The 144,179-nt window shown below is 38.1% G+C and overlaps 5 protein-coding genes, 1 long non-coding RNA gene and 1 pseudogene across 12 annotated transcripts; 4 read left to right on the forward strand and 3 right to left on the reverse strand.

Annotated features, from left to right (window-relative positions):
• Window positions 1–1,500: 1,500 nt before the first annotated feature.
• Window positions 1,501–69,682, reverse strand: LOC144633312 (uncharacterized). 6 transcript variants are annotated; one of them, XM_078492180.1, is made up of 7 exons: window positions 69,175–69,682; window positions 67,759–67,817; window positions 63,852–63,917; window positions 10,529–10,667; window positions 7,702–7,804; window positions 6,400–6,518; window positions 1,501–1,877 (listed from the first exon to the last, which is right to left on the reverse strand). In XM_078492180.1, the coding sequence occupies exons 1-7, from the start codon at window positions 69,291–69,293 to the stop codon at window positions 1,868–1,870; spliced, it is 615 nt and encodes a 204-aa protein (XP_078348306.1). In that variant the 5' UTR covers window positions 69,294–69,682; the 3' UTR covers window positions 1,501–1,867. The 6 variants fall into 6 exon arrangements, with proteins under 6 accessions (XP_078348306.1, XP_078348305.1, XP_078348308.1 ...); XM_078492179.1 differs by lacking the exons at window positions 7,702–7,804; window positions 10,529–10,667 and adding exons at window positions 51,410–51,512; window positions 52,337–52,478; XM_078492182.1 differs by lacking the exons at window positions 7,702–7,804; window positions 10,529–10,667; window positions 69,175–69,682 and adding exons at window positions 51,410–51,512; window positions 52,337–52,478; window positions 66,621–66,679 and having other exon boundaries at window positions 63,852–63,913; window positions 67,759–69,166.
• On the reverse strand, window positions 56,685–58,992 carry LOC144633064 (uncharacterized). The gene has a single exon (XM_078491836.1). The coding sequence runs from the start codon at window positions 58,885–58,887 to the stop codon at window positions 56,803–56,805; it is 2,085 nt and encodes a 694-aa protein (XP_078347962.1). The 5' UTR covers window positions 58,888–58,992; the 3' UTR covers window positions 56,685–56,802.
• Window positions 69,683–77,327: 7,645 nt separating the features above from the next.
• LOC144633382 (uncharacterized) lies at window positions 77,328–78,287 on the forward strand. Its single transcript, XM_078492262.1, has one exon. It carries the CDS (start codon window positions 77,328–77,330, stop codon window positions 78,285–78,287), a length of 960 nt encoding a protein of 319 aa, XP_078348388.1.
• A 17,994-nt stretch (window positions 78,288–96,281) lies between these two features.
• Window positions 96,282–100,199, forward strand: LOC144633344 (uncharacterized). The gene is made up of 3 exons (XR_013567039.1): window positions 96,282–96,773; window positions 97,364–97,442; window positions 100,106–100,199. It is a non-coding gene; the product is annotated as an uncharacterized LOC144633344 (long non-coding RNA).
• A 1,804-nt stretch (window positions 100,200–102,003) lies between these two features.
• LOC144633383 (uncharacterized) lies at window positions 102,004–105,402 on the forward strand. The gene is made up of 3 exons (XM_078492263.1): window positions 102,004–103,792; window positions 104,577–105,032; window positions 105,371–105,402. The coding sequence occupies exons 1-3, from the start codon at window positions 102,004–102,006 to the stop codon at window positions 105,400–105,402; spliced, it is 2,277 nt and encodes a 758-aa protein (XP_078348389.1).
• Window positions 105,403–115,364: 9,962 nt separating this feature from the next.
• On the reverse strand, window positions 115,365–116,612 carry LOC144633626 (uncharacterized protein KIAA1958-like; annotated as a pseudogene). Its single transcript, XR_013567079.1, has 2 exons — window positions 116,484–116,612; window positions 115,365–116,344 (listed from the first exon to the last, which is right to left on the reverse strand). The product of XR_013567079.1 is annotated as an uncharacterized protein KIAA1958-like (transcript).
• An 11,760-nt stretch (window positions 116,613–128,372) lies between these two features.
• On the forward strand, window positions 128,373–136,964 carry LOC144632583 (uncharacterized). Its single transcript, XM_078491258.1, has 5 exons — window positions 128,373–128,686; window positions 128,807–128,935; window positions 132,959–132,997; window positions 134,156–134,291; window positions 134,918–136,964. The coding sequence occupies exons 1-5, from the start codon at window positions 128,486–128,488 to the stop codon at window positions 135,268–135,270; spliced, it is 858 nt and encodes a 285-aa protein (XP_078347384.1). The 5' UTR covers window positions 128,373–128,485; the 3' UTR covers window positions 135,271–136,964.
• The last annotated feature ends 7,215 nt before the right edge of the window (window positions 136,965–144,179 follow it).

The following is a 144,179-nucleotide window of genomic DNA, read 5'->3' on the forward strand; positions in this document are numbered from 1 at the left end:
TAAAAACATCTTTTCACCGAAGCCTCTAACGCACACGTCGAATAAGTTCGGGTCGAACATTTAAATCAATGATGTAGGAAAGTTCAAACTCTTCCCGTGAATTTATAAGTCCCAAATGCTTTCAACAATCACAATTTCAATATTCAGCTCGTGTCACCGTGACGGCAGGTTTGCACCACTAAAGCGCCAGAAGCGAGCAAATACTCTGCAAAACGTCCAAAAATCAAAAGTTGGTGGCCAGATGGAATGGACATTCTTGTTTTAGGGCTTCAAACTCAACGTTGATTTGCAATTTTAGCCATTTCAATATCCTTTTGAGGGTTAAAACAGGTGAATTTCGCTGTTGTCGCGTTGTTTTACTTGGTCTCGATTCATTCAAGAATTTGACAGTCACTCATTAACCGTTTAAACCAATGAAATGATTTTAGCGTGCGCCATTGAAAGTGCATGTAACTGGCTTCCTTTTCAGTAATCGAAAAAAGTCATATAATAAATCCTTTATTGACCAAGCTTGTTCGGTCAAGAAGGCAGGATATTGGCCTCGTTCTTTTTTCTGCGTGTTTATGGACCTCGACTTCGTCTTTGCGTGTTTATGGACACGCAAAAAAAGAACTTGCCCAATATCCTGCCATCTTGACCTCACGCTTGGTCAATAACCCATATTTGTAGAAAAGCTAGTCAAAGAATTGGCGTTTTAATGAGATTAAGAAACCTAATTCCAACACAGTCAAAATTAACATTGTTCAAATGCGCCATCTTACCTTATGTTACCTATAGTCACTTAGTGTGGCACTTTTGCAAAGCTAGTGATACAAGAAAACTGGAAAGAATACAAGAAAGAGGCCTCAGAGCAGTTTTTAAGGATAACAGCTCAAGTTATAATCAACTGCTCGAGAGGGCCGGACAGCCCACATTACTTAATAGACGACTTCAAGACCTCTCTATTCAAATTGTGGTCAAAATTACCAAAGAGCATAAGAGAGGCCACATCTCTCAGCATTTTTAAGACGAACATTAGAAATCTTAACAATCTTGATGCATTATTAGATGATGGGTGCAGAGGCTGTCCGCTCTGCTCCTCCTAAAGAATTTTCAATTATGTATTATTGTATTATATAATCCACTGTACATAGTCTCATAACATATTTTAACTTATCTATCTATCTATCTATCTATCTATCTATCTATCTATCTATCTATCTATCTATCTATCTATCTATCTATCTATCTATCTATCTATCTATCTATCTATCTATCTATCTATCTATCTATCTATCTATCTATCTATCTATCTATCTATCTTCTCTCCTCTCCCCCCCCCCCCCCCCCCCTCTTATCTATCTATCTATCTATCTATCTATCTATCTATCTATCTATCTATCTATCTATCTATCTATCTATCTATCTATCTATCTATCTATCTATCTATCTATCTATCTATCTATCTATCTATCTATCTATATATTAGACTCAGAAATTAAAAGACACCACGAGTTCACGGCATTGTTTAATTTATTTTTTATCAATTACAGCGGTTTCTAAATAAGGCGAACTTAGTGCAAGGTTAGCATTTTAGCTGACGTCAATCGTGGTTAACATGGCAACCGACAGTGCACCGAATGAAATTACCGGTTTGGCTTGTTGTACGCTTTCCCTCTGTCCAGTCCCCAGTCGTGGTTGGTGACAAGACACGATACACAGCAGCTAACTAAGCAAACCTTTTAAGATTTTAAAATTCTAGTTCGCAACAACAACCGCTAAAGGTTTACTTTACATGTACATAAATAGACATCTGCAGGCAAATTGATGACCGTGAATGTTGCTTTCAGACGGTAATCATCTGGATATGCATGAACGCCAGTTATCTTCATTTGCGTCTGTGTACAAAAAGAACAATTAATGTGGATTATATCATTCAGTTTCTCAAGAACACAGCTTCACAATTACAGAAACACGTTGCAATTCTGTAGGAGCCTACAATACCCGTGATAAATTTGATTGCTGGAAGCGCATGTAAGTGAGAAATCGGTGAGCCATTTTAATCTTCTCGCTCATCGTTGGTAAAATTTAAGCTTTTGGACAATGGGATCGTATGACGTAAATGAAAGTGAGATAATAAAAAGTGAAGTAACTGCAAGTGAGGTAATGGGAAGTTGATCAATTGAAAGTGAAGTAAAGGGAGAACCTGCAGTTCATTTTTCTATAGCACATCAATTAATAACTAAAATTTCTTTGTTATTAAAAATGTGGTTGTACATGGTGGTGTGTAAGATAGGTGAACGCTTGTTCGTTTGTTTCACGATGGAGTCACTTTGAGATATCGGTTGATATTGATGGTTTAACAGTTTCAACTGTTAAGTGTCACCCTCGGTAATTATTATTATTATTATTATTATTACAAGTGAAACCGGTAAAAACAATATATTTAACAATTATTCTTTGAAATCGAGGTGAATAGTGGTAGAATATTCACCGAGCCGCGGCGCGGCGCGGTAAATATTCTGCCGCTATTCACCGAGATTTCAAAGAATAATTGTTTTAGTATATACACACGAAGTGATCTCAACAGCAAGCGATCTCAAAGTTTTCAGAAGGAAACCATTTAAAGTCGATTTAATTGACCTCTCAATTCATGCGTGGAAAACGTACATACAAGCGGCACTAACCGACATGCGCGAAACAGTTTACAGAATCTTCAAACATGGCAAATTTAGTAAATCTTCGATAAAATCCTCGTCACAATCTAGCAAAATAGTCCTTTAACAACACTCAAACCTGCAATCTGAATCAAAAACCTGCTTGCAAAACATTTTGACCATTGAATCAAAGCTTTTGAAGTTCACTTGAATTGAAAATTGAAAGAGCAGTTGGCGAAGGATCCACCTGAAGATTGTATTTATATATACTGAATGTGTGCAGAACTGTGGTGAAAACTGGATGTTTTCTTGCACAAAGACGTTTTCCTGATATTCGTGGAGGATCTTGGTTGAATAACACTTGATGTTGCTGCCGATAAATCTGCGGTATTCATTTCTGCCGATGCCAGCCGAAGAGCGACTTGACGGTAAGCAATTGTTTATCGTTTTAGTACTCGAGTTGTGTGGACATTGTGCTGCAAATTGCGAAATATGTAGTCTTCTCTTACTTTGAAAACCATCAGGCCAAATTTCTTAGCCTTTTTTTGTCTTTTCTGGTTCAGCATCTTCTTGTATTTCCTAGTATTTGCGATTCAGAAACGCCGGCGAAACGCGAGTTTACGCCGGCCATTTTGTTTCAGTTTGGATCAAGCATTATTCACTCCGTAGGGAGTGAATAATGCTCATTAGCCCGAGATAGCGAACCAATCAGATTGCTTGAAACACCAAGATCACTGAGTGTGTATATACTAAAATTATATATTCCATAGAAAACAGGTAAATGGGAAAAGGTTTAAAAAATAGATTAGTGTGTATCAATCTGCAGCTTACTTTGATAAGCAAATGCCTACATTGTGCGGTTCCAGAAAATTCCATACTCACCCCAAGGATGGTCAATGCAAATTCCGAAGGGGAGAAAGGTCGCAATAGCCCAAATTTTTAAAAGAAAGTATGAAGCTAAACTGAAAGTTCCAGGGGGTCGGAAGGGTCCAAACCAAAGAACCATCCTTGGGGTAGGTATGGATATTTTTTGGAACCACACATTATAATTAAACTGCCATTACACTATTGAAGACACTTTAGCCTGTGCTGGAGTAAATTTATGGTCTGCGATAATAATTTCGTAAATTCTCTGTAATTTCATTATTTTATTGAAACAAAATATTTTTGTCGTGAACCCCAGAATGGTTTCAAAACTTACATGTAATTAAGTGTCAGTATTCACATGTAGCCTTATTGGGTTCTGGGATGTTCATATTACATAAATAGCTATAAATGTCACTAAAGTATATTCAGGTTTAAACTGGCAACATGTGGGAATCAATCATGTGACAATTTTATTACATTAACACAATGTGTATTTTTGAGTTCATTTTGACTAAGAGGAATGTCATTGCACTCTTCAAGTCACCTGTAAATAGAAACAAAACAAACAAAAACTATTTATTTGATGAAATTGCTTTTTTTACAGCATGCAGACTGTATATTAAATGGCCTTTTTCAGTGTGTGAAAAAAAATGACTGCTTTCATGTTGGGCTAGTGGATTCAATAATTTTTTTCACTTGCTAGATAGCCAAATGACATTTATGGATTTTTATTTTTTGTTGTTGATCTTTCCAGAGAAACATGGGACTTTGGGTAAGCATATAATGGTTTCACCTTGCCCAGTCTACCTGGGTCAGGCCAGGAAGAAATCAATTTTCTTTGCACCCTTCCTTTCATTAATCATAATTTTGCAGAAAAAATGTCAGGCTTCATTTGAATTTTTTACATTGCTAGCTGTAGTTTAAAATGCTACTGAAGGCCATCCAACAACTGAAAATACATGCCTTAAAAATGTCAAACAGCTTTTTTATAAAGCAGGCAAATGTCTGGTCAAAAGTAGATCTTAAATGTCTCAGGTAATGAATGTGTGTAGAGAGGAGGATGGGAATAGCTGAGATTGGCTGCAGTTATTAATAACTACCTGAACTAGTTATAATCCATAGTTTACCTCAACAGTAATTCAGAAAGTCCTCAGTTCTGAATTCTGTAAATCCTGTTTACACATTAGGCATTCTATTAATCCCACAAATTACCTGTATACCACAAAATGCAAAAGAAACGTAAATCTATGTCTGGCAATACAATAAACATCGTGGAAAGATAAAAATTTAAAGGTAAGAAATGGTCTCATTTTTCACACATGCCCAAAGAGGCAAATGTAGTTTTTCTTTGCGGCCTGAAATGACCACTTGGTCAATATTTTGACAAACATTTCCTCACGTATAAATATAAATGAAAGGATGCGATTCTTATTAATTTGAAGTAGCTTAACATTCAGATGACAAATATAAATTACAATTACACGCCTCGACGAACTGAGTGACATTACTGTGATACTATCGCCTCAAAATCTACAAGATCTATTTTTTATCGCCGAGCTCGGCTTTAATTCCAGTTAGCTTAGTTTTAGCACGATTCTATCTTTAGCACTTTTATAAATCTTCACATAAACGCCGAAGACATAAGCTTAAGCCAGTCTTCAAAATAAAATTATAGTACAATGAGAAACGCTTACCTCAGGTCACTGTAAGTTTCTGTTAGAAATGTTTGCGAAAAGCTTCCACCGTTTCTCCTTATTCCATTTCTTCTTTATCGGGAATACAAATAAAGGATATTGCATACCCTTTGTTTGGGGACTCGTGATCGCGGCAAGAAGAAAGAACATTGACAAAACTATCCTATATAACTCAAAATCACTACATTAGATCGCAATCGACGCCATTTTGAAAATGCTCTTGTGATGAGCCCGCAATAGGGACCACGGGGAATCCGCTAGGAGGGAAAAGGGGAAGTTCTCCCCAGGCGCCACTCCTTTCGTCTGAAAGAAATAAAATCCATCCTCGCCAAAAGCAATTAAAATGAAAAGAAACTGACAACGCTATCTTAAAGAGCATACACTCAAGCCTCTGGCAAAATTTTCTTTTGTTTCAAATGCAAATGGTCGTTGAGTAGGAAGCCAACAAACTTTTCAATTGTATTTTTTACTAATAATAATAGTACTAATGGCCATTTTAAAAAACACTATTAAAAAAAACTACAACTTCGCTCAAAAAGATCCTAAGAGAGAGGTTCTAGTAAAGTTTTCAAGCAAATTTAAAAATGTTATTCGTTCTGATCACATGACCGATGACGTCATAACAATGGGATTGATTAAAAAGTACTAAACATATAAGTATCTACCAACATGTAATTTCTTGTTACCTCACATTTAATGCAACGCTAGATACGCACTTGTACCCAGACTCCCATTTTTTGAAAATTGTACATAGCTCCCTTAATATTTATATTTTGTTCGGTACCTGGGCAGTCCGAAATGCCTCACACCAATGTGTTTCAAACGGCAATGACTGCTTTTTCAGTGACAAATTATTTTCGTCACAGTGAGCAAAAACGAACTTCTGAGCAAAGTCACGTGACTAATGACGTCATCGGCCTACGACTTATACAAGAAGTAGTTTATGGTAAGAGTTATTTCTATACGACGTACTACTCCTGCTGACTTCAAACTGACCAAGTTATTTGGCATTGACGATTTTTCAGTTGCAAAGGATTTTGGGAAGGTTTCTATTATAATTATATATTGTTTTTATAATTATTATTATTAGTATTATTATCGCGACGTTTCAACTGCGATTACTGCTAGTTTTCTTCAGAAAAAAAACTCCTTTGCAAAACACCACTATTTGAGGTATAAAAACACCTGTATGTTCTTCTTACCCCATCCCAAACCGGGTAATGGGCGGACCACTCTTCCATATTTTTACCCACTGATTTGCTGGTAACCAGTCATCATAATAGCGTAAAAATCCTTGTCCACCATTCTTCTGTACTGCAACCTACCAATTAAGAAACTCGTTTTATTTTTCTTTACACAACATTCTAAAGTAACCTACGATCGTGTACTCTTGGAGCAAACTTTCGCTTCGAATAAAAGGGCGACAGATAGAAGGTTGCATGTCTGATCCTGGATTATCTACAACAATCAAGAGAAAACCGTCTGCCAACTAAGTTGCTGTGATGATTTGTATTTCCGTTTACTTAAGGCTCTTTCACTTCCGAGTTTCAATTCCTATTCAAAACTAATCATTTTCCAAGTAACTGATAGCCTATTATATTCCAAAGCTCTCTGATTTTTATACCCGGCGGCATGTGGCCGATCGTCAATCAACTGTTTAAAGACTTAGACATTGTCGCCATGTAAAACAACTTGTTATGTCCATATCTTTGCAATTTAGTGCTAGAACATTTCCTTCTCATTTCGAGGCTACAAAAGTAAATTTTGATCATGAACTGAACGACTTTTAGTCATCTTACATCTTGATGTTTCCCATTAAAAGCCACAAGGAAATGTCTTGCTTTTTATCGTCTGTGACTGATACCACATGGAAAGCACTGGCTCTCGTCCTATTGCCGAAGTTAAGCCCTGCCGGGCGGGGTTGAAACTTGGATGGGTGACCAACCGAAACTCTACCACGATTGTAAAATAATTCAGTAAAATTTTAGGCCTTTATTTGTTTTCTTTTGTGTGTGTTTTCTATTTCGGTTAATGCCGGGACCACGTCTTGTGTTTGTTTCGGGTGGAAGTACTTTTACGTGCGAACTTGAAATCACGTCGCGCGACTCGCGAAGCCTAGCAGATTGAATCAACCGAAGGAAAGCAGCTATAAATTCGCTTTAGGAGCTGCCAACGCCTCGAGATTTCACCTTGCGTTTGTTCGATGGTTATCTAACCACTTAGCCTTCGAACATGGACGTACAAGCGTTTAAAGGCAAAATTTCACTAAATTTCAGATTTACCGAGCAAGACAAAGAGCCCTGGGAATGAAAGCTCCCGTATTCGGCCGGACGGACAAACAGACATCACAGATGCCGGCTTAGTGCGGCGTTACTTTGTGTAAGCAGCCCAAAAATGTTTAGGTGGGAGCGGAACGGTACATTGAAGAGTGAAATTTTGACAATTATCACAAAATTTATGTACATACGCAATATATCACGTTAAACAAATAATGCTATGCTTACATATTTGGGTAACCATCCGTCATGCCTTCCAAATTCATCGCGTTTTAAATATATCGCTGTCACTGTTCCTACGTCTCTGCCTGTCACCGTAAACGTGTCCTCACTAAAATAAATAACAAACAACCAAACATTTGTGCATGTGTTTACAAGTGGTGGCTTAACGTTTGTTCTCAGGTAAAACGAGACCTCCACAGTAAAAACCTGCTCCGATAACCAGGCGATAAATATGCTCAGGCTTTTCAATTTGGGTGAAGTTATTTAGGGCCTGTTTACATGGAAGGCGGGTGCCCCGGCTAATCGAGTTACCCGGCTAATCGAGTTACCCGGCTAACCGTGTACAAGGGGTTTGAAAGGTTTAATTGACTTATTTTTTGGCGTGTTTTTCAATAACTAAATAAAAAAGCAGAACAGAAGAGCAGTGTTTGCGATTATTTCTCTTGTTTTTTACCGCTGTGGAGACCGTTGCTTCACATGTTTATTTCCCAGTGTGAACTCTTTAAATGAATCAATCAGCAGTAGTCCAAACTTTGAAGATTTCAACGATCAACCTGAAATTTGTTTGTTGCGAGATTTCACGATTGCCCATTTGTAATACCGCTAAATGTAATTACAATGCTGAATGTAATACCCGCCGCAAATGTAATAGCGGAGCTCCTTTTTGAGCGTAGCCCCATAGCCATAGAAAATTACAAGTAGAGGAACCATGCATGTAGCTGAGTTTTTATGGTCATCATGGCTAGCGGCATGGTCCGCGGGCACGTGCGCCGTACGACGAACAACGTACGTCGTGCAACATGGCGGCCATGGTCATCCGAGATTTTTAAAGGTCTTAAACGAGGATTCGGGGCAAGACAAATATATAGTCAACGGGTAAAATTACTCAGCGACACTACACAGCAAAACATCTGAGAGATTTATTATCCAACTGTTCTATTTTGTTTGTCTTTTTTCTTGTGTGAGTGTATCGAAACCTCTATGCGCCTTTACGCAAAACAAATGTGGTTCTCGTTCGATCGCTACACGGTTAAATTTTAATTTTATTGGTCTTTGGTCGCATTCATTTTCCGTAACCGTAAAACGAGCAATTGACTTTATGGTCCTTTATGTTCTATCGACTGGATGAGGTGGACGTTTCAGTCAGATGTAAACGAAGTTATGTTTTGAAAACGCGGGAAAATTTGTTGTGCGGTGTTCACTGTGTAGGCTGAATGAAATCGCAAGTAAAAGGAGAACTTTCTTATCGAAATATTTCTCGCACGATGACCTAAAAATTCATCTACAGTATATTCCATGAAATTGTGGAAAACGAAAAAGGTTTACCAGGAGATCCGAAATAATTGCGAATTTTGCAAGTCGAGTTTGCTTGATTCTGTTGTTTGCGGTTGAATCTGCGGCTGTCATGCATCATCAAGAATACGATAACTTTAGCAAATGCTTGTGTTAAAACGAAGCTAACCACTGCAAGGATCAAGTCCTCTGAAGAAAGACACGAGACCCTGATGTAAGGTAACAACCTGTACTGAATTGCTGAGCCTGATTTTATGACAGAAAATTTCATGTTGTTTTTACTTTCTGAACGCAGTTTCGATAGATTCGGTTCGGCAAGGGTTTTCAGATCTATCCGTAAATACTTTGCCGTTTTCAGTCGCTTTAATATGTAGTACATTTAAGCTTATGCTTACATGTCAGTTTATTTGTTTTTGTTCCCTTGAGTTGGTTTTATTTTGCTATGGATTTACTGATTATCTATTGCCGTAAGTTGATTTTTTTTGGCCGTATAAAGTCGAATTCTAATCCCTTGCCGTGAGGCCTTGCCTTGAAGTCCTGCCGGCAGATGAGAGTTTATTTCTTATTGCTGTGAGTTTATTCCGACTTTCAGCCGTAAATTTTCTCGGCAGAAGAAATTCATACAGTATAAGTGACGTTTTTTAGAAGTGTTGAACGACGACAAAGCAAAAAGCTCGAACAAAATGACCACCGCTTTATCCCAGATAAGTTTTAAATTTCTTACGTGAGCAACCCATTTGAGTGCACCGAAGTTGAGACGGGAAATGGCATGTCCACAAAATATATTGACGTTTCTTTTGTATAAAGCAGAACGATAAGACGATCGCGAAACTGTTTTCTATTTTAACTCTTAATTAATTTGGCCGTGAGTTGTTCTGCCTCGAGATTATTATTTTTTTTTTACCGTAAGACATTCATTTCAACCATGATCGATTTTTAAAAATGTTTTGCACCTATGGGCCAGCATTAACATCTTTCTATTCTTAGACGGCAGAGAATTAACTCTTAATTAATGTTTAGGCCATGAGTTGTTCTGCCTCGAGATTATTATCTTTGTTGTACCATAAATTAAAGACATTCATTTTAACGATGATCGATTTAAATTTGTCTAGCACCTATGGGCCAGCGTATACATTAGAAGCTTTTACCGCATATTTATCAGAATGGAAACATTGTTAACTCCAGTGAAAATTTAATAAATGGGGAGCTCCGCTTTTAGGCTTGCCTAAATCTATATATTAAAAACTGACGCAAAATGTAATACTGACCGTAAATATAACAAAAAAACAACGCTAAATGTAATAACTCACCTAACCGTAAATGTAACATACTTCTACGCTAAAGGTAATAACCTAAAGTTTACGCTGTCCACACGTCAACGGATAAACGGCGTTTTTGAAAATATCCGTTTAGGGTGACCGTTTTATCGTTCCGGTGTGGGAGGGAGGTGTAAACGCATGAAAACTGATGCGACCGTTTAAATTCCAGATAAGTTAAACATTGGTTGTTGAATTAAGCACTAATCCGTCTGTGTACTTACCTGCCAACTATAAAATCATCATGTGGATTATCTAAACGTAAACCACCTGTTTCACCATTTGAGCCTTGTATTTTAATCCATACATTTGCATCCGTGCCAGCCCAATCTGCACCCGAGGTTTTCACCGTCACACGGTAGTCTGTAAGTTAGAAGAAAATATGTGTAACACAAAAGGCTAATCATTAGCTTACAAGTTCATGTCCAGAAGGCATCGCACTAAATACAAATTGACTTCAAAAGTAAAAAGAGTTTGTTAAACTTAGCACTATACCAGTTTTTAGACTTTTTAGCTTTTTGCATGTAATATGTTTAAGGGATTGTTAGCTATCAAAAACACTGCAAAATTACGAGTTTTTGAAACAGTATTACATACAGCGGGTACAACTGTTTAGAGAATTGGATTGGGTTCCATTTCATTATGAGGCAAAAGTAAATAGGTCATCAATGGTATACAAACGACTGTCTGGGGACTGACCATCTTATATGCCCCAGATGCTGATAAGAAATGCTGATATCAATGAAAGATCAAGCAGACATGAACTATTAAACCTTGTCTGTCCCCGATTCAAACGGGAGTCAGAGGGAGGAAGGTCTTTCACAGTATCGACTACACGCCTCTGGAATATGATATCAAGCAACATTAGAAGCAAGTCAAGCTTAGCAAGTTTTAACAAGGCCATGTTTGATCATTTTAAGGACAGCTACAAACATTTAGATCGTTTTACCTTCTAGTTGAATTTTTTTATATCAGTTTAGTCATTTTTAGAGTAATTTATACCTATTTTTTTTATATTATGAGCGTATTTTAACTGAATTTTGTTATTTTAGATTCTTAGATTTTAACCATTATTTTGTTCTTAATTGTGTCATATATTAGAGAGCCACTGGTTTTTCAGTTTTTTACTGTCACTTGTCTACCCTCGTTAAATAATTAACAATTATTCAACGAAGTGGAAGTGAATAGTGGATAAATATCCACCACATTCACCGACACTGAGGTGAATAATTGTTTTAGTATATACCACACAAGTTGAATAACTAGCGGACTAAAACATCACATTCGGTAAACGAAGCGACGCGCGGAGGCAGTTTGTTTCTCTTTAGCTGCTCGGAGGTGAATAGTACTTTGCTAATCACCTCCGAGTTAACCGATCAGCGCGTGCGAATAGCACTATTCACTTGTGTGGTATATACTAAAGTTGATTATTATTATTATTGTTATTATTATTATTATTATTTTTATTATTATTGCATAAATAGTATCTAGTATATTGGGCTCAAATATCCAGAGAAAGCTAATAGACCATTGTAGATCATGTGATGCTCTCCAGAGAATTGTTACTTTGTCTTTCTGGAAATTATTCACTCATTTCTACGTGAATTTGTTTGAATTTGAAAGAAATAATTCTCAAGGGTAGCATCACGTGGTCTACAATGGGACAACAAGCAAACGAAGCTAAAGAGGTCTATTACGCTGTATCCTTTCAATATTCGGAGTTGTTGCTTGTTTTTTTGTTTTTTGTTTGGAGTTCGATTGGATAATGAGGCATGGTACTGAAAGACCAATGTTAGTAAACTTGTAAGATTCGCTTGCATTAGGGCCTCGCCTTAACAAAGTCGATTGATAAGAGTCAACAGACAACAGCGTCATTGCAAACAGTTTAGTAATGAAAGGGACACTGTCCCGCCGAAATAACGAAATTGGGTTTGCTTAATTTCCATGTTATACATGTATCGCCAAATGGGACCAAATATACTATATTCGGATAAAAAGGTTCTATAGAGCAAAACAGAAGCAAAGTTTGTTGAAAAAGTGAAGGTTTACAAGGATTGAAGTGGATCGAGAACACTGTACACTTTTGACGATTTTTTCTTCTTTTTTTAAGATAATATCTGGCCATAAACATGAAAACACGATACTAGTCATCCGGGATACTGTCCCGTTACAGTCAAACCGGAAGTTCTTTTGATGGGAACTCTGCAATGTTGCGGCGCAATGTTCCAATATTGATTGACAGTTTCGAGCAAAGTTGCCAAGTTCCGGTTTTCATTTTGCCGTATAAAACGAGGTTGTACCACCTTTGTTGCAAAGAAACAGAAAATAATTGCCCCTTATTCGACTGTTCATCAAAAGAATGCGAGAAATAAGCGACAGGCTTAGTTTACATTGCTAAGTTAGGAATTACGCTTCAAAATTACAAACGTAAGCCGTAACTTGCGGAGCAAATTTGAATTTTTAAGCGCAATTCCAAGTTTGGCGATTTCAACTAAGCTTTTCGCTAATTGATCGCAGTCTGGTGATAAGCAGTCGCGCATCGACCATATGACAAGTATTTCATCCTTCTTTGAGACAGAGGTGGAATTATTATGTTTCATACGGGAAAAGTTCCCATTAAAAGAACATCCGGTTTGACTGTAACTAGTGTGCACTCGATCCATCTTTGCGGACCGCTCGGGTAACTTATGGAAGGTCAGAAAGGTGTTCTTTTCATCGTAGACTAGTTCAAGGACAAATAACAAATCTAAATACTTACTTGCTCCGTGAGCAGCGCCGAAAACTAACAAGACGGGTAACAGTAATAGGATTTGCATTGTCAGTCCTAGCTGTTGAAGTAATGTTAATGAAGTAATGTTACAAAGAAGTTGTTACAAAGTGTTGTTACAAAGAAGTAATGTTACAAAGAAGTTGAAGTAATGTTACAAAGTCAGTATGATCTCAATTATTTTATTGATTTTTATTTTTTGTTGATTGATCGATTTTGACTTATCGGATCAACAGTAAATTAAGTCGCTGTTAAAGAGCCAGTTACCAGTTAGCTTTCATTTGAATGGTCCCACTTAAGGCTTTCAACTATAAAAAATGCAGTCGCAGTTAAAGAAAACGATAACCACAGATTGCTTAACTGATCATTCCATCGTTCGCCCTGTTCTTCAAAATGACGAGATCTTATTTTGAACTTAAAAAACTCAGAGACATTGAGGGTCGTGCAGATTTATAATTTTCAAGTAAGATTGGTTAACATCGACAATTCAAGCACATTATAAATACAACACTGATGTTTGCTTTACTTTTTGTTTGTTTAAGAACTGTTTAAGAATTAAAATTATTAGTGTAGGTTTTACGGTATCGGAAATACATTAGTTAAACAAGGAATCGTGATTTAATTCTGATACCTTACTGAATAAAATCAAAGGCTCTTCGAGCAACCTCATGGTAATTCGATGAAATCCAATAATGTAACGCAATTTCACTTTATTACTAGCGTTCAATACTAACGTGACACGAGATGACGTGACACGAAACAAAAACGTGCTGTGGATGTCGTGTTAACTAAAACACGTCACACGGCAAGCGCAATAATATTTTTTATAATTTAAGCGTAACTGCATGTAGCTTATAGCTGCCATCAATAATGTCACAATCTCACTTAATTTGCCTTTGAATGTTTTCTTGGGTCATTAATAGGTTTTTTTTTACATAAGTGTCCAAACATGTAAGACAATCTCACTTTGTTTGCCTTTGAATGTTTAATTTTTCCATGGAAGTTGCGGCATTGATGGTCCGTGCTCTCAGGTTTCGTAGCACGATTTCTATTTTTTCACCATAAAATATTTTAGTGTAACATTTGATCCTTTTTACCATTTAGTAAATTTGTTTTGTGAATATGTTTACTTTTCTGTCAGCACGTATAGCGTTATTTTGAGAAGCGAATAAAATTTGATAGAAAGATGTGCGTTTCTGCTCGACTCAAAAAGATGAAAAACGGATGACGTGACACGAGATGACGTGACGCGAAACAAAAGCGTGCCATGAATGTCGTGTTTACTTAAACACGTCAGAAGGCAAGCGTAACTGCATGTACCTTATAGCTTCTATCAGTAATGTCACAATCTCACTTCATTTGCCTTGGAATGTTTTCTTACGCAACGGGTCATTGATAGCGTATGCTCTGAGGCTTCGTTGAGCGAATTCTATTCTCTTTTATCACCATAATTTGTTTTGTAAAAATTCAACCTTGTGAAAGAGAGAGACCCTGGAAACGAGGTTGGAGAATCATTTGTTTTTGATTGACATGTGCTGAATGGCGTTTTAAAGAACCTTTCTTTTAGCACGTTCTTAAATGCATGAATTAATTGCGGTTTAATATCAGAATCGCGTGATCGAGTGAGTGAAGTAAGAATCACGTGACTTCGCGAATGATCACTACACCTTCATTACCATTCGGTAAAAAGAGAATGAATAATATGTAACTTTTCCCACATCAATTTTAGACTTGTACCCGCAATCGTAGAAATAACCATAAAGGGGATCTAGATTTGAATTTTCACATCGGTTTGCACGCATCTCTTAAACTTAAAGTGAAGAACCTATCCGCTACTTGAACGAAAAAGCCCACATGCTAAAGGTCACTAGGATAAGACAGGTTACGTTGGTAGTAATGCTGCGATAAACATGGAGAGGACTAAAATGTCGAAAAGAGTTTGGAAAAAAGGCAGGCGTAAGCAACAAGCCAGGGAGAAAAAAAATTATTAGACAGGACTTGCACCTTTTTACAAAATCCAACTTCCAAACAAGGCGCTTATACAAAAACGCGGCGCAAAGTCGTTAACAGAACTTTTACAGTAATCTGTTTGACTAAAAAAAATTGTTATTCCATCATGTTCCCCATGTACTACGATATAATCAGCTAAAAAACACAGCCCAAATAAAGCCGATAAGACGTTCATAATTTGATTATACTGTTCGACATAAATGATTCAATAATACTTTTTCACATTCACGCTGACATCAAAGAAATCTAAACTCAGCCCCGTGTGCTTTTGTATTAACGAGATGGCTCTTAGAGCCCCTTTGATTCCATAGATGTAGCTTTTAAATTGTCCCAAATACTCCTACCATTTTAATCCCTCTGTTTTAGTTTATTAGTTCGTAATAAATTAAGTTATCATTCGATGCAATTTTTTCTTCCTTTTTATTGGCCGAGAGCCCACCACGTGATCTACAAATAACTGCCCACAAATAATGGTCTGCTCGTGCGCATTAGCGTCTGACAGTGATTTTGCTACAAATAATATTCTGCTCATGCGAAGTTGTGTCCGCTTCCGAGAAAAATGGCAGCTCGTTTTCCAGAGGGAAAGAAGAGCGGTTGAATTTGTCTACTAGGCCCCCCAAAACAGCGAAACTACAAAGAAGGCAATGGAATTTCCTCTTATTGTATTTCAGCAATATCTGAAGGAGAGAGAATTGGATGTAGACCAGCTCGTATTATATATCGAAGGCGAAGTTACGCTATCGTCTGCATTAATTCAGCAAGAACTAGTGCGGTTTCCTCGCAGTTCCCGAAGGTACTTTGTGCGAAACAAATTTAGTGATCGAATGATAAAACAATTATTGAACTCGGTTCTCGCAAAATATCGTGATTTGTCAGTGTCTCGCACATCAATTATTTGCCTCAGCCTTCGGCTTCGGCAAATAATTGATCTACTCGACACTGACAAATCACGATATTTTGCTCAACCTCGTCCAATAACTGTTAAATATTTAACTTTCAGTTAGTTAAGTCGCCTTTACAGAGTCGGTTGCTAGTACTCCGTTGCCTCCGGGTTTTTCTCGTATTTCCTCCACAAAGTAATGGTTGTCTGATTGAAAGTTAAATCAAAATAAATGAAAAAAAATCACAAAAAAATACTATCTTTTGAAAACTTTTAAACCTGAAAGCAATGGTCTAATTAAATGATTTAGTCTACGCAAATTCAAAAGTTAACCACATTTTTTTTTTCTCTAAAAGACTTAGAAACGATCGTCATTCCGTCAAATGAGGAAACAATCTTTATTTGAATGCGAAAGCCATCCCTACGAATTCAGCTCCTGGTCAATTCAGTCGCATAAGACAAATTAAACAAATTTGAAAAATAACATGCATGAGCCCTTTTACATTAAACTCTTGTGAAACGTTTTAAAAGAAAAGAAAGATTCGTTACCTTTGGCAATATTCCTTTCGTTTGGCGATGCTTCTGATGTCTTGAACTGAATAGCAAGTTGATGTGAAAAATGCTATCTTGTCGCTAAAGAATAAAACCTTCATTTGAAATTCTTACCTTAGTGGATTTTTTCGTGCACGGAGCGGATAGGCTCCTCTAAAGATTACTTCATTGAGGTTACTGACGAGTGAATAATCAAATTAAGATTCCTTTTTTGGTTGTCTAGTGCTTTTTCTACGGGTACTAGCCAAAGGGGGAGTACGAAAAACTCAAAGAGCAGGGACGGCGAAACATTTTTCGAGGTGGGGGGGCTGACTAGTGACTTGAAGTGGGGGGCTTAAAAGACTCTTCTCTTAGTAAGTCTTTATTTTTTCGCCGTCCCTGAAGAGCCAATCTCCGCCGTCCCTGAAGAGCCAATGTCGCCTATTTTCAGTATCAACATAAAAAGCGAAAACAACAGATGGAAATGGATTCCAACTTCTAAAACTAATTAACAATTCATGACACAACACAACGGAACACACCGGAAATCACTGCCGTGAAGGACGTTTGGACACACGGTCTTTATTGGGGTAGATTTTAGCGTTTTTAATCCTGCGTTTTCTCCACACTCAATGATCAGTTTGAATTGAGAAGCTATATTATTAACACTCGAAAGAAATTGGGAAAATAACTCAGCTGTGCCTCGCTTTTCAACCTGATAATTTTATTGCACTATATAGGTGATATATATAGGGAAAATAATATAAAAATATTTGAGAAGTTAAGATCTATTAAAACATTCAATTGTTATGTGAAGAGTTTACTATGGTTTTATATTCATGATGTACAGCATCTCGTAAACCAAACAATCCAGCTTTGTGTGGCATTTCGTTAGAAACTGGTCTCCCATATTGAATACATGCAGCTTGTGGTCTCCTTTCAAGTGTTGACCGATCGCAGAATACATTCATGTTCAGCAATGCACTGAAAGAGAAATCTTCATCACACAGATCACATGTAAATTTGTAAACAACGCAATGCTGATTAATAAGGGAAGGTTTGGCCTCTACCGCTTTGATGTCGTCAAAAATTTTTTTAAAATGTATTCTGCGATCGGTCAAAACTTGAAAGGAGACCTCAAGCTGCATGTATTCAATACGGGAGACCAGTTTCTAACAAAGTACCCCACAAAGCTGGATTGTTTGATTTACGAGATCCTGTACCTCATTAACATAAAACCTTAGTAAACTCTTCACATAACAATTGAATGTTTTGATAGATCTTAACTTCTCAAATATTTTCACATTATTTTTCCTATATATATCACCTATGTAGTGTAATAAAATTATCAGTGAGTATCTTTCGCTGCAATGGCCCAGATGGAAATGGATTCCAACTTCTAAAACTAATTAACAATTCATGATAAGAACACAACGGAAATCACTACCGTGAAGGAAGTTTGGACACACGGTCTTTATTGGGATAGATTTTAGCGTTTTTAATCCTTCGTTTTCTCCACACTCAATGATCAGTTTGAATTGAGAAGCTATATTATTAACACTCGAAAGAAATTGGGAAAATAACTCAGCTGTGCCTCGCTTTTCAACCTGATAATTTTATTGCACTATATAGGTGATATATATAGGGAAAATAATATAAAAATATTTGAGAAGTTAAGATCTATTAAAACATTCAATTGTTATGTGTAGAGTTTACTATGGTTTTTATATTCATGATGTACAGCATCTCGTAAACCAAACAATCCAGCTTTGTGTGGCATTTCGTTAGAAACTGGTCTCCCATATTGAATACATGCAGCTTGTGGTCTCCTTTCAAGTGTTGACCGATTGCAGAATACATTCATGTTCAGCAATGTACTGAAAGAGAGTCGGGAGGTACCAGAAATCTTCATCACACAGATCACACGTAAATTTGTAAACAACGCAATGCTGATTAATAAGGGAAGGTTTGGCCTCTACCGCTTTGATGTCGTCAATAATTTTTCGGCTGGTAAACACACCCCGGGGTTAGATTGCTTCTAATTTTCTAGCTAAGATCGCTAAGATTTTCGTACAGCGTCAGCCGATCTCTGATCTTTAAAGGACAAGACAGTTCTAATGAGCTTGTCTTGCTGGATTTCGCGCTGTGGTTTTGCTTGATCTTGAAGATGAGAGACGATGTGTACGAATAAACCTTGTGAGTGTTTGTACTTGTTATCGACATGATTTTGATAGTGCAGTAAGAGGCCTTTGTTTTTTGCTTTTCTATAGTCGCATGTTACTAGCTGGTTTCCTTTCATTTCAGTTTCATTTCCAATAAAGCGTAGTTTATTGTTAGTTGCCGTTTCCATCGTGAAGCTGATTTGTGGGTGGGCTTTATGCCACGTTATTAAAAACCCTCAATAACTGAACAACATCATCTTGCCATGGGTGATGTTAAAAAGATGGGTTCCGTTAAACTAGTTCCCAGCAAAGGCTTTGTTGGCAAGAATCTGGATAGTTTCTTCCGTGGGGACACGTGTGAGTAATGCAGACACATCGTACGATACAAAAACATCATTCTCGTTGACCTGAAGCTGTTGGATTTCACGAGCACGAGCGAACTCAAAGATGTCATGGGTTGTATATTTGTTAGTTGAGAAGGGCTTCAATTTCTCATCTAGCCATTTTGCTAGGGCGTATTTGTAGGTGCCTGCTTGGATAGAATTGGTCGCATGGCCAGATGCTTTTCGCGTGTTTTAGGCAGTCCATTGCGATGGGCTAATGTGGTTCCTTTCGGACACAGTTATTCAGCGATGTGTTTGGGAAGAATTCCTCCGGCGGGCTATTGAGTCAAGATGCAGAATTCTCCTGGTTTAACGAAACCCATCATTTAAACATCACCCAAGATTATCTTGTTGAGTTATTTAGGGTTGCTTCAAAACATCAACTCTTCCAGTTCAATGGACATCTTTATGAACAAATCGACTGAGTTGCGATCGATTCGCCCTAGGTTCCACTCATGGCGAACGTTTTTATGTATTCTATAAAGGAGAAGCTGTAAAGCGAAAACAAATTGCCCTCCTTCTACAGAAGATACGTTGATGACGCCTTGGCCACTCACAGCATGAAAATTGGGATTTACATTAAATTAAAGGTGGTTAAATCTGGTGTAAAGTCGGTTATCCAACTTTACACCATCAATTAAATGTTGTTAAAGGTGGTTAAACCGACCTTTACACTACCGTGTGTAAATGTGATTTGGTGTAAAGAAGCCCCATTACCCTGCCTTTAAACTTGAGTTTAAAGCTGGGATAAAGGTCAGCTTTAAAATATGTAAAGTCAGCGTATAGCTGAATGAATTCCAAATTTACGCCAGCTTTATTTGAGCTTTACACCACGGTAAAGTTATATTTTCATGCTGTGACTCTACCCGACCTTCCGTCTGCCGAAGCCTTTTTAACAACGTTAAATGAAGCCCACCCTTCAATCAGCTTCACGATAGAAACATCAACTACAAAACGTCAAGGGACTGTGGAAATTTGTTCGTTGTATCGAGAGTTCGTTATTAATATCAAAAAACCTCGATTTAACAAATTTTCGGGAAAACAACCAAAATATTCGTTATATCGAGGAATAGTTAATAATTAATTTTCAATGGTGTTAGGTTACACTCAAGGCCCAGCATTTCCGCGAAGTTATTGTCTCAGTACAGATCTGTACATAAAAACTGAAAACTGAACAGGTAAAAACTACTTAAAACTACACATAAATTGAGACGCTAATAATAGATAGTCTACGTAGCTGGCGGTTCTATTGGGTAGCGGCGAAGCCGCAGCCGCTCGTTGTCGCGGCTTCGCCGCTTGCTTGTGTGCGCTTTAAACCCCAATAAAACCGCCAGCTACGCAGGCTAATAAAAGGTTACTTCTTGCGCTCCTAGGTGTCGCGTGGTTAAATAAAGTATTGTTGTTGTTGTTATTGTTGACGATTTTTTTGTCAACAGTGAAAATGCATCCTCCATTCAAGAAATTCTCAAAATGAACATGGTAACAAAACGCTTCAGATTGGACAATAAATTCCAGCTATTTATTCCTTTTTTCCACAAGAAGCCTTCAAAGATAAAGAAATTAATAGAACTCACAAGAGACAAAGAGGAGAAAGTCGATTAAGCAGCATTACGTTGTTTACAAATTTACATGTGATCTGTGTGATGCAGATTTTGCTGGGTACACATCCCGACATCTCTTTCAGTGCATCGCTGAACGTAAATGTATTCTGCGATCGGTCAACACTTGAAAGGAGACCACAAGCTGCATGTATTCAATACGGGAGACCAGTTTCTAACAAAGTGCCCCACAAAGCTGGATTGTTTGATTTACGAGATCCTGTACATCATTAACATAAAACCTTAGTAAACTCTTCACATAACAATTGAATGTTTTAATAGATCTTAACTGCTCAAATATTTTCACATTATTTTTCCTATATATATCACCTATGTAGTGTAATAAAATTATTAGTGAGTATCTTTCGCTGCAATGGCCCAGATGGAAATGGATTCCAACTTCTAAAACTAATTAACAATTCATGACACAACACAACGAAAATCACTACCGTGAAGGAAGTTTGGACACACGGTCTTTATTGGGATAGATTTTAGCGTTTTTAATCCTTCGTTTTCTCCACACTCAATGATCAGTTTGAATTGAGAAGCTATATTGAAAAGCGGAGCTCCACTGCGGCCCGAAGGGCCGCAGAGCGGAGCCCCATACCCATAGAAAATCCACAGAAATAGGAAAACCATGAAGTTGAGTTTACATGGTCAGCATGGCTAGCGGCATAGCTCGCGGGCGCGTCAGTACGTACGTCGCCCACTTCAGAAATAGATACACGCTAAAATCTTTGCTACTGGGCATCCAAGTTATGGTCAATTGACAGCTGTCAACACAAGATGTCCGCTGACCAGTATCACGTGACTATATCGCGGGCTCAGGTGCATAACTCATCGAGGTGTCCATGGTCTGTAAATTCAGAAATTTAAATAAAGGGCAAAGTAAATTATCGGGGAACTCCGCTTTTAGGCTTGGCTAAATCTATTTAATATTAACACTCGAAAGAAATTGGGAAAATAACTCAGCTGTGCCTCGTTTTTCAACCTGATAATTTTATTGCACTATATAGGTGATATATATAGGGAAAATAATATAAAAATATTTGAGAAGTTAAGATCTATCAAAACATTCAATTCATGATGTGAAGAGTTTACTTAGTCTTTATATTCATGATGTATAGACATTAAAGAACGAATGCAATTGTTCAGATCCGGAAATGCTGGGCCTTGAGTGTAACATAACACCATTGAAAATTAATTATTAACTATACCTCGATATAACGAATAGTTTGGTTGTTTTCCCGAAAATTTGTTAAATCGAGGTTTTCGATATAACGAACTCTCGATACAACGAACAAATTTCCACAGTCCCTTGACGTTTCGTTAAATCGAGGTTCCACTGTAGTTGATATTTCTATCGTGAAGCTGATTGAAGGATGGGCTTGATTTAAGGTTGTTAAAAAGGCTTCGGCAGATGGATGGTCGGGTAGAGTCACAGCATGAAAACATAACTTTACCGTGGTGTAAAGCTCAAATAAAGCTTGCGTAAATTTGGAATTCGAATTCATTCAGCTATACGCTGACTTTTCATATTTTAAAGCTGACCTTTATCCCAGCTTTATACTCAAGTTTAAAGGCAGGGTAATGGGACTTCTTTACACCAAATCACATTTACACACGGTAGTGTAAAGGTCGGTTTAACCACCTTTAACAACATTTAATTGATGATGTAAAGTTGGATAACCGACTTTACACCAGATTTTAACCACCTTTAATTTAATGTAAATCCCAATTTTGATGCTGTGAGTGGCCAAGGTGTCATCAACGTATCTTCTGTAGAAGTAGGGCAATTTGTTTTCGCTTTACAGCTTCTCCTTTATAGAATACATAAAAAATTTCGCCATGAGTGGACCCTAGGGCGAACCGATCGCAACTCAGTCGATTTGTTCATAAAGATGTCCATTGAACTGGAAGAGTTGATGTTTTGAAGCAACCCTAAATAACTCAACAAGATAATCTTGGGTGATGTTTAAATGATGGGTTTCATTAAACCAGGAGAATTCTGCATCTTGACTCAATAGCCCGCCGGAGGAATTCTTCCCAAACACATCGCTGAATAACTGTGTCCGAAAGGAACCAGATTAGCCCATCGCAATGGACTGCCTAAAACACGCGAAAAGCATCTGGCCATGCGACCAATTCTATCCAAGCAGGCACCTACAAATACGCCCTAGCAAAATGGCTAGATGAGAAATTGAAGCCCTTCTCACTAACAAATATACAATAAATGACATCTTTGACGAGGATGATGTTTTTGTATCGTACGATGTGTCTGCATTACTCACACGTGTCCCCACGGAAGAAACTATCCAGATTCTTGCCAACAAAGCCTTTGCTAGGAACTAGTTTAACGAAACCCATCATTTTAACATCACCCATGGCAAGATGATGTTGTTCAGTTATTGAGGGTTTTTAACAACGTTGCATAAAGCCCACCCACAAATCAGCTTCACGATGGAAACGGCAACTAACAATAAACTACGCTTTATTGGAAATGAAATTGAAATGAAAGGAAACCAGCTAGTAACATGCGTCCATAGAAAAGCAAAAAACAAAGGCCTCTTACTGCACTATCAAAATCATGTCGATAACAAGTACAAACACTCACAAGGTTTATTCGTACACATCGTCTCTCATCTTCAAGATCAAGCGAAACCACAGCGCAAAATCCAGCAAGACAAGCTCATTAGAACTGTATTGTCCTTTAAAGATCAGAGATCGGCTGACGCTGTACGAAAATCTTAGCGATCTTAGCTAGAAAATTGGAAGTGATCTAATCCCGGGGTGTGTTTACCAGCCGAAAAAATATTGACGACATCAAAGCAAGAGGCCAAAAAAAAAAACGTAAATGCATTCTGCGATCGGTCAACACTTGAAAGGAGACCACAAGCTGCATGTATTCAATACGGGAGACCAGTTTCTAACGAAGTGCTCCACAAAGCTGGATTGTTTGGTTTACGAGATGCTGTACACCGTGAATATAAAACCTTAGTAAACTCTTCACATAACAATGAATGTTTTAATAGATCTTAACTTCTCAAATATTTTTATATTATTTTCCCTATATATATCACCTATATAGTGCAATAAAATTATCAGGTTGAAAAACGAGGCACAGCTGAGTAATTTTCCCAATTTCTTTCGAGTGTTTATAATATAGCTTCTCAATTCAAACTGATCATTGAGTGTGGAGAAAACGAAGGATAAAAACGCTAAAATTTATCCCCATAAAGACCGCGTGTCCAAACGTCCTTCACGGTAGTGATTTCCGTTGTGTTCTTGTCATGAATTGTTAATTAGTTTTAGAAGTTGGAATCCATTTCCATCTGGGCCATTGCAGCGAAAGATACTCACTAATAATTTTATTACACTACATCGGTGACATATATAGGAAAAATAATGTGAAAATATTTGAGAAGTTAAGATCTATTAAAACATTCAATTGTTATGTTAAGAGTTTACTAAGTTTTTATGTTAATGATGTACAGGTTCTCGTAAATCAAACAATCCAGCTTTGTGGGGCACTTTGTTAGAAACTGGTCTCCCGTATTGAATACATGCAGCTTGTGGTCTCCTTTCAAGTGTTGACCGATCGCAGAATACATTTACGTTCAGCGATGCACTGAAAGAGATGTCGGGATGTGTACCCAGCAAAATCTGCATCACACAGATCGCATGTAAATTTGTAAACAACGTAATGCTGCTTAATCGACTTTCTCCTCTTTGTCTCTTGTGAGTTCTATTAATTTCTTTATCTTTGAAGGCTTCTTGTGGAAAAAAGGAATAAATAGCTGGAATTTATTGTCCAATCTGAAGCGTTTTGTTACCATGTTCATTTTGAGGAATTTCTTGAATGGAGGACGCATTTTTACTGATGACAAGAAAAATCGTCATTGGAAGTAATCTTTTATTAGCCTGCGTAGCTGGCGGTTTTATTGGGGTTTAAAGCGCACACAAGCAAGCGGCGGCGGCTTCGCCGCTACCCAATAAAACCGCCAGCTACGTAGGCTATCTATTATTAGCGTCTCAATTTATGTGTAGTTTTAAGTAGTTTTGTTTACCTGTTCAGTTTTCAGTTTTTATGTACAGATCTGTACTGAGACAATAACTTCTTATAGACATTAAAGAACGAATGCAATTGTTCAGATCCGGAAATGCTGGGCCTTGAGTGTAACATAACACCATTGAAAACTAATTATTAACTATACCTCGATATAACGAATAGTTTGGTTGTTTTCCCGAAAATTTGTTAAATCGGGGTTTTCGATATAACGAACTCTCGATACAACGAACAAATTTCCACAGTCCCTTGACGTTTCGTTAAATCGAGGTTCCACTGTAGTTGATGTTTCTATCGTGAAGCTGATTGAAGGATGGGCTTGATTTAAGGTTGTTAAAAAGGCTTCGGCAGATGGATGGTCGGGTAGAGTGACAGCATGAAAATATAACTTTACCGTGGTGTAAAGCTCAAATAAAGCTGGCGTAAATTTGGAATTCATTCAGCTATACGCTGACTTTACATATTTTAAAGCTGACCTTTATCCCAGCTTTATACTCAAGTTTAAAGGCAGGGTAATGGGACTTCTTTACACCAAATCACATTTACACACGGTAGTGTAAAGGTCGGTTTAACCACCTTTAACAACATTTAATTGATGATGTAAAGTTGGATAACCGACTTTACACCAGATTTAACCACCTTTAATTTAATGTAAATCCCAATTTTGATGCTGTGAGTGGCCAAGGTGTCATCAACGTATCTTCTGTAGAAGGAGGGCAATTTGTTTTCGCTTTACAGCTTCTCCTTTATAGAATACATAAAAAATCTCGCCATGAGTGGACCCTAGGGCGAACCGATCGCAACTCAGTCGATTTGTTCATAAAGATGTCCATTGAACTGGAAGAGTTGATGTTTTGAAGCAACCCTAAATAACTCAACAAGATAATCTTGGGTGATGTTTAAATGATGGGTTTCGTTAAACCAGGAGAATTCTGCATCTTGACTCAATAGCCCGCCGGAGGAATTCTTCCCAAACACATCGCTGAATAACTGTGTCCGAAAGGAACCAGATTAGCCCATCGCAATGGACTGCCTAAAACACGCGAAAAGCATCTGGCCATGCGACCAATTCTATCCAAGCAGGCACCTACAAATACGCCCTAGCAAAATGGCTAGATGAGAAATTGAAGCCCTTCTCAACTAACAAATATACAATAAATGACATCTTTGAGTTCGCTCGTGCTCGTGAAATCCAACAGCTTCAGGTCAACGAGAATGAAGTTTTTGTATCGTACGATGTGTCTGCATTACTCACACGTGTCCCCACGGAAGAAACTATCCAGATTCTTGCCAACAAAGCCTTTGCTGGGAACTAGTTTAACGAAACCCATCATTTTAACATCACCCATGGCAAGATGATGTTGTTCAGTTATTGAGGGTTTTTAACAACGTTGCATAAAGCCCACCCACAAATCAGCTTCACGATGGAAACGGCAACTAACAATAAACTACGCTTTATTGGAAATGAAATTGAAATGAAAGGAAACCAGCTAGTAACATGCGTCCATAGAAAAGCAAAAAACAAAGGCCTCTTACTGCACTATCAAAATCATGTCGATAACAAGTACAAACACTCACAAGGTTTATTCGTACACATCGTCTCTCATCTTCAAGATCAAGCGAAACCACAGCGCAAAATCCAGCAAGACAAGCTCATTAGAACTGTATTGTCCTTTAAAGATCAGAGATCGGCTGACGCTGTACGAAAATCTTAGCGATCTTAGCTAGAAAATTGGAAGTGATCTAATCCCGGGGTGTGTTTACCAGCCGAAAAAATATTGACGACATCAAAGCAAGAGGCCAAAAAAAAAAACGTAAATGCATTCTGCGATCGGTCAACACTTGAAAGGAGACCACAAGCTGCATGTATTCAATACGGGAGACCAGTTTCTAACGAAGTGCTCCACAAAGCTGGATTGTTTGGTTTACGAGATGCTGTACATCGTGAATATAAAACCTTAGTAAACTCTTCACATAACAATGAATGTTTTAATAGATCTTAACTTCTCAAATATTTTTATATTATTTTCCCTATATATATCACCTATATAGTGCAATAAAATTATCAGGTTGAAAAACGAGGCACAGCTGAGTAATTTTCCCAATTTCTTTCGAGTGTTTATAATATAGCTTCTCAATTCAAACTGATCATTGAGTGTGGAGAAAACGAAGGATAAAAACGCTAAAATTTATCCCCATAAAGACCGCGTGTCCAAACGTCCTTCACGGTAGTGATTTCCGTTGTGTTCTTGTCATGAATTGTTAATTAGTTTTAGAAGTTGGAATCCATTTCCATCTGGGCCATTGCAGCGAAAGATACTCACTAATAATTTTATTACACTACATCGGTGATATATATAGGAAAAATAATGTGAAAATATTTGAGAAGTTAAGATCTATTAAAACATTCAATTGTTATGTGAAGAGTTTACTAAGTTTTCATGTTAATGATGTACAGGTTCTCGTAAATCAAACAATCCAGCTTTGTGGGGCACTTTGTTAGAAACTGGTCTCCCGTATTGAATACATGCAGCTTGTGGTCTCCTTTCAAGTGTTGACCGATCGCAGAATACATTTACGTTCAGCGATGCACTGAAAGAGATGTCGGGATGTGTACCCAGCAAAATCTGCATCACACAGATCACATGTAAATTTGTAAACAACGCAATGCTGCTTTGGTTTGGCCTCTACCGCTTTGATGTCGTCAATGACTTTTTGGCTGGTAAACACACCCCTATGTAACAGACCTGGTGAAACCCGATGTGGCGGCTTAGCTCCTGAATTGTGCGATTTTTGATACAAGCACCAATTTTGCAGGATTACAGGCACTCACATACTAATCAATTCTCGATATAGTGTCAACGCCAATTTCCTATTTTCAGCAAGTGAACAGTAATGAAATTTTCAGCCAAGAGGCCCCTCTCCCACGAAGTACTTCTTCTTGCGCTTTTATACACCTTTTATTGTAGATTCTATTTCAAAAATACATATACGAATGCTTTAAATTAGGCTTACAATTCTTATTTTTTTTCCATATTATTTATACCAATAATTTACTAGGAAATTATTGCATGGAAAAAGATTTTTCGTTCCCCGCCCTCTCCCCTTTCGAGTCTTTCGTTTCGTGCTAGCGTCAGGTCTCTCACGATTCATTCCCCGATCCCAGCGTTCGCCGTTCATTAACAGAAGAAAAATATAGAGAGCTGTGAACAGTCTAAAATTACAGCATTTCATTCTAAATTTTGTACGTGCGGCTTGGTAGCACTACCTGACATAATAATATTTGTCTTTAAACCAGGACAAACAAATATTTCACGAAATGTCATTGATTTTAATAAATTACGGTTTCCCTGGAAACTAGGGTTTTTCGTGATTTGCTTTATATCTGAAAAAAACTGCTGTTGGTGGCCACTGTCAGTGATGTGCCAAATTTCATGCTTGTATCAAAAAGTGCACAATTCAACTAAAATTTCGAGCTAAGCCGCTGGACTAGGGAGAAATCGCCCCTTAGGCCTGGGCCAAACGTCGAGCTTCTCATGAAACGAACTGAATGAACTGAGCGAATAAAGTTTATGATAAGTTCGATGCAGGGACATATCGCAGCGACATGTAGCAGCGACAAATTCATGTGTTGTTCACACTGAAGGGACATGAAGCAGGGGGTATAGTGGGGACATGTAGCAGGGACAAAATCACAATATGACACACGCAAAAACATGTATAGGGAACATGTTGCAGACACGTGTTGCAGCGAGACGTCTCCAGTGTGAACTAGCCGTACATGTTGGTATGTCGCCAAGAACGAGTTTTCTCACCAAACAAAAGATTAAGTGAACAATACAATAGCTCTGCACGTGCGCCTCAGCTATCCTCTGCAAAACAACAACGCGAAAAAATTAAATTCTACGAGTTTTTGAGACGGTGAACTACCAGTTTGGTTTTCGTTTGTTTCTTTCGAATTTCTATTTGGGGTGCACTCTTCAATTAACTATTCACCTAAAAATCAAACGAACGCGGGATAAACACATTGAGTAGATACGGTCATTGCGGGATTCTTTCTTAAAAGAATTTCGTAAAAAAAATAAAATTTATCTTAATCTCTTACTCTTCTTACTAGATGTTGACTACAGCGTCGCCCTCGCTGTCGTTTTTTCTAAGTTCTGCCGCAGGGACATGTTGAGCATTTAGACGGCATTTTGGTAGTAGAATTGTACAGTTGTCAAAAAATGCCGGGTGGGAAAACGTCGAGAAAACGAAATTTGGCTTCAATGTCCCAGGCGTTTCTACACACTAGTGTTAATCTCTTTCGTTAGTGCCAGTCTCTTTTGAGAAATTTCATTCCAGGCTCCACTCGTTCAGCAAAAAAATACAGATTTACAGTACTTGGCTGACTTGGAGAAGAAACAGAAAATGGCACGAGTGTTTACGTAGCCTGTTGCACCATGAGAAAAAAGTTTGGAAGAATTCGAAGTTTATTAAAATTTCCCCAAACGGCTAAACTGACCAGTCAGCTTATTTATTTTATTTATTTTACAAATTCGCCCTACGGGCTACGGCAGGTGAGTTCACAAAAGACCCACCACCAAACCATCCCCCTAAAATATCTTTATCCCATTCCCTACAACCCCAATATAAATAACAATGAAACCAAACAGAAATAAAAATTCCAAAGAAAAGAGCTAACAAGAACAACGTACAACAGTATTTACACGGCACTTTGGACAAACTAATTTATACGTACGGATGCCATCGTGATGGAATACTGAGCGTAGTCTTTCATAAAAGTACGATTTTAACTTATTCTTAATGGATACTAACCTCACTTCCGATCTTATTGCGATCGGTATTGCGTTCCATAGATTGGTTATACGTACGAAGAAGGAATTACTGAAAAGAGATGACTTAGTAGTTTTGTTTTTAAGAAATAGTCCAGAGGATCCCCGACGGGAACGCCCACTACAAAATTGAACGAAGTTGTCTAGATTAATATCAATAAGTCCAGAATAACATTTGTAGAAAAATATTATATCAAGATATTCTAGCCAGTAGTTGATAGGAAGGAGATTAAGGATCAAGAGTCTGTCCTTGTATGATAGTTCGGAGTTCTTACAAATAAAACGTGTAGCTCTCCCTTGGATATTTTCTACTTCCAGCATCAATGTAGGAGACTGCGGTGCCCAAAGTTGTGAGGCATAGCATAGGTTAGAACGCACAAGAGAGATGTAAACAGCTTGAAAGACTCCTTATTGAGGTCGCGAGCAGTACTTTTTTAGAAAACCCAGCATTCTATTAGACTTTGCAATCACATGAGCAATGTGTGCGGTCCATTTCAAATCAATCGAAACAGTGACACCAAGGCCTTTCGCAGAAGAGACAATTTCAAGTTCCTCACCCATTAACCTATATGACCTTTCGGGGCTTTGCCTTTTTCTTGTTATCCTCAGGTTGACACATTTAGATGATTGGAAAAAATCTCATTTTCAGTGGAACAATTCTGCAAGCTATTCAGGTCATGTTGGACGTCATCGAAGTCAGTGCTACTCTTCATGATATAAAAGCATTTTGAATCATCAGCGAACATCGCCAGTTTACAATGCGTAATCACTTGACGCATGTCATTGATTATTTTTGCTTCAACGGACCAAAAAATATTAAATAGATTTAGCCAAGCCTAAAAGCGGAGCTCCCCGATTATTTACTTCGCCCTTACGTATCGATTTACTGACGAAAACAGGAAATTATACCACTTGAGCCCGCGATCCAATATAAACCATTACTTGGTCAGCTAACTTCAAAAAACATCGACCTCGAGAGTTCTAAATAGCCGGTGATATGTCGTGAAACTGCAGCGGAACCTTTTGACGTCGAATGACCATGACATGGATGTCCATATCAAAGATGTAAGCTGACGTTAACCATACCTAACCTATCGGAGTTGGCCGCCATGTGGCGTCGTCGCACGCGCCCGAACATGCCGCAGCCAGATGACGAAAAACCGAAAGCATGGCTTCAGGTGGGCGCGCGGCCCTTCGGGCCGCTGGGAGCTCCGCTAAAATTTGTCTTTTTAGCTGTCCGATCAGCCTTGCACAGGTAACATTTAGAGGGTCCCGAAGGGGTAAAATGCGAGCTGGGATTTGGGCAAATTTTCATTGGGAAAATGAGATTTGGGTCACTGGGATTGGAATTAGGTCACTGGGAATGGGAAACACACCCAAAAGTAATTGAACTGGGACTGGGATTTTGAAAATTTGGGAAAACAATAGGCTGGAAAATGGGATTTTGGGCAAAATTTGGGCTGGGGAAAATGGGATTTATAACCCCCCCCCCCCCCTTCAGGACCCTCCATTTAGTTTTACGTTTTATTCAATATTGCTTATCCTGATCTACGCAAAGATCCGGCTTCAAGTCGCTGCTGCTTGTGCAAGTGGTCCTTGCATCATCCAAGAGGTACCTTATAACCTTATTTCTTTTAGTTCCCATAGAAGGTTTGTTTTGCAAACCTAAATATCGGGCAAATATGTTCTACAATTATTTTAAGTTTTTATTTTATTTTAGTCTCATTCTCTTCTCCTTGCCGTAGGGATCAGTTTACTGCTATTTACGTATTTTATCTCAAGATTTTTACTGATCCAGGTTTTCAAAAGACCCGGCACTCTTCATTGGTTTGTCGTTGTGGACTTGCCTATACTAGAGTTTTTGAACACCTTATAATCTCATCGACTTATAATAACTTTTCACTTGACTCTGAAGATGACTTCCGCTAAAAAAAGTTGTTAGACACCAACAACAGTTCTACTCAGAACTACTCCCGATCGGACGATCACACTATACGAACTACTGTTACTACTGGGCTTAAACCATGTACTATTTTAAAGAATTTTAAGTGTGTTCAGTTTCAAATGCCCAGAGTTAGGGGACAAGAATGGGCCATGAAAATTTTGCAGTGCTCGCACAATAAACCGTCTACTCGGAACGCTCGCAAAATTTTAGTTGGTGCTCGTTTGCTCCACGTCGCATAATTTTACAAGTGCTCGCATGCTCGGTTTTTAGTGTAGGTAGCTTTTTGAAAAGTGCTCGTTGCTCGCAAGGCTAACTTTTGTCAATGCTCGTGCTTGCAAAGAAAAACGCTCTGCTCGCATGCTCGCAAATGCTCGCAAAGACCACTTGATACCCCTAGAGCTGAAAATGTCGCGGTACCTTTAAAGGTATTTTTAGTTTAAGCCGAAAATTTGATTATTTCTGACTTACGAGAGTGCTTTAAAAAGCCTGCACAAGGAGATGTTCCTAAATGAATTTGAGCCACGCCTACAAATTAAACTGAGATTCCAACGTTTATGAAGGAAAACAGGAAAAGATAATTTGGAACGCGTGGATGGAGGCGAGGGAACTTTATTATTTTCCTGATTGAAGAAACGTTGACCCGTGAAAAGCCTAAACGATAAAGGATGCGGAAATCGGAAAAAGTAATCGTCATCTGTGACAGAATGAACATTATCATACGACAGGTTGCGTAAATCACGCTCTTAAAGCTCTCAAATAAAACATTGCCTTGATTACAAATAAATGGGATATTACTGAGCTTAACAATGTTGTCTACCCATAATCCCATTCGGTCTTATCGTTTATGGTTGAGATTTTCATGGGTCAACGTTTCTTCAATCAGGTATATAAACAGCAGTGTTTTAGCAAGTGGTAGCAAATCGATAAAAATGGTTTCACACGTGTGGATAAAAATGTTATCCACACATGTGTGATATCATTTTGACCAATCAGCTCACAGAGTTTGCCATGTTTTAAAGCTCAACGAGCCAAAGTTTATCGATATTTAATCGAAACATCTTCGGATCTTCCTCGGTCATCTTCGGAAAAATTCGGAAGTTTTCGGAAAAGTTCTTAAAATGTTCGGAAACATTCGTACGACCTTCGGACAACATTTTGAAAATCTTCGGGAATCTTCGGTCGAAAATCTTCGGAAAATCGTCAAAAACATTATAATTAGTTGGTTTATATAATAAACAGAATAATACATGGTTGCCTAAATATATGAAATTTATCTGCTCGTGTTCAAAACCAATATCTTACTCGTTCGCTGCGCTCACTCATGAGGTATTGATTTGAACATTCGAAGATAAATACCTCCGCGCAACCATGTATTATCCTCCATGTATCCCACCTTCTATTAACCTAATATTGGGATAAGACGGGATATAAAGCCAAGCGGCACTTTCCTTTAGAGGCTAGAAATTACATTAAAAAGGTCAGACCTTGGGTTGCTTCAAAGCTTTGCGCCGAAAACTGTTTGCCTACAAAAGACTGTTCTTAGACAAGATTTCTGCAAGACTGCAAGGATTATACTGAAAAGATAGTAATATGTTTGTCAAGGAGACTAGAAGGATGCTAAAAGTAAAGTAGTAAAATATCGTGATATACTTTTAGGTATTTTCCCGTTACCCCCTCAATTTCCATTTGTAGGCGTTACCAGTTGAAAAAATTTAACGCCTGGGGGGGGGGGGGGGGGTAGGGCAGACAGGAAAAGCAAGTCGGACGTTCTAAACAAATTTGCAGCTCCGAAACATGCTAACAATAACGATCATTTTTTGCGTTACGACAGTATCATTCAGCCATGTAGTTTGTGGTTTCTTACAGAAATGTGCGAAATAAAGCGCTCGTTCGAGAATTTAGAGTTAAGGGGCAGTTACGTTCTTTTGTCACACAGACTAGGCGTGAATGTTTCTAAACTATTTCTATTCTTTTCCTGGCAAAATAAAATGGTTGTTGTTGCTGCTGTTGCCACAACTTTCCAGACATAAGAAAGGTCCCGGTTTCTGGAAATTTAACCAATCGCTTCTTAAAGACGAAATCTATGTCTCCAGATTGCGTACAGAAATTCCCAACTTCAGAGAAAAATATAGCAACGTCGACGACTTAACACTCAAATGGGATTTAATTAAGATGGAAATAAGAGGTTTTACGATTAAATACTCTAAAAATAAAGCAAAGAAAAGAAATTCTGCAGAAATTCACCTCCAAAACCAAATCAATGAACTCTACAAAAAGGCTGAAAAACAACCAAATAACAAGCAAGTTATTAACGAGATCTATCGTATCAGATCCCGCTTAAAAAATATCATGCACCATAAGACAAATGGGACGATTCTTAGAAGCAAAGTCAGGTGGCATGAGCACGGGGAACGAAATACGAGATATTTCTATGGCTTAGAAAAACGAAATTATGAAAAAAAGACAACTACAAAATTGAAACTTTCAGATGGCAGTTTCACCAACGACCAATCCAAAATTTTACAGGAACAAATGCACTTTTATAAAACCCTTTATACATCAAATAAGTAAAGATCTGCGACTATAAGCGATCCTCTCTGCAGTTTCAACGAAAGCATCATTCCATTAGAGAATGACGACATGTTATCGTGAGTCAAGCGGAATGCTTAAATGTAATACTCCATAATTTTCGAGCTTTTTTAAAAGTTCGCGGACACCGTACCTCACCGATTTCGCTGAAATTTGGCATGCATTCCTGTTTTAGGGTCCTAACTACCGAATGGATATTAAAAAGTTTCAATTCTTTTTATTTTGGAAAATATCGAGAAGGCCGATTTGAAGCGTCCGTGACGGCCCGCCAACATGGCGGATCGAAGGTGTTCTTGTTACTTCGACACTGAACCTGCCGTCACAGTTTCTCCATCATACTTGGTACAGTTATAAAGAACTATCTTTCTTCTTTCAATATATCAAAATAGATTCGGCAAATGTTGAGTTTGAATGATCAACGGCCAAGAGGTTCGAAGGTATGTTAACGATGTTTTGAACAGCCTCAAATTTACTACAAAATGAAAGGCTTATAACTCCACTGTTATCTCGATTTAGAACTAGCCATTTACCATGAACAAAGCTTGTTCATTGGTGAATTGATTCCATTAATAAAAAAATTGGGGAAATGTAACAGTCTAGAATTAAAAAATATAGAACCTCTAGTAAATTGGCCATTGCACCATTTCAGCGGATCAGCTCATTTAACAGCAAATAATCGGGAGAAACATGAAAGGGTTACGGTCGTTTATAATAAGCAGTTTTCATGTATTCTTTGCTTAACTTAAACAAATACATGATCTTTGCCAAAGATATGGCGATTTTTGAGCGTACGATCGTTTTTCCAAATTTTTATATCGGCAACTTTGTTGTCGAGATTATACGCTGTTGTTATTCAATATTCGTTTCACAAGAACTTCTGTTGCTCGCATTTTCCAAATTACTGTGTAAGAAATTGCCCATTCCGTAACAGAGTCATTCTTAATTTTTCTTTAAAAATTACCAGGAAAGCAAGAATGTCATAGAACGGTTTTATACTAGTGAAAATACCTGTCAGACATAACTTCAACTGTTCGTGTTATCTGGCTGTTTTCACAAATATGCAAATTAAGGAATTCTTAAAGTGCCTATCTTTAACTATTTCACGCTTAAAGATTCCTCTAAATCTTTTCGCCTACCTTTTGGCCAAACGAAGTTTTGTGTCTCCAGGCAGAATGCTCGTTATCAGCAATGAAAGTCGGAGAGATACAGAAGCTCGAGTAAAATTCAAACTGCTGTGCAATGAACATCGTTTGAGCTTGACGTGTATTTATAGATTGCGCTTCGTTAATTAAGTTTATTCATTTGGCGATCAGATAAAAATCAATGAATGATCAGAGTTATTAAAGTCCATTTCTAAGCACGAGAGACACGGAAGTTTGTTTCAAAAGCATTTATGCATAGAAATACCGGTTTATTATTGACTGAAACGGTTAAAAAATACTCGGCTTCCAGCGGTAAATCTGCATTTATAATAGCTGGGAGTTTGGGGTGTTTTTTTGGTGTTGTTTTTTTGAGGGGGCTGAGGGGGGGGGGGGGGGGGGGAAGTTGGAAGTGGTGCCTCCGTATCCTCTTTTGTTCTTTTACACAGTGGCCTGAATTTGGAACAAAAGAGCTCATCTGTTAATAAGCATAATGCGAGCTGATTTTGAAATAAACATGACTTTACGTTTCTGTCATCAGTAATTATAGCGTTCGAAGAAGGCGTGGCTGAGTCGCGGCAAGAACAGCGCAATAACATTTTCCTCATTGAATTGAAATGTATGTCGAATCAATTGTTTTTAGGACAAGTTAAAAGAAACAAATGTTTTTCGTCCAGATTTTTACAAAAAGAGAGCAGGTGAGTACTTGGCTGTTTTTGTTACGTTGTATCTCGGACTTTTTTTATTACAGTCGAACCTCTCCATCTGGACACCTCTTATACGGCCCTCTCTATTACGGACAACCTCCGATGCCCCGACAAAATTCTCATATATTTTCTATAAAAAAATCTCCATAATACGGAACCTCTCTTATTCGCACAATGGACACTAAATCTCGGCCTCAAGGACCAAATTCATATAACTTAACCTCTTTATTACGGACACTTCGGTGATCAGGTGATGACATTTTGTTTTCGTAATGGAATTTCTGTTTATGATTCCAAAATCAACAACGTAACGCTTTATTCATCTTAGACCATTTCGGATTTTTGTTAAGTGTTAATTTTTTTTTACCTGCAGCATTACGTTGCAAAACATTTCGAGTAACTAAATACTTTCAGCTGTCAATAAAGTCAAATGGCCGTCATAGTGGTGATCTCTATAATACAAACACCTCTCTAATACGGACACTTTGCTCTGTCCCTTCTGTGTCCATGTTAGAGAGGTTCAACTATATTTCCAATTGAATGCTTACTTTACAATTTATCACCCTCCCCTAGGGATAAGTTGAAGTCATCGGTCAAATATAAATTAATAAAACGTAAGTTGTTGATAAAACAATAACCCATTTCCCCAGTTCGGGGAATGGGTTATCAATTAAACTTCGTCATGCCATGCCACCCCTTAATGTGGGAGCGCTCCGCCTCAATTCACGATAAAAAACTTATGGCCGCCCGGTCCATTTATGTAGTTCTCCGTCAGGTCTCTCAATAGGCAGGTTACGAGCCTAGTGGCCCATCAGGCCGGAGCTTATACCGGTTTCCGCAACGTGAAGCGACTACGAGTATTTTTTACTCCACCCGGATGGGATGCTATTCCATCGCAGGGTTACCTCCCTTCCCGAAGAGCTAAAGATTGACTGGTAAGGGACGGACCATTAGAAAAGTGATGGGGGGGGGGGTGGGGAATTTTCGGCTTGCACGAATTTTTTTTTATGTCCATTTCTTGTGCAGGAATTTTTTTTTCGGGTGAAACCCTCTGCTCGAATTTTTTTTTTAGCCAAACGTTTTTTTCTTCAGACAAATGCCATGTTTTGTTACTTTATACCATAAAAATGCTGTTGTTCATTGACTTCATCCTTTAGGGACTGTCAATAAGTACCGAGGGGGGGGGGGGGTGGTCAAAGAGCGTCAAAGGTAATCATACGCCACCATAATTGTCCCTAATGGACACTGTAATTCTGTGACGAGCTCAGGCCTTCGAAAAAAAATATGCAAATAATTAGCTTAGCGGAGATTGAATCTCCGCTAAGGTAATTTAGATTGGTAACATGAGAACGTAGTTAGCACGTTGAACTACCGCAACGTACAGTGAAGTGTCAGTCATAAACGTCGCGGCTTCTCTGTAGAGAAAGAAAAAAAAGATATTAACTGGAGTACGGGGTTGCCTAACAAGAAAACAGCAAACATCGAGGCAAGTAAGACAGAATAATCATTTAGCGCGAGGTTAATATTCTGCCCACAGATAACAAGAGCTCAGTAAAGAACTCACCACCTAAGTAAGACAGAATAATTTAGCGCGAGGTTATATTCTGCCCACAGATAACAAGAGCTCAGTCAGCTCAGTAAAGAACTCACCACCTAAGTAAGACAAAATAATTTAGCGCGACGTTATATTCTGCCCACAGATGACAAGAGCTCAGTAAAGAACTCACCACCCAAGTAAGACAGAATAATTTAGCGCGAGGTTATATTCTGCCCACAGATAACAAGAGCTCAGTAAAGAACTCACCACCCAAGTAAGACAGAATAATTTAGCGCGAGGTTATATTCTGCCCACAGATAACAAGAGCTCAGTTAAGAACTCACCACCCAAGTAAGACAGAATAATTTAGCGCGAGGTTATATTCTGCCCACAGTTAACAAGAGCTCAGTAAAGAACTCACCACCAAAGTAAGGCAGAAAAAAATTAGCGCGAGGTCAGTAAAGCGAAATAAGTCAACGCGCGATTAGCAAGGTTTAAGCACCGCAAGCTGATTATTATAGCAGTGCTTGACATAAGCGATCATTGTGAAACTGAAAACCCAAGTTAAATTTTATATTCCACAAATAAAAAAAAATAAAACTTACCATTGTGCGGTGTTTGTCTTGCTTCTATCTTGGATGAACGGCGGGCCGCGCTGTTTGCGAATTGCGTTACCTTATTATTTCCCGCCAGAATAAATTAACCCGGTAACAGTAATCATTTAGACGAAAATGCCGAATCTCTTTTCGTTTATTAGGCGAAACCCTTGCAAAATCTTACAGGGCTTTCCTGTTTCGCATTCATCCACACGAGTTTTGCAGTGTAGCGAGTACCATGTAGCAAAAAATGAAATAAAAACATGTCTTAAATTGGTAACAATGATACTCAATTCATGTCGTGAAGACTGGCTACTACAACAATAGACTCCTTGAAAGCCCCGATCTTCACACATTCAACTTGTTTCCGCGTGCAGAATTACTGTTGATCTCGCTCTTAACGATATCATTTTCGTCGACTCGCTTTTACATTTATAACTTACCAAAGTCGACTCATACTTGCGGCTGTCCGTCGGATATCCAATGTCGTATAGCTTCATATAGCTGATACAAAAACACCAAAACGCCGCCTCAAACTTGACCGTGTTGCCAAGAAAACTTATGAAACTGGACTGAATCATTTAAGGTCGCAAACAATACCGATATCGACAGTTTAGCAAAGAATATTATTAAAGAAGATACACCAGCACGTTTCGAAACCGCAAAAGCAGAAACTGCGTGACACAAGAAACATCACGTACACATAGCTAGGACCGGTTTCATTTCACATTTCCTGGCATGCGGTGACAAGTTATGTACAAGATTAAAAGACCTCCTGGACAGAATTTTTTTTGAGTGCTATTTTAAAAGCTTGTCATTAGTTTCTTACACATCTTCTTTCGTTTCTTAACACACCAAAGCAGGATGAATTTCTCAATCACTTCGTATAATAGATTTGTGTTTTTCATATATTTCTGTGAAAAGTTCGTGGGAAAACTTAGACATAAACATATAAAAAAACTAAAACTATACGTAACAAAAATTCATAAATAATTACTGCAGAAATCCTATTTGACCGGAATTGACAACATAAACTAAGACCACTGTATATCGTAACATTCATGTTTGCAATCTGTTTGAGAAATGAGTTAACTAGTAAGCAATCTACGCAGGCTAGAGAGAGACGAGCTAAAGGAATGTTATGATCACAATCCATTAACGGGGGGTGTGTGTGCATGCTACCTCAGAAAATTTTGAAATTTCTAGGGTCGGAAATACTATTTTCAGCGTTCTCCACCATATATTTCGTCGAAAAATAGATCTCATCAAGTGTTAAATGATGGCAGGTATTATCAGGTATTAATAGGACCTTTCCTTCTGCACGAATTTTTTTTCTTTGCCTTCCCCTTTGCACGATTTTTTTTTCTTGCCATTTTGGCTTGCATGAATTTTTTTTTTGTTTTTTCCCCACCCCCCCCCCATCACTTTTCTAATGGTCCGTCCCTAATCATTTTTACACCTGGGTGAAGAAAGGGACTCTGGGAGTCGAGAGGCTTTCCAAAGAACTTAACGCATTGTCCCCCAAAAAGTTCTATCCAGGACTGTTTGGTCCAGAGTCCAGCGCAGTGACCATTATTAGGCCATCACGCTTCCCAACCGTGTAAGAAAGTACAAAAATCTGCTTGTATAAGCCCTGGGGTTGTACAGTTTGGTACGAAATGTGGGCTCTTAAATGTGGTAGGTCTTATATCCGTGGGTGGGTTGCGGGGGGTGCGGTGGCTTAAAGCGAAATTAAAAAACTTCTTGTTTTGTGAAATACGTTTTTATAAACTGATTTGAATTACATTAATGAATTAAAGGGGCAGTGTCACCAAGATTTAAAAAAATTTAAAACTCTCAAGACGGTGTTGGTATGAATTGCAGTAAATCCACTCATAGAGGTATGGCTTTATAAAACGTACTTTAAAAAGCCTGATTTTTTTTAAACGTGGTTTGGGTGCAACCTGGTAGGAAAAAAGTGGCCTTAAACTTTGACAGTTGACTTGGAAGAAATATATGGGCCTTGAATTGGGAGGGCTTATGAGAGAAAAGGATTATAAGGGGAATTTTACAGAATCTGCTCAACAGCGTAATCTCGAGCAGCTTTCATTTATCTGGCCACTGTCTTTTTCTCTCTGCAGGTTTTAGTAAGGCCAGACCGCTATGAGTGGATTTACAATTCATATTAACACCTTTTTGAGATTTTTAAATCCCGGTTCGAGCTTTGGGGGGATATTGCGTTGAGTTCTTCGGAAAGCCTCTGTACTCTCATAGTCCCTTTCTTCACCTAGGTCGGGGATAAGGACATACGTGATGTAAGTCATGACGCATCACGAGAGGTGTCCTTATGGAGAGGTTCGACTTTAATAAAAAAAAAAGTCCGAGATAACAAAAACAGCCAAGTTCTCACCTGCTCTCTTTTTGTAAAAATCTGGACGAAAAACATTTGTATCTTTTAACTTGCCCTAAAAAGAATTGATTCGAAATTCATTTCAATTCAATGAGGAAAATGTGTTAGCTTCACTGTTATTACATTGTTCTTGCCGCGAGTAAGCCACGCCTTCTTCGAACACGATAATTACTGATGACACAAACGTAAAGTCAAGTTTATTTCAAAATCAGCTCGCATTATGCTTATTAACAGATGAGCTCTTTTGTTCAACATTCAGACCACTGTGTCAGAGATCTAAAGAGGATACGGAGGCACCAGTTCCACCCCCCCCTCTCCCCCGCCTTCCTACAACAACACCAAAAAAACACCCCAAACTCCCAGCTATTATAAATGCAGATTTACCGCTGGAAGCCGAGTATTTTTTAACCGCGTCAGTCAATAATAAACCGGTATTTCTATGCATAAATGCTTCTGAAACAAATATCCGTGTCTCTCGTGCTTAGAAATGGACTTTTTAAACTCTGATCATTCATTGATTTTTATCTGATCGCCAAATGAATAAACTTAATTAACGGAGCGCAATCTATAAATACACGTCAAGCTCAAACGATGTTCATTTCACAGCAGTTTGAATTTTACTCGAGCTTCTGTATCCCTTCGACTTTCATTGCTGATAACGCGCATTCTGCCTGGAGGCACAAAACTTCGTTTGGCCAAAAGGTAGGCGAAAAGATTTAGAGGAATCTTTAAGCGTGAAATAGTTAAAGATAGGCACTTTAAGAATTCCTTAATTTGCATATTTGTGAAAAACAGCCAGATAACACGAACAGTTGAAGTTATGTCTGACAGGTATTTTCACTAGTATACTAGCAGTAATCATAGATTAAAGAGTGCGTTCGAGTATTGGTATGTTGGAATAGCAATTTCTGGGGTTTTGCATTGAGAAGGCACGGTTTATTTTTGTTGAAGCAGACACCCTGTTTTAGATTGTAGCAGTTCTTGATATGATAAAGCAGCATTTTTCTTTGGATGAATGCTACCTAATCAAAGCCATTCAAATGATTCATCACAAGTCGTGATTGTGATTAAAAGAAGAAAAAGAACCTGAAATAATGACCGGAATGGCAAAAGCTTATTGGGTATCTGGACAACTCGCCCCCTAGAAAATTCGCCCCAGACAACTCGCCCACAATCTTAAGACAATATTATTTGTCCCCAACTTGTGTTTTGGTAAAAGAGAGTGAAAATCTGAATATTTCTCGTTCTTAAAGCGTGTGCAAAGAGAGACAACTTTGGCAAACTGTTCGTTAGCAAAATGACTCGTAAGCAATATTGGGGGCGAGTTGTCTGGGGCTAGTTGTCTGACATTCGCTTATTGATATCAGAATAAATGTAAATAAAATTGAATTCGCTCCTGGCACTTTGATGTGAAACTCACAAAACATAAACAAAACCACAAATGCACTAGCTGGTATTAGCGATCATTTCGTCTACTCCATAAAAAGAATTGTTATGTACCGTGAAAAATGATTATTTATTTCACTTGACTTGTTATCGGTTGGATTTAAACGACTTTTATGCATCTTTAATTTGTTCCTTCATAATTAACTACTACTTGTTCGAAGTCCCAGTGTGTGTTGCTTTGGCTAAGCCCTGCCTTTACACTTCCACAAACTTCTGCCGGAAATACTTTCGCTTTGATTTAAAATTCCACAAATACTTCAAAATACAGACATCATTCATACAGTAATCCACTACACGCATTAATGTAACATTCAATATACACGTACAACGATTTCCTTGTTAAAATGTCTAGCATTTCTAGGAATAACGATATATCACAAATTCTAAGAAGCGAGAAAACAATTTTGATCCTTATTACACCCACTCTCGTTGCATGTAATACTATGACAATTTGTAGTTTTGTGCAACATATAATTATTGCAGGAAAACACGCTGCTTACCTACGAACGAACTCCCCACGAAACTACGCATCGACTTACTCGATTTCAACTCTTTTTATGCCGTTCGGTGGCTGACGACGACTCTGCTACCCTGGATGATAACCCTCTAATGTTCTCCATGACAATTTCCGCCAAATTTCTAGTTTGGCTACACGTTTTTAGCCCTTTTCTTGAAGCAAAAAATGTTTCTTATCTCAGTTTGCGACGCCATCTTGTTTTGCATGAATCTAGGTCATCTGTGGTTACCAGTTTCCCGGCCGAGACTTGCCCCTGCAAAATTTTACTGGGGTGGCCATTCTAGTCTCCTTACAGGAATGTGGAATTTTCCTGCATAAAACCGTGCACAGGACACCAGCTATCGAAAACCACAGGACGAAATTAGGTTTGCGTTCTCCTTCGTCGAACGCAAAAACCGTTCTATGACATTCTTGCTTTCCTAGTAATTTTTAAAGAAAAATTAAGAATGACTCTGTTACGGAATGGGCAATTTCTTAAACAGTGATTTGGAAAATGCGAGCAACAGAAGTTCTTGTGAAACGAATATTGAATAACAACAGCGTATAATCTCGACAACAAAGTTGCCGATATAAAAATTTGGAAAAACGATCGTACGCTCAAAAATCGCCATATCTTTGGCAAAGATCATGTATTTATATAAATAAGCAAAGAATACATGAAAACTGCTTATTATAAACGACTGTAACCCTTTCATGTTTCTCCCGATTATTTGCTGTTAAATGAGCTGATCCGCTGAAATGGTGCTGAAATGGCCAATTTACTAGAGGTTCTATATTTTTTAATTCTAGACTGTTACATTTCCCCAATTTTTTTATTAATGGAATCAATTCACCAATGAACAAGCTTTGTTCATGGTAAATGGCTAGTTCTAAATCGAGATAACAGTGGAGTTATAAGCCTTTCATTTTGTAGTAAATTTGAGGCTGTTCAAAACATCGTTAACATACCTTCGAACCTCTTGGCCGTTGATCATTCAAACTCAACATTTGCCGAATCTATTTTGATATATTGAAAGAAGAAAGATAGTTCTTTATAACTGTACCAAGTATGATGGAGAAACTGTGACGGCAGGTTCAGTGTCGAAGTAACAAGAACACCTTCGATCCGCCATGTTGGCGGGCCGTCACGGACGCTTCAAATCGGCCTTCTCGATATTTTCCAAAATAAAAAGAATTGAAACTTTTTAATATCCATTTGGTAGTTAGGACCCTAAAACAGGACTGCATGCCAAATTTCAGCGAAATCGGTGAGGTATGGTGGCCGGCCAAAGTTCGAATCTTACAGACTATGACAATTAAAAGCTTTAAACGAGCTCAAAAATGAAAAATCGCCAGGTACAGATGGGCTACAAGCAGAATTCTACAAACACTTCTGGAAAGAACTGCACACCGATATGTTACAGTGTTTTGATTACGCCTACGATAGCGGTAAACTATCGATATCTCAAAGACGGGGAATTATAACACTCATCCCGAAACCGAACAAAGACACTACTGTACTCGATAACCTTAGACCAATTTCGCTTCTTAATACTGATTATAAAATATTAACAAAAGTCATTGCAAAACGGCTAAAAAAAGTACTTCCAAAAATTATTAATCCCGATCAGACCGGCTACATTAAAAACCGGTACATTGGTGAAAATGTTCGTTTAATTTCCGACATCATGAACTACACAGAAGAGAATAACATTCCGGGAATCTCCCTATTTATAGACTTCAGAAAAGCCTTCGATACCATTGAAAGGGATTTTATTAACAGCTGCCTTGAAAAATTCAATTTTGGGCCGAACATCAAAAACTAGGTTAAAATTTTATTCAACAATGTTTCCAACTGTGTTCTTAACAATGGATTTGCATCGGAATTCTTTTTAGTAGAACGAGGTGTTAGACAAGGTTGTCCGTTGTCCGGACTTTTGTTCGTAATTGGCATAGAAATACTCGCAAGAGAAATTAGAAATGATACCGGCAAAAAAGGCATTAATGTAGGTGAGAAAGAAATTAAAGTCTCTCTATACGCAGATGATACCACTGTTTTTGTTCGGGACCCGGATTCTGTTGACCACTTACTAACTCTACTTGATAAGTTCAAAAACCTCTCCGGTCTAGAAATTCACACAACAAAGTCTGAGGGAATGTGGCTTGGTCCATGGAAAAAGAAAACCGAAACTCCCATTGGTTTTCGTTGGCCGCGGGACCCAATAAAAGCTCTTGGTATCTTCTTTTCGTATGACACAAATAAAACCAACGAGTTAAACTTTGCAGAGAAAATCCGGAACTTAGAAAAGACGCTTAATAGTTGCAAGAGAAGAAATTTAACACTCTACGGTAAAATAAACATTGTGAAAACTTTCGGACTTTCAAAATAAATCTACAATGCATCTGTTCTTGTTATTCCAGAAAATTTTATCAAAGAAATCGAGAAATTGATTTTTGACTTTATTTGGGATGAAAAGCCCGCAAAGATAAAAAATCAACTATCATTGGTGAGAAAAAACACGGCGGTCTTAAAATGACTGACTTTAACTTCATGAATAAAGCTTTAAAGGTTGCTTGGATACCACGTTTGGAAACCAATACTGACGCGTCCTGGAAGATAATCCCTGAGATCGCATTAGAATATCATGGAGGCCTCTCTTTTCTGACACACTGCAATTATGATATCAACTCGCTGCAACTTAACCGCCTCCCAGGCTTCTATCACGAAGTCTTAAAACATTGGCAGAGCTCAAAACAAGCCTTTCAGAACAACACATCTCTACACAACGAAATCATTTGGAACAACCGCAACATAAAAATCGAGGGTAAAACACCTTTTTACAAAAATTGGTTCGAAAAAAATATTCTACGTATTAAAGACCTTCTCCAAAATGATGGTAGTTTCCTTTCTTTTGAACAATTCTCCGAAAAATTTCGTCTTGAAACACCTTTTACTTTATATTTTGGATTGATCAATTCCATTTCGAATGACTGGAAAGTAACAATTAAAAGAACTCCTCGGCAAACAGCAGAAAATGGAAATCATAAAACAAACGTAATTTCTACCAAAAACGTCTACTCCGCTATGTTAAAAAACGTATTTTTACCCCCAACCGCTGAAAGCAAAATTTTAAGGTACGGTTTTAACCGAGCAAACTTAAACAAAGTTTATGAATTACCCTTCCAGATAAAAAGTGACATAAAGATATCAATGTTTCAATATAAGCTTATTCATAATATCCTTCCAACAAAAGTTAGCCTTTTTAAAGCCAAAATATCAGGTCCTGGTTGTTCGAAAGCTGGATAACACTATCCACCGGATAAATCGCTATCCAGCGGATAAGTGTTAGCAAAATATACTAGGCTTTCCACTGGATAGCGATTTATCCGGTGGATAGCGTTATCCAGCCTTCGAACAACCCGGGCCAGATAGTGATTTATGCCCTCAATGTCTCACTGACAGACACTCTTTAGATCACATGTTCTTACACTGCTCTTCAACTTTATCTTTTTGGAATTTATTTCAAAACTGGTGGTCCAGCAAAACTAAAGAAAAGACCACATTATCAAACAGTATGATTTTATATGGAATTCTTGACAAAAAGACGCACTCGTACTCTTTAAACTACACGCTTCTCATTGCGAAATACTCTATATTCTGTAAATGCTTACACGATGAAAAACTATGCTTCGAAAGTTTTCTGTCACTCTTAAAAGAAAGACTTAATATACAAAGAGAAATCGCGATCCAAAATAACAAACTGCCTGAATTCGAAGAAATATATGAAAATCTTTTGTAGTTTTTTTTCTTTTTTCTTTTTTTTTTTCTCATAAATACAAGTACGTAATCTTTTTTTCAATACTACTATTTCTACGTTTTCTTTGTATCCTTGTATAATTAAGTTTAACGATAAATGTATGCACTGTATGTAAAACAAATTGTAACGCATGTAAATACCTTTATAATTTCTTCTTATTATTTTTTCTTTATTCCTGTTAGTTTTTTGTTTCCTTGTACTGTAAGCCCTAACACCAATAAAAGATTTTTATTGCAAAAAAACAAAACAAAAAAGAAAACAACTTTCCAGACATATCGTGCGGACAGAGTCATTAAGAAATCACCCTTTGATAAGAACTCGAGGATTTTTCGAAATTAACTCGAATGGGACACGTTATGTATGGGGATTACAGTATGGATCTCGTCTCTGAGGAGGCGCGAAAATTTCTGGCGCGGTGTTCACTTCTTGAGTTGAATGAAACATACGAGGAAAGCGAACGAAAGAGTTTCTTCCCATGGATTTTCTATCCTTTTGTTTTGCGTAGTTAAATTTACTTTGGCATTTCTGTGGTTTTTGTAGGCAAGCTCGCCAAATTTGCTGTTTAAAACCATTTTTTTGATGGAACTGTCGCTTCCCGTAGAAAAATTTTACGCTAAGCGGCACTTGCCGCACTCATTTTCCATATAAGGTCAAACATAGGTATATGAGCTGATAACCGGGATTCAGTAAACCAATCAGAAAGCTAGAAATGCAATATCCGAGGTTGAGAATTTAATAACAAGAGGTATTTATTAGACTCAGAAATTAAAAGACACCACGAGTTCACGGCATTGTTTAATTTATTTTTTATCAATTACAGCGGTTTCTAAATAAGGCTAACTTAGTGCAAGGTTAGCATTTTAGCTGACGTCAATTGTGGTTAACATGGCAACCGACAGTGCACCGAATGAAATTACCCGGTTGGGTTGTTGTACGCTTTCCCTTTGTCCAGTCCCCAGTCGTGGTTGGTGGCAAGACACGATACACAGCAGCTAACTAAGCAAACATTTTGAGATTTTAAAATTCTAGTTCGCAACAACAATAACCGCTAAAGGTTTACTTTACATGTACATAAATGGACATCTTCAGGCAAATTAATAACCGTGAATATTAATGTTGCTTTTAGACGGTAATCATCTGGATATGTATGAACGCCAGTTATCTTCATTTGCGTCTGTGTACAAAAAGAACAATTAATGTGGATTATATCATTCAGTTTCTCAAGGACACAGCTTCACAATTCCAGAAACACGTTGCAATTCTGTAGGAGCCTACAATAACCGTGATAAATTTGATTGCTGGAAGCGCATGTAAGCGGGTAATTGGTGAGCCATTTTAATCCTCTCGCTCATCGTTGGTAAAATTTAAGCGTTAGACAATGGGATCGTAGGACGTAAATGAAAGTGAGGTAATAAAAAGGAAGAATGAAGGGAGGTAAGGGGAAGTGAAAGTGAAGTAATGGGAGAACCTGCAGTCTTTTTATTTAATAACTAAAAACTCCTTGTTATTAAAGTGTGGTTGTTCATCGTGTTGTGTAAGATAGGTGATCGCTTGTTCGTTTGTCTCACGATGGAGTCACTTTGAGATGTTGATTGATATTGATGGTTTATCAGCTGCAACTGTAAAGTGTCACCCTCGTTAAATAAAGTTATTATTATTATTATTATTATTATTATTATTATTATTATTATTATTATTATTTTATTATCGCAACGTTTCCACTGCGATTACTGCTAGTTTTCTTCAGAAAAAAAAAAACTCCTTTGCAAAACACCAATATTTGAGGCATAAAAACACCTGTATGTTCTTCTTACCCCGGAGACCGGATAATGGGCGGACCAGTCAGCGGTATTTGTATCCACTGATTTGCTGGTAACCATTCGTTGTAATAGCGTGTTAATTTTTGTCCACCATTCTTCTGTACTGTAACCTACCAATTAAGAAACTCGTTTTATTTTTCTTTACACAACATTAATAATAATAATAATAATAATAATAATAATAATAATAATAATAATAATAATAATAATAATAATAATGATCTTTTAACAGGAGGCTCCACTCACTTAAGTGTGGTTTTTAGGGAGGTCCTGAGATAAAAATAATGGCATAAAAAAAAATGAATTAAAAATCGAAATTATTACAAAGTTGATTAAAAACCCCTAAAAGCTAAGAACGATACGACTAAAAATATATAAAATTGAAATTCGCAGTAAAATTAATAAAAATACAATTGATCATTAAGGTTAAAAAACTATCTAGCTTATACTTAATATTTACATTAATGTTTTGTGTAGGACATTCTTAAAGTCTCTTAGAGATAGATTTTTAGAGTAACCTACGATCGTGCACCCTTGGAGCAAACTTTCGCTTCGAATAAAAGGGGGACAGATAGAAAGTTGCATAATAAGGTGCTAGTAAGTTTAATTCACTTAGGTTGAAACTAATAAGGAACTTTGGAACTTTTGTTCTTATTATCAATGAAACTAATAAGGTCTGACTGACTGTGAAATGTAACTAGTTAGTAGTAATACGTATGTTGTTATCAGTTTGTAGTGTTAGTAGCGTGTTTGTAAATAATTTGTTTTTGTAATCGCAATAAAAATGTAAAAAAAAAAAATGTCTGATACTGGATTATCTACAGCAATCAAGACAAATGTTGTTTCTGACGAATGAGCTTGCGAAGAAGGCTGAAACAACTATTTTGCCGGCACGGGATACAACACGGCCTGGGCCCCAGGCCGGTGCATTATGGGGGTCAGCCAAAGGTATATAAGAGGAGTTTAACACGTGATAGTCAGCTAGGCCTCTGAACCAACCCTGTTCAGGGCTCCGTTAATTTGTTGTTTTTAGTTTTTCATATTTTCTTCCGCCTTGTTGCTGACTAGCCTTGATTTTACTTGTTAAGCCTCCGTAGGATGGGATACCAAGCGTTGGAACATGAGCCATGATTCCTACCCAGACTTCCAGCCTCTTTATGGCAGGTTTTTTCTGGCCTCCGTGCTAATTAGTCTTGTCCTGACACTTCAGTATTAGTTGTTTACTTATTGCTGTTTATGCTCGCTCTGTAGTCTTACCGGCTGTTAGTAGTGAAAGTTTGTTCCTCCTGTAGTTTTTTGGCCTACCTGGTACTAATTGTTTTGTACTTTTTGTTTTGTATGAGTAGGTTCTTGGTTTTGGCCCAAAGTTGTGGACTACTCAGCCCATCTGGCAGTTTACGCAAATTAGAGTTTGTTTAACTTTCAACTATATTTGCCTTACTGGCTCTACAAGTCTGTATTTAGGGGATTTAAGTCCAAAGAAGTGGGCCTCTCAGACTAACTGGCAGTTGTACACAAAGCTTGTTTCCCTTGCACTTTATTTGCCTTACTGGCTCAATTATTTGCATTAAGGGGGTCTTAGTCAAATGTAGTGTACTCGCCAGTTCGTTTGCCTTGAAAGTTTGTTAGCCTACCTGGCATGGCGCTTATGTATGTGGGGTATTTTGGTCCAAAGTTGTGGACTCCCCAGCCTAACTGGCAGTTTGAGATGTAAAGCTTGTTTAGTTACCGTTTGGTCGTGCACTTACCGGTTTATGTAAACTTGAGAAATAGCCTGACTAAGCCCGTGTTTAAGAGTTGCTCCCTAGCCGAACTGGCAGCCTAACTGGCACTAAGCCTGAGAGCTTACTGGGAAATGTAGGTAATGGCGTAATTTTTCGTCCACGTCTTTAGAATATATGAGATTTGTGACAGATCCTAGATTCTTGTCTTATCGGAGTTGTGGTTCTCCAGCCTAACTGGCTCTAAGTCTGAGAGCTTACTGGGAGATGTAGGTCAAGGCGTGGGTTTTCTTTGTAAATTTTGCCTAACTGGCGTCCTATCGCCTTGTCCAGTTGATGTCGTAGCGACTATTTGTAATGCCAGTCATTTTATTAAGTTTAATATGGATAAGGAAAATTGACTATAGATGTGTTCTGTAACTAGAGTTTTGAATGTGTTCTACTTGTATGTAAACATTGTAAAATAGTATAGGGAAATGTATGGGGTTTGGGTTGGTTCTTGCCAGGTCTCCCTCCTAAATAAACTTATTTGTCTTTTAGCTATGTGCTTGTTTGTTGGTAGTGGAGGCAAAATAACCATCTGCCAACAAAGTTGCTGTGATGATTTGTATTTCTGTTGATTTAAGGCTCTTTCACTTCCGAGTTTCAATTCCTATTCAAAACTAATCATTTTCCAAGTAACTGATAGCCTATTCTATTCCAAAGCTCTCTGATTTTTTTAACCGGTGGCATGTGGCCGATCGTCAATCAACTGTTAAAAGACTTTGACATTGTCGCCATGTAAAACAACTTGTTATGTCCATATCTTTGCAATTTAGTGCTAGAACATGCATTCCTTCTCATTTCGAGGCTACAAAAGTAGATTTTGATCATGACCTGAACTGAACGACTTTTAGTCATCTTACATCTTGGTGTTTCCCATTAAAAGCCACATGGAAATGTCTTGTTCTTTATCGTCTGTGACTGATACCACATGGAAAGCACTGGCTCTCGTCCTATTGCCGAAGTTAAGCCCTGCCGGGCGGGGTTGAAACTTGGATGGGTGACCAACTGAAAATTCCCTTTGTGGGTTTTTCTTTTTTCTTTTCACTCTACCACGATTGTAAAATAATTCAGTAAAATTTTAGGCCTTTATTTGTTTTCTTTTTGTGTGTGTTTTTTTTACTTCGGTTAATGCCGGGACCACGTCTTGTGTTTGTTTCGGGTGGAACTACTTTTACGTGCGAACTTGAAATCACGTCGTGTGACTCGCGAAGCCTAGCAGATCGAATCGACCGAAGGAAAGCAGCTATAAATTCACTTCAAAAGCTCCCAACGCCTCGAGATTTCACCTTGTGTTTGTTCGATGGCTACCTAAGCTTACCTAACCACTTAGCCTTCGGACATGGACGTACAAGCGTTTCAAGGCAAAATTTCACTAAATTTCCGACTTACCGAGCAAGACAAAGGGCCCTGGGAATGAAAGTTCCCGTATTCGGCCGGACGGACAAACAGACATCACAGATGCCGGCTTAGTGCGGCGTTACTTTGTGTAAGCAGCACAAAAATGTTTAGGTGGGAGCGGATCGGTACATCGAAGAGTGAAATTTTGACAATTATCACAAAATGTATGTACATACGCAATATATGACGTTAAACAAATAATGCTATGCTATGCAGTAACTGCTTACAGAGTAGGGGAGCCATCCGTCATAACTTCCACTTTCATCGCGTTTTAAATATATCCCTGTCATTGTTCCTACGTCTCTGCCTGTCACCGTAAACGTGTCCGCACTACAATAAATAACAAACAACCAAACATTTGCGCATGTGTTTACAAGTGGTGGCTTAACTTTTGTTCTCAGGTAAAACAAGACCTCCACAGTAAAAACCTGCTCCGATAACCAGGCGATAAATATGCTCAGGCTTTTCAATTTGGGTGAAGTTATTTAGGGCCTGTTTACATGGAAGGCGGGTGCCCCGGCTAATCGAGTTACCCTGCTAACCGTGTACCAAGGGTTTTGAAAGGTTTAATTCACTTATTTTTTGGCGTGTTTTTCAATAACTAAATAAAAAAGCAGAACAGAAGAGCAGTGTTTGCGATTATTTCTCTTGTTTTTACAGTTGTGGTGACCGTTGCTTCACATGTTTATTTCCCAATGTGAACTCTTTAAATGAATCAATCAGCCGTAATCTAAACTTTGAAGTTTTCAACGATCAACCTGAAATTTGTTTGTTGCGAGATTTCAAGATTGCCCATTTGTATCACCGCTAAATGCAATAATAATGCTAAATGTAATACCCACCGTAAATGTAATAAAAACTGACGCTAAATGTAATACTGACCGTAAATATAACAAAAAACAACGCTAAATGTAATAACTCACCTAACCGTAAATGTAACATACTTTTACGCTAAATGTAATAACCTAAAGTTTACGCTGTCCACACGTAAACGGATAAACGGCGTTTTTGAAAATATCCAATTAGGGTGACCGTTTTATCGTTCCGGTGTGGGAGGGAGGTGTAAACGCATGAAAACTGATGCGACCGTTTAAATTCCAGATAAGTTAAACATTGGTTGTTGAGTTTAAGCACTAATCCGTCTGTGTACTTACCTGTCCTTTTCAAAGTCATTATGATTTGGCTTATCTAAATGTAAACCACCTGTTTCACCATTTGAGCCTTGTATTTTGATCCATACATTTGCATCCGTGCCAGCCCAGTCTACCCACGAGGTTGTTACCGTCACGCGGTAGTCTGTAAGTAAAAAGTAACACAAAACGCTAATTTAGCTGACGTCATTTTTTACATTTTTACACTACAGTTAATTAATCGGGCGTGGCCGATTTATAGTTTACCCTTTGGTCGTCCTAGAGCGTAGTCTCCTGGCGCGGCCAAAAAGACGGGGATAGCTTGGGGTTGCTACAAAACCGCTACGGGTGACGCATACCGCAATGGTTTTCATTTTAGTTTTGACAGGAAATCGTTGCAGGCACACTTGGTCGACTTTTGGGTTAATGTGTAATCAGGTTGTGTTTTTTTGCTTCGGCGGAAGGACAGAGAAAAAAGCTTACGGGGCAAAGTACAGTATGGGGCCCAGTTCTCGGCCACTTTTGACGTAAACTTGTATTTCTTACCTCAGAAGAACCGCAGGAACTTGAAATTTCTCCCAGAGCTAGCTACATTATTCAGCTTTTTGGTGTAAAGCTATCGACCGGTCAAAAATTAATTTGCCCGAGCAATAATAAAAATAAAAGCTCCATTTGTGGGCCCAGTTCTCGGCCACCTTGGCCCAGTTCTCGGCCACCCTTTGACGTAAACTTGTATTTCTTACCTCAGAAGAACCGCAGGAACTTGAAATTTCTCCCAGAGCTAGCTACATTATTCAGCTTTTTGGTGTAAAGCTATCGACCGGTCAAAAATTAATTTGCCCGAGCAATAATAAAAATAAAAGCTCCATTTGTGGGCCCAGTTCTCGGCCACCTTGGCCCAGTTCTCGGCCACTAAAAAGCTTGTGCGTAATTATCTGTAAAAAAATGCTCAATTAATTTTCACAGTCATAAAATCACTCTGTAAACCTATTTATACTATATCGATCCCAAATTATTTTTATGATGCTTTGTTTTACTTTAGAAAAGAAGGATTTTAACGCGCCTAGTTGCCTATGTGCAGGTTCTGGCAAAACCGCATTGTGTGACCCGTGCATTTCGATGGTTTATTTTGCAGTGAAAAGGTCTTGAAAGATTTAGGTGTTGTAGAAATAATAGACAAGACAAGAGTCAGCTCAAAACTTAGAGATAAGATTGAACTTTATTTTTAAAACATTTATTTCTTTCATTCTGGCAGCAGCAGATAAAATTATATTAAAAACCAAGCGCTAAGCTGTGATAGCGAGCAGGGTGGCCGAGAACTGGCAAATACGCAAACGTCGCAAGAAAAAATTTCGAAGTAAATTAAGACCAAAAAATACAACGGTTCAACGAAAAGTTAACTAAAGCAGAAAGCTGAATTATTCTACGTTTCACATGCCAAAAATTAGCTCGTATGGTGGGGGCTTTTGGATAAAATACGAATTTAACTACATCCATGAATTTGGAGCCGTAAACAAACAACTTTTTCGGGAATGCAAATTCACCTACCTCCGCGTAAACTCGACGTGTGAGCTTTCTATATCGAATTGAACGATCAAACCCAAGATACTTAAAGCACATGAATCAGTCTATCGTTTGAAGGAAATACCTTTTTCTTTTGATTCAACTGGAGTGTGAAAAAACGCGTTAAACACAAAGTGGCCGAGAACTGGACCCGGCCGAGAACTGGGCCCCATACTGTACTGATATTCACCATTGTGAAATTGCACTTACTTTGACAAGTTAAAGTTATTTTTGTAAATAAAAAAGGTAACGTCATTGATGTCACGCAGTGTTTTTTTTAGCAAACTAGATGGTTTGCTGGTTTCTGACTATGAATGGGGGTGTGATCTTGCGGTATATTTTTTGAGCCTGACTCCGCCGTAAAACTTTTTTTTATTTAGCAACAACTGTGTCGATTTTCATTTCTGAACAATTGGTCGTCAAGTCGTTTGTTACAAAGAGTAGAATGTTTGTACAGCATGTTTTGGAATTATTTTAGATTTGGTTAGTAAGACGCTTCTGAAGACCTGAGCAAAACATTGGGAATGTACAGTATTAATAGGAACTTGAATGGAATTTTTCACAAGTTGGATAAAGGTATCAACTGAAAAAAATGGAATTCAAAATGAGAACTTGGATTTTGTTGTAATTAAATTTTATCGCGGATTGGATGCATAATATCACGGCTTTGAAAGTCTTCAAATAATTAGAAAGGTTCCTTTCTTCCTTTTGATCTTATTGTTATTTTCATGTATTGATTATTCGAAAGTGGTTTTCGTTGATACGAAAAAAAAAAACGGGTTTTCACTGAATTGCTTGAAGTATTTTTAGACGTGATAATATTGGCTTAATCAAATTACATTGTGCACGAAATATTTGTTATTCTTTTGTCTTGAAACTTTGAGGAAATTGAAATTTTTGTTTGACAGTAGTGTATGAAAGGCATTTTATAGAACTGAATAAAAAATAAGAAACATTGATAAAGGTTATTTCAAAGATTTATTTTGCCTGATTTTGAAGGGTTTCAGGAGTTTTAAAGAGTGCTGGTAAACGGCTGTATGTTGTTTGTGATTACGGATCTTATTTAGTTTCGAACGCTCTAATTTTTGAAAGGTTAAAACAGGTTAAAACCGGGCGGTTTCATGAGTTTTTTGGGTAGAAAGGTACGGTGGTGGTAAAAAAAAAATGTTTAGAAAGGAATGACTGTAGTAGCACGTTAGTCGGAGGTTTGCGTGAGTCACGTGGTATAGTATGCGTGAGCTGGATTTCCGGCGTCATAACGGCATGTTTTGTTTACTGAAAGATACACTCGACGTTTAGTTAGCTTAGTCGGCTTGGGAAACTATTTTAAAAATGAATGTTGTAATAGTTAATTAATAGTAATCTAGAATTAATCCACTCTCGATTGGAGTCTGTTCTGGATTCGCGCTACCTTTTCGCCGCGAAGGAATTTTGTAAAATTTCGCTAGTGGAAAGAGGTACTGTAAGAACAGTATCAATAACTCAAAAGGAGGAACTTCTTTGTAGCTCTGAATTAAGACGTATGATAAAATTTTAGAATAAGAAACTTTCGATATATGGTTTTCATATTGTTTTTGTCAATTTCCTTTTGTGGCAGATTTTTTGAGAATCAGCTTTTCTTTCGTGTGATGACAGGCACAGGACAGAACCAGAGGTGGATGAGAAAGATGCCGAAGATAAATAGGCACCGAAAAACGACAAGAACCGTCAAGGACTTATCTTTAGAGGGCGGGGAGTTTTGGCATACTGTATTTTGAGGACTGGACTGGACTAGTAAAACGCGGACTAGTAAAACGCGGACTTGTAAAACGCGGACTAGTATAACGCGGACTAGTAAAACGCGGACTTGTAAAACGCGGACTTGTAAAAGGCGGACTAGTAAAACGCGGACTAGTAAAACGCGGACTTGTAAAACGAGGACTAGTAAAACGCGGACTTGTAAAACGCGGACTTGTAAAACGAGGGCTTGTTAAGCACGGACTTGTAGAACGCGGACTTGTAAAACAAGCGCTTGTAAATCGGATAAAACTAAACGGTTTAGCGAGCGAAACAATTTGTGTTTGAAGCTCTTGTGTGTTTCTTCGACGGCATATTTCTAGCTTTTTTGAGCACTCTATGGTCTGTTTTAGCGTGGAGATGTTTTTGCAGTATAGCACATGTTCGTTCTGCAAACCCCTACTAAAACAACGGGATTGATGCTATGAGTTGTGTGCATATGTTTCTTTCTTTCCACTACTTGACGTCTGTTGAGTGCAGTCGTTTGTATTGCTCGCACGAGGTAGAACGGGGCCCGTCCAGATATCAACAGTCAATCGTTAATAAAGGTGACGGGCCTACACGACTCCTACGTTCGTGACATTAGAATATTTGCCGTTAAATGTTTAAATTCGGTCTTTCGACCTTATTTGCTTCTGACTTCTTTCTGAGGGTACTGTTTTAATTTGGGGGCAGTATGTGGTAAATAAAGGTGACGGGCCTACACGACTCCTACGTTCGTGACATTAGAACATTTGCCGTTATATGTTCAAATTCGGTCTTTCGACCTTATTTGCTTCTGACTTCTTTCTGAGGTTACTGTTTTTTTGAGACATTATGTATTGAAGAGAGCCGTAAGATGATTGTGGCCAAGGAATTCGAAGTGTCTAGAGGCGTTTTACAAGTCCGCGTTTTACTAGTCCAGTCCAGTCTACAAGTTAAAGACACATCAAGACCACCCCACTGTGAATTGCCATAGCACAGACAAAATTATACTCAATATCTTATGTGTTTTTAAGAGAATTACATAAGATTTGACAATAAAAATAAGCGACAGTAAGACACAACGTTTCGATGTCATCCTGACATCATTTTCAAGTGACAAATAAAATAACGGTTCAACAGTGTTATATATGCGGTTAGAGGTGTGATGTTTCATTAACATATTTGTTTTAAACAAATAGTTTCGCGCGGATAGAATCCGATTGCGTGTTCAGGCTAGGTTTATTCTTTCTAATAAACAACATTTCGTAAATCAAGCAGTCCAGTTTTCCGCTGCATTTCTTTAGGACGGAAAAATTACTGGTAAGGTCGCCGATGTTATTAAGGCCGTGATCGTTCTTTAAATGCTTCCCGATTGCGGAGAACCTATGTTCATCAATTCGTTGGTGTAAGTGCCGGCTGGTATAGCCGACATAATCTGCATCGCACAGATCACATTGGTAATTGTACACAACGCATTGTTGATTTATTAAAGGTGGTTTTGGTTCACGCATCTTGAGATCTTCACCGATTTTGCGACTCTTGAATACTGGTTGAAGAGTGTGATCGATTTTTTTGCTCAGGTCAGATAGTTGTTTTTTGACTCCGTCGGCCGACGTTTGATCTTTAAAAGGTAATACTACTCGGTGAATGATATCCTTGTTGTTAGGTACTTCAGCTGGCACGAGAGGATCTTTGGTCATCACTGAGGTGACAAAGTGAGAAATGGTTGAGTTAATTAGGCTTGCAGGGTACTTGAGGTTCGTAAACATCAGCTTCAGGCGATCACATTCAGTCACGAAAGACTCCCATGTAGATGACAGATGAAAAGCACGGTTTACCATGGTTTTTATGAGCGACTTCTTGTACCTTTTGTCGACATGGCTTTGGTGATGGAGCAGCAGGCCGGTATTTGTTGGCTTCCGGTAAACACTGGTTTCCAGTTGGTGACCTTTCTTAAGTATTTCCATACCAACAAATGGTAACTTGTTGTCAGAAGCTAGCTCCATTGTGAATTGTATGGATGGGTGACAGTTGTTAAGTGTTGTTAAAAAGGCTTCTGCTGCTGGCACATCTTTCATCGTGGCAAGCGTGTCGTCGACATATCGCCTGTAAAACTCTGGGAGCTTGTTGTCATGTTCTAATTTCTCTTCGATGGAGCAGAGAAATGCATTCGCCATAAGGGGTCCCAAAGGTGAGCCCATTGCCACTCCGTCAGTCTGTTCGTAAAGCTTGCCATCGAACTGGAACAATTGGTTCTTAGTTGCTACTTCAAGAAGTTGAATCAGATCAGGCTGAGTGATGTTCATCTTGTGGGTTTCGTTAAACCAGTTGTCTACGAACGCCTTTTCAGCGATTATTTCGATGGTTTCTTGAAGTGGCACATTGGTAAACAAAGATGTGACATCATAAGATACCAATACGTCGTTCTCGTCGACTTTTCGGTTTTGAATCTCTTCTGCAAAAGCGAACGTATCAGAAATCGTGTAGCGATTAACTGACAGCGGCTTCAGTTTTTCATCGAGCCACTTGGCGAGGGCATAGTTGTAGGTACCCGTGGCAGACAAGATTGGTCTCATTGATAACTTCTCTTTGTGTGTCTTTGGCAGACCATAAAGGTGGGCAAGGCGTGAGCCTTTCAGACAAACGGAATCGGCAATCTCCTTTGGCAGAATCTTACGAACCACAGAATCGAGGTGCTTCTCCTTTTCCAAAAGGGGGTGGTAATGTTTCGGTGGCCGGCCTTTCATCTTTGGTCTCTGCAAGCTGACAGGAGCGAATTTAGATGTGTCATTTGTAGATGCTTGACTCAAAAGGCTAACATAATCGGATTTGTTCATAACGACTACACCGGTACCCTTGTCTGGCTTCGTGACGACGATGTTATCTAGTTGTTTCAGCTGCTTTATGGCCCTTTGCAGTGTTTTCGGTGGCTTCGGTGATTTGCACTCGATGTAATTAAGTGCAATCGATCGGAGGGTGGCTGCGGTTAACTCTTTCTTGTCATCAGATAGAGTGCGCTCCAGTTTCCAGTACAATTTCTCGAAACTAGCTTGTACATCAATGGCGGATATTCGTTGTGGCAAGGAAAACTTTAAACCTCGGCAAAGAATGAGCTTTTGGAAAAAGGATAGTTTGTGTGATGAAATGTTCTGGATGTGTTTGTCGACATCGTGATCCTTGTTTAACAGCCTCATGATCTTGTTTGTGTGTTTAGACATGACAATTTCGTAGTGTTTCTTCCGGAGGTTTACCATAGTTCTTACGATGCACATGTATTGAAGCGGCGAGCATTTTTGTCGAATTTCGTCGTAGATCGCGTTGATCTCGTCTTTTAAAGATACCTTCTGCTTGAATTTCGATCTGAGTTCCTCTTTGATGACATTGACGATGAACTCTTTTGATGACTTCGGCCATTTATTGGATTGGATAGTTGTTTTTTGACTCCGTCGGCCGACGTTTGATCTTTAAAAGGTAATACTACTCGGTGAATGATATCCTTGTTGTTAGGTACTTCAGCTGGCACGAGAGGATCTTTGGTCATCACTGAGGTGACAAAGTGAGAAATGGTTGAGTTAATTAGGCTTGCAGGGTACTTGAGGTTCGTAAACATCAGCTTCAGGCGATCACATTCAGTCACGAAAGACTCCCATGTAGATGACAGATGAAAAGCACGGTTTACCATGGTTTTTATGAGCGACTTCTTGTACCTTTTGTCGACATGGCTTTGGTGATGGAGCAGCAGGCCGGTATTTGTTGGCTTCCGGTAAACACTGGTTTCCAGTTGGTGACCTTTCTTAAGTATTTCCATACCAACAAATGGTAACTTGTTGTCAGAAGCTAGCTCCATTGTGAATTGTATGGATGGGTGACAGTTGTTAAGTGTTGTTAAAAAGGCTTCTGCTGCTGGCACATCTTTCATCGTGGCAAGCGTGTCGTCGACATATCGCCTGTAAAACTCTGGGAGCTTGTTGTTACATAAGAACCAAGGCATGTCTTGTCTTGCCTTACATTGACATGCAATAATTTGGAAATACTAAGCTCGTAACAGTTTAAGACAGAATCCATCAGGAATTTGAGTAACATTAATTTTAGTTACGCAAAAATTGAGCACCAGAATAATTTAAATCCTTGTGTTCTTTCATACCTTGTTAAAGGCTTGACATGTGATAACACCAACATAACACCAACAACAGTTCTTTATCAGTGGGGATTGAAGAAAAAAATGGAAACATCATCACACAGTTGACCCCCATGCAAAAACACTCCAGGATGTCACGGGGCTGTTTGGTGTCCGTCTGCCAATTTCTAACTTCAAATTCCAATGTTAAATTCACATTAAATTTTCAATATTTCTTAGTTGTCTAAATTTTACTAATTCTTTTAAAAAAACTATCACCTGCCAAACATCCCCAAAAATCACTCAAAAAATTACAAAATACCGCAATACATAGATACATGGGATGAGTGAAGTTTCCTTGGATTCCTTGAAACACCAACAAGATATTTCCGTTTAAGGTGGCTGATAATGAGTTTCAGTATTTCCCAGTCCTTATACTTTGGTTCAGGACTAAAAGCCTTCATCAATTGCTATTACAGTAATGGTATGAAACAAATGTTCAATCATTCATCAACAAGTTGTGATCATTTTCTTGACAATAGTAGTTCCCCGGTAAACGGTTGTAGTACTGTCCCATCAAAGTGCAATGCCTGGAAAATACCGAAAAGCACACGACCTTCAGGTGAAACCGCACCTTACAGTATTACCAATACACTGCACTTTGCTAAGTCTTAAAACTTTACATTGTCTAGTCGTCTACTTCAATCGTTTATTTGTATTGTGTGAGATACATTTATAAATTGAAACCATCATGTCATTAAGTAATAATGCAATCTCGACAACGTTCTAGATATTATATTATGCACACTAATACAGCTCATGCAAGCCCTGTGACTTACACAAACACAGTCGGACTGAGTGCTACTTAAGTAACTGCTTCGTGGTTTCTGCTGTACTGAACCCTGCCTTTCAAGGCAAAGCGCCCGATTTTAAGCTTCTCAAGCTTCTCAATGTTCTTGTTAGCTTAAAACCTCGTTAACAGGGTCTCTCTCCCTTTACTCTCTTGTCGTCGAAGAGAGAGAACCTGGTTGTGGCTGGTCACGAGACCAAAAAGTAAAAAAATACCGCAGTGGGGGGTGGGTCTTTCAACTCATTTTGTCAAGATGAACAAAAATCACTTTCCAGGGTATTAAAGGGACAAACGTCTACTTGTATCTTTGTTTTTAACGTTGTGTCGCATGAAAGATCAAATCATTCAAATTTTGCTTATGCACGAGGCGTCAATATTTTTGAAATGTCGCTGCATTAAATTGGGTTTTGCTCACTCCTCAACAAAATTCAAAACTTTTCTGCAAATATTGGTGGTAAACCTTTTCAGTTGCCGTTTGCACTGTCCGAACAACTTTAGCGGTACACTTATTCATCTTTGCGAGTTAATCAGAGTAAAAGGAGGCTAAATGAAGACGAAGAAAAGCAGTTAATTGTTTGAAAATACTTTAAAACAGTTTGCAATTTACAGCGGTAATCTTGTTTTTCAGAACAAGTTCCGGTTAAATAAAATTAATTTTGGTCAAGCTTTTTTGTTTTGCCGATGCACAGCACTTCGGAAAACCTACCTTAAATGCACTGTTTGGTTATCTTTCGCGATACAAAACTAATTGCCTACACACTAAATGAGGAAATCTCCTCGAGGCAGTGACTTTCCTTGCAGCGCTTCGGTCACGGCAAGAAGAACGCTGTTTCGTTCAGTGAACAATTTACTGCTATGATCGTTTTTGACGTTTCCTTTTGAAACATAGCGCCAATTAAAAACACCTGCTGACTAGTGGCAACAATTAATTAAGCCTTCTCACCCCTGCATGGTAGATTTGTCACAGAAACGCAAAAAGGACTCTGTTACCTCTCCCTTACAACTAATTTTTTTGCCACTCGGATTTTAAATGGTCACGTGACCAGCCGCAACCAGTGTCTCTCTCCTCGACGACAAGGGAAGGAAAGGAGAGAGACCCTGGGAACGAGATTTATTGGTTTACAACAGCAGAGGGGCATTCTGTCTGCGCACGCGTATAGCAGGAGATCTTCTCATGAAGTTATCCGTTGAAACGCGCCTGCTCTGGAGAAAAAAAAATGGCGGTCCACGCAGGAAAGAATTTGTTTCCTGTCCTAAACTTCTCTTTTCAATCACCGAAAATGTGAAAAGATCAGAAATCGGCTGTGTAGTATTTTTGTATTTTTTTGTATATGTAGAAAAGTCGCAGCTATGTAAATTTTGTAATACAATTACATACGCGGACGAATTTAAGCCTTGTTTTGGTGCGGACGTCAGGCCAGCAGAGCTGTTCAAGAACACGGACTCGAAAGACATTTTATCATGTAACATTTTTCATGTTTTATTTTCTGCATATATCATCGTCTATAGGCACTTTTTAACGTTGTCGAAATTCAGGAAACCAAACTCAAAAAGCGAATAATTAATATAATCTAGCTTAAAAGAAGATCAATATAAAGTAAAAGGAATAAAACTGAGTAAAGTAATCTTTAAAGTAGTCTTTAGTTTGAGAGTTTGTTGGAATGAACGAGAACTGAACAACTCAGGACAACTGCCTAAAAAAACATTAGTCTTTTTGGCTGAACTGGACAGTGCGGCTAGGGGGCGAAGTTTTACCCGAAGAAAAATATTTAGAAATGGAGGAAAACTTGAAGCTTTTATCAGAAAGTAACCTTTCCCTTTCAGTGTAGGGTAGAAAGACCTAGTTTATAGCGGAGCTCTACAGCGGCCCGCAGGGCCGCAGAGCAGAGCCCCATACGCATGAAAGAAGGAACATTATCGAAATGAGTTTTCATGGTCAACATGGATAGCGGCATGGTTCGCGGGCGCGTACGTCGTACGTACGGAGTCGCGCAACATGGCCGCCATAGTTTGATGGTAGAAATAGTGAAGCAAGAAGGCCGTATAAAGGCGGCCGTATAAAGGCGGCCTTTAAAATTTAAAGAGGTTTGAAAAGAAAAACAAGAAGCAATGAAACAAAATGTGGCTGAAAATTACGTGTAGAAAGTAATCGACCGCCAAAAAAGTGGACATTGAGAGCCATAATCGATCGATGATTTTCGTGTCTATCTGTAAAGCCAGCATCGTACATGAAGGAGTATCGAAAGCTAAATCGGGTTGATATAATAAACAAACCATTTTATTGCAACGGGGTAAAAAAAAAAAAGAAAAAAAAAAAGAAAAAAAAAACTTGACCCTCTGGGATTTGAACTCCCGACCTTCCGATCCGCAGACTGGCACCTTACCGATTGAGCTAATCCGACAGACTCAGCGATTCACGTTGAATATATCCTATATCAATGTAATAGATATTGTGGAGTCTACTAAACTGCTGCGAAACTTTTACAGGATCGCGAAACTAGTTTCTATTGCTAGAAAGCAGATAATTTACTGTACTCTAAAGTAATTTTTCGTGCCATGAGTAATGATTTTGCCCCGCTTTAAGATTATTATTTTTGTCGTACTGCTGACATTCGGTTTAACCGTGAGCTATTTAAATTTGTCTTGAACCTATAAACCGCCATAAACATTAGTACTTTGGCCGCTTATTCACTAGAATGAAAACATTGTAAGCTCCAGTGAAAATTAAATAAATGGGGAGCTCCGCTTTTAGGCGTGCCTAAATCTATATATTAGGGTGGCTAAACCTAGTTGAAAATTACCTTTTAATTGTAGGATACTTAGACTTAGGGTAAGCGTGGCTAAAAAGGTAGCAATGAAACTGTTTATAGCAACTTCATTCATATATATTTAATAAACCACATTAGTATATACTCAAACAGTGCATAGCGTTTGTGGTGCGCGCTGACTGGCTACTCAGGATTGCTATTTACCTCCGAGCAACTCGCGCGCGAAAACTGTACTCGTTGACAGGAATAAACTAGTCAAAAATTATCCTATCGGGCTTTATATCTACATCTATTCACCTCAGTATCGGTGGCGAGTGGTGGATAATATCCACCACTAGCCACCCGTGAATAGTTGTTAACTGTTTGGTTCCTCTAAATCAAGATGCTGGGGTCCATGGGCTATGTTCTTTTCGGACTGCTTGGGGAACTTATGGATGGTCCTGAAGGTGCTTTTTTCATTGTAGACTAGTTCAAGGACAAATAACAAATCTAAATACTTACTTGCTCCGTGAGCCGCGCCGAAAACTAACAAGACGGGTAACAGTAATAGGATTTGCATTGTCCTAGCTGTTGAAGTAATGTTAATGAGTACAAAGTCAGTATGATCTCAATTATTTTATTGATTTTTATTTTTTGTTGATTGATCGATTTTGACTTATCGGATCAACAGTAAATTAAGTCGCTGTTAAAGAGCAAGTTACCAGTTAGCTTTCATTTGAATGGTCCCACTTAAGGATTTCATTCACGGACTCAAAAGTTACAACCACCTTGTACAGCACAATAAACAGTATGAAAGGATAGTACTGCTCATTAGCTTTTAATTGAATAGTCAGTCTTTAGGAATTCCTGATCCACAAACTCAACAGTTAGAATCACCTAGTACAGTATATTAATCAGTACCACAAGTACTGAAGTACTGCTCAATGGCTTTCATTTGAATGGTCACACTTTAGGATTTCAACTATATAAAATGCAGTCGAAGTTAAAGAAAACCATAACCACAGATTGCTAAACTGATCGTTCCATCGTCAGCCCTGTTCTTCACAAAGACAAGATTTTATTTTTATCTTAAGAAACTCAGAGACTGTGAGGGTCGTGTATATTTACAATTTTCAAATAAAATTGGTTAACATCGATGATTCAAGCACATTATAATACAACACTGATGTTTGCTTTACTTTTTGTTTGTAAATATAAACAACTGTTAACATAACTGTTAAAGAAAAAGTTATTAGTGTAGGTTTCGGGGTATCAGAAATACATTAGTTGAACAAGGAAACGTGATAGCTTACTGACTGAAAAAGAGAATGATTAATATATAACTTTTCCCACATCAATTTTAGACTTGTACCCGCAAGGACACCGATCGTAGAAATAACCATAAAAGGGGATCTAGATTTGAATGTTCACATCCGTTTGCACGCTCACTTGAACTTAAAGTAAAGAACCTATCCGCTACTTGTACGAGAAAGCCCACATGTTAAAAGACACGAGGATAAGACTGGTTAAGTAGTAAAGAACCTATCCGCTTCTTGTACGAAAAAGCCCACATGCTAAAGGTCACTAGGATAGGACAGGTTAAGCTAGTAGTCTTGCCGCGATAAACATGGAGAGGACTAAAATGTCGAAAAGAGTTTGGAAAAAAGACAGGCGTTAGCCACAAGCAAACGAGAAAAAAAAAAAACTTATTAGACACGACATGCACCTTTTTACAAAATCCAACTTCCAAACAAAGCGCTTATTAAAAAAGAAACGCGGTGCAAAGGTTACGTGTCTGGTGACGTGTTGCTTTTGACCAATGAAACGTTTGCGGTCAGGTCGCGAAATTGTCAACTTTTTGGTGCGATCATGTTTTCTTCTAGAGCTATTAGGATTTTCAAGATTTGCCCGGTCACTTCGATAAAATTCCGCTAGAAAAATATTATTGCAATGGAGAGGAGAAATTAAAGTTGACATGTTTGGAAAGAGGTATCGTCGAGAAGTCGCTTTAGAGCAAGATTTTAAATGCTTGATTCATTGGTCCGAAGCGACACGTAACCAGATAAAACCGTTAACGTTTTAAAAATAAAACTACGCGCTAAATTCGTCACGCATCATGGATGAACGCAAATGGTAGAATTTTATTTTGAAAACTTTTAAAACCTGAGCAATGGTTGAATAAAAGGATTTAGTCTACGCAAATTCAACCACATTTTTTGCTCTAACAGAATTCGAAACGATTAACATTCCTTTTTTAACAATATCGAATGATCAAATTATAAGTTTTGAGGAAACAATCTTTATTTGAACCCGAAAGCCATCCCTTCGAATTAAGACAAGTTAAAAAATTTTGAAAAAGAACATGCATGGGCCCTTTTAGGGCGTGTTTAAAACACGAAATGGCGAAATGGCGAAACGGCGCAATGGCGAAATGGCGAAATGGCGAAATGGCGAAATGACGAAATGGCATAATGTTAAGATAAATTCACGTAAATAATATAGCTTGGTTTCCTTTTGAACTTCAAGGCAGTTCTGTTCACATGTCTAGACTGAATTATTTCAAGGGAACATTTCAATCATCTTGCCCAGGAATATAATAAATACTTCTTACTTATGACAACGCCAAATTGAACGTATGACTAAAAGGTCGCAGCAAACCAGGATATTTTTTTCATTTAGTACTTGCCAAGTTGCCTATCAGTATCTGCACTGCACTAAAGAGCTTAAATTGTACCGAAGGACTGATATGGACATCGAACGTTACTCCGTTTCTGTACAAAGAACATTTGCCACTGATTTATCGCGAAGTAGGTTCGGTTTTGTTAATCCATTTCTTGTGAATATTGGAGCTCAAAGCATTACTTCTTAGCCGAGACTCAGTGGCAAATACGAGATGAACAAATCATTTTCTTCCTATGCTAAACGAAACGCCGACATCTCGATCAAGAATGTCCTAGGCATATCAAACAGCGCCCTGTTAACAGGGAGAGACTGGAATCCAAATTATCCATAATTATATTATGTTCGTGCCCGGGTGTTCGTGACGGGTCTACGTTACGGAGAAATTGTGATTGCAGTTTCTTTTATTTTTCGGGACTTATCTACAAGGATGAATTCGGCAACATATGAAAATTCCAGTAGAACGGTAATATCGTATAACTTTGGCTTTTATCTTCAGTATCATTTCGTCATTTCGCCATTTCGCCATTTCGTGTTTTAAACACGCCCGCCCTTTTACATTAAACTCTCGAAACTGAAAATTCAACGTTTTAAAAAAGAAAGATTCGTTACCTTTGACAGTATTCCTTTCGTTTGGCGAACGTTACAGTCGTTGCTTCTGATGTCTTGAACTGAATAGCAAGTTAATATGAAAAATGTTTTTCTTTTCGTTAAAGAATATAACCTTCATTTGAAATTCTTACCTTAGAGGCCTTAGCACGTGGATTTTTTCGTGCAAGGAGCGGATAGGCTCCTCTAAAAATTACTTAATTAAGGTAACTGACGTGTGAATAATCAAATTAAGACTCCTTTTTTGGTCTTTTCTAGTGCTTTTTCTACGGGTACTAGCTAAACGCGAAGTACGAAAAACTCAGAGAGCCAATCTCACCTATCACATTATAAATACAACACTTATGTTTGTTTTTGTTTGTTTATATAACTGAGTGATAACTGTTAAAGAAAAAAATATTAGTGTAAGTTTCGGGGTATCAGAAATACATTAGTTGAACAAGGAAACGTGATAGCTTACTGACTGAAAAAAGAGAATAAATTATATATAACTTTTCCCACATCGATTTTAGACTTGTACCTGTAAGGAAAGCAATCGTAGAAATAGCCATAAAAGGTGATGTAGATTTGAATTTTCACATCCGTTTGCACGCATCACTAAAACTTAAAGTAAAGAACCAATACGCTCCTTGTAGGAAAAGCCCACATGCTAAAGGTCTCTAGGATAAGACCGGCAAAGTTTGTAGTATTGCCGCGATAAATATGGAGAGGACTAAAATGTCGAAAAGATTATGGAAAAAAGGATAATGCCTCGGTGTTTCTCTCGCTTTTCATCCTCGAATGATGGTTATCTGATCGAATGTTAAATAAAAATTAATGGGAAAAAAATTATTTTATTTGGAAAACTTTTAAAACCTGAAAGCAATGATTTAATAAGAGGATTTAAACTACGCAAATTCAAAAGTTAACCACATTTAATTTTTTTTTCTCTAACAGAATTCGAAACGATTATCCTTCCGTTTTTAACAACATCGAATGATCAAATTATAAGTTTTGAGGAAACAATCTTTATTTGAACCCGAAAGCCATCCCTTCTAATTAAGACAAGTTAAAAGTTATTGAAAAAGAACATGCATGGGCCCTTTTACATTAAACTCTCGAAACTGAAAATTCAACGTTTTAAAAAAGAAAGATTCGTTACCTTTGGCAATATTCCTTTTGTTTGGCGAACGCGACAGTCGATGCTTCTGATGTCTTGACCTGAATAGCAAGTTAATATGAAAAATGTTTTCTTTTCGTAAAAGAATATAACCTTCATTTGAAATTCTTACCTTAGTGGCCTTAGCACGTGGATTTTTTCGTGCAAGGAGCGGATAGGCTCCTCTAAAAATTACTTAATTGAGGTAACTGACGAGTGAATAATCAAATTAAGATTCCTTTTTTGGTCATTTCTAGTATTTTTTCTATGGGTACTAGCCAAAGGTGAAGTACAAAAAACTCAAAGAGCCAACCTCGCCTATTTTTAATATCACCATAAAAAGCGAAAAAAGAGATTTGTTTATATATTTCTATACATATTCACAGATTGCTGAACTGATCGTTCAATAGTTCGCCCCGTTCTTCAAAATGACGAGATCTTATTTTGATCTTAAGAAACTAAGAGACTTTGATGGTTGTGCAGATTTATAATTTTCAAGTAAAATTGGTTTACATCGATAATTCAAGCACATTATAAATACAACACTGACGTTTGCTTTACTTTTTGTTTGTTTATATAACTGAGTCATAACTGTTAAAGAAATCATTATTAGTGTAGGTTTCGGGGTATCAGAAATACATTAGTTGAACAAGGAAACATGATAGCTTACTGACTGAAAAAAGAGAATAAATAATATATAACTTTTCCCACATCGATTTTAGACTTGTACCTGTAAGGAAAGCAATAGTAAAAATAGCCATAAAATGGAATCTAGATTTGAATTTTCACATCCGTTTGCACGCATTACTTAAACTTAAAGTAAAGAATCAATCCGCTTCTTTTACGAAAAAGCCTACATGCTAAAAGTCACTAGGATAAGACTGGTTAAGTAGTGAAGAACTAATCAGCTTCTTGTACGAAAAAGCCCACATGCTAAAGGTCACTAAGATAAGACAGGTTAAGTTAGTAGTATTGCCACGATAAATACGAAGAGACTAAAATGTCAAAATGAGTATAGAGAAAAGGAAGACGCCTCGGGATTTTTCTTGCTTTTCATCCTCGAATGATGGTTGTCTGATCGAAAGTTAAATCAAAATTAATGGGAAAAAATATTTTATTTGGATAACTTTTAAAACCTGAAAGCAATGATTTAATAAAATGGTTTAGTCTACGCAAATTCAAAAGTGAACGAAATATTTGTCTGTAAGAGAATTTGAAACGATAATCCCTCCGTTTTTAACAACATCGAATGATCAAATTATAAGTTTTGAGGGAACAATCTTTATTTGAACCCGAAAGCCATCCCTTCGAATAAAGAAAAATTAAACAAATTTGAAAAATACGTGCATGGGGCCTTTTACATTTAAATTCTGTGAAACTGAAAATTGAACGTTTTAAAAGAAAAGAAAGATTCGTTACCTTTGGCAATATTCCTTTCGTTTGGCGAACGTTACAGTCGATGCTTCTGATGTCTTGAACTGAATAGCAAGTTGATATGAAAAAAGAGTTTTCTTTTCGCTAAAGAAGAAAACCTTCATTTGAAATTCTTACCTTAGTGGCCTTAGCACGTGGATTTTTTTCGTGTAAGGAGCGGATAGGCTCCACTAAAGATTATTTAATTGAGGTTACTGACGTGTGAATAATCAAATTAAGATTCCTTTTTTGGTCATTTCTAGTGCTTTTTCTACGGGTACTAGCTAAAGGTGAAGTACGAAAAGCTCAAAGAGCCAATCTCACCTATTTTTAGTACCAACAAAAAAAGCGAAAAAAGCATATTTGTATATTTATTTGTATACATATTCACAGATTGCTGAATTGATCGTTCCATCGTCAGCCCTGTTCTTTAAAATGACGAGATCTAATTTCATCTTAAGAAACTCAGAGACTGTGAGGGTCGTGCATATTTATAATTTTCAAGTAAAATTGGTTCACATCGATAATTCAAGCACATTTTAAATACAACACTTATGTTTCCTTAACTTTTTGTTTGTTTATATAACTGAGTGATAACTGTTAAAGAAAAAATTATTAGTGTAGGTTTAAATACATCAGTTGAACAAGGAAACGTGATACCTTACTGACTGAAAAAAGAGAATGATTAATATGATATAACTTTTCCCACATCAATTTTAGACTTGTACCTGCAAGGAAAGCAATCGTAGAAATAACCATAAAAGGGGATCTAGATTTGAATTTTCACATCCGTTTGCACGCATCACTTAAACTTAAAGTAAAGAACCTATCCGCTACTTGTACGAAAAATCCCACATGCTAAAGGTCACTAGGATAAGACAGGTTAAGTAGTAAAGAACCTATCCGCTTCTTGTACGAAAAAGCGCACATGCTAAAGGTCACTAGGATAAGACAGGTTACGTAAGTAGTCTCGCCGCAATAAACATGGAGAGGACTAAAATGTCGAAAAGAGTTTGGAATTAGGACAGGCGTTAGCAAAAAGCAAACGAAACGAGACTCATTAGACAGGACGTGCACCTTTTTACAAAATCCAACTTCAAAACAAGGTGCTTATTAAAACACGCGTTGCAAAGGTTACGTGTCTGGTTACGTGTCGCTTCTGACCAATGAAACGTTTGCGGTCAGGTCGGTAAATTATCAACTTTTTGGTGCGATCATGTTTTCTTCACGAGCTATTAGCATTTTCAACATTTGCCCGGTCACTTCGATAAAAGTCCGCTAGTAAAATATTATTGCAATCGAGAGGAGAAAAGTTGATAAGTTTGGAAAAAGTAATCGTCCAGGAGTCGCTTTAGAGCAAGATTATAAATGCTTGATTCATTGGTCCGAAGCGACACGTAACGAGATAAAACCGTTAACCGTTTTAAAAGTAAAACTACGCGCTAAATTCGTCACGCATCATGGATGAACGCAAATGGTAGAATTTTATCTTGAAAACTTTTAAAACCTGAGCAATGGTTGAATAAAAGGATTTAGTCTACGTAAATTCAACCACATTTTTTGCTCTAACAGAATTCGAAACGATTATCATTCCGTTTTTAACAACATCGAATGATCAAACTATACGTTTTGAGGAAGTTGAAGTTGAAAAATAACATGCATGGGCCCTTTTACATTAAACTGTCGAAACTGAAAATTCAACGTTTAAAAAAAGAAAGATTCGTTACCTTTGGCAATATTCCTTTCAATTGGCGAACGTTACAGTCGATGCTTTTGATGTCTTGAACTGAATAGCAAGTTGATATGAAAAATGCTTTCTTTTCGTTAAAGAATATAACCTTCATTTGAAATTCTCACCTTAGTGACCTTAGCACGTGGATTTTTCGTGCAAGGAGCGGATAGGTTCCTCTAAAGAGTACTTAATTGAGGTTAGTGACGTTTGAATAATCAAATTAAGATTCATTTTTTGGTCATTTCTAGTACCCTTTCTACGGGTACTAGCTAAAGGGGAAGTACGAAAACTCAAAGAGCCATGCAATTTCGCCTATTTTTAATATCACCATAAAAAACGAAAAAAACATATTTGTATCAATGAACATCTGAAACAATGCTCGTTAACAGTTATCATGCTAGTGCAATACAATTATCAGTGAGTATCTTTCGCTGCAATCCCTAGGGGGAAACTATTGCAACTCAGTCGATTTGTTCATAAAGATGTCCATTGAACTGGAAGAGTTGATGTTTTGAAGCTACCCTAAATAACTCAACAAGATAATCTTGGGTGATGTTTGAACGATGGGTTTTGTTAAACCAGGAGAATTCTGCATCTTAACTCAATAGCCGGCAGAATTCTTCCCAAACACATCGCTGGAAAACTGTGTCCAAAAGGAAACAGATTAGCCCATCTCTATAGACTGCCTAAAACACGCAAAAAGCATCTGAATATGGGACCAATTCTATCCAAGCAGGCACCTACAAATATGCCCTAGCAAAATGGCGAGACGAGAAATTGAAGCCCTTCTCAACTAACAAATATACATGCAATCCCCGAAATCATTGATTTCGCTCAGCAAATCCAACAGTGTTTACCAGCAGGACAGTTATTGACGTCATCAAAGCGGTAGAGGCCAAACCTTCCCTTATTACTCAGCATTGCGTTGTTTACAAATTTACATGTGATCTGTGTGATGCAAATTATGCCTGGTACACATCCGGACAGTTCTTTCAGTGCATCGCTGAACATAAATGTATGGTGGGCGTATTCAAAAATTATCCAGCTTTCGTTCGTGTCGATTTTGGACGCAAAAACGTGTTGAAGAAGAGAGTTCAAAGCGATTTTGGGTAGCGTGTTCAAATTGATTCGTGAAAAAGTTCCCAAACTTGTGAATTATTAATATAAAGGGAGAAAATTAGCATATCTGAGAAACGCTCGTGCACAAGACAGCTCAGCAACAGTGCTGTCGTGTCTATCGACTGCATATAAAGAAAAACAACACAGGAAGCGAACGGAACCACGTAAGTAATTGTCTTATCAACTTATTCAATTCCTCGACTGTTGTGGTGTCTCTGTGGGCGTAGCAGAGTTTTATTTAACCGACTTCTTGGTGTCTGGATACCCGAGAAAACTAGCGTGCGTGGCTGCCGTAAACAAGGAGTGGGGAGGGGGCGAGCAGCTGCCCAGTGTCCCGACGTCTTCAACACTGGCCTGCGTAGTTTTCCGAGCGCGTGTATTAAAAGGGTGCGAAATTTCGAGAAGTCCCATACGCGCCTAGCCACCAAATATGGCTACGCGGACCGTCCGATCAAACGCTAGTACTGGGAGCGAGTAGTAAGAATAATTTTCTCACTCGTCAACGTGTTTTTTAATCGCCGACTAATTTTTGTCGGGTGTATTTCGCGGTTAGTTCCACTTTAGTTTGCTTGTGGTTAGTTCCACTCCGGTTTGCTTGCCGTTAGTTCCACTTTAGTTTGCTTGCGGTTAGTTCCACTCCGGTTTGCTTTGCGGTTAGTTTCACTCTTGTTTGCTTGCGGCTAGCTCCACTCTGGTTTGCTTGCGGCTAGCTCCATTCCGGTTTGCTTGCGGTTAGTTCCACTCCGGTTTGCTTTGCGGTTAGTTCCACTTTAGTTTACTTGCGGTTAGTTCCACTCCGGTTTGCTTGTGGTTAGTTCCACTTTAGTTTGCTTGTGGTCAGTTTCACTTCGGTTTGCTTGCGGTTAGTTCCACTTTAGTTTGCTTGTGGTTAGTTCCACTTTAGTTTGCTTGCGGTTAGTTCCACTCCGGTTTGCTTGCGGTAAGTTCTACTCTGGTTTGCTTGCGGCAGGCTTATTTGTTTGTAAGGGAAGCGCGCTAAAAATAATTAAAGCCGTTTGTCCGAAGGTCGAAAGCTATTGCCCTGCGTTCAACAACATAAGGTAAGGTAAGTAAGGTAAGATTTTGACAATTATCGATTCACTGTGTTATTAACTATGTAGTTTCTCAGTTGTTCGTCACAATTTCGAAACACAAAAAACTATTATTGTGAATTAAGTTGTATTTGCTTGATGGCATAAACAAACTTTCGGGAACCGTGAGTGAATTTCGAGAGTTATGAATTAGACGCGTAGCCACTTTCCTGGGAACCTTCGAGAGCTATGAATAAATTTTGACTGCGTTGACGCGTAGACGCGAAGCCACTTTCCTACTAAATTTCGAGAGCTTTGAATGAGATGCGGGGCTTTCTGCAATTGCTCCTCACACCTTCTAGTTAATACGGAGAAATCGAAGGAATAAAATCGTTAAAAGCTATGCTAATTATGTTGGGGATTTCAAACCAACGGACACGCTATTGTTTTTCTTTGTTAAAAGTTGATGAATTATTAATGAGTTTGATAAATGAAAGATAAAAGCTCAATCAACAGAAAGATATTATATAAACAGGGATTTTGGTCTTTAGTCAAGGCAGTACTAAAAAATAGAATAAACCAGAACAAGATTTGATTAAAATTATTTGATAAAAGTTGACACTGGCTTAAAATATGTGCAGGACGTTTCGGCTACTGCTGTAGCCTTCTTCAGCAATATGTAAATTTAAAACGGCGTCCCTGGTGTTATAGGAATAAAAAACTAAAAAATGCAAAAAGGTGATAAGGAATGTACTGAAAAAAGAGGGGGGGGGGGGGTGGAATTCTAAAAACGCGACTAAAAAGGATAGAATAGGGGGTGGTATGCAATTAAAAATTGTTAAGTTTCTTATAAATGTTCGGGAATGCTACGTGTTCATTAATAGCGTTTCCATCTCGGACTGAGTGCCACGCTTCGAGGAAAAGTCTTTGTCTCCAAACTGAAGACCGGTCGATAATGTCAACATTTTCCAGATCAATTTCATGATCGTTGAGCAAATGGTGTTCGGCCAATAGGGAATTTCTGTCCATTTTTGTTATCGCTTTAGCATGTTGTTTGATGCGTGTTTTGAGTCGCGCGAGGTCTGGCCAATGTAAACACACGCACAGTCTTTGCATTTGATTTTATATACAACACCTTTCGACGACTCTTCGCTGATTTTATCTTTGGGTTTTTTCAAAATATTGGCGATGGAACGGATGGGCTTGTGAGCCACTTTGACGTTAAAACCTTTGAGAACTCTTGAGATTATTTCAGAAAAACCCTTGGCGTACGGTAGAACAACCAAGCCTCGCTGTTCAACAACGTTGGTATCACTTTTTTGTTCGGCATTAACACCCCTCTGTAACAGACCTGGCGACACCTGATTTTCCACCAGGTTTTCAACACAAAATCGACAAGGGAAGTCAAAAATCCAGCAGGTTGATTACTTTTTTCACCACAGAGGTCGATGATTTATTAAATCTAACCATGTGTGTATATACATGCAAAACTCTGTTACCCAATATGCAATAAACTTAGCGGGGTAATCGTGCACAACTTCCCGCACCGATGTCGCCTAACTAACGGCTGTAGATGACACCATCGTTTTTTACGCATTGTACGTAAACAACTGAAGTAACGTACTCTTTGTATCCTGCTCTTAGACAAAGAAAAGTGGCAAAGGAGAAACAGAGTCGAATAAAGGCATCGGACTTAATTTCTTGTATAAGAAATCCTTTAAGGCCTACGCGTTATACGGCAAACGGGCCGATTTTGCGATCCCCGAGCGTTCTTTGTATCGCACAGCGCATTACCGCCATTTTCCGCAATGGGTCAAATTTAGCAAATCATCGTCACAATGAGCCGATGAGTCACCCTACTTTTGACACTTTCAGTTCGCACTTGGACTTGAAGCAGTCGCGGGGTTATATTCTTGAAATCCTCTGAAATTCTTGCAAGTCTTTGCCCATCAGAGTATCATAAACGGCACGCAATGCATGCAGAAGCGATATCGAACGGAAGAACAAATTCCGCCGACCGCCTAATGATATAAGGCGATGGACTGACGTCATCGCCTTAAAATGATTAAACTTCCTTAAGATGCATGTTACTTTCTAGTCCTTAGCAGGCCTGCAGGCAGGATTTAAAACGACGGTTCTTCAGAGCGCCAAAGATCTGAAAGATGCAATCGTGTGAACGCCGAAGGTGTAAGCTACTGAGGGTCCAGTAACCTGCGATCAGGCGTTCTTTTTTTATTTTTCGAAAGGGAGTCCTTCCCCGGAGTGATAAGTAGGGAGGGACGGCATGATCTCAGGTTAGGGGTCCAGGGGCATGCCTCCCCGGGAAATTTTGAAAGATTAGACAGCCCGAGATCACATTTCGTACGTATTGAAGGGAGTTTCATTTGTAACCAGGCAGCTTAAAGTAAACGTAAAAAAACACGAGCGCTTCACCAGGCAATCAACCTTGCACTCGACGGATTATACCCGCCAAAACATAAATTAATGTTAATTCAGCCAGATATTCAGTATTGTTTCAAAGAAATTGGGAGAACTTTTCGTGAGATAATTTTTTCGACTCCCAAGTTTGAACGTCTCTCAAGCCCTGCTAACCTGAATACAAGTTTAATTACTTTTCCAGAAGGTAACTGACACAAAGATTTATTATCAAAAGAGACGTGCACCAAGAGACTAGCCTGCGTGGCAGGCGTAAAAAGGGGAGGGAAAGGGAGAGGGGGAAAGAAGGGGTCCCTCCCCTTCTCGCCCCCACTCCCCCTCCGTTTTTTCCCTCTTTCTCTCCCTCTTCCCAACTCCCCTTCCCTCCCCTTTTGACGCCTGCTACGCAGGCTACAAGAGACAGATCCAGTGGTTGTCTAGCACGCGCGCGCCTAAATTTAAACTGTGTTGTCCGTTTACCGTTACAGTTGCAAAATGTTCAAAATGCCGGCTCTTATTCGTTAATCCATTTTCGGAAGGTCAATGGATAAAGAATCAAAATAAGAAAACCGTCTGCTTATATGTTTTACAGGTCGAGTGAATTGTCCTTTTTTCGGATTTAGAGAACAATGAAAAATACTTGTCAATGACTGCTGTCCTCCAGCTAGGCATTATTAGTTTCATGCAGGTGAAAGCTACATAAAGTACTATTTACACTGTACTTACAATTTGAGGCAGCTTAATTAAAGTTTACCGTAATACGCCACTTGAATGATCTTGAATGCACTTGAATAACTTGAGTATTTTTTACATCACATTGTGCCGGCGGGCTGCAAAGTTAAACACGATATTTACATCAAACGCCGCTCAAACTGCTCAAGGCTGCCTAATTTACGGAAAAAAAGCACTTAATACTCACCAAGAATTATATCGGTCAAGCTGATTATCCTCTGCGTATTTATTCTATAAAACGCTGTAGACAGCCGGGTCGAAAATACTTCCACACATTCGCTTTGCATTTGGGCCGCGCGCGCTGTTCAAATCGCTCTGAATCATTCACAAGGTCGTATTACATACAGAAAAGGAAACAGATCTGTTTTGTCTCTTCATTGACGTGCATGACAGCAGAACAAGCGACAAAAACAATATAAAAAGTTAACAATTACTTTTTGCTATTAACATCAAGTTATAGTCAATTATTTAATTATCTTTTTGACGCGCGTCCTTTTATCCTGTTTAAGCCAGCAGAAAGATTTTGGTTGATTTTTCCTGAACAGGTTTACAAAATTCTTCACCGGGGAGAAATAAAATTGACCAGGGATTTTTCATATAATCACCAGGGACCAGGGAGGTTACATTTCCACCAGGGAGGGCAAAATAACCTACCAGGTTGGATTTCACCAGGTCTGTTACAGAGGGGTGTGCATTAGATTGACGACCATTACGAATAAAATTGATAGGATAATTATTCGCTACCAGCGCTTTCAATACACGTTTAGATTCAGATGACACTTCCTCCTCAGTGGATGGGATGTTCTTAGTCCGATCCATGAGAGTGCGTACAACAGAGTGCTTATGTTGCGTATGGTGGTGTGAATTGAAGTCTAGATAGCGGTCGGTATGAGTGGCTTTTCTGTAAACAGAAACGGCTATCGAACCATCCACTTGCCTCTTTGTCTTAGTGTCCAAGAAAGCGATTGAACCTTCCGTTTCCACTTCGATGGTGAATTTGATGTGCTGGTTAATCGAGTTTAGGTGCCAAGAACGAATTCTAAGAGTTTGATAATGTTCTCTATGGATAAATTTGTTCTTTCAGATATCAAACACTAACAAACTCGAACAAACAGATTTTTGGCTGTCCTATGGGATCACCAGTCAGCGCCATTTTAGCCAATCTGGTCATGGAATACGTTGAGGATAAGGCCCTCTCCTCGGCTCCACACCCACCTAAATGGTGGTTTAGATATGTCGACGACAGTCATGTGTGTCTGAAAAAAGAATTTGTAGATGAACTTCATTCGCACCTAAACTCGATTAACCAGCACATCAAATTCACCATCGAAGTGGAAACAGAAGGTTCAATCGCTTTCTTGGACACTAAGACAACGAGGCAAGTGGATGGTTCGATAGCCGTTTCTGTTTACAGAAAAGCCACTCATACCGACCGCTATCTAGACTTCAATTCACACCACCATACGCAACATAAACACTCTGTAGTACGCACTCTCATGGGTCGGGCTAAGAACATCCCATCCACTGAGGAGGAAGTGTCATCTGAATCTCAACGTGTATTGAAAGCGCTGGCAGCGAATAATTATCCTATCAATTTTATTCGTAATGGTCGTCAATCTAATGCCAAACAAAAAAGTGGTACCAACGTTGTTGAACAGCGAGGCTTGGTTGTTCTACCATACGCCAAGGGTTTTTCTGAAAGAATCTCAAGAGTTCTCAAAGGTTTTAACGTCAAAGTGGCTTACAAGCCCATCCGTTCCATCGCCAATATTTTGAAAAAACCCAAAGATAAAATCAGCGAAGAGTCGTCGAAAGGTGTTGTATATAAAATCAAATGCAAAGACTGTGCGTGTGTTTACATTGGCCAGACCTCGCGCGCACTCAAAACACGCATCAAACAACATGCTAAAGCGATAACAACAATGGACAGAAATTCCCTATTGGCCGAACACCATTTGCTCAACGATCATGAAATTGATCTGGAAAATGTTGACATTATCGACCGGTCTTCAGTTTGGAGACAAAGACTTTTCAAAGACTCGAAGCGTGGTACTCAGTCCGAGATGGAAACGCTATTAATGAACACGTAGCATTCCCGAACATTTATAAGAAACTTAACAATTTCTAATTGCATACCACCCCCTATAACACCAGGGACGCCGTTTTAAATTTACATATTGCTGAAGAAGGCTACAGCAGTAGCCGAAACGTCCTGCACATATTTTAAGCCAGTGTCAACTTTTATCAAATAATTTTAATCTTATCATGCCTGGCTACAAACCAGATATTTTTAAGAACAAGATTTAACCTCCTCTTTTTTAAGACATAAGGGGATAACTTGGCCAAAATATTGGCCAATCTTTTTTTCAAGTAATTTATCAAACTCGAGGAAGAGTGTTTCATCAGGATATCCAAACACCGAGAAATAGGTTAAAAAACGAGGCAAAGCGAAGCTATTTTTTAACCCACATTCTTTCGAGTGTTAATGATATAGCTTCTCAATTCAAACTGATCATTAAATACGAAGAAACCGAAGCTTTAAAAACCCCAAAATCCATCCTAATAAAGACCACGTATCCAAACCACCTTCACGGTAGCGATTTTCTTTGTGTCCTTGTCATGAATTGTTAATTAGTTTTAGAAGTTGGAATCCATTTCCATCTGGGCCATTGCAGCGAAAGATACTCACTGATAATTTTATTACACTATATAGGTGATATCAGTATAGGAATAATAATGTAAAAATATTTGAGAAGTTAAGATCTATTAAAACATTCAATTGTTATGTGAAGAGTTTACTAAGGTTTTATGTTCATGATGTACAGCATCACGTAAATCAAACAATCCATCTTTGTGCGGCATTTCGTAAGAAACTGGTCTCCCATACTGAATACATGCAGCTTGTGGTCTCCTTTCAAGTGTTGACCGATCGCAGAATATATTTATGTTCAGCGATGCACTGAAAAACATGTCGAGATGTGTACCCAGCATAAACCGCATCACACAGTTCACATGTAAATTTGTCAACAACGCAATGCTGAGTAATAAAGGAAGGTTTGGCCTCTACCGCTTTGATGTCGTCAATAACTTTTCTGCCGGTAAACACTGTGGGATTTCCCGAGCCAACCCAAAGATTTCGGGGATTGCATGTATATTTGTCATTTCAGAAGGGCTTCAATTTCTCGTCTCGCCATTTTGCTAGGGCATATTTGTAGGTGTCTGCTATGGATAGAATTGGTCATATGGCCAAATGCTTTTTGCGTATTAGGCAGTTCATAGAGATGGGCTAATCTGGTTCATTTTGGAGACATTTTTTCAGCGATACTTTTGGGAAGAATTCTGCGGGCTATTGAGTCAAGATGCAGAATTCTCATGGTTTAACGAAACCCATCGTTCAAACGTCACCCAAGATGATCTTGTTGAGTTATTTAGGGTTGCTTCAAAACATAATTTCTTCAAGTTCAATGGACATCTTTATGAACAAATCGACTGAGTTGCAATGGGTCACCCCAGGGTCCACTCATGGTGAATGTTTTCATGTGTTCTGTCAAGGAGAAGCTAGAAAGCGAAACCAAATTGCCCTCCCTCTACAGAAGATACATGGATGACACCTTGGCTACTGTACCCGACCTTCCGTCTGCCAAAGCCTTTTAAACAACGTTGAATGAAGCCCACCCATCAATCAGCTTCACGACAGAAACAGCAACTTACAATAAGCTGTCCTTCATTGGAATGAAAAGTGAAATGAAAGGAAGCCAGCTAGTGACATGCGTCCATTGAAAAGCAACAAACAAAGGCCTCTTGATACTGCACTATCAAAGTCATGTCGATAACAAATACAAACACTCACTTCTGATTGCAGCGAAAGATACTCACTGATAATTTTATTGCACTAATATGATAATAAACAATTATTAGATTTTGTGATATCCGGAATAATCAAGGTCGAGGTAAGTGTTAACAGCCGAAGCCAAAGGCTGAGGCTGATAACACTTACCGAGATCTTGATTATTCCGAATATCACATAAACCGAATCTAATAATTGTTTTGTTATACATTGTTTTTCTGGAAAAGGAAGTAATGACAAACGATTTCAACCTGTTTCAAAACTTGTGCTAATTTCGGCTGGTCGTGCTACTAAATCGTGGAATAGTTCCTTCCCAATTTTTGTTAGTCATTTTGTGTTTTCCGAGACTTTATTGTCCAGCAACTTTTGAACTTTGGTCAAACCATTTTTCGTTTGAAGAAGTCAATCGACGAACTATTAATTTCCTTCGCCGCCAGATGCCTGACACATTGCTCTTGGAACATCATGCATTGCGCGCGCAACCTACAGATTAGTGAATAATCTGCTAGCAGATTATTCACTAATCTGTAGGTCGCGCGGATTCCCAGAATTAGCTGTAGGCTCTTAGCCAATGAGAAGGCAGCTAGTGACTACAATGTATAATAATAAATATTGTTAAGGAAACTAGAGCATTATTTCAGATGTTCATAGGAATATGTTTTTTTTTGGTTTTTATGGTGATACTAAAAATAGGCGAAATTGCATGGCTCTTTGAAATTTTGTACTTCCCCTTTAGCTTTAGCCGTAGAAAGGGCACTAGAAATGACCACACGTCAGTAAACTCAATTAAGTAATCTTTAGAGGAGCCTATCCGCTCCTTGCACGAAAAAATCCACGTGCTAAGGCCACTAAGGTAAGAATTTCAAATGAAGGTTATATTCTTAAACGAAAAGAAAGCATTTTTCATATCAACTTGCTACTAAGTTCAAGACATCAGAAGCATCGACTGTAAAGTTCACCAAACGAAAGGAATATTGCCAAAGGTAACAAATCTTTCTTTTCTTTTAAAACGTTTAATTTTCAGTTTCAAAAGAGTTTAATATAAAAGGGCCTTTGCAACTAGTTTTTCAAATTTGTTTAATTTGTTTTAATTCGAAGGGATGGCTTTCGGGTTTCAAATAAAGATGGTTTCCTCAAAACCTATAATTTGATCATTCGATGTTGTTAAAACAGAATGATAATCGTTTCGACTTCTGTTAGAAAAAAAAGATGTGGTTAACTTTTGAATTTGCGTAGACTAAATCCTTTTATTTAACCATTGCTCAGGTTTTTAAAGTTTTCAAAATAAAATACTACCATTTGCGTTCATCCATGATGCGTGACGAATTTAGCGCGTAGTTTTACTTTTAAAACGTTAACGGCTTTATCTGGTTACGTGTCGCTTCGGATCAATGAATCAAGTATTTAAAATCTTGCTCTAAAGCGACTCCTGGAAGATAACTCTTTCAAAACTTGTCAACTTTTCTCCTCTCCATTGCAATAATATTTTTCTAGCGGACTTTTATCGATTTGACCGGGCAAATCTTGAAAATCCTAATAGCTCGTGAAGAAAACATGATCGCACGAAATAGTTGACAATTTCCCGAGCTGACCGCAAACTTTTCATTGGTCAAAAGCGACACGTAACCAGACACGTAACCTTTGCAACGCGTGTTTTAATAAGCACCTTGTTTTGAAGTTGGATTTTGTAAAAAGGTGCACGTCCTGTCTTATGAGTCTCGTTTCGTTTGCTTTTTGCTAACGCCTGTCCTAATTCCAAACTCTTTACGACATTTTAGTCCTGTCCATGTTTATTGCGGCGAGACTTCTTACGTAACCTGTCTTATCCTAGTGACCTTTAGCATGTGGGCTTTTTCGTACAAGAAGCGGATAGGTTCTTTACTACTTAACCTGTCTTATCCTAGTGACCTTTAGCATGTGGGCTTTTTCGTACAAGTAGCGGATAGGTTCTTTACTACTTAACCTGTCTTATCCTAGTGACCTTAAGTATGTGGGCTTTTTCGTACAAGTAGCAGTTAGGTTCTTTACTTTAAGTTTAGGTGATGCGTGCAAACGGATGGGAAAATTCAAATCTAGGTCCCCTTTTATGATCCCTTCTACGATTGCTTTCCTTTCGGGTACTAATCTAAAATTGATGTGGGAAAAGTTATATATTATTCTTTTTTTTTTTCATTCAGTAAGGTATTACGTTTCCTTGTTTAACTAATGTATTTCTGATACGCCGAATCCTACACTAATAATATTTTCTTTATCAGTTATGACTCAGTTATAAAAACAAACAAAAAGTAAAGCAAACATCAGTGTTGTATGTAGAATGTGCTTGAATTATCGATGTTAACCAATGTTACCTGAAAATTATAAATATGCACGACCCTCACAGTCTCTGATTTTCTTAAGATCAAAATAAGATCTCGTCATTGTGAAGAACAGGGCGAACTATGGAACGATCAGTTCAGCAATCTGTGAATATGTATACAAAATATATACAATTATGTTTTTTCGCTTTTTGTGGTGATACTAAAAATAGGCAAGTTTGGCTCTTTGAGTTTTCGTACTTCCCCTTTAGCTAGTACACGCAGAAAGAGCACTAGAAATGACCAAAAAAGGAATCTTAATTTGATTATTCACACGTCAGCAACCTCAATTAAGTAATCTTTAGAGGAGCCTATCCGCTCCTTGCACGAAAAAATCCACGTGCTAAGGCCACTAAGGTAAGAATTTCAAATGAAGGGTATATTCTTTAACGAAAAGAAAGCATTTTTCATATCAACTTGCTATTCAGTTCAGGAAATCAGAAGCATCGACTGTAACGTTCACCAAACGAAAGGAATATTGCCAAAGGTAACGAATCTTTCTTTTCTTTTAAAGCGTTTAGTTTTCAATTTCAACAGAGATATTAATGTAAAAGGCCCATGCATGTATTTTTTTTTCTTTTTTTAACTTGTCTTAATCTGAAGGGTTAGCTTTCGGGTTCAAATAAAGATTGTTTCCTCAAAACCTATAATTTGATCATTCGATGTTGTTAAAACAGAATGATAATCGTTTCGACTTCTGTTAGATAAAAAAATGTGGTTAACTTTTGAATTTGCGTAGAGTAAATCCTTTTATTTAACCATTGCTCAGGTTTTAAAAGTTTTCAAAATAAAATAGTACCATTTGCGTTCATCCATGATGCGTGACGATTTTAGCGCGTAGTTTTACTTTTAAAACGTTAACGGCTTTATCTGGTTACGTGTCGCTTCGGACCAATGAATCAAGCATTTAAAATCTTGCTCTAAAGCGACTCCTGGACGATATTTTTTTTTCCAAACTTGTCAACTTTTCTCCTCTCCATTGCAATAATATTTTTCTAGCGGACTTTTATCGATTTGACCGGGCAAATCTTGAAAATCCTAATAACTCGTGAAGAAAACATGATCGCACTAAAACGTTGACAATTTACCGACCTGACCGCAAACTTTTCATTGTTCAAAAGCGACACGTAACCAGACACGTAACCTTTGCACCGCGTTTTTTTAATAAGCGCCTTGTTTGAAAGTTGGATTTTATAAAAAAGTGCAAGTCCTGTATAATAATTTTTTTTCTCGTTTGCTTGTTGCTAACGCCTGTCTTTTTTCGAAATTCTTTTCGACATTTTTTTCCTCTCCATGTTTATCGCGGCAGTACTACTTACGTAACCTATCCTAGTGACCTTAAGCTTGTGGCCTTTTTCGCACAAGTAGCGGATAGGTTCTTAACCTAAAGTTTAAGTGATGCGTGCAAACGGATGTGAAAAGTCAAATCTAGATTCCCTTTTATGGTTATTTCTACGATTGCTTTCCTTGCGGGTACAAGTCTAAAATTGATAGGATAAGTTATATATTAATCATTGTCTTTCTTCAGTCAGTAAGGTATCACGTTTCCTTGTTCAACTAATGTGTTTCTGATACCCCGAAACCTACACTAATATTTTTTTTCTTTAACAGTTATGACTCAGTTATATAAACAAACAAAAAGTAAAGCAAACATCAGTGTTGTAATAAACTAAAACAGAGGGATTGAAAAAGTAGGAGTATTTGGGACAATTTAAAAGCTACATCTGAAGGAATCAAAGGGGCTCTAAGAGCCATCTCGTTAATACAAAAGCATATGAGGCTGAGTTTAAATTTCTTTGATGTCTGCGTGAATGTGAAAAAGTATTATTGAATCATTTATGTCTTAAGTATAATAAAATTATGAACGCCTTATCCGGTTATAGGGGCTTTGTTTTTAGCTGATTATATCGTAGTACATGGAGAACATGATGGAATAACAATTTTCTTAGTCAAACAGATTACTGTAAAATTTCAATTAACGTCTTTGTCTAGCTTGTTTTTAAGCGCCTTGCTTGGAAGTTGGATTTTGTAAAAAGGTGCACGTCCTGTCTAATAACTTATTTTCTCGTCGGTTTGCTTTTTGCTAACGCCTGTCCTTATTCCAAACTCTTTTCGTCATTTTAGTCATCTCCATGTTTATCGCGGCAAGACTACTTACGTAACCTGTCTTATCCTAGTGACCTTTAGCATGTGGGCTTTTTCGTTCAAGTAGCGGATAGGTTCTTCACTTTAAGTTTAAGAGATGCGTGCAAACCGATGTGAAAATTCAAATCTAGATCCCCTTTATGGTTATTTCTACGATTGCAGGTACAAGTCTAAATTTGATAGGGAAAAGTAATATATTATTCTTTCTCTTTTTTTATTCAGTAAGGTATCAGAATTAAATCACGCTTCCTTGTTTAACTAATGTATTTCCGATACCGTAAAACCTACACTAATAATTTTAATTCTTTAACAGTTCTTAAACAAACAAAAAGTAAAGCAAACATCAGTGTTGTATTTATAATGTGCTTGAATTGTCGATGTTAACCAATCTTACTTGAAAATTATAAATCTGCACGACCTTCAATGTCTCTGAGTTTCTTAAGTTCAAAATAAGATCTCGTCTTTTCGAAGAACAGGGCGAACGATGGAATGGTCAGTTCAGCAATCCGTGGTTATCGTTTTCTTTAACTGCGACTGCATTTTTTATAGTTGAAATCCTAAAGTGTGACCATTCAAATGAAAGCTATTCAGCAGTACTTTAGTTCTTGTGGTACTGTTTATTATGCTGTACTAGGTGATTCTAACTGTTGAGTCGGTGGATCAGGAAATCCTAAAGACTGGCTATTCAAATGAAAGCTAATGAGCATTACTTTCCTTTTGTACTGTTGTATATTATTTTGCTGTACAAGGTAGTTTTAACCTTTAATTCCGTGAATGAAATCCTAAAGTGGGACCATTCAAATGAAAGCTAACTGGTAACTGGCTCTTTAACAGCGACTTAATTTACTGTTGATACGATAAGTCAAAATCGATCAATCAACAAACAATAAAAATCAATAAAATAATTGAGATCATACTGACTTTGTACTCATTAACATTACTTCAACAGCTAGGACTGACAATGCAAATCCAATTACTGTTACCCGTCTTGTTAGTTTTCGGCGCTGCTCACGGAGCAAGTAAGTATTTAGAATTGTTATTTGTCCTTGAACTAGTCTGCGATGAAAAGAGTACCTTCCTGACATTCCATAAGTTACCCAAGAGGTCCGCAAAGATGGAGCTCACACTAGTTACAGTCAAACCGGATGTTCTTTTGATGGGAACTTTGCAATGTTGAGGCGCAACGTTCCAATATTTTTTGACAGTTTGCCCGTCGCAACTTGCAACTTTCAATTCAAATTTGCCTGAACAAGTTGCGTAACTAGCTTTCTCTGGATATTTGAGCCCGAGATACTACCGAAACAGGTAACGGTTCGTAACATTCGTAACGGATGTTTTTGGCGCGAACAACGAAGTCAGAACGCAAAGGAATCAGTGAGTAACCACGTGCGTTTACCTTTTTCAATCGTTACGCATGTTTTTGAATTTGCGCTCTAGCTGTTTCGGTAGTACTAGATAGTATTTATGCAATAATAATAATAATAATAATAATAATAATAATAATAATAATAATAATAAAAACAATATATAATTATAATAAAAACCTTCCCAAAATCCTTTGCAACTGAAAAATCGTCAATGCCAAATAACTTGATCAGTTTGAAGCCAGCAGGACTACTACGTCGTATAGAAATAACTCTTAAAAATAACCACTTATTTTATAAGACGTAGGGCGATGACGTCATTAGTCACGTGACATTGCCCTGAAGTTCGTTTTTGCTCACTGTGACGAAGATATTTTGTTACTGAAAAAGCAGTCATTGCAGTTTGAAGCACATTGGAGTGAGGCATTTCAGACTGCCCGGGTACCGAACAAAATATAAATATTAAGGGAGCTATGTACAATTTTCAAAAAGTGGGAGTCTGGGTACAAGTGCGTATCTGACGTTTCATTAAATGTGAGGAAGCAACAAATTACATGTTGGTAGATATTTATATGTTAAGTACATTTTATCACTTTTATTGTTATGACGTCATCGGTCAGAATGGACCGCATTTTTAAATACGCTTGAAAACTTTACTTGTATCTCTCTCTTAGGATTTTTTTAAGTCAAGTTGTAGCTTTTAAAATATTGTTTTTAAAAATGGCCATTATTACTTTTTCCTAAAAAAGTACGGCAGTAAAAAATACAACTGAAAATTTTGTTGGTTTCCTTCTCAACGACCATTTGCGGTATGAATAAAAGAAAATTTTGCCAAAGGCAGGAGTGTATGCTCTTTATGATGGCGTTGTCAGTTTCTTCTCATTTCAATTGCTTTTGGCGAGGATGGATTTAATTTCTTTCAGACGAAAAGAGTGGGCCTGGGGAGAGTTAAATAGCTGCCCCTCCCCCTCCCCCCTGCAGGGGGTCACCCCAGCGGATTTCCCGTGGTCCGTATTGTGGGCTCATAACAAGAGCATTTTCAAAATGGCGACTATGCTATGGCGACAAGAAAAAGAAATCTAATGGAGTGTTTTTGAGTTATAGAGGACAGTTTTGTCGATGTTTTTCCTTCTTGACGCGGTCAAAACGAGTCCCCAAACGTAGCGTACACCTCCTTTATTTGTATTCCCGATAAAGGAAAATATGGAATGAGTAGAAACGTGCGAAAACCTTGGTAACAGAAACTTACAGGGACCTGAGGTGAGCGTTTCTCATTGAACAATGACTTTTTTTTGGACTGGTTAAAGCTTATGTCTTCGACGTTTGTTATGATTATCAACTTAGCTTACTGGAATTAAAGCCGGGCTAGGCGTAAAAAATAGATGGTGAGAACGAGGCGATAGTATTAAATGGCAGTCATTTCGTCGAGGCATGCAACTGTTATTTATGTTCGTCATCCGAATTTTAAGCTACTGTTTTTCAAATTAATAAAAATCGCATCCTTTCATTATTTATACGTGAGGAAATGTTCCTCAAAACATTGACCAAGTGGCCATTTTAGGCCGCAAAGAAAAATTACGTCAGGAAAATTTGATTTGATGTGATTCAGCTCAGTGTGATCTCTTTTTTTAAGTTAGACTAGAGACTACTTACAGTCAACCTGGTAGCTAATCTAGACTTCAATTAAACAGTGCTACTCACGTTTTGGAATGCCTCTTTGGGCATGTTTAATAAATGAGACATATGGAAAATCCGCTATATAAATGCATTATCATTATCATTAACTTAAAATCTTTTCTTCCCATGATGTTTTATTGTATTGGTAAACATAGATTTACGTTTCCTTTGCATTTTGTGGTCTACAGGTATTTTTTGGGCCTAATAGAATGCCTAATGTTTTGACAGGACATTCTGGATTACTGTTCAGTGAGTTAAACTATGGATTGTAACAAGTTCAGGTAGTTGTTGATCTCTTAGTTTTACACATAGTTATGTGACAGTCAATTCTAGCAATTCCCTTCCTTCTCTCTACACACATTCATTACTTGAGGCATTTAAGATCTGCTTTTTGACCAGACATTTGTCTACTTTATAAAAAATCTGTTTGACATTTTTTAAGGCCTGTATTTTCAGTTGTTGGATGACCTTCAGTAGCATTTTAAATTAGCAATGTAAAAATTCGTGAGGCCTTAAACTTAAGCAAGCCAGACAACCCTAATCCCAATATAAAGCTAACTGCAAGCAACATGATGTACCCTAAAAAATGTTGTCGTTAATCATCGTGGTAGAGTACAATAATAATAAAGTATTTTTCGTTTGTCTCACGACGTAGTGTCACTTGTGATGTAGATCGCGACGTTTCGACTGCACACTGCTAGTCTTCATCAGGCGATAAGGTCGACTGGTCAGGTGTTACCTTATAAAGCACGCTGCTGCACTGTGATTGGTTGGTTTTCAACAACTATGATTGGTGCATTTCGATCCTCGCTGTTCCAGTGTGCTGGTGTTCCCTCAGGGGTCCGATGTCGTTCAGTTCTCCAGGTGTTGTGTTTTTTGATCGTGGGCATCCATGCTTCGGGAATTTCAATTCCACTATCCCTGTTGATATTGTTAGGGTGAAGTCTTATCTGAATTACCTCTTTGACCCTGCGTGTGAACCAGTGTGATTCACGATCAATAAACTTTACCTCATTCCAAAGCGGGTAGTGTCCGGTGTTGTGGGTGTGCTCTGAAACGGCGGAGGTCTGGATACGGGCGAGTCGGATGTCCCGGTCGTGTTCTTTGATCCTGTCTTGCATAGGTCTTCCAGTCTCGCCGATGTAAACTTTGCCGCACTCACAGGGAATTCTGTAAACAACGCCATCTTGCTTAGTCGGATCAACGGCGTCTTTCGGCCGTACTAGGTGTGATCTGGAGTAGTTTCCGACTTGAAAACAGCGCGTACGCCTTGATGATGGAGGCAGCGTCTAAGTTGTTCGGAAAGACCTTTGAAATAGGGTAGAACCGCAGTAGATTTAAACTCGGTCGTAGGCTCAGCACTGGTGCTCGGCTTTCTGGTCTTGGTGATCTTCTGCAAGAAAGAAAAAGGATAACCATTAGAAACAAGAACAGATGACAGATGTTTTTTCTCCTTGGATATAACAGATGGTTTAGTTACGAGGCGTTTAGCGCTATCGTAAAGACAACTTAACAATACCGCGTTTTACTGATTGAGGGTGGTGTGAATCATACGCTAAGTATTGATCAGTGTGTGTTGGTTTCCTATATACGCTGGTGGTGCACGTGAGCCGGCCGTCTGGTTCTCTCGAAACTGTGGTGTCGAGGAAGGCGATTTTGCAGCCATTCTCTGCTTCCATGGTGAAGCGGATGGAAGGCTGCTGGTTGTTAAGATGTTGTAAGAAGCTGTCGACTATTCCGCGATCCAAAATGGTGAAGGTGTCGTCCACGTAGCGTTTCCATATCTTAGGCTTGTAGGATGTTGAAGTTATTCCCTGCTCCTCAAAGCTCTCCATGTAGAGATTAGCAACAACAGCGGAGACCGGACTACCCATGGCTGCGCCTTCCCGTTGTTCGTAAATTGATCCGTTATACTGGAAATATGTGGATCTCAATACGAAATTCAGGAGGTCAGCTTGTACAGCGCAGCTTGTACAGCGCCGTCGATAGGAACGTTTGTAAACAGCGACTCCACGTCAAAAGACACCATGATCTCGTTGTCTAGGATCGTCTCACTGCTGATGGTGGATACGAAGTGGGCTGAATTGGTCACTGCGAAATCCGAGTTACCTGTTAAAGGAGACAAGATGTTAGCTAGGTAGGCGGACAAATCATACGCAAAGGTGTTAACGCATGATACAATAGGTCTTAAAGGTACGTCGGCCTTGTGGATTTTAGGTAAACCTTATCGCCTGATGAAGACTAGCAGTGTGCAGTCGAAACGTCGCGATCTACATCACAAGTGACACTACGTCGTGAGACAAACGAAAAGTACTTTATTATTATGATGTATCCTTTGGCAACCAAAGTGCTTTTAAGGCTAGCCAATCTTAATTTTTAAGATTTATTCAGCTAATTTTAACGAATTTTTATAGATTTGTAAAGCGCCTAGAGCAGACCTGGATAGGCGCTATAAAAATGTTTTATTATTATTATTATTATTATTATTATTATTATTATTATTATTATTATTATTATTATTATTATTATTACTATGTAGGCTAACCGGAATCTTATGTAGGCTAACTGGAATGGCTTGCATGGCTGGCATGTTTCATGACACATAAGTGCCATTCAAGCCAGAAATACCTAACTCCAATAAATAGCATAACCTGAAGCCACCTCAGGTAACTATACTCAGGCTAACTGGAGTACTGCTTAGGCTAACCAGGGAGCTTTTCAGGCTAACCAATGTGCTTTTTATATATAATGGAATGGCTCTCATGACTTGTTGGCTTGCACTTTGTCAAGACCCAAGTTTTTTTTAACTCATATTGAAATTAGCCAAGTAGTAGCTGTAAATTTGATTGAAATAAACTCCAGCTTAGTTTTTGTTGGCAACTTGCTCTACAAGAATACCAAACATAGATTTCTGTAACGTAATGCTTTGAAATGAACAGATTACAAAAATTCAACTTTAGGGTCCAAAAGATTTTTAAAGATTATTAAAATAATATGACATTTTTCTGCACTAATTAATGAAAGGAAGGGTGCAAAGAAAGTTGATTTCTTACTTGCCTGACTCAGGTAGACTGGGCAAGGTGAAACCATTATAAGCTTACCCAAAGTCCCATGTTTCTTTCGAAACAACTACAACAAAAGTATCTAGCAGGTGGAAAAAAATATTGGATCCACTAGCCCAACATAAAAGCAGCCAGTTTTTTTCACACACTGAAAAAGGCCATTTAATTTTAATATACAGTCTGCATGCTGGAAAATAGCAATTTCATCCAAAAAATAGTTTTTTGTTTGTTTTGTTTCTATTTACAGGTGACTTGAAGACTTTGCAAGGGCATTCCTGTTAGTCAAAATGAACTCAAAAATACACACTGTGTCAATGTAATAAAATTGTCACTTGATTGATTCCCACGCGTTGCCAGTTTAAACCAGAATATACTTTGGTGACATTTATAGCTATTGATGTAATATGAACATCCCAGAACCCAATAAGGGTACATGTAAATACTGACACTTCATTACATGTAAGTTTTGAAACCATTCTGGGGTTCATGACAAAAATATTTTGTTTCAATAAAAATAATGAAATTACAGAGAATTTAAGAAATTAATCTCCAGCATCTCCATCATCTCCAGCCTGTTCTTTTTGCGGAGAAGCAGACGAATCTTTCGAACATATTTTTTCAACTTGCCACTATACCGTGAAGTTTTGGGCAGAAGTTATAAAATGGATGAACCAGCAGAATATTCAAATAAAATCCCTTAGTCTTAAAGATATAATGTTAGGTATAACCGATGAAAAGAACTTGTTTACCAACCATATTTTATTAATTGCAAAAAAAACATATGTATTGGTGTAGATGTAATAAGGTTAAACCTTCTATTATTATATTTAAGGCTCAAGTTAAGAAAATTTACCAACTTGAAACTAATATTGTCAAATCTAATAATAAATGGCCTGTCCATGAAAACAAATGGGGCAAGTATGTTGAGGTATGATAATCCTTTAAAACTGCGCAGAAGTTTAAGAAGTTTAAGTTCTTAGGTAATTTAGAATAATTTGTTGTAATCTAGAAAGGGTCTCTTGTGCTTGTAATATGCGCGTAGTTTTTTGTATGTGTATGTAAGTAATTGTGTCTTTTTTTTTCTTTGTAAGATGTAAGAAACTTCCAATATTAAATAAAAATATCAAAATACAAAAACAAAAACGATCTAAATGTTTGTAGCTGTCGTTAAGGCCTTGTTAAAACTTGCTAAGCTTGACTTGCTTCTAATGTTGCTTGATATTATATTCCAGAGGCGTGTAGTCGATACTGTGAAAGACCTTTCTCTCTCTGACTCCCGTTTGAATCGGGGACAGACACGGTTTAATAGTTCATGTCTGCTTGGTCTTTCATTGATATCAGCATTTCTTATCAGCATCTGGGTCATATAAGATGGTCAGTCCCCAGACAGTCGTTTTTATACCATTGATGACCTATTTACGTTTGCCTCATAATGAAATGGAACCCAATCCAATTCTCTAAACAGTTTTACCCGCTGTATGCAATACTGTTTCAAAAACTCGTAATTTTGCAGCTTTATTGATAGCTAACAATCCCTTAAACATATTACATGCAAAAAACTAAAAAGTCTAAAAATTGGTATAGTGCTAAGTTTAACAAGCTCTTTTTACTTTTGAAGTCAATTTGAATTAAGTGCGATGCCTTCTGGAAATGAACTTGTAAGCTAATGAAATGTAGTGTAAAAAATGACGTCAGCAATGATTAGCCTTTTGTGTTACACATATTTTCTTCTAACTTACAGACTACCGCGTGACGGTGAAAACCGCGGGTGTAGATTGGGCTGGCACGGATGCACATGTATGGATCAAAATAAAAGGCTCAAATGGTGAAACAAGTGGTTTACATTTAGATAATCCACATGATGACTTTGAAGTTGACAGGTAAGTACTCAGACGGATTAGTGCTTAATTCAACAACCAATGTTTAACTTATCTGGAATTTAAACGGTCGCATCAGTTTTCATGCGTTTACACCTCCCGCCCACACCGGAACGATACAACGGTCACTCTAAATGGATATTTTCAAAAACGCCGTTTATCCGTTTACGTGTGGACAGCGTAAACTTTAGGTTATTACATTTAGCGTAAAAGTATGTTACTTTTACGGTTAGGTGAGTTTTTACATTTAGCGTTTTTTTGTTATATTAACTGTCAGTATTACATTTAGCATTGTTATTGCATTTCGCGGTGATACAAATGGGCAATCTTGAAATCTTGCAACAAACAAATTTCAGGTTGATCGTTGAAATCTTCAAAGTTTGGGTAACTCGGTTAGCCGGGTAACTCGATTAGCCGGGGCATGTAACCAGGCCCTAAATAACTTCACACAAATTGAAAAGCCTGAGCATATTTATCGCCTGGTTATCGGAGCAGGTTTTTACTGTGGAGGTCTCGTTTTACCTGAGAACAAAAGTTAAGCAACCACTTGTAAACACATGCGCAAATGTTTGGTTGTTTGTTATTTATTGTAGTGCGGACACGTTTACGGTGACAGACAGAGACGTAGCTAGCATTTTTATATTGTATATATTTTAATTAATTTAGATTTTAGTTTTTAATTTCGTGAAATAACTGTAAACTAGCCGTAAAACTAAGATTATTTCACGCTAATAAAGTATCTATCTATCTATCTATCATTTAAAACGTGATAAAAGTGGTGGACTTGACCACGGATGGCTCCCCTACTCTGTAAGCAGTTACTACATAGCATAGCATTATTTTTTTAACGTCATATAATGCGTATGTACATAAAGTTTGTGATAATTGTCAAAATTTCACTCTTCAATGTACCGTTCCGCTCCCAACTGAACATTTTTGTGCTGCTTACACAAAGTAACGCCGCACTAAGCTGGCATCTGTGATGTCTGTTTGTCCGTCCGGCGGAATACGGGAACTTTCATTCCCAGGGCCCTTTGTCTTGCTCGGTAAATCTGAAATTTCGTGAAATTTTGCCTTAAAACGCTTGTACGTCCATGCTCGAAGGCTAAGTGGTTAGATAACCATCGAAAAAACACAAGGTGAAATCTCGAGGCGTTGGGAGCTTTTGAAGTGAATTTATAGCTGCTTTCCTTCGGTCGATTCGATCTGCTAGGCTTCGCGAGTCACGCGACGTGATTTCAAGTTCGCACGTAAAAGTACTGCCACCCGAAACAAACACAAGACTAGGTCCCGGCATTAACCGAAGTAAAAAAACACACACAAAAGAAAACAAATAAAGGCCTAGAATTTTACTGAATTATTTTAAAATCGTGGTAGAGTGAAAAGAAAAAAGAAAAACCCACAAAGGGCATTTTCAGTTGGTCACCTATCCAAGTTTCAACCCCGCCCGGCAGGGCTTAACTTCGGCAAAAGGACGAGAGCCAGTGCTTTCCATGTCGTATCAGTCACAGACGATACAAAACAAGACATTTCCATATGGCTTTTAATGGAAAACACCAAGATGTAAGATGACTAAAAGTCGTTCAGTTCAGGTCATGATCAAAATCTACTTTTGTAGCCTCGAAATGACTGAGAAGGAAATGTTCTAGTACTAAATTGCAAAGTATGGACATAACAAGTTGTTTTACATGGCGACAATGTCTAAGTCTTTTAACAGTTGATTGACGATCGGCCACATGCCGCCGGGTATAAAAATCAGAGAGCTTTGGAGTATAATAAGCTATCAGTTACTTGGAAAATGATTAGTTTTGAATAGGAATTGAAACTCGGAAGTGAAAGAGCCTTAAATAAACGGAAATACAAATCATCACAGCAACTTTGTTGGCAGATGGCTTTCTCTTGATTGTTGTAGATAATCCAGGATCAGACATGCAACCTTCTATCTGTCGCCCTTTTTATTCGAAGCGAAAGTTTGCTCCAAGGGTGCACGATCGTAGGTTACTCTAGAATGTTGTGTAAAGAAAACTAAAACGAGTTTCTTAATTGGTAGGTTACAGTACAGAAAAATGGTGGACAAAAATTAACACGCTATTATGTTGAATGGTTACCAGCAAATCAGTGGGTACCGATAACAATGAAAAGTGCCCCAACCGAAGAGGAGATGGTTCATTTTGGGTAAGAAGAACATACAGGTGTTTTCATGCCTCAAATAGTCGTGTTTTGCAAAGAAAGTATTTTAATGATGAAGATCGACTAGCAGTAATCGCAGTCGAAACGTCGCGCTAATAATACTAATGCTAATACTAATACTAATAACAATACCACCACCACCACCACCACCACCACCACCACCACCTACTACTACTACTACTACTACTACTACTACTACTACTACTACTACTACTACTACTACTACTACTACTACTACTACTACTACTACTACTACTACTACTACTACTACTACTACTACTACTACTACTACTACTACTACTGCTGCTGCTGCTGCTGCTGCTGCTGCTGCTGCTGCTGCTGCTGCTGCTGCTACTACTACTACTACTACTACTTCTACTGCTACTGCTACTGCTACTGCTACTGCTACTGCTACTGCTACTGCTACTGCTACTGCTACTGCTACTACTACTACTAACGATAATTATAATAAACGGCATGCAATACATGCTGAAGCGATGACGTTTCACAAGGGGTTAAAAATACATTTTCTTCGTAGATTTGCTCAATTGTACAACTACAGTTATATATATATATTTTTTGATTTCCCTATGTTGTCTCAACAAAGATTACGTTATATTATAGGTCTTATAGCGTGACTTGCGATAAACGACATACGATACGCGGGAGCTAGCTTTTAAGCTGCGAGAAAGGTCAAACGGTCTCTTGCTTACAGTGGCCCTGTATCTTCTAAGAATTAGAAATCTCTGTCTACCAAATCTAATAGATCCCATCACATAAAATTTAGTCTCTTTCGTTTATACATTTTAGGGTCCCGTTCTTACTGCACGGGAGTATTTTGCTTTTGTGTTCCACGCGGCGATTTCTTGTTATTAAGTTAAACTTGATTTCTGTTCGATTGAGCTAAACGGATCCGGTCGATCGGGTGCCTGCATTAAAGCGATGACGTCATCAGTTACACGTCATCGCTTAAAAACAATATATAATTATAATAAAAACCTTCCCAAACTCCTTTGCAACTGAAAAATCGTCAATGCCAAATAACTTGGTCAGTTTGAAGTCAGCAGGAGTAGTACGTCGTATAGAAATAACTCTTACCATGAACTTCTTCTTGTATAAGTCATAGGACGATGACGTCATTAGTCACGTGACATTGCCCTGAAATTCGTTTTTGCTCACTGTGACAAAGATATTTTGTTACTGAAAAAGCAGTCTTTGCAGTTTGAAGCACATTGGTGTGAGGTATTTTAGACTGCCCGGGTACCGAAAAAAATATAAAAAATTAAGGGGGCTATGTACAATTTTCAAAAAGTGGGAGTCTGGGTACAAGTGCGTATCTGGCGTTGCATTAAATGCGAGGAAGCAAAAAATTACATGTTGGTAGATATTTATATGTTAAGTACATTTTTATCACTTTTATTTTTATGACGTCATTGGTCACGTGACCAGAACGGACCGCAGTTTTAAATTCGCTTGAAAACTTTACCTGTATCTCTCTCTTAAGATTTTTTTACGCCAAGTTGTAGCTTTTTAAATAGTATTTTTAAAAATGGCCATTATTACTTTTTCCTAAAAAAGGACGGCAGTAAAAAATACAACTGAAAAGTTTGTTGGCTTCCTTCTCAACGACAATTTGCGGTAGGAATAAAAGAAAATTTTGCCAAAGGGAGGAGTGTATGCTCTTTATAATAGCGTTGTCAGTTTTTTCTCATTTCAATTGCTTTTCGCGAGGTTGAATGTAATTTCTTCCAGACGAAAGGAGTGGGCCTGGGGAGAAGTTAAATAGCTGCCCCTCCCCCTCCCCCTGCTGGTGGTCACCCCAGCGGATTCCCCGTGGTCCGTATTGTGGGCTCATGAAGAGCATTTTCAAAATGGCGACTATGCGACAAAATTTTGAGTTAAAGAGGACAGTTTTGTCGATGTTTTTCCTTCTTGACGCGATCAAAACGAGTCCCCAAACGTGGGGAAAACCTCCTTTATTTGTATTCCGGATAAAGAAGAATATGGAATGAGTAGAAACGTGCGAAAACGTGGGCAAAAGAAACTAACAGGGACCTGAGGTAAGCGTTTCTCATTGAACAACGATTTTTTTAGACTGGTTAAAGCTTATGTCTTCGACGTTTATCATGATTATCAACTTAGCTTACTGGAATTAAAGCCTGGCTAGGCGTAAAAAAATAGATGGTGAGAACGAGGCGATAGTATTAAATGGCAGTCATTTCGTCGAGGCATACAACTGTCACTTATGTTCGTTATCTGAATTTTAAGCTACTGTTTTCCAAATTAATAAGACTCGCATCCTTTCATTATTTATACATGAGGAAATGTTCCTCAAAATATTGACCAAATGGCCATTTTAGACCGCAAAGAAAAATTACGTCCGGAAGATTTTATGTGATACCTTTGAAATTAGAAGAAACATTTCAGCTCAGTGTGATCTCTTTTTTTAAGTTAGACTAGAGACTACTTGCAGTCATCCTGGTAGCTAATCTAGACTTTAATTAAACAGTGCTACTCACGTTTTGGAATTCCTTTTTGGGTATGTTTAATAAATGAGACCATTTCTTAACTCAAAATTTGTTCTTCCCATGATGTTTTATTGTATTGGTAAACATAGATTTACGTTTCCTTTGCATTTTGTGGTTTACAGGTCAGGGACTTATAGAATGCCTAATGTTTTGACAGGACATTCTGGATTACTGTTCAGTGAGTTAAACTATGGAGTTCAGGTAATTGTCGATCTCTTAGTTTTACACATAGTTATGTGACAGTCAATTCTGGCAATTCCCTTCCTTTTCTCTACACACATTCATTGCCTGAGGCATTTAAGATCTGCTTTTTTTCCAGACATTTGTCTACTTTACACAAAATCTGTTTGTTTTTAAGGCCTGTATTTTCAGTTGTTGGATGACCTACAGTAGCATTTTAAAGTAGCAATGTAAAAAATCGCGAGGCCTTAAGGTGGCTCGTACCGGTTTTTCATGCGTGGGAAGTCTGGTGACTAGCGCGCGCGTCACGCTTCATGCCCACGAGTCACGCGCGAGATTTGAAAAGAAAAACAAACATGGCGGCCGAGTGTGAGGTTGCTTTTCTTCATTTTAAGAAAAAATTCCGCGTTCAACTGAAGTTTTTTCAACAAGAAAATTTTAAGCCAACTTAATGTTCGACAGTCAAAATGTTTTCGGATGTCTCGCTGCTCGAGTTACAAAAGCAAATTCGCATGTGCTACGATCGATCTTGTCGGAGATCGTGACTCAACTCCACTTTTTTCGTTTCAGCTTATTTGAGTTAGCTTTCAAACACATGATTATTCAGACAAAGAAATACTAAAAAGTAAGACCTAAGAGGCGCAACTGGCGCTAACTGAAACTGGCTAAATCCCATGAAATCCTGAGCCGAAAAGTTTCGCAGACAAAGCGAGGGGAAGTCCACGCGTGTTGCGCGCGTATGTGCCCGCAAAGATCAGCGGTAGTCAGAACTGAGCATGAGTAAATACCAAACTTTAAAAATCGAAATTTTAAAGAACGCGGAAACGCGCGTGGGAATTATTGAGTTCGCGAAGGCTTTAGCAAGAAAACTAACCCGATGACCCCTATTTTTTATTGCCCTAATATTTTCCTTTTATGTAAAGGAAACGCCAGAAAAAATCTAAAAAAATTCTACGAAAGGAATTTTTAATTACTTACAAATTGCTCTTTTTTGCATTTGCAAAAAATCCGCTTCGTAGAATTTTTTTAAAATAATTATACAGTTTCTTTTTCATATGCTTAAAGTTATCACGCGAAAAAAAATGGGGGTCATCGAGTTAGTTTTCAAGATATAAGCACTGGAAGCTGAAAAAGGGTCCAAAAAATCATTGCCTACCGTTGCCATGGTAACCACTGATGACGTAATTATTGGTATTTGGATCAACAACACAATGGGTAATTTAATTATACAAAAATTTTGTTACAATCTTTAATTATTTTTTTGACCATTTTCTTCCAAACGTCGCACAGTCAAAAACCTGAAAACTGGTACGAGCCACCTTAAACTTAAGCAAGCCAGAAAACCCTAATCCCAATATAAAGCTAACTGCAAGCAACATGATGTACCCTTTGGCAACCAAAGTGCTTTTAAGGCTAGCCAGAGTACTATATAGGCTAACCGGAATCTTATGTAGGCTAACTGGAATGGCTTTCATGGCTCGTATGTTTCATGACACATAAGTGCCATACAAGCCAAAATATCTAACTCCAATAAATAGCATAACCTGAAGCCACCTCAGCTAACTATACTCAGGCTAACTGGAGTACTGCTTAGGCTAACCAGGGAGCTTTTTAGGCCAACCAATGTGCTATTTGTATATAGTGGAATGGCTCTCATGACTTGTTGGCTCGCACTTTGTCAAGACCCAAGTTTTTTTTAACTCATATTAAAATTAGCCAAGCAGTAGCTGTAAATTCGATTTAAATAAACTTCAGCTTAGTTTTTGTTGGCAACTTGCTCTACAAGAATACCAAACATAGATTTCAGTGATGTAATGCTTTGAAATGAACAGATTACAAAATTCAGTTTTAGGGTCCAAAACATTTTTAAAGATTATTAAAATAATATGACACTTTTCTGCAATAATTAATGAAAGGAAGGCCCGGGGGGGGGGGTACTCCCATAAATTTCGGATAGGGGTGTGCCGCCAAGGTTCTTAAACCCTGACCCTATTTAAGGATAAAGAAAGCGAAAATTGATACCCTTTTAAAGGCCCAAAACCGAAAAATGACACCCTATTCAAGGGGAGGAGAAGCGTTCCATGACGACCCAAATAACGGCTAACCGCGCACGGCAACACACAAATCTCTATAAAATCGCTTTACTAATAACTGAACAGTAAATTCCGTTTTAAAATACCTTTTTTGGTTTAGCTGGGCGTTTATTTTAGCTTATAGAATTTAGGTACCCCATCTAAGGATCACACCCGGAACTCATTGCCAAAAGGAGCAAAAATGATACCCTATTTAAGGACCGAGAACCTCAAAAACCATACCCTATCGGGCGGCACATACCTATATAGGCCACATATGGGAGTACCCCCCCGGGAAGGAAGGGTGCAAAGAAAATTGATTTCTTCCTTGCCTGACCTAGGTAGACTGGGCAAGGTGAAACCATTATAAGCTTACCCGAAGCCACATGTTTCTTTCGAAACAACTACAACAAAAAATAAAAATCCATAAATGTCATTTGGCTATCAACAGTAGCAAGTGGAAAAAAATATTGGATCCACTGGCCTAACATAAAAGCAGCCAGTTTTCACACACTGAAAAGGGCCATTTAATTTTAATAGACAGTCTGCATGCTGGAAAATAGCAATTTCAGCAAAATAATAGTTTTTTGTTTGTTTTGTTTCTATTTACAGGTTACTTGGAAGACTTTGCAAGGGCATTCCTGTTAGTCAAAATGAACTCAAAAATACACACTGTGTCAATGTAATAAAATTATCACATGATTGATTCCCACATGTTGCCAGTTTAAACCTGAATATACTTAAGTGACATTGATAGCTTTTTATATAATATGAACATCCCAGAACCCAATAAGATGGGAGGCGCAGTGGCCTAATGGTTAGTGCACCGGACTCCGGATCGAGCGGTACGAGTTCGAGCCCCGGCCAGGGTCACTTGTGTTATGTTTTTGGGCAAGACACTTTACTCTCATAGTGCCTCTCTCCACCCAGTTGTATCAATGGGTACCGGCGACATAATGCTGGGGGGGGGGGACCCTGCGGTGGACTAGCATCCCATTCAGGGGGGAGTAGAAATATTCCTAGCCGCTTAATGCTGCAGAAACCGGGATAAGCTCCGGCAGTGTGGGCTGCTTGGCTCGTGGCTTCTCCTAGAACCCAATAAGGCTTCATGTAAATACTGACACTTAATTACATGTAAGTTTTAAAAACATTCTGAGGTTCATGACAAAACATTTTTGTTTCAATAAAAACATGTAAAAATAATGACATAACAGAGAATTTACATAATTTTTATCGCAGACCACAAATTTTACTCCAGGTTAAGTTAATGTGTCAAGTTTTTTTGCAGCACAGGCTTGGTTCCACAGGGTGTGGTTCCAAAAATATCCATACCTCCCCCAAGGATGGTTCTTTGGTTTGGACCCTCCCATCCCCTGGGATTTCTAGTTTTGCTTCATACTTTCTTTAAAAAGTTTGTACTATTGAGACCCTCATCCCCCTCGGAATTTCCAATGACCATCCTTGGGGTGGGTATGGATATTTTCTGGAACCGCACAATGTGGGCATTTGCTTATGAAAGTAAGCTGCAGATTGATCTGATTGATACACACTAATCTATTTTCACATTTACCTGTTTTCTATGGGATATATAATTATATATTGTTTTTACCGGTTTCACTTGTAATAATAATAATAATAATAATAATAATAATAATAATAATAATTTTTTTTTAAAAATTAAATAAAAACTTTATTAACCAATTTCTAAAAGAATTACAATGATTTGACTATTCGAATAAGAACTTTATATATAAACATATTATTTACATAATAATAAAAACAGTGTCTTTAAAAATGTAGAAAAATAGTAAAAGCGACTTCGAGAGCAATAATAAAAGAAGAACTATATATTAAAAAAAAAATATTCGATCTAAATTGCAGTACGAGAATTCTCTACTTGAAAGTCCATATCATAAATGTCAATGTTCCTGTTTCTCTTTACAGTTCTTGATCCCCTTAGGCAGATTAAGGCGGATCGGAGGATCGCAAATGAGACTTTTGATCTGATCCAAGACACCGTTGTTGCGTAATCCTCCCCTTAATATAATAATAATAATAATAATAATAATAATAATAATAATAATAATAATAATAGTTGAAACTGATAAACCATCAATATCAATCAACATCTCAAAGTGACTCCATCGTGAGACAAACGAACAAGCATTCACCTATCTTACGCACCACAATGAACGACCACACTTTAATAACAAAGAAAATTTAGTTATTAATTGATGTGCTATAGAAAAATGAACTGCAGGTTCTCCCATTACCTCACTTGCAACTACTTCACTTTTTATTATTTTACTTTTATTTACGTCATACGACCCCATTGTCTAACGCTTAAAATTTACGAACGATGAGCGAGAAGATTAAAATTGCTCACCAATTACCCGCTCACATGCGCTTCCAGCAATCAAAATATCACTGGTATTGTAGCCTCCTGCAGAAATGACTGTTTCATACGAGTCGTGCTTAGTGCTTTCGACTTAATTTGCATTTATTAAACTATGTTTTTCCTGTCGTTTATTATTTATTTTCTAGACCATGAGTCTGAGGCTTTGCCATTGCCGTTTTGTGAGCTATCTTTTCTAGACGATCCATCGCTGAACTGTGAAATTATATGTGATGCATATGATGCACCTGTTTCTGTTAAAGGAAGATTGCGTAAATCGCTTCAGTTTTGGAAAGATATTGACGCACCTCGTTTCATTATTGACACTATTGAGTTTGGATATAAGTTGCCACTTCTTCAAATTCCAGCACCTTTTGTTGCTCGGAACAATAATTCAGCGATTCAGGAATCTGACTTTGTTGAGAATGCTATTAACGAGCTTATTAGTTTGGATTGTATCACCGAAGTTTTTACACCTCCTACTATAATTAATCCATTATCTGTGTCTATTCAGAAGTCAGGGAAAAAGCACTTGATCTTGGATCTTCGTCATGTCAATCTATATCTTTTTAAGTTTAAGTTTCGATGCGAGGACCTGTCCGTTGCCAGGGAAGTTTTAAATCCCGGAGATTTCATGTTCTCATTTGACTTAAAATCGGGTTACCATCACGTGGATATCTTTCCGGATCACAGGCAATATCTGTCGTTTTCTTGGACCTTTTCGTCCGGTCATACTAGATATTTTCAGTTTTCAGTTTTGCCATTTGGCCTTAGTTCTGCTCCCTATTTATTTACAAAGCTTCTCAAGCCGCTAGTCAAGAAATGGAGATCCGAGGGCAAGTCCCTAATTGTTTTCCTAGACGATGGTTTAGGGGCGGCCGCTGACTGTATCAAAGCGAAGATCTCTAGTTTGGCTGTTCATTCCGACCTATTAAAGTCTGGTTTCCTACCTAACGAAGAGAAATCCGTATGGGATCCTACTCAAGTGATTACCTGGCTTGGGACTGTTATTAACACTTCCCAGTGTGTTATCAAAGCCACGGACAAGAGAATTGATTCTCTTATTAACGATTTATCATCTCTTTTATGTTCGGAGTGCTCCTTGCACCAAGTTCGCAAGCTTGCAAGCGTGTGTGGAAAAATTATCTCGCTCGGTAACTGCGTCGGGAACGTCACTAGACTTATGACCAGGAATACCTTTCTGGTTATTAACTCCGTTGCTAATTGGAATTCACTTGTTTCTTTGACACCTGAATGTTTACACGAATTGAATTTTTGGAAAAGCAATCTCGCTGATATCAACGGCCTTCCTTTGTGGCCTATTAAGCGCAAGCCTTCCAAAATCGTTTACTCTGATGCGTCCAATTCAGCCTGCGGGAGTTACATACAATTCGAGGACAAAACTTTTCATCAAAACTGGTCTGATTACGAGAGTTCACAAAGTTCGACTTTTCGCGAGCTTCTTGCTGTTTCATTGTCCTTGAAGGCTTTCAAGGATTCTCTTGGTGCGCAGACTGTTGTCTGGTATACTGACAACCAGAATGTTGTTCGCATCGTTAACATCGGATCCAAAGTTCCAGCTTTGCAACAGTTGGCTCTTGATATTCACCGACAATGTCTCATCGGCGGTATAAGCATTGACATGCAATGGATTCCCAGGGACCTCAACACTTGTGCCGATGATATTAGCAAGTTAGTTGATTACGATGATTATGCAATCAACGATTCCGTTTTTTATGCTCTCGACGAGCTCTGGGGTCCTCACACTTGTGACAGATTCGCCTGCCATTACAATGCAAAGCTTCAGGTTTTCAATTCTAGGTATTATCAGCCCGGTTCGTCTGGCGTCAACGCTTTCGTCCAAGATTGGTCCAACCACAACAATTGGCTTTGTCCTCCTGTCTGTTTGACATGCAAAGTCGTCAGTCATTTGAAGCTCTGTAATGCGTCCGGCACTCTCATCGTTCCCCTTTGGAAATCAGCGCATTTTTGGCCCATCCTTTGTTTCGACGGTGTGCACTGGAGCAGTTTCGTTCATGATTGGGTGGTCCTCCCTAATCTTCCCCATCTGTTCATCAGAGGCAAAGCCAAGAATTCCATTTTCGGATCCGGTCCGCTAAATTTCTCGATGGTAGCTTTGCGCATTAATTTTAGTATTGCACCCAGGCAAGGTTCTGCGTTAGTTTGCAATGCATTTCGCGTTCCACAGTGTTAGCACATTGTTTTCTGGCTTTGAGGCGCCTTGCATGAAGCAGGCGGCCCTTTGAGACGTACCCTTGAGGGGTCTGTGATATTTGTATACAGTGCCCTTGAGGGGCCTTTGTTTTGAGACTGTTAACGTTAAAGATTTCTATACAGTGCCCTTGAGGGGCCTTTGATTTGCGACTGTTATAGTTGAAGATTTCTACACAGTGCCCTTGAGGGGCCTTTGATTTGAGACTGTTAACGTTGAAGTTTTCTATACAGTGCCCTTGAGGGGTGAATAGATTGTGTTTATTGCAGTTTTGTTACTGCGTTGTATAAGCGTACTTAAATATAACATTGTTTTTCTCTGAGGTCCCTTGTCTGTATTTATTTGTTGTTTATTCTCTCATTGTGTTGTTTAGGCCCCTTTTGTATTTATCCCTGGGGCCTTCCCCTTGTCCTTTGTATTCCTTCATTATCACTTGGTTTTTGTTTTTTCCCTAGATATTTTTGATACAGAGTTCTGGACTTCTCCTACATGTGATACAAGAGAGGTTGCTTTGTTGACAGAGAATATGAAGTTTACAGCTCTTGCATCCAGGGCTTCAGGGACATCTCTTTGTTATACAAGGGTTTTCAATAGATGGAGATCGTTTGCTACTTCCGTTCTGGGTACCAGTCCTTTCCCGGTAGAGCCCTTCCATTGTGCCTTGTTTCTACAGTATCTACTGGAGTCAAGCAGATCAGTTTCTTCTATCAATTCCGCCTTTTACGCTTTCAAGTGGTTGCACGATTTGGCGGGAGTGAGTTCCCCTACTAGTCATCCCACTGTTGTGGCTGTGAAAGAAGGTGCCGTTCGTTCTGCGTCCTCACCGGCTAACCACAGAAAGGAACCTCTTGAGGCGGAGCATCTCAGGAAATTAGCTGAAAAAACTGACTTGCATGACCTCTTACAGTTGCGTAATTTAGTTATGTTTGTCCTAGCTTTTTCCGGCTTTCTTCGTTTTTCCGAGTTGTCACTTATTCGAAGCAAAGATGTTAAGTTTGATGATGGTTTTCTTTCCATTTTTATCGAAAAAAGTAAAGCCGACCAGTTAATAGACTGTCCACCGCCCTCTATTTTTTCGTGCTTTTTCGATCGATGAGCACGCGATGAAAAATCGAGAGGCTGTGGACAGTCTAACCAGTTAAGGGAGGGTCAGTCCGTGGTTATTGCTGAGTCACCTGGCTCTAGTATTTGTCCAGTGGCCCTTCTTAAGCTATATATTACAAGTTCTAACCTGTCTTTTGATTCATAGGATTACCTTTTCAGGCCTGTATCATCGTCTAGTAATTGCAAGCGTCTTGTGTCAGTCAATAAGCCTATATGTTATTCGACTTATAGAGAGTCGTTTAAGAAGTCTTTTCGCGATATTGTTCCGGATATTTCTAAATTTAGTACCCACTCTGCCAGATCAGGTGGGGCGACTTTGGCTGCGAACTCCGGTGTCCCTGAAAGGAATCTTCAACGTCACGGCCGTTGGGCTTCTACCTCTGCCAAGAACATTTACGTCAAAGACTCTTTAGCAAGTAGATTAGAAGTGTCAAAATCATTGTCTATCTAGCTCGAGCCCTTTCTTTTCAGCTCTATGTTGGCTTGGCTGGCCAACGCACCCAATTTAATCACTGTGTGTCCGGATGTGTAGTGGAGGCAAAATATGTAATTTGTGATGATCTTAAATTAGCATAAATTACTATTTTGCCGGCACGGACCAGAGGGTTGGGTACGGGTTTGAGGTGTGCAGTGTATAGTGGGATTTGAGTTTGAAATCGGTGACAGTTGGCGAGGTGAGACATTCTACGGCCAGCCTTTGCCGTGTTTAGGTTAAGTTTAGTTTTCTTTCAATAATATCATCAGTTGTAATCCACTGTTGTTCATTTATCTAGTTCTGTTATTGTTATTATTTCGCTGTATAAAGCCTTAGGTTTATTTTTCTACGGTACTGATTTTAAATTAAGATACCCTAAAACCCCAAGGGTTGCACCACTGCTTTGGTCGGGGGCACACGTTCCCAATTTTCTCCACTTGCTGGTTTTAGGGTTTTCGTGTCCGGCTTTGGTGCACTTAGTTTTTGTCTTTTTATTCATACCTTGTATTATATGCTGAGATGGAATAAACGGGACGATGGCTTGGCTGGCCAACGCACCCAATTTAATCACTGTGTGTCCGGATGTGTAGTGGAGGCAAAATCACGGATCTTACATAATCATCACAAACTATGCGCTAAATAAAAAAAAGATAGCAACAATTCAATGTTTTCGTGAATAATATCCTTTGTTTGCAATGAGGCCCCGATTGCAAACTGTACGCTAATTAAACAAAAGAAATAGAAAATTAAGTTTTCGTGAATAATATATTTTGCTTGCAATTAGGCGCCGATTGAGAAGCTATTTTAAAAAACTCGTGCTTCGTGTTTCATCGGGGTTTCCAAACACTCTTAAACAATAAAAGCACTCAGTTTCACTCACTTTCATCAGTTTTCTCGTGTTTGGAAACCCCGATGAAACACTCGGACTCGTTTTTAAAATATTACTTGCAAAAGCTCGTCGGACTACGCTAAACGAAGAAATACAACGGAATGGCCTTTAGTCTACTCTTTATTAACCAGGCGGGGCTTGGGCCCGGTTCATAATCTGCACGGATTTTTTTTGTCGGTAAATCGTTCCAAACCCACGCGGCCCGGTCACGCCAGTGTAGTGAATTTGCAAGTGGTCGTTCCTTTATATTTAACCGTGCGCAGCCGGTTCATAATCTACCCGGAATTTTTTTTTTGTCGGTAAATCGTTCCAGACCTACGCGACCCAACCGGCTCCTTTGTCACGGTCACACAAGATTTGAGGTTTACTAGCGATCACGTGTTTAAAATGAACACTCTGCTCTCTGTTTAGAGTGAAATGTATATTTTTGTGTCATTCGAGTGTTTTACCAGAAGAGAAGACTGAATAATTACATAGCGAAACCGTAGACCACTTGGACATGTCAAAGCTATTTAAAACTACCACTACGTCAGGCCCATGCCATGCGATCGCTCGCTTGTAGCTATAAATAATCATTCACCTATTTTAAAAATATTTACGAATACCCTGTGCTCTGTTTGTGTGAACTATTTATTTCTGTGTTATTCAAGCGTTTGGCTCGGAGCGAGTACAAGTCGTACAATTTACCTGGAACGTGTTGAATATCGCAAAACAACGACTCGTTTTCTGGATATTCAAATTTTTGTTTTGAGTTTGTTTTGGGAATCAAAACAAAAATTGCAAACTCAGCAAGAACGTGTCAAGGCACGGGACACGGGTCATCGGGCCAGGGGAATTACCTGCTTCATCACGCAGTCAGGTATGCTCAATGCTCATGTCACGCACACTCCGTGACTCACGCAATCACGACTTGTGTGTTTCTCAAGTGACTGCTTTTTTAAAGAACTTTTACTGTGCATCGCCGTGCCTTTTTAGCGAAAGAACTGAAAGAGGTGGTCAAACATTCACAGCACGGTTACAAACTGCTTGAAGTTTCTTGTTTTGGTGTGAAATGGACTTCTTTTTAATGCCATTCACGAACTGGTTTGGGTTTATTTTATTAAACATTCGGAACAAAATAAATATTTGCATGCGTAAGCAGGAATTTATCCGGCATGCGGTGAAGGAAATTCATGTCAGGCACACTCCGTGACTCACGTAAACACGATTTGTGTGTTTCTCAAGGGACTGTTTTTCTAAAGATTTTTTATTGTGTGGCGCTGTGCCTTTCTAGCCAAAGAACTGAAAGAGGTGGTCAAGCATTAACCGCACGGTTTTAAACTGCTTGAAGTTTCTTGTTTTTATTTTAATATAGTCTTATTCTCTTCTCCTTTCCGTAGGAGTCAGTTTACTGCTTTTATGTATTATCTCAAGTTTTTTACTGATCCAGTTCTACCAAAGATCTGGTAGTCTTCATTGGTTTGTCGTTGTGGACTTGCCTGTATCAGAATTTTTGAACGCCTTATAACCTCATCGACTTAGAATAACTTTTCACTTGACTCTGAAGATGACTTCTGCGGCTCACAAACGTCAGTCACCAACAACAGTTCTTTTCAGAACTACTCCCACCCGGACTACCACACCACACGAACTATTAATACCCCTGGGTTCAAAGAATTTACTATTTTTAAGAATCTTTAGGGTGTTAAGTTTCAAATACCCACAGCTGAAAATGTTGCGGTACCTTTAAAGATATTTTTAGTGTAAGTCGGAAATTTGATTATTTCTGATTTTCGAGCCTTCATTAGGAGGTGTTCTCATCAATAAAACGGCTTTCATCAATTTAATTTTAAAAACATTACCTGATGATTGGCGCGGAATTGGTATACGGTATCTTTGAGCCTGATTGAATTGAGACACGCCTACAAATTAAAATGAGATTCCAACGCGTTTTTATCAGGAAGGTTCCTTTCAGTTAGTTTTGTCTTCGTTCTCTTTACGTTTAAAAGAAAAGGCTCATCAAACCATAGCGTCAACTCGAAATGATTATAGAAACTAAATCCGCCCTTGATATAAAGCAAGGGGATTCGAAAAATAATCTAGACATCTAGATCTCCTTTAAACATAGAGATAGAGAAATCTTTTATTTGATAGAAGGGGGGGGGGGGAATGATAATGTTGAACGCTCGAATTGGGGTGGGGTACTGTAGCCCACCTTTTATAGGAATAAGACGGGATAAGCTACATGAGCGGTACTTTCCTTTAGAGGCTAGACATTATGTTAAAAAGGTCAGATCTTTGGTTGCTTCAAAAGCTTGCGCAAAAAAAAAATATTCCCACAGCAGATATGTTTTTAAACACGATTTCTGCAAGGTTGCAAGGATAAGACTGAAAAGATAGCAATATGTTTGTTAATGAGACTAGAAGGATGCTAAATGTAAGGTAGAAGAATATCGTGATATACTTTAAGGCATTTTCCCCTTGATTTCCGTTAGTGGGCGTTACCGCTTGCTAAAATTAAACGCTTGGTGGGGTAGGGCGGACACGAAAGCAGACGTTCTAAACAAAATTGCAGTAACAAAGCGCATTTAATCTTCGCGTCACAAAAGTGTCCTTCAGCCTTAGACGAGTTTGTGGCTTCTTAGCCATTCTTTAAATGATTCAAATAACAGCACGAAATTAAATACTAGTGTGAGGATTTGGACTTAAGCGGCAGCTGAGTTCCAGAAAAGTCCTGCGGTCAGTGTAATAACGAAATCACCCATTGATACGAGCTAGAGAATTCTTTTAAATAAACTTTTATAGGACACGTTAAAGCAGTGAAAACGTCGCCAGAAACAAGTGTAATTTAAAAAAAAAAACACTAAAAAAGTGAAGGGAGGAAAATTTTGGTAACACAGCAAATATTAAGAAGGAAAGGATAAACGAAAATTGAAGAAGATTAAAGCAGATTGCGTCATGGGTTTTTAAAAAACTGTAAGTTTGAAAAGTTTTCAAATCTAATCTCGTTTGGTGTAACTTTTAACTACAACGTCCGGGAGACATATCTGTTCGTAATAAAGCTATGGTTTTGTAATTTGGATTCATAAAAGAAAATCCTACGCTACATATAGCGAGTATTAACTTAATAAAATAGACTATGACACAGCCCCTTTAAATTTGACATCTACACTTTGCACACTCTAATTATACGATTATTAAGGCGTTAAAAAACACCAATCAGAATTGAGAATTTTTCTTGTCATAATAGAGGGTTATTTTTTTCATTGATGGCAAATTAAACCAAGGTTGTGCTTGTAACAAATCGGGAACAAAATGATGAAATTATACTGCAATTAGGCACATTCAAAGCTTGAATAGAAGATACATTGGGGAACAGGAAAAAGAGAGAAAATTTGTTAAAACAATTTTCAGTCACCCGTGTAAAATTCCTGCAAATTAAGTTTAAAAAATACTGCGATTCTGGCCTTGCTTAGGCAATTTGCAGATAATCGCACATTCAGGCCTTCGACCGTCCTTCCGACCGGACGAAGTGATAAAGCTCGAAAATGCCAGCTAGGTTTCTATTTTTTCTCGCCCTCCAATGCACAACAGTTTTTGTTTTAATTCCTCTTCCATTTAAAACCGTATGAAGTCTTATTTGACGCGCTTCAAACTGAGAAGCGCCCTTCGACCTTTTCGGTGTTCCATCAGAGCTCCGTTTCTTCAGAAAAGATTCGACTAAAATATCGTGTGAATTCAAATGAAAGCTACTGAGCAGTTATTTCATGTGATAAGTTTCATTTGCCCTGCTTTAAGATCATTATTTTTGTCGTACCGCAGTCATTAGTTTAAACCGTGAGCGATTTAAATTTGTCTTGCACCTGTGAACCACGGTATACATTTGTTTTTTGGCCCCTCATTCACCAGAATGAAGAAATTGTTAGCTCCAGTGAAAATTAAATTAATGTGGAGCTCCGCTTTTAGGATTGCTTCAATTTATACATAGGCGTACGGGCCGGGGGGGCTGGGGGGGCTGCAGCCCCCCCAATTTTTGGGCAACTCAGATTTTTTGGGCAGCAAGAGAAATTTGGGCAAAGCCAGTTCTTAAAGAAGTTCCATGTCTTTTTCGAAGAGATATTTTATTTTCTATTTAAAGTCGGCGTGGTAAAGCCAGTTATATTCACCCGAGACAGTGAAGGGGATCATATGTTGATATATACGTATTTGTAATTTTTTTTGTTTCGGCATAACTTTCTTGAATTTAATGATATCGTAAATTATCGACTGGAGACTCTCGAAGATTTGCCGGATTCACGTGCTAAGCAACCACTGTCTCATTACCACGGGCTTGACGTACCGAGAGCCGGTGAAATTAACGCCCGTAGTTTCGTAAAAATGTACGCGACAGTGGAAACAAATCCGCATCTTACATGCGGTTTTTTTGTTTAGAACTCGCCTTGTGCCATATGCATATTAGCCAGCGGTACAAAAACGTAAGCGGGCCTACAGTGCCACCGTATTAATAGCTACTAGGCGTCTATGACAAGGTGCTGTCCGGGCTTGAGCTCAGGTTATGCGGAAATAACCAGGAAATACTCTGTGCTTTGGGAAATATATGTTACAGTGAAACACCTGATAAAGAAAGCTTCTCCCGCGTTGCTAAATTTTACAAAACTGACAAAATTTACGCGAGTTTTCGTTATGTGCGCGGATAAGGCTACGTGGCTGTTTCAGAAATGCTGGAGATAAATAAAGCACGAGAATGATCTATTTGATATGTTTCCAGAGTTTTTTAATGTGATACATATCCTTGCAGTGATACTTGCTACATCGTGTTCTGAAGAACGATCATTCAGTGCGTTGCGTAGATTGAAAACCTACCTTGGCAGCACCATGGGGCAAAAAAGTGTCAGTAACATGGCACTTATTAACATTGGAAGGACATATGCCAACTCGGAAACATTCGTACGACCTTCGGACAACATTTTGCAAATCTTCGGAAATCTTCGGAAAATGGTCGGTAATCTTCGGAAAATCGTCAAAAACATCGTAATTAGTAGGTTAATATAATAAACAAAATATTACATGGTTGCTTGGAGATATGAAATTTATCTTCTCGTGTTCAAATCGATATCCCACTCGTTCGCTGCGCTCACTCGTGAGATATCGATTTGAACACTGGAAGATCAATTTCATATCTCCAAGCAACCATGTAATATCCTCTATTTCTTTTAACGTGTTTTATGAGCTCATATGGTAGATTCATTTTAAAGAATATTTTCACTTCATATGTAGTCCTATGTTAGTGCTGATCGTATGTCCCTCGTTTTCGACTCGTTTCTTTTCGACTGTTTCGTAAAAATTTGGGCAACTTGCGAAAATTTTTTGGGCAAACGGTTCACCGCCCCCCGGCTGACAAAAATTGCCCGTACGCCTATGAATTTATATATTACTTTTTATTACGCTGTGCGATGTGGCTCTAACTATTAAGTGTGCGGTTAACTGATAATTAATCCAAAAGGGGTTCCTTTGTGTGTGACCATTTAAATAAAAGCTGACAGGCAGTAAATTTAAGTAATGCTGAAGGTTTTCAATTGGCAAAATAAAATGGCTATTTTAATTTTTTTTTTCTGCTATACATTCCAGGGAGCAAAATCTAGAGAGCTAGTGAAACACATTCCAAACAAGCGGTTGAGAATTCAGTGTAGGCTGAAGAATATGGCTCCGTAAATCAAACCATAAAGCCGTAGAGGGCCGATTTTTATCAGCGGAGTTTCCGCGGTTAAATGTTTCCCGCCGTTAGTCCGTAGATCGATCCGCTCGGGATGGATAAAATGCCGCAGTTTTCCAGGATAATCTGCTATTAAAGAGGATCGCTTACGCCTTTTCCGCTAACAAATCTTTCTATGTTAGTTCGACTGTCGGAAAACTCGACCGCATTTAGCATTCCCTCCCTGGCGTCTTGAAACGCGCAATAAAGGCATTTCAAGAAAGCAGAAAGGTAATAATCAATCCATTTGAAAAACATTTTCTGGAATTCAGACTATTTTGGCAATTTGCAATTTTCAAGACATAACGGGACAAGCAATGAAAACTGACCCCTCTTAGGGTGTTTAGTTTCAAATACACAGAGCTGAAGATGCTGCGGTATCTTTAAAGGTATTTTTAGTTTAAGTCGAAAACCAGGAGACAAAAATTTGATTATCTCTAATTTCTGAGAATGCTTTAATAACCTACACAAGGAGGTGTGCCTATCGATTAAACGACCTCCATCAATTTAATTTTCAAAATATTACCTGATGATTGGTGCGGAATTGGTATACGGTATCTTAGAGAAATTAATATATTTTTGCCACGCCCATAAATGAAACTGAGATTCCAACGCCGTTTTTATCAGGGAGGGTTCCCCGAGTTAGTTTTGTTTTCGTTCTCCCCACGTTTGGAAGAAGAATGGAGGCTTGTAGAAGTCTAGCATCAACTCTAAATAATTAATAATGGAAACTGAATCCGTCGGGAAGAGCAAGTCGAAGAAAAAGACTAAATATCTACCTGAAAGATAAAGATAATAAACTATTTCAGATTATATCTTCCCGTTATTAATCAGGCCTCGAATTTTATGGAGGAGGACAACAGGGAGAGGACGTGATAATCTTCACGCTGGGGTTGGGGGCGGGAGGAATTTATAGCAATCTAGAGGGATAGGACGGCATAAGCCGAGCAGCACTTTCTTTTAGAGGCTAGACAATGTATTAAAAAGGTCAGGCCTTTGGTTGCTTCAAAAGATTGCGTCCGAAAACTATTTGGGGACATGATGTATGGTTTTAGACGAGTTTACTGCAAGATCTCTAGAATCTTACTGAAGAGATAGTAATCTGTTTGTCAAAGAGACTAGAAGGATACAAGAAGTAAGATAGTAAAATATCGTGATGCACCTTTAGCTTTTTTCCCGAAACACGCTTAGTTTCCGTTTGTGGGCGTTACCAGTTACGTTGGTAAAATTAAACGCTTGGTGGGGTAGGTCGGACACGAAAGCAGACCTTCTAGACAATACTGCAGTTCCGAAACGTGTGAAAAATATAACGGTCGATCTTTGTATCACAACAGTCTCATTCAGCCTTAGATGAGTTTTTGGCTTCTAAGCCATTCTTAAAATGATACAGGCAATGACAGTCAATACCGGTTAATACAGCGTTTGTTCGAGAATTTCCCTACTGCGCATAATTTCACGCGTACGGTGAACTATCATTTTTTTTCTGTCAAATAAATATGGACCAATTTTCAGTGTAGACTAAGAAATAATTGTCTGAAAGGTGAATTTAGCAAACAATCGTGACTATAATCATGGTGATATTATAAGGATTTATTGGGTAGAAACAAGGTGCTGTTGCTCCGAAACGAGCATGGGCATCCTCCATTTTATTTCAAAATTAGACCTCCTAAAACATAAACAAGCAATAGGCAAAAATTTGTCAAAAATCTAAGGGAACACGAATTCCCCCCCCCCCCCCGTCCCCCTTTTCTATTTGCACACTTCATTTCGTACATGGTGTTATTTTTCGCTTCTGACTTACCGCTGAAAATGAGCCAGATATGTTATTCTCTGTCAAATGAAACGTCAATTGCATGAATGTCGAAAAACAAATTATTTTCACTTGTCTTAATACAACTCTGATAGTGGAAGTTAGGAGAATTTCTTTCAATTATAGCAGAACAATTTCTCTCTCAGCTAATGATATTTTAAGGAGAAATAAGGTGCTTGTTACTGTTGGGCTTTGCATTGGTAAAAAAAAGGACTACTGGATCATAATACAAGGAGTAATCAGGCGAGAAACTTTAATTTAAAAGAGCCATGTTATGGATGGCGCGTATTTTAGAAAACTCTTTAAGTTTGATATTCGCAATCAATTTTTCCCAATCTTAACAATCTTTGTTCCTTCGAGTTTTATTATTACTTATTAAGTGCTTTTTTCTCACCTTAGTAAACTTTCGTTGTGAGTTTCTTTCAATTTTAAGATAACTTTGTACACAATAAAAAATACTACCTTATTCATACTTATTTTCGCGAGTACTAATTTTTTGCGATTTCAAAATAATCGCGAAATTTAGTACGCGCGAAGAAACCATTGCGCGAAATTTAAACACGCGAAAATTAATACCAATATAGTATATCATAAGAACTTTTTACCTTTGAAAGATTTTGTTGTCTTGTTTTTGACTAGCACCCTTCCTCTAATTACTGTTTCGCTCTAGTTAATTGGCCAAAACCTTTTTAGTACAGTCACCAAAGTTTCCGTTTGCAGGCTTCTTGTAGTTACATTGAGCCAGACTGTTGTACGTTTCCAGTAGTTACTTAGCCCGATCATTGACGACTGCTCCATAAAACACTGACAAAATCGCGAAATTTAATACTCTTTTTCTCTAATTTTTCTTGCAATCGCGAAAATTAATACTCACGAAATTCGGCTCTCCAACTTTAAGTACGCACGAAAATTGGTAAGAATATAGAGATTACTTCATGGAAAATGCGCGCGTACGATTTTTATTCACGAGTTGAGTAGTGTCAGAAAACGAACGAGTGAGCGTAGCGAACGAGTGAGTTTTCTGATACGTATCAACGAGTGAATAAAAATCATACAAAGCATTTTCCATGCTGTAATATGTTTATTTCATAGGTACTGAGATTTTTTTCCGTGCTACTGAGTAGACAAATTTATTTGCACAAATAAATAACACTGTAAAACCATTCAAGTGCTCAACAACTGCCTCAAAGATCTCCAGCATTCAAAATTTTTAAGTTAAGTCAAATGTCTGTTAATGAAGGAAGCCATGCCAATAACAAAGTTAAGTCAAGAAGATAAGTCACAATTTATTCATCATCAGAGTCACTTAACAGTTCCAAAGGCCTTAGACGTTTCCATCGCATCGCTTCGGAGCTTGACGGATTTGCAGTCTGATCCCGTTCTAGTTTTTGTTTGTCTTTCATTGAACTCCAAGTACTCGACTCCGCTTGCCGTTTTCAGTAGCTTTATATCTCCCCAGCACATATCACGATGTTCTTGGCACCCACGGAGTCCGAAGTGAAGAGTGTTGTTTAGCCAGAGCGTGTTTAGAAGTGCCTCGGGACTACGCATACCGAACAAACCCTTCTCCTACAATATTTTCAACTCTTCAGTCGCTTGTCAAAGCTACCTACCGTTTCGGTTTATTTCCTTTTCCTTGCTTTTTTAGCTGCTTTTGTTTAGACTGTAGAACTTTCCTGGTTTTCTCAAACACCAAGTCGTTGATTATGCTTACAGAATAACTCTTTTTCTTCTGGTGTCTTTCAAAGCTAGCCACTAAACTTCGAAGAGAAGTCGGCTCGTATTCATTTCCATCTTTGGTACGGACGGCAATGATGAATTGGCTGATGTATTCATTCAGCTCAACAGCCGGAATATCTTCTATTTTTCTGTCTTCGTTATCAAAAATCTTTCAAGCAATTTTACATCTCGTTCAGTTTTTTGAGCGGTGTTTTTGTTTTCCTGTTCTAAAATGAATTCTTCAACTGAGGAAACAGAAGCAAACCTTCCCTCGGCCATTTTTCAAAGCGCGGGTTTTCTTGTCGGCAACGGCTGTGGGATGACGTTTCCTTCAATACGTTCATTCATCACCAGTGAAAATTCGTCGTTCGCGTTGCTAATTGGACGAACGATATTTTTTCACAGTGAAATTTTGTCGTTCGTGCTCCTGATTGGCTAAGCTCTGAATCAGTACGATTTTTACTCCCTACGATTTTCATGAGTAAATCTCAGTACCTATGAAATAAAAGGTTATCAAAAATATGTTGTAACAATACGAGCATTTGCGAGCATGCGAGCACAGCGGTTTTCTTTGCGAGCACGAGCATTGACAAAAATTAGCCTTGCGAGCAACGAGCACTTTTCAAAAACCTACCTCCACTAAAAACCGAGCATGCGAGCACTTGTAAAAATATGCGAGCACGAGCAAACGAGCACCCACTAAAATTTTGCGAGCATTGCGAGCACTGCGACATTTTGAGGGACCATTCTTGACTCCTACAAGTTAACCGCTAAGTCGAATTAATTTATTAAATTACGTGAACGAAAACCTCCTTCAAATTGTTCGACATGAAATCCTATTAACAATTTATCGTATTACTAAATAATTCGCCATCGAAAACACTTTATTGGACCTATTTTTACTCGAAAACAATACGGTATTCTGTCTGTAACATCTCTACAACCACAACCAGCAAATTGGATTTAAAGGAATTGTGTCACGGATTTTAACCAAATTTAGACATAAGAGATACAAAAATAACCACTCAAAACAGTGAAGGAACGTTTTGATAATACAGTAAATACAAAAGCCGAAGGTACGGATGGACAAAAATAGAAGAATATTAAAACAGATTGTGATATGGGTTTCTGAAATGCTGTTAGGCTGACGAGTTTTCAACAAAGATAAGCTTGTATGTTTGTAATTTTTAATTATTACGCGCGAGAGACATGCCGGTATTTTTTGGTAAAAAAGCAGTGAAGCTACAGCTCTTTCATTAAGATCCATTAAAGTAATATCTTCGCTAACATTAGGTTTCATAACGACTATTTGACCGCAAAACTTAAATTATATTTAACTCAGCTGTGACACAGCCCCTTTAAATTTGGCATCTCAGTACACTTTGCACACTCTAATCAGATGACAATAAGGCGTTAAAAGCACCAATCAGAATCGATATTTTTTATCATTAAAGAAGGTTCATGGAAGTTTTCGAAAGAGAAATGTCTGTCACCCGTGTAATAATCTTGCAAATTAAGTTATAAAAATACTGTAATTCCGGGCTTGTCTCAGCCAATTAAATAATCATACATAATCCTTTGACCGTCCTTCCGACCGGACAAAGCGATAACGCTTTTGAGATACCAGCTAGGTTTCTATTTTTTCTCGCCCACCAATGCACAACAGTTTTGTTTTAATTCTTGTTCCGTTTAAGCCCGAATCGAGTCTTATTTGTCGCGCAGGAAGCTGAAAAGCGCCCTTCGACCTCTTAGGTTTTCCATTAGAGCTCCGTTCACCGAGCTATAGCTTCAGCTATCAGAAAAAAAAGTCGAATGAAATATCGTGTGCATTCAAATGAAAGCTACTGAGGAGTAATTTCATGTGATACTTTTTATTACGCTGTGCGATGTGGCGGTTTACTGATAATTAATCCAAAAGGGGTTCCTAGTGTGTGTCCATTTAAATAAATTGTTAGGCAGTAAATTCAAGTGCTGCTGTTGGTTTTCAATTGGAAAAAAAATGGCTATTTTTTTTAATTTTCTGCTACGCACTCGTGGGAGCAAGATCTAGAGAGCTAGAGAAACCATTCAAGCAAGCGTACCTTGAGAATTGTGTCAACGTATGGTATTCAGTGTAGGCTGAATGATATGGCTCCGTTAATCAAACCATAAAGCCTTAGAGAACTCGATTTTTCAGGTGTTTGCCCTCCATTAATCCATAGTTCGATCCGCTCGGGAAGAATTAAATGCTTTTCTTGGATAATCTACTATTAAAGAGGATCACTCACGCCTTTTCCGCACTATGTTAGTTCAACTGTCGGAAAACTCGACCGCATTTAGCTTTCCCTCCCAAGCGTCTTGAAACGCCCAATAAAGGCATTTCAAGAAAGCAGAAAAGTAATAATCAATGGATTTGAAAAACATTTTCTGGAATTCAGACTATTTTGGCAATTCCCATCAAGACATAAAGAGACAAGCAATAAAAACTGACCCCTCTTTGAGAGCTTGAATAAAGGTTATCTTTATATTGTAGTTTTAAGTACATATACCGCCGCTAGACTCTTGAGTCTGCCCTGACCTTCATATAAGTATATCACGTCTTGTGCATTCCGTCTGGGCTTATATCATGAATTGTTACTGTACCCAAATAATTACTGACAAATCAATTGTAACAGTACTAACATAATAATGCTTTTGTTTCTCTTTGAGATCATCTGCTAACAGGTCAAGAACAGGCTTTAGGAGAATAGTGAAGAGTTAGAGTCCTTGTAACACGACAATAGTTTAAAAAATAATTAGTGTCATCCCTCAGGAGATACTACTGAGTTGACATCCGCAGAGCTGACATTTTGAAGTGTTAAAATCACTTCAGAGCGGATTTCAATCAGAATAAGAAGCTTGTTATGGTTAAAAAACATCCTCTAAGTTTTTAAAAAAAACGTTCATGAAACCAGGAGCAAATTATGAAACTGAATTTGACTTTTTTTGTCGTTGTCGTTTAACTCAAAACAAAGTTTCTAATTTTTCCCAATCTCTGACTCGTCCCAGTCGTCGCATCACTTAGGAGAAAAGTGTAAAGCGCGAGGAATGTTGGGATGAGCCCAAAACTGTCCTTCCCATCACTCCCTCCGTCTGTAAATAAAGACAAGTCAGCCCCAACCCGCGGCGGCGTGGGGTGAGGTGGGGCAATCCCTACATTGTACTGATATGGTGTTGTTCCTTGAACTACTTATGGCATTGAAACCGAGAACCTTACGTTGAACCAAAACATATATTTGCATCTCGTGTATTTTTTGGATGTTAAGGGTGTTCAGTTTCAAATGCACAGAGCTGAAGATGCTGCGGTACCTTTAAAGATATTTTTAGTTTAAGTTGAAAATCAGGAGTCGCAACTTTGATTATCTCTAATTTCCGAGAGTGCTTTTTAAACCTACACAAGGAGGTGTGCCTATCGATTAAACGAACTCCATCAATTTATATTCAAAATGTTAGCTGATGATTGGTGAGGAATTGGTATACGGTATCTTAGAGAAATTAATATATTTGTGCCACGCCCATAAATGAAACTGAGATTCCAACACCGTTTTAATGAGGGAGGGTACCCCGAGTTAGTTTTGTTTTCGTTCTCCCCACGTTTGGAAGAAGAATGGAGGCTTGTAGAAGTCTAGTACCAACTCAAAGCAATCAATTATGGAAACTGAATCCGTCGGGATGAGAGGATAAATAAAGTTTTATGTTATGTTATGTTATGTTATGAGCAAGTCGAAGAAAAGGACTAAATATTTCCACGAAAGAAAAAGATGATGAAATGTTTCAGATATATCTCCCCGTTATTAAACAGACCTCGAATTTCATGGAGAGGGAGACAGGGAGAAGACGTAATAAATTTAACGCTGGGGTAGGGGGTGGAGGAACTATAGCCCACCTTCTTTAGGGATAGGACGGGATAACCCGAGCAACACTGTCTTTGACAGGCTAGACATTACATTAAAAAGGTCAGACCTTTGGTTTCTTCAAAAGATTTCGTCCGAAAACTATTTGGGGACATGATATATGTTTTTAGACGAGGATAATGCACGTTTTCTAGAATCGTACTAAAGAAATATTAATATGTTTGCAAAGGGGACTAGAAGGATGCTTAAAGTAATGTAGCAAAATATCGTGATGCATCTTTAGGAATTTTCCCGATACCCGCTCACTTTCCGTTAGTGGGCGTTACCAGTTGATAAAATTAAACGCTTGGTGGGGTAGGGCGGACACGAAAGCAGACGTTCTAAACAAAATTGCAGTAACAAAGCGCATTTCATCTTTGCGTCACAACAGTGTCCTTCAGGCTTAAACGAGTTTGCGGCTTCTAAGCCATTCTTTAAAGGATGCAAGCAATAGTGCGAAATTAAATAAAGCGTTCGTTTGAGGATTTGGAATTAAGCGGCAGCTGAGTTCTTTTTTGTCACGCAGGCTAGACCACACCTTTTCCAGAAAAATCCTGCGGTCAGTGTAAAAACGAAATCACCCTTTGATACGAGCTAGAGCATTCTTGGATTTTTAAAACGATGCACAAACTTCTTTCAGCGCGTTTACAGCAACCTTTCATCGCAGAATACAATCTGAGAAATGTAGAAGGAAACCTCGCCTTGCCTTAGCCGAGTACAAATTATTCTTCAACGAAGTTTTAGTAATGTTATAGTGGGACCACAATCTACCCCAAGAATTGAGAAATTCTGGCTCTACAGAATACTTTAAACGAAAGCTCAACCAAATCTCGGACATATCAGATTCCCAAACGGCAATCATTTTAAAAAGTATTTTATGATCATTTTCATTCTTTGTTGTTTTTTAGCTTACTGATATTGATTGTAACTATCCAAACTTCAAAAACGAATTCTTACATAAACTAGTAATAGTTCTCACTAAACCTCCCCCGCCTACGTTTTTGGGCTTTGCATTTGTAAAAAAGACTACTGGAGCATAATACAAGGCCGGAGTAATCAGGCGAGTAACTTTAACTTAAAGGAGCCATGATCATGGATGGCCCGTATTTTGGAAAACTCTTTTAGTTTGATATTCGCAATCATTATTTCCAAATCTTAACAATATTTGTTCCCTCGAGTTTTATTATTACTTATTAAGTGTTTTTTTTTTCTCACCTTAGTAAACTTTCGTTGTGATTTTTCCCTCAATTCAAGATAACTTTGTACACAATAAAAAAAATTGCTAATTAAAAATATGTCGTGACAATACGCTGAGCGCAAGTTAACCGCTAAGTCGAATTAATTTATTAAATTACGTGAACGAAAACCTCCTTCAAATTGTTCGACATGAAATCCTATTAATAATTTATCGTATTACTAAATAATTCGCCATCGAAAACACTTTATTGGGCCTGTTTTTACTCAAAAACAATACGCGCGTACGGTATTCTGTCTGTAACATCTCTACAGCCACAATCAGCAAATAGGATTTAAACGAATTGTGTCACGGATTTTAGGCAAATTTAGACATAAGAAATACAAAAATAACCACTCAAAACAGTGAAAGAACGTTTTAATAACACAGCAAATACGAACGAAGGGATGGATGGACAAACATTGAAGAAGATTAAAACAGATTGTGATATGGGTTATTGAAGAACTGTTAGACCCCCGTTGTTAGGCTGACGAGTTTTCAACAAAGATAAGCTTGTATGTTTGTAGCTTTTAATTATTACGCCCGGGAGACATGCCGGTATGTTTTTGTAATGCGGTGAAGCTACAGCTACAGTCATTTAGATCCATCAAAGTAATATCTTCGCTAACATTAATTTTCATATCGACTATTTGGCCGCAAAATTAAACTTAATAAATTATATGTAACTCAGCTGTGACACAGACCCTTTAACACTTTGCAAACTCCAATCAGACGACAAATAAGGCGTTTCAAGCACCAATCAGAATCGATATTTTTTATCATATAGGAGGTCTATGAAAGTTTTCGTTTATGGTAAATTTAACCAAGCTTATGCTGGTAACAGTCAGAAAAAGGCTTGAATAGATCTAGAAAATACATTGGAGCACTGGAGAAAAAGGGAAATGTCTGTCACCCGTGTAATAATCTTGCAAATCAAGTTATAAAAATACTGTAATTCCGGTCTTGTCTAGGCCATTTGAGTCATTTGAAAATAATCGTTCATTACCCTTTGACCGTACTCCGACCGAAAAAGCGATAAATGTCTGTCTACCCTTTCTAATAATCTTGCAAATCAAGTTATAAAAATACTGTAATTCCGGTCTTGTCTCGAACCGTATTGAGTCTTATTTTCGCGCAGGAAAATAATCGTTCATTACCCTTCGACCGCTTAGGCTTTCAATTCCGAGCCGGACTCGAAGCGATAACAAGGTTTCTATTTTTTCTCAACCACAAAAAAGTCGACTGAAATATCGTGTGCATTCAAATGAAAGCTACTGAGCAGTAATTTCATGAGATACCGAAGTTTTTATTACGCTGTGCGATGTGGCGGTTTACTGATAATTAATCCAAAAGGGGTTCCTAGCTCTTAGGCAGTAAATTTAAGTGGTGCTGTTGGTTTTCAATTGGCAAAAAAAGTGGCTATTTTTAAATTTTCTGCTACGCACTCGTGGGAGCAAGATCTAGAGAGTTAGAGGTCCTAGAGAAACACATTCCAAACAAGCGGTTGGGAATTGTGTCAACGTATGGTATTCAGTGTAGGCTGAATGATATGGCTCCGTTAATCAAACCACAAAGCCGAAGAGAACTCGATTTTTCGCCAGCGTAGTTTCCGTGGTTAAATGTTTGCTCGCCATTAATCCGTAGTTCGATCCGCTCGGGAAGAATTAAATGGTTTTCTTGGATAATCTACTATTAAAGAGGATCACTCACGCCTTTTCCGCACTATGTTAGTTCAACTGTCGGAAAACTCGACCGCATTTAGCTTTCCCTCCCTGGTGCCTTGAAAACGCCCAGTAAAGGCATTTCAAGAAAGCAGAAAAGTATTAATCAATGCATTTGAAAAACATTTGCTGGAATTCAGACTATTTTGGCAATTTGCATCAAGACATAACGGGACAAGCAATGAAAACTGACCCCTCTTTGAGAGCTTGAATAAAGGTTATCTTTATATTGTAGTTTTTAAGTACATATACCGCCGCTAGACTCTTGAGTCTGCCCTGACCTTCATATAAGTATATCACGTCTTGTGCATTCCGTCTGCAGGGCATATATCATGAATTGTTACTGTACCCAAATAATTACTGACAAATCAATTGTAACAATACTAACATAATAATGCTTTTGTTTCTCTTTGAGATCATCTGCTAACAGGTCAAGAACAGGCTTTAGGAAAATAGTGAAGAGTTAGAGTCCTTGTAACACGACACTAGTCCAAAAACTTCAGCGCCCTCGCTCAGAAGATACTACTGAGTCGATATCCGCAGAGCTGATATTTTGAAGTGTTAAAATCACTTTGATGAGTGCAGATTTCAATCAGAATAGGAAGCTTGTTATGGTACAAAAAACATCCTCTAAGTTAAAAAAAAAGTTCATGAAACCAGGAGCAAATTATGGAACTGAATTTCACTTTTTTGTCGTTGTCGTTTAACTCAAAACAAAGTTTCTAATTTTTCCCAATCTCTGACTCGTCCCAGTCGTCGCATCACTTAGGAGAAAAGTGTAAAGCGCGGGGAATGTTGGGATGAGCCCAAAACTCTCCTTCCCATCACTCCCTCCGTCTGTAAATAAAGACAAGTCAGCCCCAACCCCCGGCGCCGTGGGGGTGAGGTGGGACAATCCCTACATTGTACTGATATGGTGTTGTTCCTTGAACTACTTATGGCATTGAAACCGAGAACCTTACGTTGAACCAAAACATATATTTGCATCTCGTGTATTTTTTGGATGTTAAGGGTGTTCAGTTTCAAATGCACAGAGCTGAAGATGCTGCGGTACCTTTAAAGATATTTTTAGTTTAAGTTGAAAATCAGGAGTCGGAAATTTGATTATCTCTAATTTCCGAGAGTGCTTTTAAAACCTACACAAGGAGGTGTTCCTATCGATTAAACGAACTCCATCAATTTAACTTCAAAATATTAGCTGATGATTGGTGAGGAATTGGTATACGGTATCTTAGAGAAATTAATATATTTGTGCCACGCCCATAAATGAAACTGAGATTCCAACACCGTTTTAATGAGGGAGGGTACCCCGAGTTAGTTTTGTTTTCGTTCTCCCCACGTTTGGAAGAAGAATGGAGGCTTGTAGAAGTCTAGTACCAACTCAAAGCAATCAATTATGGAAACTGAATCCGTCGGGATGAGCAAGTCGAAGAAAAAGACTAAATATTTCCACGAAAGAAAAAGATGATGAAATGTTTCAGATATATCTCCCCGTTATTAAACAGACCTCGAATTTCATGGAGAGGGAGACAGGGAGAAGACGTAATAAACTTAACGCTGGGGTTGGGAGTGGGGGAACTATAGCCCACCTTCTTTAGGGATAGGACGGGATAACCCGAGCAACACTTTCTTTGAGAGGCTAGACATTACATTAAAAAGGTCAGACCTTTGGTTTCTTCAAAAGATTGCGTCCGAAAACTATTTGGGGACATGATATATGTTTTTAGACGAGGATTCTGCACGTTTTCTAGAATCGTACTAAAGAAATATTAATATGTTTGTCAAGGGGACTAGAAGGATGCTTAAAGTAAGGTAGCAAAATATCGTGATGCGTCTTTAGGAATTTTCCCGATACCCGCTCACTTTCCGTTAGTGGGCGTTACCAGTTGATAAAATTAAACGCTTGGTGGGGGTAGGGCGGACACGAAAGCAGACGTTCTAAACAAAATTGCAGTAACAAAGCGCATTTAATCTTTGGGTCACAACAGTGTCCTTCAGGCTTAGACGAGTTTGCGGCTTCTAAGCCATTCTTTAAAGGATACAAGCAATAGTGCGAAATTAAATAAAGCGTTCGTTTGAGGCGGTCAGTGTAAAAACGATGCACAAACTTCTTTCAGCGCGTTTACAGCAACCTTTCATCGCAGAATATGGCTCTACAGAATACTTTAAACGGAAGCTCAACCAAATCTCGGACATATCAGATTCTCAAACGGCAGTCATTTTAAAAAGTATTTTATGATCATTTTCGTTCTTTGTTGTTTTTTAGCTTACTGATATTGATTGTAACTATCCAAACTTCAAAAACGAGTTCTTACATAAACTAGTAATAGTTCTCACTAAACCTCCCCCGCCTACGGTTTTGGGCTTTGCATTGGTAAAAAAGACTACTGGAGCATAATACAAGGCCGGAGTAATCAGGCGAGTAACTTTAATTTAAAGGAGCCATGATCATGGATGGCCCGTATTTTGGAAAACTCTTTTAGTTTGATATTCGCAATCATTATTTCCAAATCTTAACAGTCTTTGTTCCCTCGAGTTTTATTATTACTTATTAAGTGTTTTTTTTTCTCACCTTAGTAAACTTTCGTTGTGATTTTTCCCTCGATTTTAAGATAACTTTGTACACAATAAAAAAAATTACTAATTAAAAATATGTCGTGACAATACGCTGAGCGCAAGTTAACCGCTAAGTCGAATTAATTTATTAAATTACGTGAACGAAAATCTCCTTCAAATTGTTCGACATGAAATCCTATTAATAATTTATCGTATTACTAAATAATTCGCCATCGAGAACACTTTATTGGGCCTATTTTTACTCGAAAACAATACGGTATTCTGTCTGTAACATCTCTACAACCACAATCAGCAAATAGGATTTAAAGGAATTGTGTCACGGATTTTAGGCAAATTTAGACATAAGAAATACAAAAATAACCACTCAAAACAGTGAAAGAACGTTTTAATAACACAGCAAATACGAACGAAGGGATGGATGGACAAACATTGAAGAAGACTAAAACAGATTGTGATATGGGTTATTGAAGAACTGTTAGACCCCGGTTATTAGGCTGACGAGTTTTCAACAAAGATAAGCTTGTATGTTTGTAGCTTTTAATTATTACGCCCGGGAGACATGCCGGTATGTTTTTGTAATGCAGTGAAGCTACAGCTTTGTCATTTAGATCCATAAAAGTAATATCTTTGCTAACATTAATTTCCATATCGACTATTTGGCCGCAAAATTAAACTTAATAAATTATATGTAACTCAGCTGTGACACAGACCCTTTAACACTTTGCAAACTCCAATCAGACAACAAATAAGGCGTTTCAAGCACCAATCAGAATCGATATTTTTTATCATATAGGAGGTCTATGAAAGTTTTCGTTTATGGTAAATTTAACCAAGCTTATGCTTGTTACAGTCAGAAAAAGGCTTGAATAGATCTAGAAAATACATTGGAGCACTGGAGAAAAAGGGAAATGTCTGTCACCCGTGTAATAATCTTGCAAATCAAGTTATAAAAATACTGTAATTCCGGTCTTGTTTCGGCCATTTGAGTCATTTGAAAATAATCGTTCATTACCCTTCGACCGTCATTCCGACCGGACGTAGCGATAACTAGGTTTCTATTTTTTCTCAACCACCGATGCACAACCGTTTTTGTTTTTAATTCCTGTTTCGTTTAAAACCGTAGTAAGTCTTATTTGTCGCGCAGGAAACTGAAAATCGAAGTGCCCTTCGACCGCTTAGGTTTTCAATTAGAGCTCCGTTCTCCGAGCTATAGCTTCAGCTATCAGAAAAAAAAAAGTCGACTGAAATATCGTGTGCATTCAAATGAAAGCTACTGAGCAGTAATTTCATGTGATACTTTTTATTACGCTGTGCGATGTGGCGGTTTACTGATAATTAATCCAAAAGGGGTCCCTAGCTCTAAGGCAGTAAATTCAAGTGGTGCTGTTGGTTTTCAATTGGCAAAAAAAGTGGCTATTTTTAAATTTTCTGCTACGCACTCGTGGGAGCAAGATCTAGAGATCGAGAGCTAGAGGTTCCTAGAGAAACACATTCCAAACAAGCGGTTGGGAATTGTGTCAACGTATGGTATTCAGTGTAGGCTGAATGATATGGCTCCGTTAATCAAACCACAAAGCCGAAGAGAACTCGATTTTTCGCCAGCGTAGTTTCCGTGGTTAAATGTTTGCTCGCCATTAATCCGTAGTTCGATCCGCTCGGGAAGAATTAAATGGTTTTCTTGGATAATCTACTATTAAAGAGGATCACTCACGCCTTTTCCGCACTATGTTAGTTCAACTGTCGGAAAACTCGACCGCATTTAGCTTTCCCTCCCAAGCGTCTTGAAACGCCCAATAAAGGCATTTCAAGAAAGCAGAAAAGTAATAATCAATGGATTTGAAAAACATTTTCTGGAATTCAGACTATTTTGGCAATTTGCATCAAGACATAACGGGACAAGCAATGAAAACTGATCCCTCTTTGAGAGCTTGAATAAAGGTTATCTTTATATTGTAGTTTTAAGTACATATACCGCCGCTAGACTCTTGAGTCTGCCCTGACCTTCATATAAGTATATCACGTCTTATGCATTCCGTCTGGGCTTATATCATGAATTGTTACTGTACCCAAATAATTACTGACAAATCAATTGTAACAATACTACGATAATAATGCTTTTGTTTCTCTTTGAGATCATCTGCTAACAGGTCAAGAACAGGCTTTAGGAAAATAGTGAAGAGTTAGAGTCCTTGTAACACGACAATAGTCAAAAAAATTCAGCGCTCAGGAGATACTACTGAGTTGACATCCGCAGAGCTGACATTTTGAAGAGTTTAAATCACTTCAGTGCGGATTTCAATCAGAATTGCAAGCTTGTTTTGATTAGAAAATATCCCCTAGATTTAATAAAAGGCTTTCAATCCAGGAACAAATAATGAAGCAAAGCAAAATGTCTTTTTTGTCGCTTCATTTTAACTCGAAAAAAAAGATATTTCCAAAATAAGAATTTGACTTTCGTTTGGAATTCATAAAAAACCACAAAGGCTGTCGTAAACGCCTTTTCATTAAATATTTTTTCTATGAAAATTGAGGTCAACTATTTACCCTAAAGAAAATTGCGAAATCTGGTCGTGAAATTGGAGTGGAGGTATGCGAAAGACGTTTAAAATTTAAAAACCACCGAAAATTGACGGGGTCTCCCGCTACGAACTGCAAACATATCCGCCGAAAACGAAAGTGAATTTCCGAAAAGGGTTAGCAAACTCTTTCATCTTCTGCGGCCGAGAACTTTATTTTTCTCTCGCGCTTTTAACCTTTTGACATGCGTGTTCGTTGTATATACTTGCATATCCTTCTAAAACGCGAGAGAAAACAATTATATACAAAAAATAAAAAAAAGTGTGTTTCGAGCAAAACCGTTGCTACATCTGGAAAGTTTTTGTTAAATGCAAAATTTGTCGATAAGAAGTTTTCTTTCTAGTAGGAAAGATTTTTTGGCAAGAATCCGGAAATAGTCATTGACGTATAACAAACAGATATTTAATATCGTTTGGAGATCTGACAATGTCATCATAGCGAAGTGACACAATTGACCTGGGCCGGCCCTGAATGCTACATAAATCATCATGTATAAATCGACTGCATTCGTGTCTGAAGTAGAAACTGTTTCGGCTGCCAAGTCTGGTCGCATTTTATCTTCGCGCTCCTACAACTCTCCCAAATCATCGACTCCTCCCTTTGACGACTCCACAAGATGGGACTCTTTCAAAAAGGCCTAGTTGTCTTTTTTGCATTGCTTGTGTTGTTCCAATTTTCGTCTGTGGAAACAAAGAAAAGGAAGAAGACAAAGAATCCACTTCAAGTAGAGACACTTCAAAAGCTATGCCATGGTTCTTCATCTGCAAGCTCCAGAAAGAACATTTTAGAACTCCAAGCATTTTTCGACCTCAGCAAGGTATCCTACATCGATAGAGAAAACGTATTCGCAGAGAACAACCTCGACTTTGATTACGCCGTGCCGGTTTTAATAATATAATTGATGTTAAAAATATGTATTTATCTTCTTTTTTTGCAGGCTTTTGCATGCCTCAAAGTGGAAACTTGTTCGCGAATTCCAGTTTGTTTCGTCGAGGATACACCCGACCTCGGACACGAGAGCCTGAGATATTGTTCGCTGTGGAATCTTCTCTTGCAAGGACTACAGGTAAAAAGTGAATTAACAATGAAAAAATGTCATGTTTTTTTTTCTGCTTGGGTTATGCCCCTGGCCAATAGGGCTGTTTACAAAAACAGTCTCCGGAATTGGGGTGTAGTGAAATCAAAGTCCACCAGGACGTGCCGTGTTTACAAAACGTTCTTTTACTTCAAGATGTTTAATTTATCTACTAGTATCGAACCATCAGTGTAGGGAAAGATTACCTTTTAATTTGAAGTGCGAAGCTATGATTTTGTCTTAAGTTAATGGCCTCTTGTTTTGTCTTTTCATTACACCTTTGAGTAGGCATGTAAAACCGCAAATCCGGATATTTGTTTAGATGTTAAGATTATTAGCTAAACCGGCGACCCACAGTGAAAAATGCTTTGACTTAGAAGATGTATGTCTAGAACATTGGGTCGAACATTTGCATCCGCAACATTTAAGTATAAGGTAGAGGGATTTTTCATTATCACATCCAAGAAGAACTACCATTTTTAAAACCGTACGAGTCAAAACAGTCTTGATTTGACTGGCCAAGATCTAAACAAGCTGAAAGCCTAAATGCGATATTACATACTCTGTCGAAGATATTTTCTTTCAACTAAAACACTTGTACTGCCCCACTGGGTGAAAATTTCTGATGCATTCACTGCGGCCTGCAAGACCGAAAGAAAAAACATTTTCAACTAGCTGACACCACCTGTTTTGGATAAAACTCATATCTAAGCCCATCCTTATGTTTAGGATGACGATCAAGCGAACATTAGAGCGAGTCAAGAACAAAATCCCCATCAACTTCTCATTTGGGAAGATTCGAGAATTCAGTGCGTCCTTGACATACTGACCCAGAGTGGCTACTTTGCATTCCTCTTCTCGATCAATTGCCTTCCGAATTTAGCCCAGCAATGAACAAGTGCTTCAGCTCTTCAAACCCATGGAGCAAAGTATACCTCGATAAAAATGATTTTTCGTCAACTTTTTTAGCGCCCGCCTGAGAACTTAATCAACTTGGGAATGGTGTTGACAGATGTATAAATAGGTGTCGTGATACGGCCTGGTCAAAGACGGGCACAATGTCCCCTTTAATTGCGTCTTTTATCAAGAGTCCCTCGCTTCTAATTGAATCTACTTCTGTTCTACGCGTTATTCCTAAAACTACCTCTCTCACAATTCGGTTTTGATCAGTTTTTGTTTCACAGGAATTTCTTTGAAGAGAGAGTTTCTGTTTTTACGTACATCGTTTTATCTGTGAATTGGCTAATGACAGCTGTTAATTTTATCATAGTGTGTTTATTGAAACGGTATCAGGTTTACCGTGTTGGTTTCACTGATTCCCTAAGTTCATGACAACAAAGGTCACATAAAAAAGGATGGATAGAACGAGACAAAAACACTAAGAGGATTTTCCTTTGATTAACCGATTTCGCGTTTTCTCTCAAGTTTAACAAATAAATTCACTGAAGTGCTAAATACAGCAATTGTATTCGAGAAGGTCGGTTAAATAAATCGTTCAAACACGATGGTAGTTTGTCATTTTAAGACCCCTCCCTGTTTTGTTCAGTGGTTTTTCTTTCCACGTGAATAGGTCGTACCTCGTTCTAGCCCCTTGCCATTTCTAGGTATTGGAAATTCAGCTTGGTATGACGAGGGGTTAAAAATTGTTAATTGGTGCTTGTACGGAGGACATGTTGGTAGACAGAAGGGAGAGAGAAAAAAAAGTTGATTCTATTCGAAATTGGATCTGGACTTCAAACTGCGTGCTAGTTTTCCCAAGTCTTTCGTGATCGGAGTAATTCAATTAAAGTGTTCATCTAAAAAAGGATCAAAACCCCGGCACCTTTTTAAAATCCTATTTTTCGTAGTACTCCCTGCAAAGGCAGAGGTCGCCGCGTGGGTTTCTTGGCGATAATCTCTTTTCCTTTTTTCCCCATTGTTTCTTTTCGGTTTTCCGATGAACTTTTTAATATGACTATTAAATTGACAAAAGGCAAAACGTTTTTCCATGCTGTGATTCCTTTGTAGTCTCCGGACATAATTCTTGTTTCTTAACCAACTTCTCGACAAGTTGAACAAAAAGGCTCTTCACGAGGAAACATTTGACTAAGCGAATCAAAGGATTGTTTGTACTGATTCATGTTATATTAAGAGTATTAATGGCTGTAATTCGATTTGCAGCAAATGCCTTGGAGCCTAAATCGGCCTAAATTCAATCGGTAAGATGACAAATGGGTAAAACCCACATCAGTATTAAGCCGCTACCCCCGCCGCTACCGCTGAAAATATCTTTACCATAACTGGTTAACGAAAAAGAGTTACTGTATTTTTTTCTTTGCCCCAGACATTCCTCGGGTAAAATAAATGTTAAGTAGATTTGAGTTTTAACTATTTCCGGTCATTAGGAGAGACCTATCATGAAACGCATAAGAATTGCGCTTTTTACCATACCAGAAATTGTTTTGACGAATGCCATAGAGTTTTGCGTTGTTGTTGCTCCTTTCTTCTTATGTAATTGTTGATTGATCAAAAGGGAGTATTGATTCAGCGAAATAACCCAAGACTTTTCAAAAGGACATCATGATTATAACATGTTTAAGAAAATATTTGTTTTAGGCAGCTCTTTAACTGTATTCCTATCTCAGGCTCATATTTATGATAAATGGTTTATCAGCACTTAAAAGGTTTTCACTTCAACAACGCCAAATTAAACCTCGTTGATTGAGTTAAAGTTCATTGGACGCATTGTCAGACAGTGCGTTAAATTGTGCAAAGAATGCTACAGATGACGCAAAGATTCGGACAAAGATATCATTAAATTCGACGAGGAAACCTAGGGACAAACTGATAAGCAACAACCAAATAATAATCATCGATACCATCAATATTATGAAAATGTTCTTATCATATCAGCAATGAATTTCTGCTGGTGAACAGTTTATTCCAAATATTTGCAAGTAGACGTTTAAGCTTCCTAATGGATGCCCTTCAATTACAGGCTAGCTGTCGAGACAGTCCTATCTTTATCAAGATCATTATTAAATGCAATTTGTTCTTATTTCAAGATAACAAAGTTCATTAGTTCACTGAGTTGAATTACTCCCAAAAGTGGTCAACATCAAATTTCTCCCTTCGTTAAGTTGTTAAAAGCAATCTGAAGCTGGAAGGTGATGAGAATGACGAAAACGACTAACTAGAACATATTTTCCTGAATTACCGCCAATAATATTCTCAGAACTAACTTTAAAGGGTAAATGTCCCGGGGGGGGGGGGTACTCGACATAATTTCGGGTAGGGAGGTGCGGCCCGGCCTCCTAAACCCTGACCCTGTTTAAGACACGAAACTCTGATTTTCCTACCCTGTTTAAGACAGATTGCCAATTTTTGATACCCCGTATAAGACATAAACAAGTACCTCACTGGCTTGTTGTGATCGTGAATTAAGCTACCTTAGTATCAATGCCGAAATCAACGTAACTCAGCAATACGGAAGAATTTGTGAAAATTCGGCTTGTTACACCTCTGCAGGCATATAAGCCTATCCTGTTTCACTTTGGTCCATGCAGACAAAAATGGGTGAAATATATACCCCGTTCAAGACAAAAAAAGCCTGAAAACTATACCCTATCGGGCCGCACGTCCCCGTTAAGCCCTAATAAGAGAGTGCCCCCCCCCCCCCCGGGGGTAAATGTATATATAGTAATTACAGAGATCGAGTCTCGTAAAACAAAAACCAAAGTAATCACTCCGGCCAATCACAAAGGATACAGACAATCCAGTGAACCAATCAACTCGAAGCAAATACACGAAGTTGGCGCCAAAAGCGGGAACACGTGTGTGAGCGAGTCACGTTTGGTTTTGATTTTACTTGTGATTGGTTAAAAAAGTGGCGTGAGCTTTATAAAACAATCATTTAGCGTAGTAGAGCAAAAACAAAGAAACGCGAATTACTTTCGACACTTAATTGTATATCGCTCTAATATCTTGGTTTGCAAACTTAATTTGCTAATGGCTTCCTTTACATATGTTTTACAGAAGAATCGCCGCATAGAGCCTGTGTTGGAAGGTCCTATGGTAAGTTTTAAAGAAAAGAGCTGTGCCATGAAATATTAAGGCCATCCCAATAAAATGTTTCGTTTCCCATCGCCCGACCGACCCATTTTTTTCGAAAAATAAAAAAAAAAATTCCAGATTCACTAGTCAAAGGAGCAAGTACTTTGATTAACAAGCACACGATCTTGTTAAATTAACAACAATTGGTATGATGTGATGTCGACACTACGTTTTTTAAAGGCTGTTTAGACATTTGATAATCGTGTTAATATACATCTTTTATAACGAACGAAAAGACCACGTTTTCGAGTTGACTATATTAGTGTCTTTCAAGTGTTCATTCTTTTTTATTTTATTTTTTTTTTTGCCCGACCGACCGACCCACCATCACAGGATACGGGGCGATGGGAAACGAAACATTTTATTGGGATGACCTAAGCAATATTTAGCTATCTACAAAAATTACCAACCCGACATGTGAATGTGAATGTTGTTTTATAGTGGTCATGCACTTAGCTTCGAGATAGCTAGTTTACAGGCATGCCACTGAAACAGAGGAAACAAATATTTAAATGAACATAACAAGGTTAAAAATCCCAACTGGCAGGAGGCAGACCAGTTGGTTATATACAAAGCGTGATCGAGGATTTGAACTCAGGACAACCGAGAAACAAATCCAGCTAGTGGCAGGGGCAGGTCTTGAACCGGGGACCTCCGGATTACAGCACCAGCGCCCTAAACCACTCGGCCACGCTTGCCTCCCTAAAGGTCATAAGGGTAAAAAGTAACCTCTAAGGGTAAAAAGTAATCTCTCTAAAGGGTAAAAGTAACCTCTGCGTTCGAGCCTAGTGGCCCAACAAGCCGGAGCTTATCCCGGTTTCCGTAGCATGAAGCGACTAGGAGTATTTCTACTTCATCCTGGAAAGGATGCTAGTCCATCGCAGGGGGACTCTCAGCAGTAAATTTGCCGGTACCCATTTATACACCTGGGTGGATTGAGGAATTATGAGAGTAAAGTTTAAAGAGAGAGAGAGAGAGAGAAAGAGAGTTAAGAGGCAATAAGAAACCAGAATTAAAAGAAACAAATATGGTTAAGATTGACGATGATTAATACTTCACTTCTATCGCTCCTTTGTGCAACATGAATGTGTCTCACACTGTTCTATACGTTTTTAATAGAATACTCGAAATCATGGCAAGTCACGCACGGACAGTTCATGGGATGAGGTCGTCAGCAGTCTATGTCACGGTGCGAATGTTTATCGCTTTATAACCATTGATTCAGGAGAAGAGGGAAACGCCAGCAAAAATGCGAGTAAGTATACATTTAGAATGTGGTAGTTACCGTTGGGAGGGGTGGGGGTGGTAAAGGGCACAGAAGGTTTGGAACTTCCCATTTCGATTCCCTGCCGTATCGTTTACTTTTCGTACCTGCGTCTTTTTTCTTGCAAATACCACACACGTTTTACTTATTTCTCCAGGTTTTTGCCACTTTTGGCAATCCCTCTTTCCCACCCTCTTTATACTTCCGTGTTCTTTCACGTCATCGCCACCACGGCCAGGACCAGGACCAGGATCATGTCCATGACCTATGACCTTGACAGTGATTTTGGCCGTGACCCATGACCGTACCATGACAATGACCATTATTATGACCGTGACCATAACCTTACCGTTACATTGACCATGACCGTGACTTCGGCCATAACCCGTGACCGTACCATGACCGTGACCGTGCCCATAACCATTCCCTGACCGTGACCCTGCCGTGACCATAACCAAACTGTGACCGTGACCATGGCCGTTACCGTGAAGATGATCACGACTGCAGTCGTCATGCAGCCTTCCTGTTCTGATTCACTCACATATCAGTGAAAACATCGTACTGTTTAGTAAGTTCTTTTTGTATGGTCTTAACATTATACTTTTTTTCATCCTCAGCCTCTATAAGATCCTCCACAACTGCCACAGAGACTCCACACACTCAAGCTCGCACTAACAGGAGCATGACCACACCAACGAATGGTCGCTCTAGAAGAAGACGACCAGGCGGACCTTTGAATAAGTTTATCAGGCAGTTGTTAAGAAGGAAGCACATCAACAACAACAACAATTCAACGTGTGAAATCCTCAGCGGATGCACCCGCATTTGCGTCGGGCAGAACGAGAAGTTAACAGACGTGTCCGATTGCGGTAGATTTAAGATCCACTGCACATCTAAAAGGCTGTTCAGAAGGTCGTCAAAGGGTAGAAAGCACCACTCGAAGAACAGGAAGACGAAAACTCGAGATTAGATAAGTAAGAGGAACATTTGCACTTGTTGCAAGAGGACACAGTTGATGTCAGCAGAAACCTAGAAGATTTTCGAGAGTATATGAAAACTTTAGGTATAAAGTGAAATGTGGTAGAGACCATAGACTTGTAAAAAGCAGGAAGCGCCAATCGTCCTTAAGATGTCCATGTTAGATAAAGATGTTTTAACATCTTTTTTTTCTTCTTAAAAGAATTATGAAGAAAAGTGAATGAGCTTTATAAAGTAACACAGTGGTTTATTAAGTTTCTTCAAACTATTATTGATTCTAAAAAGAGAACTTATTCTCTTAAAAAGTTAATAGACTCTCCCGGTCCTTATTTTCATATACTCAATTAATCCAACCTCGTGCTTAGGTCTTTCGGGCTTGCCAATCCAAGATGGCGGAGTTGCATCATTTTGGACTTGAACGCCTGGAAAATCCCGGGGCGAGATTGCAATGAGCTGAGCAGTGCTGAAGTGAAAAAAAAATAAAATATCACTGAGTTACAAAAGTCTTTATTGAGTAGCTTGGAGTGTCTTGGCAATCTATGAAAACTTTCTGAAAGAAAACAGGTTATGCATGTTGTTACTAATTTAACTGCAAGCTGTTGAGTAAAGTTTTGCTACAAAATTATTTTGTGTTAAATTATTTTAACTTGTAAATGTATATTGGCCATAAGATGGCTAATGAATATTTTATGACTAAGTATGAGTGATTCTTTTAAAGCTTCATTGGTAGGTAAATTGACTCCTAACTTTAAAAGTGCTACCTGTCTGATTGTAGTATTGCGTTTTTGAAGGAGTTGTTGTTTATGCGAAGTGTACTTAATGGGACTGTGTCACGGATTTTAGCCAAAATTTAGGCATGGAAAATCAGCACCAAATTCGGCGAAATATACAAATAACCTCATAAAACAGTGAAGGAACATTTCAATGCAATGACACAGCAAATACAAAAGAAGGTACGGATGTCCAAAAGTGACAAAGACTGAAACGAGATTGCGATATGGGTTTTTAAATGTTGTTGGGCTGAACAGTTTTCAAAGATCTCGTTTGATTGTAACTTTAAATAATAATGCCCAGGAGGCGAATTTGGTTGCAATGAAGCTATAGTTTTGTCATTTAGATCCAGAGTAGCAATTTCTTTTCAAAAAGTGAGTTTCATAACGAGTTTTTTGGCAAAAGTTAATAAAATAAACTTCTCTCAGCCGTGGCACAGTCCCTTAAACATCAACAATGTATGTACTTGACAATTTGTATAAATAATAGCTAGAATGATACGAACTTGTGTCTGTGAACTTTCTAGCGATAAACAGAGGACAAATACGCAGTGTAAAGCAACAAAGTAATTATAACGTTATCAAATAAGTCACTAGTCACTGCAAACAACTAAAGACGAAGGTATTAAAATTGTCGTTAATTTTGACAGAAAAACTTACTATATAAAATGATGCCATCGGAAAAAGTTGCTTTTCTCGCGTAATGTAAATTCAGGTTAAGTGAGAAGTGTTTTAAAAACAATGCATTTCATTATGTGATGCGGCAAAACACCATTTTATTGGTCAAGCACGCCTGTTAATGGAAAGACGTAAGCTTAATTGATATTATCGTTTGCAAATGGTTATGTAAGTTTAAGCATGTAAATAAGACATGTAGTTCTTGAAAAAAGCGGATAAATAAATGTTGTAAACAGCACGATCTTCTCATTATTCACGAAAATGAACGTTTCACAAAAAATAAGAAGCTCAAAAAAGCTTATAATCGCAAAGGGCCGCTTTTCACACGATCTTCTATAACTTGAAGGATTTGAAACATTACGTCCACAGTACTGCCTTGTTTGACATTGTCACCATTCGTATGCGCCTTGTTCTGTTTTGTTCTTTCGTGTTCAATTTTATGGCTGCCATATTGGTACCCCAAAGCTAATAAGGAAACCAATATGGCGGCTGCATACTAAATACTGGGCCGTGAAACGAGGTAATGCGATGGGGACTATAATATTCACACTTTCTGCCTGTAATACTACTATTTCGTGAGAAAAGCTTCGTCGATAACCAACCACTTTCGAAAAATTTCTCGGCCCGTACATAGTAAAACATTGAAACGGAGAGGGAATTTCGGACACAAGTTACAAAACTTCGTGATTTGTTTCCGGTCCGATTTAGCATACCGCAGTAGTTATAAACGGCGGGAAGAACAACATGGACATCATAAACTAAAAACAGTGGTCCTGTTCATTAGGACTGTAAAAAAAAAATCAGTAAGAAAATCAACTGAGAAGCAAATGAGAGGCTTTATTTTAACGAATATTCTTTTTCCTAAAAATACCAATAATGTCCTTTGTCTTGCATTACTGAGAAATGAATCCTGATTTTTAGTTTAATTTAGTTTGCAAGCAATTTAAATTTTATTTTAAGGTCGTGTTAAAAAAAGAGCGCAGGAGGTAATGCTGCCACAATCATTCTGCAAAAACTACACTGTTTTTTTCCCTGATAAATCAACCCCTTAACATTCCAATGATTGGAAGCATTGGAGTATTTGTCTGTTATCCAGGTCTTCTTGCATTGTCCGGCGGGTTGTTACCTACGTGTCAAAAGGGAACGCTTGTAAAAGGGCTGTTAAACACGATTAAAACTTTATCGGGAACACAGAACACACACAGAAAACAGAAAATGTTTTTTTTAACTTTCAATTTGAAGGCTTTTTTCAGCTGGGCAACTGCAACAAACATCTGCCAATTTAGATGGAGTCCTTTTTAACCCCTAACAATAACCCTAACGCTTGCGTTTCCAGTTCTGGGCCCAGTTGTGCAAAGGGTGGATAATGCTATCCACCGGATAAATCGCTATCTAGTGGATAAATGCTTACGGAACAAACTACACTATCCACTGGATAGCGATTTATCCGGTGGAAAGCGTTATCCACCCTTTGAACAACTGGGCCCAGCTGTACAATAAATTTAACGACAGAATATTGATGATTTTAATATTAACGTACATACAATGGTTGTCCTATTTAATTAAGCCCCAGTTAACTGCTGCAGCAATCAAGCACACTGTATTCGTTGCATTTTGCAACTTAAATCGATAAAAAACATTAAAAAAAGAAGAAAAAAACAACAATCAACTTTGCTTGTAGCTGGGCAAAATGTAAATTGGATGAAAATTTTTGAATAAACATTTTAGTCCATTATTGTACGTAAAAGATTTGATCATTTTGCCAGTCTATTTAAATGAAAATGGTTGGCCATTTGGTGTGTGCTTTAGAGCAGCAAGCATAATCTTTTAGTTTCAGTTTTGACATAAATGTTGCACTCGCCCATTGTTTTACAACTGACGGGTTCTTCCTCACTAAATTAGTATATTTTATTGTTAGCTTAAAATCCCATCCAAGGAACTACCTAATTATTTCCCAAATAGAACAGGACGTAGTTGAAACACAATATTCATTAGCACATCATAGAAATCCATTGATTGTCCAAATAATATAATTAAAATATTCCTGTCAGTGGTCATCGCAGAATTTGTGATCATCCAATTCACAAATTGGGCAAAACTCATAATAATTAGTCTTAAAACAGATACGATTGAATCTTTGTAAGTTTAGAGATGTGTGAATATACCTATTTGTTGGCATAGAACTACGGAATCTAAAGCTGGAATAAAAATATTAGAAAATACGTAAAGATCGGATCACAAGAAAGCAAGAGTCGAGGGAGTTGGAAGGTTCGAGATAATTTTCTCAGATATATCCGATCGACTAACAACAACGTGAGGCGAACGCGAGGTAAAACCAGCACAGAGTACTCAAATGTTGTTCTAATTTACCTTTAAAATGAGCGAAAATGTTCACCGATAAATTTGGACCAGTTTAAGTTCAATGGAGGCGCACGAAAGTCTTCTTTGAAGGCACATTAAGGTGGATACGCGCAAAGGGTCATGTTGCAGGGACATGTCTTAGCGACATGTAGCAGTGCCAAAATAACATTTACACACCCAATAAAATATACCAAGGACATATTGCAGCGGCACGTCCCACTGTGATGTTGCTGCTACATTTTCTTGCGTGTGTACATGTTGCGATTTTGTCCCTGTTACATGTCCCCCGCAACATGTCCCTATGACCTGTTCCGCCTACCTGTGTCAGCACCTTTAGAGTTTTCTGGTCAAAACTACCTCAATGATGAAGTCAACTGAAATCAAAGGCATCTTTGCGTTTTTGCAAGAAACTTCCTCATGATGGAATCAACTGTAATCAAAAGGCAACTTTGCATTTTTGCATCAAACATTTGCATAATTCATTAACATATTGAAGAGTAAACATTCAATGTTTAGAACTTGCTTTATTCATAGTTACTAACTATGCTTTATTGCACAAAATAATAGTAAAGTCAGTCTTGGCACTAATTTTAAAGAGGCAATTGAGCGGAACTCAAAACTGCTGTTCTGTGGTTGGTTGTTTGGGACAAAATAGAAGCTATTTATTGAATCACCACCTGTCTTCATAAACTGATTCTATATCTGGTGTGAAGGAAATTTGAGTAATTTCTTCAACACCTATGATAAATGAGACTCCATTTGCAATTCAATGATAATGAATGTCCGGAAATTCGTTATATCCGAACAACAAGACCTATACACTGACAGAAAACGGAATATTCAGACGAAGGAGGCAGGGAAGAGAAGACCAGCTACAAAGGTACCTTTTACGACTTAAAACTAAAAGTTTAATCGGTTTGTAGAATAAGAAACTACTTCTAGTCGGTTTTTGCAAAGAATATTCATTCGTTTGAAGGTCTGTAGATCCCGTTTGGCAAACGCCAAGTTGAAATTATAATTTTCCTTTAATTTGAAAGCCCAACCCTCGCCTTATTTAATTCATACTTCGCTCATTTTTGGCGTGGTATACTAGTTTTCTGTGTTGCAGTAAATTCAATTCGTAAACGTTTATTGATTTTCCGAATAGGTTTTACCCGGCTTCAGTTATCGCGATTGTATTTCTACAGTCAATATACAGTTTTCTGCGTCAATATTGAGAGGGCATTAAAACAGGAAACACTACAACACCTTTGCTTTATCACAAAAAAACTACAAGCTAAAACGGTTTTTTCAAGCATCCAGAGTTCTTGTTTCAAAAATATCTAGCTTGTATTGCAATTATAATCAATACACTGAATCTGTTGCAAACACTGTAAATTTTATAACTATCCAACCGTTTAAATACAATTGTTATCTACTGAAGATAACTTCAGATTTTGCTTGAGTCAAGAACAGTACTTTTATGATGCAAAGGGAACTTTTAAATTTAACAATCATGACTGAGGCTCTAAAAAACTTAAATCTATTCGCGCAAGATTAGACTGTACACATTAAATTTAAATTTGCTTCTGCCAATCATACTAGCCGTGAAAAATTTCACTGCTTCGTTTTAGCTCACTATATTTAAAGCACATTTTTTTTGTTTCATGTATTTCTTCCTTGGCTAACCTAAGCTGTGTCTACTTATCCAAGAAGGGATGATAAAAATTTGAGTTGAGTGCAATGAAGTTAAAATCTAGTTCAAAACTTAAGCTTACATATTTGATCAGTTGTTACACAGTTTACCACATCTATCGTCCAAACACACACCTTAAAGTCGAATACTTACTTTACGGGAGGCTTTCATATTTCCTAGGGTTCAAATGTAAATATAATGAACGAGGATTTCCTTGAACAATGCAAGTGGGTAACAGGCTAACGCAGTGTTTATTGCGCCCTTTTTAACTAGCCGTTAACACATCTTTGAAGTTTTCCGCAACGGGCCATTAGGTTGATGTTTACTAGCTACAAGAAATAGACCTGCTATTGTGTCAAATTGAAGATAGAAACATTAACTTGAATTTAAGGCAAACATCAACAGTAACCTAAAACGTTGCCTCTGACATAAGGTTTAGAATTGGTCCTTATAAACCAATAGCAAATATCAAAAAGTAAATTTTCATTTTTACCTCCAAAAATTGTCTTAAGGCTGACTATCGAACATATCTGGCAGTGGATCCGATAATGTGATGGCGTGTTTGCTGTAAAATTGTCGAAGTTACACATAATACTAAAATTGCTCGAGGCGAATTGGTGGTTACATTTGAAATTTGCAAGGCTGTTAAATGCGAAACATTTTGCAGTGCTCCACGACAGTTTGTTAAATTGTCAACTTTCTTAAAAATTCAGAACAAAAAACAATGGCGTTCATTTTCTCTTAGCCAAAGGCGATATTCATAATATTGAAGTCATAATTACAGCCAGCGGAACTTTGTTAACAAGTTCACCTGCTGCTAAAAGTGTAATCGTGCGAAAATTGGTCCGTTGTGCCGCGCGGACCTTTGCACAAAAAGGTTCACGTTGCCTTCGTAGTTTGCTTAAGCTCTCTGTTAAGAAAATACAACGGCAGCTACCATGCAGGAACGTCACGAAGGCATGATAGTATTGTATTGAGTCCCTGCTCTGTCGAGCTCGCGCTATGTTTTTATTCAAAAACAAAAACCGAGAACTTCTCTAGTGGGCTTGCGGTGATTTGTCAAAATTGGCAGTTGTTTTGTTCCTCCGACTCCAATGGCAGGGCCTGGATTCCCAGTTTATCAGTGACGTAAAGACTTTATGCTGGTTAGGTTGTGGCTTTAATTCAACAAATCAACAGTGTTGTTATACATTGAGACAGGTTCTTGTTAGTACTAGTACATTATATTACATTAGGCCGTTGGGCGCATGCGAAAAGCCCGATCGACTAATTAATGACTCCTCTACCCATTTTCTAGCCTTGTCTTCAGTCTTTGAAGAACATTCCAAAAATAATGACAGTTATAATGAAAAAGGTTCTGAAAGTTTAAGAAAGAACTGGACGTCTTTACAACCTTATGGAGGCAATTAAAAAATGCATTTAATTTCGAAGAGATCGATAAATGGAAGGCTATGATTTTAGACATAATGAAATACAATATAGTCTCTGATTGATTCCTGTTTCTCCTTTAGGTTCCTAGGTTTTCATATAGTCCGAAAATCTAATGACGTCCCATGAAAGTCGCGAGAAAAGCGAAAATACAATCACACACTTTTTCCTTTTCGGCGAAAGAGCTTCTCTCAAAATCCGGGGACATTTTTTCACAACTGTCAAAATGTCAACAATGTCAATCAACCTACCCGCAAAACTTATAACATCAAGTGAGAAAGATTTCCGGTGCGATCTAACAACAAACGTTTTCTTAACTAAATGGGGAAGTAGAAAATAATCCCGAACAGTTTCCTTATTTTTTTTAAGTTACCTTGCATGCAAATAACCGCAAAAATTTTGACATGTTTACTGACCTAATAAAGCTTTCTATCTTTAACGACCGAGGCTTTTAGTTTAAGGGGCTATCTCAATTTTGTACGAGTAATTGCATTTCACTTCTAGACTTCTATGCGCCTGATAAATTTGCTTGTAATGATATTGGTATTTGAGGATAGGTGAAATCTAACCCATAGCTTAAAATTTGCCACTCCTTAAAATTAAATTTCCAACCAGAGAATCATTTTGATTTTGACCACAAATTCACGAGCCTTGCCTGAAAAATCAAAACAATAAAAACCAGCTTTTTAAAGGACAATAAATTATTGCTATAAATGCAACGTCTTACATAAAAAAAAATAATTATAGTTTCTTTTCATTGTATTTATGAAATGATAAAAAGGTAAATAAGATCACCAAAAAGCTCAATCCAAAAAAAATAATAAACCTAATATTAACAATTTTCGGCCAAGAAACTACCACTACTTTCTTTTGGCATATTTTTTTCGCCGGATTTGTGAAGATTAAAAAATCATGTAAACCAACTTACAATACTTTATTTAACCATGAACCCTTTACTAGCCTCCTGTTTTAACCGATGGATACATGCTTAAATAAGGGCTAGTTAGTTTACAGATACTATACTACTACTATAACTCGAAATAAGAACATAAAATCTAAAACCTAAACTGTTAAGAAGGCTCTACCAAAAAATAATTTTGGGTCTACTTTGTTACAATACTCTATGATATTTTACACCTACTCAGCTAAAAACATTTGCAGTACGTATCCTTCGGACAACTTTATTTTTTATTTCCAGCCATGTCCCTGATTTCATTTTGTAGTTTGTTCCATGAAACGCCATGGCCTATTAAGCCCGAACTTGATGCTATTAAATTTTGGCAAGGCCAACATTTTTTCACTCGTAAGATTTATATCTACAATTGTTTTACAAGACTAGGTTCTTGATGCTCGGTAGGGCTTTGTCTCTTAGGCATTTATTTGCAGTAAACAACATACACAGTGACTACAATAAGTCTCTTGATCCATTTTTACTACCGCATTCACATAAAAGCGATTGATTCATTCTACATGTCCAGTATTAGAACGAATCTACAATTTTGTACAACAGTTTTTTGTATTTGTTTTATTAAGAACTCCATTTATAACATCAAATTTAAAACAAGTGTTCTTGGAAATACAGATCGAATAAACTACATCTAAGACTCAATATCTATCTGCACTAAATAATGCAATTCTAAATAAATTTAATGCAAGCGTCCTTTGTGACAATGTTTAACTCCCTGTGAAATACCTCGGCCAATTACAGGGGAATAGATTTATAAATATTTTTTCATTTTATTTGTTTATTCCATTCCAAAATTTACAGTGATAATAAAAAACAACTAGAAAAAAAAGAAGAAATGGAAAAGGGCAAAAATATAGTTAGCCCTTGATGTATTTGCAATAATAGTTTAGGATTAAAAAGTAAACTTAACATAAGAGAGAAAGAGGTATGAAGTAGTTAGTATTGATCAAAATAAAACTGGTAAAGTGCTTTTTTAAAATGTTTTCTAGTTGGCATGTTACGAATAGATAAAGGAAGGTCAT

This window comes from Oculina patagonica, chromosome 12 (assembly GCF_052425735.1).
Source record: "Oculina patagonica isolate OP01 chromosome 12, crgOcupat, whole genome shotgun sequence".
In the NCBI taxonomy this organism is placed as follows: Eukaryota; Metazoa; Cnidaria; class Anthozoa; order Scleractinia; family Oculinidae; genus Oculina; species Oculina patagonica.

Excerpts from the sequence above, each read along its gene's own strand:
- LOC144633382 (XM_078492262.1), top strand. The coding sequence starts at position 77,328 with ATGGGATCACCAGTCAGCGCCATTTTAGCCAATCTGGTCATGGAATAC.
- LOC144632583 (XM_078491258.1), top strand. The coding sequence starts at position 128,486 with ATGGGACTCTTTCAAAAAGGCCTAGTTGTCTTTTTTGCATTGCTTGTG. Across the intron at positions 128,687-128,806 it reads CATTTTTCGACCTCAGCAAG|GCTTTTGCATGCCTCAAAGT; the intron begins GTATCCTACATC and ends CTTTTTTTGCAG. Across the intron at positions 128,936-132,958 it reads TTCTCTTGCAAGGACTACAG|AAGAATCGCCGCATAGAGCC; the intron begins GTAAAAAGTGAA and ends TATGTTTTACAG.
- LOC144633383 (XM_078492263.1), top strand. The coding sequence starts at position 102,004 with ATGTTTTTCCTGTCGTTTATTATTTATTTTCTAGACCATGAGTCTGAG. Across the intron at positions 103,793-104,576 it reads TTGGCTTTGTCCTCCTGTCT|ATATTTTTGATACAGAGTTC; the intron begins GTTTGACATGCA and ends TTTTTTCCCTAG. Across the intron at positions 105,033-105,370 it reads GCATGACCTCTTACAGTTGC|GATTACCTTTTCAGGCCTGT; the intron begins GTAATTTAGTTA and ends TTTGATTCATAG.
- LOC144633064 (XM_078491836.1), bottom strand. The coding sequence starts at position 58,887 with ATGTGCATCGTAAGAACTATGGTAAACCTCCGGAAGAAACACTACGAA.
- LOC144633312 (XM_078492179.1), bottom strand. The coding sequence starts at position 69,293 with ATGAAGGTTTTCTTCTTTAGCGAAAAGAAAACTCTTTTTTCATATCAA. Across the intron at positions 52,479-63,851 it reads CGGCGCGGCTCACGGAGCAA|ACTACCGCGTGACGGTAACA; the intron begins GTAAGTATTTAG and ends TTTTACTTACAG. Across the intron at positions 6,519-51,409 it reads ACGGATGGCTCCCCTACTCT|GTTGCAGTACAGAAGAATGG; the intron begins GTAAGCAGTTAC and ends CTTAATTGGTAG.